This window comes from Lytechinus variegatus, chromosome 8 (assembly GCF_018143015.1).
Source record: "Lytechinus variegatus isolate NC3 chromosome 8, Lvar_3.0, whole genome shotgun sequence".
NCBI classification, from domain to species: domain Eukaryota; kingdom Metazoa; phylum Echinodermata; class Echinoidea; order Temnopleuroida; family Toxopneustidae; genus Lytechinus; species Lytechinus variegatus.
Window position 1 is genome coordinate 394689 of NC_054747.1, and position 119593 is coordinate 514281.

Here is a 119593-nt window from a genome sequence, read left to right on the forward strand (position 1 = left end):
CTGCATCACGCGGTTCAATATAGCAGCAGTGCTGACTTTGAATACTACTCTAACTCGCACAAGATGTTCAGTGATACATGGTTACTCTTATGTCCACTTTTTATGAACTAGACCAATAAACTTACAGAGATATGATGGTTATTCAACAAAAACCCCCAACATGGCCAAAGTTCATTGACCTTACATGACCTTTGACCTTGATCATGTGACCTGAAACTCGAACAGGATGTTCAGTGATATCTGATTACTCTTATGTACAAGTTTCATGAATCAGATCCATAAACTTTTAAAGTTATGATGGTAATTCAACAGATACACCCAATTCGGCCAAAGTTCATTGACCCTAAATGACCTGTGACCTTAATCATGAGACCTGAAACTTGCACAAAATGTTCAGTGATGCTTGATTACTATTATGTCCAAGTTTCATGAATCAGATCCATAAACTTTCAAAGTTATGATGGGAATTCAACAGATATCCCCAATTCGGCCAAAGTTCATTGACCCTAAATGACCTTTGACCTTGGTCATGTGACGTGAAACTCATGCAGAATGTTCAATGATACTTGATTTACCTCATGTCCAAGTTTCATGAACTAGGTTCATATATTTTCTAAGTTATGATGACATTTCAAAAACTTAACCTCAGGTTAAGATTTCGATGTTGAATCCTCCAACATGGTCTAAGTTCATTGACCCTAAATGACCTTTGACCTTAGTCATGTGACATGAAACTCTAATAGGATGTTCAGTAATACTTGATTAACCTTATGGCCAAGTTTTATTAACTAGGTCCATATACTTTCTAAGTTATGACATCATTTCAAAAACTTAACCTCAGGTTAAGATTTGATGTTGACGCCGCCGCCGCCGCCGTCGGAAAAGCGGCGCCTATAGTCTCACTTTGCTTCGCAGGTGAGACAAAAACTGATTTGAAATGACTGAAAGAGAGACAGGCAAAGAAAGAAGAGCCCCCTCCCACACCCGTACCAGAGTTACGGAGTTAGGCTGTCCCCTCGGTGGATTCAGGTCCATCAACATCTTGAGGTTTATCTTTCCAGGGGGCAAACGTGTGTGGGTGTGTGTGTGTGTGTGTTTGAGTTTTGTCAGACGTGTCTCAATCAGATATGATTATTTACGTCTGGGACCGACCTTTAACGTCACCATCCGAAAGACGTGACAAGGGCTCGAACCTCGAACCTCTGCATCAATTTGTAACTTCCCCACATAGCTTTGATTACAGGCGCACGCCACAACGCCCAGTCTTTAAATATGGTGTAGTCTTTGCTCTAGACCCATGCAGTTATTTCAAAATAGGAAATTATTAGAAACGATAAAAACAGACAAACAATATTAACAAAGACGCCACAATATCATTGATGTAGAATAACGTTTTTGTTGTTGTTATTTTGTGTTTTTAAGGCGCGTACCATTCAGATCTGAATATTTACACCTTTTATGAATTCAATTTTATTCATTTCACTTCCATCAAACAAAAACAAGTTGTATACCAACTTACGGTATGCCTTATCAAAGGGCTTTATAGTTTGAGAGATGCTGGTGTCTAAGTTTTTAGATTAATCTTTTGCTTAATTTGTATTTTAAGAGAACTGGATGTGGGGTAAAGACAACTCTCTAAACCCAAGCATTTTAACTGGGTTTAATTTTAAAGATTGGTCTTAGCTTTGATTTTTTCAGTATTTGTTTATCTTATAAATAGCTGGGTCTAGACGAAGGTCTAAGCATAATAATAGAGAGATTTCGATTGTCTGCGACTGCAACGTATTCCTAGTTCACCGGAAGTGGTGACACCGCTCGTTCAGTATCACGTTCGTACATTGATGAAAACAGTTTCGATTTAAGTCGACGTACCCGTACCACGCCACAGCATATACCAGCGTGATAGCGAGCGGGCCGTGAGCCGATGCTTGGCCGGAGAATCAGGCGTAGCATCACGCTACGAACCAGTGGGGCGACTGTGGGTGCAACATTTGCACTCTTGCGCAAAAAGCCGAAAAACACGGTTGTTTGGAAATAAAACATCAATTACCTTTCGGATATATGTAGTGTCTGAAAACAGGACACACTAAATGTAATAGAAAAGCTGGTAACAAGCAGTAATTTGCAGTTTACCAGCCCTGCTGAATCAACGAAACTCGAGTGTTGATGCGGCTTCATTCATTTTTGCCAAGCTGGGATGACGTCATCATGTACGAACTAGCGCTCGTTCGAGCACTATGACACCGAACGTCAAAACCCTCAAATACGAGTCACAGATTTGGTCAGTGGTCGAGAAGGCTCGTCACAGATTACTTCGCGCATGCGCAGTGCTCCCAAAATTCCTTAATCTCGTACGTCCACATGGCACGTCACAGAAAACGAAAGGTCTCAAATAATGTTATTCAACAGGAATAAGAATATGACAAAGTCTTATGTTTTTAAGATTGTTTGAATTAATTTGTAAATGACTGGGTCTGGAATAGAGACAACGCTCTAAACATGTGCTTTTGTACTTGGTCTTAATTTGGAGGATTGTTGGTTCTTAGATTCGTTGTTGGGGGTTGGGTTTTATTGTTTTTTATTCTTGAAATAATTGTGTCTGGAGGAAAGTCTACAATCGATCTCCATGTTATTCCACAGTAGTTAGATTATTGGGTATTTGTTTTAGACAATTTTATTTTTAAATAATAACCAAGTCTGGAAAATGGACGTTTTCTTTGCAAATGCATAACTACAATGTTTTGTAGGGGTCTTAGTATTATTATGCAAAAGAATCTGGGTGTGGGGTACAGACATATTTTTTACTGGGTATAAATTTTAAAAATTGGTTTTAGATTTGATTTTGTTTTTTAATTAATTTCTTAGATAACCTGGTCTGGAGGAAAGAGTACGTTTTACAACTCATGTTATTCCAAGAGAATATGATAGGGTCTTATGTAAGAAGATTTTTTTCCGTAATTTTTGTAATGATTAGGTCTGGAATAAAGACAACATTCTAAACCTCTTTTTAAGAACATGTTCTTAGGTTCAAGGATTGCTTGGTATTAGATTTGGAGTTATTTATATTTTTACTCTTAGCCTTATTTTGAAAAACAAATGACTGGGTCTGGCTGAAAGACTACGCTATATATCCATGTTATCCAGCATTAATAAGATTATGGGGTCTTTATACGGTTTTTATTGTTGTTGTATTGTTATTTACAATTTTTGAATAAAAAGGTTTGGAGAAAAGGCTAAGCTCGATTTTCCTTTTTTCCACTGGAATATCATTATGGTATCTTTAAATAGTTTGGACTTATATTATAATTTTTGAAATAACTGGATCTGGAAAAAAGACTTTGAACTTACATTATAATTTTTGAAACTACTGCGTCTGGAAAAAGACTGGACTTTTGTGCTATATGAAGGCATTACTATATAGGGTTTTAGTTTTTAGTTTTAAATAACCGGGTCTGGAGAAAAAACTATGCTTGATTCTCAATTTACTCATAGCGCGTATATTCACAATAGACCAATTTCACAACGTGAGAGGGCAGCAGACTGGTCGCCATGCTGCGGTGGGCGAATCAACTTTTATAGTACACAAGTCAATAGGGTATTTGGTACATTCGTTCCATTTTTTTTTTATTTTGGACCAATTGAGCAGATTTCTTGTAAGATTCACAATGAGCATTAATCGGAGAAGTTCAGGTCGCAGCTGTGCTGTGTTCAATTGCCACAACAATTGGAGAAAGCTTCAGGATTGGAAGCAAAGTGAATGTGAAATTCACTCGCCTTGGACTCATGAAGCCTGTTTGTGTGTGAAGCCGTACTCCCTGCATAGGTTTCCAGGCCGTGATGAACGAATGCGTCGCCAGTGGAGTAGGGGGGGGGGGGGGGGTAGGATGGCCCATAGGTAGATTTTCTTAGATGAAAAAAGCATTATGTTGTTGGATCTGGACCCCATTTCATAAAGAGCTGTTACAATAACTCTTGCTGGAATGACAACTTTCACCAAAAAAGCCATTCAAGGCCCTGTTTCATAAAGAGTTGCTATGATAGCAACTCCTGCTGGAATGGTAACTACCATGGCAAAAGTGAGAATTCTGCTTGGCTTCTGATTGGCTTTTATAATAAAAGTTGCCATTCCAGTAGGAGTTGCTATCATAACAACTTTTTATGAAACAGGGCCCTGGCCCTCTCTTCCCCTTCCTCCTTTCTCTCTGTTTTATTCTCTTGCCTTGCCCCCTCCTTTTGGATACTTAATAGGCCTGCATAAAATGTGGTGGTAGTGGATTTTTTTGTGGGGGGGGGAGCGAGGGGGATTTATTTGATCATGCTCAGATGGAAATATCAGTCCCTCTCTCTCTCTCCCTCTCTATCTCACACTATCCTCTCTCTCCCTCTCTCACACACTCTCTCGCTAGCCCCCCCCTCTCTCTCACTACCCCCCTTTCTCACTATTCCCCTCTCACTATCCCCCTCTCTCACACATACTCTTCCCCCCCCCTCTCATCCTCTCTCTCTCACTCTATGCCTCGTTCACTCTCCCGCTACTCTAACACAATTTACTAGCAACAAGAAGTGAGCTCCCTGATGAAAACCAACAGCGATTCTTGGTCATCATCAACTCACTTTTACTGACAAAACTAAGGGAAAAAGGTAGCCAAAGTGCAAAAATTCATCATACCTTCATCGGTCAGATATGGCCATTGTCTTACATCGTCTACCCAGGTGTCCATGCTTTATTTTATTGATTTATGATGAAGTTAATGACACAATATCAGAGCTTATCTGTAATCTTTCATTGAATTTGTACACAGAGCCAATCGCGGTCAGCGCACTTGCCCACCGCAGCAATGGCGTCGCCGATAGAGGGCCAAATACATAAACCGGCCGTGAAATTGGTCTATACGTTCAGTATAATTTAAAACAACAACAAAGACTTTGATTCCACCAGTTTTAATTAACTGGGTCTGGAGAGAAGACTAGGCTCGATTCTCATGTTTATTCCACCAGAACATCATTATCGTATCTTAGTTTGGACTTATATCATAATATTTGAAACAGTCGGGTCTGGAATAAAGACTTTGGACTTATATCATTATTTTTTAAACAACCAGGTCTGGAATAAAGACTTTGGATTTATATTATAATTTTTGAAACAACAGGGTCTGGAAAAAGACTTTGGATTTATATTATAATTTTTGAAACAACCGGGTCTGGTGAAAAGACTTTGGACTTATAATATCATTTTTGAAACAATCTGGTCTGGAATAAAGACTTTAGGCTCATATGATTATTTTTTAAACAACCGGGTCTGGAATAAAGACTTTGTACTTATATTATAATTTTTTAAACAACCGGGTCTGGAATAAAGACTTTGGACTTATATTAATATTTTTTAAACATCCGGGTCTGGAGAAAAGACTTTGGACTTATATTATCATTTTTGAAACAATCGGGTCTGGAATAAAGACTTTGGATTTATGTTATAATTTTTGAAACAACCGGGTCTGGAATAAAGACTTTAGGCTCATATGATTATTTTTTAAACAACCGGGTCTGGAAAAAGACTTTGGATTTATATTATAATTTTTTAAACAACCGGGTCTGGTGAAAAGACTTTGTACTTATATTATCATTTTTGAAACAATCGGGTCTGGAATAAAAACTTTAGGCTTATATGATTATATTTTAAACAACCAGGTCTGGAACAAAGACTTTGTACTTATATTATAATTTTTGAAACAACCGGGTCTGGAATAAAGACTTTGGGCTCATATTATTATTTTTGAAACGATCGGGTCTGGAATAAAGACTTTGGGCTCATATTATTATTTTTTAAACAACCGGGTCTGGAATAAAGACTTTGGATATATATTATAATTTTTGAAACAACAGGGTCTGGAAAAAAGACTTTGGACTTATATTATCATTTTTGAAACAATCGGGTCTGGAATAAAGACTTTGTACTTATATTATAATTTTTTAAACAACCGGGTCTGGAATAAAGACTTTGGACTTATATTAATATTTTTTAAACATCCGGGTCTGGAGAAAAGACTTTGGACTTATATTATCATTTTTGAAACAATCGGGTCTGGAATAAAGACTTTGGATTTATGTTATAATTTTTGAAACAACAGGGTCTGGAATAAAGACTTTAGGCTCATATGATTATTTTTTAAACAACCGGGTCTGGAAAAAGACTTTGGATTTATATTATAATTTTTTAAACAACCGGGTCTGGTGAAAAGACTTTGTACTTATATTATCATTTTTGAAACAATCGGGTCTGGAATAAAAACTTTAGGCTTATATGATTATATTTTAAACAACCGGGTCTGGAACAAAGACTTTGTACTTATATTATAATTTTTGAAACAACCGGGTCTGGAATAAAGACTTTGGGCTCATATTATTATTTTTGAAACGATCGGGTCTGGAATAAAGACTTTGGGCTCATATTATTATTTTTTTAAACAACCGGGTCTGGAATAAAGACTTTGGATTTATATTATAATTTTTGAAACAACAGGGTCTGGAAAAAAGACTTTGGACTTATATTATCATTTTTGAAACAATCGGGTCTGGAATAAAGACTTTGGATTTATGTTATAATTTTTGAAACAACAGAGTCTGGAATAAAGACTTTAGGCTCATATGATTATTTTTTAAACAACCGGGTCTGGAAAAAGACTTTGGATTTATATTATAATTTTTGAAACAACCGGGTCTGGTGAAAAGACTTTGTACTTATATTATCATTTTTGAAACAATCGGGTCTGGAATAAAGACTTTAGGCTCATATGATTATATTTTAAACAACCGGGTCTGGAATAAAGACTTTGGATTTATATTATAATTTTTGAAACAACCGGGTCTGGAGAAAAGACTTTGGACTTATATTATCATTTTTGAAACGATCGGGTCTGGAATAAAGACTTTGGGCTCATATTATTATTTTTTTAAACAACCGGGTCTGGAATAAAGACTTTGGATATATATTATAATTTTTGAAACAACAGGGTCTGGAAAAAGACTTTGGACTTATATTTTTATTTTTTAAACAACCGGGTCTGGAATAAAGACTTTGGATTTATATTATAATTTTTGAAACAACAGGGTCTGGAAAAAGACTTTGGATTTATATTATAATTTTTTAAACAACCGGGTCTGGAGAAAAGACTTTGGACTTATATTATCATTTTTTAAACAATCGGGTCTGGAATAAAGACTTTGGATTTATATTATAATTTTTGAAACAACCGGGTCTGGAATAAAGACTTTGGATTGATATTATAATTTGTTAATTAACCGGGTCAGGAAAAGAGACTTTGCACTTTTGTGCTATATGAAAGCATTACTATACGATTTTAGTTCAGAACGGATTTGCCAAAAATCCCTTCAAATTTATTACATTTGTGGGTAAAGTCATTATTACATTTGTGGGCGATCAAAAATTATTACATTTGTGGGTAAAGTGCATTATTACATTTGTGGGTGAAATTATTACATTTGTGGGTAAAGTGTTATTACATTTGTGGGCGTTATTACATTTGTGGGTAAAGTGTTATTACATTTGTGGGTAAAGTGTTATTACATTTGTGGGCGTTATTACATTTGTGGGCGTTATTACATTTGTGGGTGCAACACGGATTCCTTGACAGCCTGGAAGGTCTTGTATTCTACACCAGCACCAATATCATCAAAAATCGTAGCTGCATCGTCGGGCACAGTCATAATTCGAACCCATAGTACTAAGGTTGTACTGTGCATAGGCGGTGGAAGCGGGGGGACGGGGGGGGGGACGGTTCCCCCCCCCCCCTAAAATTGTTGTTGATGACCTTTTTTTTTTTTTGCTTGTCAATTTATTTTCCTACGTCCCCCTAAAATTTTGGGGTTGAGAACCTTTTTTTTTTGCTTGTCAATTTTTTTGTTGTTGTCCCCTCCTAAAATTTTTGGCTTCCGCCGCCAATGATACTGTGTACAACTGCTGGAATCCTGGGGTGGTATTCTGTAACTCTGTCATAACTTTTGTCATAAATTCTGTCATTTCTCTCCGAGATGTGACACCGTTATGATTGTCACAAATCGGTATTCTGAACATTGTCTTTTACCTGTCATATCTCTCAAAGTTCCCACCCATCTTTTCGGAAGCAAACCAATCAAAATCATCGTTAGTTCCCAGTTGGAGCCCTTCTAGCCAATAGGAAAGCCCCGTGGCAAGTAGGGTGTATCCCTAAAACAGTTGCTGGCATCGCGCAACTACTCGTATATTGATGCGGTTGATTACAAAGAGAGACAGGGAGCTGTGAAGAATTTTAGAGGAGAAGTATAAAAGTAAGGAAAACAGAGATAAAAAGGAGGAATAAATATGTAGGACCTAACTAATTGTAGCAGGAAAAAATAATTTTTAAAATTGTCATGGAAGATGAGTGAAACTAATACCACAATCTAATCTAAATAATATAATTGTTTGCTTGATATTCAGTCGGCAGGGTATCGGGATATCTGGTACTAAAAGATATGAAAAAAATTATGACTGCTACCCCCCTGTCATAACTTTTGTCATATCTTTTGCTTGTATAAAAGGATTACGCGCATTTAAAGCTGCGTATTTTTGCTGCGCGCTAAAGAGAAGAGACAAAATTTACGACAATTTTTGTGACAAAAGTTATGACATCCACCAGAATACCGATTTTGTGATATCTCTGAGATAAGATAAAATATGGAGAAAAGACAATGTTCAGAATACCGCCCCTGGAAGTTGCCTATCTTTGTGCTTGGAATAGAAAATGGGATGGTAAACGATGTAGTTTGAACAAAGTAGATCAACACCTTATTCATAACAATACAGCAAACAATCACCGTGTTCACTCAGCGACGTACCAGGATTTCAATCACCTGGACATTGAAGTAGTTCAAATATAATCCAATGAAATTAACACCAAATTGTCTATATGTATGAATATAAAACCATGTGCCATTTGGCTTTGGATAAAAATGTGTAATTGTAGAGAAATATCGGGTATTTCTTCCGAGCAATATCAATGCAATGTCCCACATATGCCTTTCTGTGTGAAAAGGTTATCAACAGAGTTATCGGGTTTTAACTTAGATTTCATCGATTCACAATAATAGGATCACATTAATGCACCAGATGTAGATTAATAATAATGTTGTGACCATTAAACTTTATTTGAAATACTTTGTCTTGAAACAATCGTTTCATGCAACTACACTCTAAAAACAAATCAGTCAAAAATGACTAGTTAATAGGATCAGCTGGGTGCAACTGTTATTCTAGTCATATTTGACTGTTTTGTAGTCATATTTTGCTAGAAAAGAGTTATTTCTGACTAGAATATATATCAGAAATGTAAATATCAGTGATTACCAGTTGCTCCCAGCTGACTTCTGGTCTAGTCAATTTGACTGATTTGTTTTAAGAGTGTACCATATTTTACAGTTAAGCAATTCCTATTTCCCGATATTTAGAAATAAAATTCTTCATATCAATAATATCTTGGTGTATAATATCGTACAATAAGATTAAATCAATTTATCACATGAATAATATATAATTTAAAGCATTGATAACAAGAGGGGGGGGGGGGGGGGTTAAGTAAAATAAGTTCGATTTTGTAGATGACATTGCATGCTTTCTAGTATGTCATGTCGATTTTTAGTAAGTCATAGATGCTGGTTCTAAAAATAGCCGTGACACACTGCTAACATTCCAAACCTTTATTGACAAGATTCGAGCATTTCCATTGGTTAGTATTCTGCCCGAATAACAAAGGCTTTTTCATAGCTGCGTGTATTTAAGGTGAAAGCATAATTATTACAAGATCATCTGCATTAACGGGATAAGATTCAACCACCACTTGTCGTGAATTTCTCTCATTTCTTGTTTTCTTTTAAGGGAGCAGTTTTTCAAGATTCAGGTGGGTACTTAAATTTAACAACAAGGATCTTAGGTAGAAATACATGGATATATACACTACGATAGAAAGTGTTTGAAATCATTTTGCAGGGCGAGGACAACCGCTGATACAAACGGAAATTGTTTTTGAGAAACTAGGTCTTTTCTATTGTATATACTTAATATATATATATATATATATATATATATATATATATATCTGTATATACAGTGCGTCCCAGAATAAACGAAACCGAGATTTAGCGATCATTTATCATAACTTAATCATAAATAGAATAGACAAATGACCTACCAATTTAAAGCTTAGAATCTCCTCTTTCATCTGATATTACTAAGGTTATTTCTTATTCACGCATGAGTGAGCAAAAACAATTTGAAGAAAGGATACCAAAAACTCATTTGGCGGGGGTTATCTGGGTTTCAAAAAGAAAACCCCATTTCTGAAAAGTTCAGTACCAAAATTACAAAAAATGGTCAAGAAATAAAAAAATTCTGTTCATTTGAAATAAGGCTTGTATTTCCATAATTTCATGAGATAAACGTGTTTTCACCGGTTTCCCACAGAAGCTTTGCATGGTGAACAAAAGATTTAATGCATGGCTGATCGTCAACAAAACAGAGTGTCGAGAGATTTTGAAAGCCATCCTGGAGAACCTCTTCATTTTATGAAATTATTGAAATTCAAGCCTTATTTCAAATGACCAGAACTTTGTTATTTCGTGACCATTTTCTGTAATTTAGATCGCCGGCACAGATAGGCACACCTGGGACAGTGTATTATTATTGCTGGAATATAGACCCGACGGAAGTGACCGAATCCACGCTTATTTTGCTTATTTTTCAGCAATTACACAATTTCTTCCAGAATCATTTGGCACATATTTTTTTATTCATACAAACAGACTCTTGGGTGGTCATTACATTAGATTCTGTAATACGATTGAGGGATAATGACGCCAGACGGACATGTCGCTTCTGGAGAACTGAGTATGCATGTATTTAGATATTAATGTTTATATACGAAGAGAAAAAGGGAGACATGTAAAAAAAAAGCATTTATTCATTTGATTTGACTCAGATACACATTTATGTGCGTGTGGGAGGTTGCTAAATTTATGTGACTTTGGTAATCTACTTTAATTAATTTTAGAGTTTAGTTGATCAACAGAGATGATTCTTTCGTGTCTTTTATTTTATTATCGCCGAAAGTGTAGCTCACCCATTTATTTGCCCCACTGTTTCGCTACTCCGTGTTCTTTTCAATGATAAACTGTTTATTCCAACAGAAATGTAACTCAGGGTCACCTCCCAACACGCTTTCTAAAGTGAGGAAATGAAAATATTGTTTGTCTGATATAGAAGAGTGCAAATATTCTATGAAAAGAACGTCAATTAACCCTTACTGATTTTTTTCTTGTAGTATTTCTACTTTGAACGTATCACCATATTGCTTTTGAAATGTACTTGCCCAACTGTATACATGCTTTGACGCGCTAATTTACCAAAAATTGCTTTCTATACATTTTTTAAAAATACAATTTATAACAAAGGCATCAAAGTTGTTGCATATCTCACTAAATATGTAACAACTATATAATGGAACTGCGAACTACCAGCACAGACGAACCTATCGTTTGATTACATTTATTGATATGCTTCTTTTTTCTCTCTTCCTTTTTTTTAGCCATGAAATATTTCATTGGACTATTCCTTCTTTCCTGCCTTTGTTTTGAAATAGGTAAGTTGCATCGCTTAATATTTGAACGGTTGAATATTAAAAAGGTTCTTCAATGAAATCCAATATCATTAAATGTTATAACAGCAAAAGATCATTGAACACAAAGTGTCTTGCTTGCTTCAAATTCTAACATCAAATTTAAATTAAACACACTCGTCTGGTGGAAGGTTAAACAAATGTCCTGCGAACGGTGTGGTTTTGCACACACACGCACCCCTACACACAAACTCACTTTTATACACACACACACACCCTCAGATGTAGTTTGAGAGAACGCGCGCGGCCAAGTACCACGTGACGTATACGGTACGTGCATAAACGATAGCAAGAACGCTATCTGCCGAAAGTAAAATTGGTACTGAATCCGCCGGAGTTGGAACACAGTATGCCAACGGATTGTGTGCCTAGTGCGGTATCTCCCAGGCACAGGATACGCCGATATACCAGCCTGCCTATTGTAACGTTTAAATTATTAGCGAGTTTTGTATCCTCTGAAGTTCATACGAGTGTTTTATAAGTTGCATTATTATGATTTTATAGTCAAATCATTTGGGCTATAAAAAATCATTAGTTACTTCATTATAATATAATAATAAATAGATTACATAAATTACTTCATAAAAACACTCTTTGGGCAAATCTTGTAAAACTGGATAATGTGAAAAAATGGATTAATAATTAATTCATGTGCTGCGTTCTATTCGAAAACCAAATTGCTAGATATCTATGATATACGTATCTATACTATTGGCCAACAGGACAGGGTGGTCACATCTGAGTGCATATGCGAGCAGCGAGCTAGTAATCGCAATGGATCATGAACAAGAAGAAAGACCCATATACCCGCCAATCATCAGGTCTAAAATTAGGCCAAAGCCGCTGTTCATGCTGGTTTGCAAATTTTCGGCGAAGACCTTGCTTGTACTTGTTATTTGCCTCTAAACATATAAGGTCACTTGACAATACATTATCCTGTTCGATACACATGATCTTGGATGACACATTCTGCATTGTAATCCATAAAAATAATAATGGGACGTATTTCATGCCAACATGGACGATGCACTTGACGGCAACCTAACATGAGCGTTGCTAGTTATGTTTGAAACACCTTAAAACCCTTTTACGATTGATCCCCGATCAGATTGTGGCAGCCTGCAATTTTACCCCCCCCCCGATTTCAAACGATGTCTTGCGAGCATTCGCATTCGTTTTATATACGTCGAACGCAAGGTTGTCGTGACTGGTCGCATCTGAACTTCGAACTGTTCCAAATCCAGACACGATAGAATGCGGACAATTCATTGGATTCGTTTAAATCCCGCACGAAAAGTGCACAATTTCCACTCCCTGGGGAGCATTCCTTGCATTAATCGCAGCCTGATTATGGCGCTGGCAAATTCAAACCTACAATGTCTTTGCACCATACCGGGTACCCATTTAGCACCCTGGTCGACAGTGGCAAAGTGTGGATTAACGCCTTGCCAAAGGACGCTTGGCCGCGGTGGGAATCGAACACACGAGCCTCTGTTTACAAGGCGAGAGTCAGAACCACTTCATCACGGCTCTTTCACGAATCATACTTTAAGTGTGTGTATATGTCAATCAAGTTTATTGTTATATATGCTTTTTAAATCCCCAATGACTTTTTGTTCTCTCTCTCTAAGGTCATGCCCTCAAATGCTACACGTGTGGCTCTTTCAAATACCAAACAGTCGATGCGGGTAATTGCGGGGATGCTCTCTCTGAAGTCGAATGTGAAGTCAATAAAACTAGGTGTGCAGAAGTAGAACTTGGAGGTAAATAAAAGAGATAGAATCCTGTGCATTGCAAAAAATCCGGTGTTGATTTAACACGAGCCAGTAATCTATATATGTCCACACCAGAGAAGTGTTTAAACAACACCAGTCTGGTTTTGGTCTAACACCAGATAGATATTTATACAACACCAATTGGTATTTAAAATAGCATCAGTTTGATTCCAAACTGGTATTGTTTCAATACTTCTCTGGCGTTGACATATATAGATTCAACACCGGAGTTTTTGCAGTGTAGGCCAACACGTTTAGTATCATTTGTATCGATTATTTGTCTACTCCTTTTTAAATAATTTATTGTCAATTGTTTTAGTACTGAAAATTATGTCAATTTATACAGTGCGCATCAAAAAGTTAACATTTTGAAAAAGCCCTGGGAATTAAAAAACATGTGGGAAATTTCGTCACACGTAATCTTAGGTTTGGGTCTCATCTATCCAATGAAAGTAAAAGTTTTGACAGAATGTTAGACTTGAGTGTCCACTGTCCATTTTTGTAAAGCTCGAAGAAATCTGTTTGCGCAGAAATGCTATTCACGCTGTGTCAAGGAGAAAGGGCGAATCAAATCTACCTTGCGAAACATTTCTCATACATTTCCCTTGCGCTTTTAGTAAATTGAAATAAAACAGATACATTCAAGCATTTTGTAACAATTTTGCCACCCAAATTGAAATTTCAACACTTAGTAAGTACAACCTTCACCCCTTTTGTGTCAGCTCGATCTGAGGAAATAACTAAATCTAAACAAGAGTTCACATCAGACATCTCCAGCATTTTCTCATTAAGTTTTTTTTTAATTATTTAAAGCGGATTTACATTTCATTTTTTATTTAATACTTGTTTCTCCACACCTTTTCCAAGCTTGACAATGATTAACAAAATGAAAATCAAGCCTAAGCCATTTCATTTAAATCACTGCTCGATGTAAAACAAATATCGTCACGATAGCCTTGATGTTTGGGGGAGTGGGGTGGGGCGCAATGCACTCTTCGAAGTGTTTTGGGCAAATAAACAAGTTAAAAATGTAAAATACATCTTTAAATCAATTTTACTAGCTAAATCCAACGTGTTCTTCATGATTACGATCTCCTTTTATTCGCATATACATTTCAAAGTTCTGCGCAAATCATTTTTCTCTAACTTCTCAAGAGTAAGTGGTGCTTACTCAAGCGGAAATATTTTTCGACAGTTATATCGTCAATTGCTTAAATGGATCTATACCAATGTTAAAATGTGGAAAGAAATCTTCAGGATATTACAAATGTATAATTTTACCGGATTTTCTCTAAGTCTAAACTTTTTTTTGATACGCACTGTATGAGGCAGTTACTATGTGCATATACTCAACCGTGCTTTGATACTTGGTATCATATTATTACCCCGGCTGTAGCTAAGCCGCCATATTAATCATGTTAATAGGCGCAAAAGCGTTCAAGGATTAAATCCTACCGGGTCCCCATTCATCTCACCTGGGTCGAGTGCAGCACAATGTAGATACATTTCTTGCCGAAGGAAACAACGCCATGGCTGGGACTCGAACCCATGACCCTCTGTTTCAAAGTCTGGAGACTTTGCCAAAGCATAATGATAAAATGAAAAAAACAATTTTTTTTATACCTGTATGTACATATTCAATACAGATAATGCCACAAGCACCAGTAATATGATATTTTGACCCCCCCCCCTCGTTAAGAAAGTATGAGTTTTTGTAGGGGATTTTTTTTCGGAGTATATGTATGCATCTGTCAATTTTTATTTGCATGTAGTATGCCACCCCATGAAAGGTTTGAATATAAAACATTTTCAGTCCATGCTTAGATTCGCATTAGCTGATTGGTGAGATACGTGTCTCTGCATGAATTCCTTAAAACATGAATTAACTTGTCCTTTTTTTTGGTCTGAATATCAATAATTTTCAGCTCGCGATTCGCGCTCGCATCATTTGGTTAGTGAAATACGTATTGTCTTAATAGATATCCACAAACAAGCCTTAGAATGCCCTATTCAGGTCTGAATGTGAACAAAAAAATCAGCGTGCGCTTTGCGCTCGTAATATTTGATTTGTGAGATACGTATCATGTTCATGATTACAATACTACAAAAAGTGCTCCATGTGTTTCTAAGATGTAATTAAAAAAATAAACAAATAAATAATAAGATAAAATCAGCATTTGCTTGGCGGTCGCATGAAATGGTCAAAGTGGGATATGACTCTTTATGATTTCCTGAAAAATAGTCTTTAAATGTCCCAGTTTGTGGTCAATGCATACACAAATTTCAGCTTGCGCTCAGCTCTTACATTATTTGTTTAGTCCATAAAATGCGTATAACGCCCTTTTTTAAAGGACAAGTCCACTGCAAAGAAAAACGTTGATACGAATAAAAAAAATCCAACAAACATAACACTGAAAATTTCATCAAAGTCGGATGTAAAAAAAGAAAGTTATGACATTTAAATTTTCGCTTAATTTCACAAAACAGTTGTTTGCTCATCCAATGAGGAGACTGATGACGTCATCCACTCACTTTTTCTTTTGTATTCAATTACATGAAATATGAAATATTCTAATTTTCTCCTCATTGCCAAGTAAAAAACGACTAATTCCTCACTGAACATGCGGAATATTGTATAATTCAAACAATAAAAACAAAAGAAATAGTAAGTGAGGGACATCATCAACTATGTCATTTGCATTTTCATTTTTTTATTTTACATCCAATTTTGATGAAATTTTCAGTGTTGTGCTAATATGATTTTCTATATTTATTCAAATCAACATTTTTCTGGGGTGGACTTGACCTTTAAAGTCTGAATTTAAAAAAATGTTTAGCTCGCGCTTCCCGCTTGCTTTATTTGATTAGTGAGATACATTATCATTTTGAAGGCACGGTCCTTAAAATGTATCTATACATGTATGAGGTCAATATAACAGGCTATTGAACCCACTGAAAGACCTTTTTTCTGGCTGGGGCCCCCAAGTGCGTGACCCACGATACGCCACTGCAATCACGGTCGAAAGCAAATAGTAAATAAGCATATACATCAAACACGTTCTTTTGGGGGATTTTGTATGTATAGATGTAAAATGAAATGTGAAGGCTGAGAGTAGATTCTCGATGTGTTAATCTTGTTTGTAGCATATCAATAGGCCTATATATAAACTTCTTTTCGATACCCATTTCCTACTCCCATTTAACTTTATAAATGCAGGGAATCTGGTAGGCAGTACGACTGAGAAATTTACGTTCTCTCTCCGCGGTTGCACGGAGGTTGAAGCTACGACCAGTGAGGCAGGATGTACCAGTGAGTCAGACAAGGCTAATGAAATAATTGCCGATGTTGGCTTTGTCGACGGGGGCTACGGCAATGCTCAATTTCAGTTGTTTAAGCAGTTAGCGGGGGACACGTACGCTGATGTGGATGCATGCACTTGTAGCGAAGATAACTGCAATAGCGCTGGTTTCATTCAGGCGAGTGTTGCCATAGTGTGTGCGTCTCTTGTGATGTCTACCCTTGTTGGGTTCTTGTAGAAAAAGAACGTTTCGGGTATTTTTATTACTATTACTATTTCATCAGTAACTCGCGTATTCTTTTCAAATAATCGAAATCAATAGAGTTAGAATTGTAAGTATAACCAGCATGTTGTGTCTCCGTTTTTTTTTTTTGGTTACATATTTTCCTTTCACTTTACGATGAACGAATAAATAAGAGTCAAATTTTGTATTATAAAATAAGGTTTATGATCATAATTATTGAAGAATCTTTACCTGTAGATTGGGAGAATATCATTAATTTGAAGAAAATCCATATTTTCTTTATAATATTGAAACGTGCGGAAGTGTGGCAGTTCTTTTTTTCTTCTGAAATCAATATTTATCACTTGAACGTCAATAACAATTATGTATTTAGAATAATCGTGAATATTAGTAACAGTGATACAATAAGATATCTGAATAGGCATATCAGTAGGACTAAGGTGAATATTAGTTATGTCAACTATTTTTTAGATAGTAATTTTGTATGCTTTATCGTATTCATGGTATTTGTGCTGAGTAATGTAGTTTGAACTACAGTTCGCATTGAACATATATAACCAAAGTAGCAACGTTGTTACGAAACAAAATAATTGTTGATTCCCAGATCAGAGACGATTTGGGGGGGGGGAGGGGTGTTGCACCCACAAATGTAATAACGCCCACAAATGTAATAACACTTTACCCACAAATGTAATAATTTTTGATCACCCACAAATGTAATAATGACTTTACCCACAAATGTAATAAATTTGAAGGGATTTTTGGCAAATCCGTACTAAACTAAAATCCTATAGTAATGCGTTCATAAAGCACAAAAGTGCAAAGTCTTTTTTTTTCAGACCGGGTTAATAAAACATCAAAGTACAAGTCCAAAGTCTTTCTTCCAGACCCGGTTGTTTCAAAAATTATAATATAAATCCAGGGTCTTTTTTCCAGACCCGGTTGTTTAAAAAAATATTTTCTTTAGAAATAAAAGACTTCTTGCTCAGAAATAACCTTGTTTACAACTTTATGATTATTTTAGGTTTATATTTGTAATAATTTGCACTGTTCGGGTATAGATAGTAGTTGCAATGTACATCGTTTTAGCTGAAAAAAACAAATTTTGTGATTTTAACTTTTTTGTTTATAATTAAGATTAGAATTAACAATTTGACAAGCTCCCTCCTAGACCGTGGAGCATACTTGGTTTTCATGCTCGATTATGAGCCAGGCGGTAAGAGATTACCGTACGAAATTCTATCCAATTTTCAGGGATGCCAGTTTTCAAACAAACGCCTGAATTCAGGCTCTGGCAATTTATTTTCAGGCCATAGTTTTAGCATCTGTGTGTTTAAAAAAGTATTATATTCTAGGTAATTTTCAGGCCCTCTGATTAATTCCAACTGGAATTCCTAAATTTTTATTGGAACCTGCTGCAGCATGATAAGCAAGATTTTTTTTAAAATCAAATTTATACATGATTAAAAATGGTTGCTGTCCAGCCTGTCATTATTCCGCTGTACGGTACTCAGCTATGAGAGTGCATGGTCGGAAATGCAGAAGTACGAAAGTGTTTGAAATAACTGATCCTTAAAGGGGAAACCAACCCAAATAAAAACTTGTTTTTATAAGAAAAATAAAAAAAAATCAGACAAGTTGATAGGTGAAAGTTTGAACACTATTGGACAAACAACAAGAAAGTTATGAATTTTTAAGAGTTTGAATATTGGTAATCACTATACTCATGGAGACTTCAAATTGGCCGCATATGGGATGTCATAGTGATGTAAAGCAAGGACTACTCTTCCACGTACTCCAATACATACTATGGCTGAAATGTCATTTTTCCCAAAAGTTTATTTCAAATTATATTTTTCTTTCATGGTGACATTAAACAATATACTACCTGGATTGAATTTAGATTACTGCCCAAGGGAAATGGGTACTTAGGAGAAAACCACAAATCCCTGATAATAAAGTACATGGCCTATGGGCAAGTTGTCCTTGCCCCTTGTCATAATTTACTTACCTAGTTGGCAATTTGAAATCTACATACTATTAGTGATCTCAAATTTAAAGCAGCTATAATTTTTTATTGCTTGCCCGATTTCTTTCAAAGACTCACCATTCTGTTCACTTTATTTTTCTCATTCCCAACACAAGATTTTATGGCCAAGGCTGGATTCCCCTTTAATATTGAAGGAGTGAAAATACCGAGATGAGTTTGAAAACTGAAAGTACCGAGATCGTTGAGATACCGAAATACTTGAATTATGGAGATACTGAATACTGGGCCCCATCTTACAAAGTGTTACGATTGATCAAATCAATATCAGCTGTATGGAAATCCATCCATACCATAATTTTTTCTCCAGGAAATTTGCATAATCGCCTTATTAAACAAAAATAATCACATTGAATCTTCAAGATTATGATGAAACTTTGAATATACATCACAGTTAAAAAATATATTTTGAACGAACATGCATGACAGATGTTGACACTGCTGGCCGTTCATACTTTTGATTGATTGGATCAATCGCAACACTTTGTAAAACGGGGCCCTGGAATGACTGAGATAATGGAGATACGGAATGACGGAGATGGTGAAATACATGAGATTCACAATATAGTGCGCTATGTATCGGTTGCAGCGAACATGTCTAATTTTTTAACATCGGGGTCGACATCATGCGCAGGCGCGGGCAGCGCGTAGTGCTAGTTTATTGTTGAATGTGATTGTAATCCTTAAAAAAGAAAACTATTTGGCAAATGTGGAAGAATGATTCACCTAGAACGTCTTAAGTTTCGCAAAGAAATAAACAGCTTTTTCCCACCTGGACTCTAATAAACACATATCTCCGTCGTATATATCTCAATGACCTAATTTTTCCGTACTAGAGTGAAAGTCGTGGACTAAGATCAGTGCTACGTACATCGATCAGAGATACGTAAATCGTCATCTCCGGGAGCATTTCAGCACTTATTATATACCTCTTTTTTAATAGTTAATTTTACTTGTCATTTATTTCAAATTGATTTCTTTGCCCATGTGTGAAGAGCTGTGATACATTATTTTAATGAGCGCTATATAAATACACATTCCTGACATTTCGTTGGAGAACGCGAACGCTTATTTACGACGTTACTCGATTTTGGAAGATACCCTTTGGGCCGGTCATCATGGTCGTAAAACTCTGTCCTGCAATGCAAATTGTGTGACATACGATTTTTTTTTGGTTTCGCATGTGCAACGGAAACATTCAATATGCGTTCCGTGTGCAAAATTTTGGTTGCTACTATGGTAACGGCGATATATCTGATGTAGGACAACTTTCCAAAGCCATATTTGGTTCATCCAAGAGCTCGAGAGGTCGCCCGGGGGGCCCACTTCCATTGATGAGTGGATACACGCGTAAAAGGGAACAGAGAGGGCAAATATGTTACGTATAGGCTTATGTAACTTTATAAGGGTGTCAAAACGATGTTTAAAATACTGAAAAAGATGGATATTTTTTAATACTTGCAGGATTTCACAAGCCAAATATTTATTAAGAGATGCATTTTTCATAATCTGGAAAAGACTTGCTTCCCTTGTTTAGGGTGTTTTTCGAAACCCCATTGTCGTGCCTGGTATCCACTCATCAATGAAAGTTTTCCCCCGGGAATATGAATCTATTTTGGGGGAAAGTAAAACATATAATAATAATGCTCATTACATTGTTTGCCAGAGGCATATCGTTTGCGTAGAGGGAGAGAACCAAAGGAAAAAAACAACCTCAAAATCGACTGAAAGTCAGACGAATTTGGCCTACTGCACTGCCTACTGTTGTGTACATACCAATGCATGCGAAATGTTTTCGGCTGGAGAGGTGATCTGGTCCATAGAATCAATTGCCAGTGATCCACCAATAATCCACATTGAACGCAATATCCATTCAATGGACTGTAATGATCTATATCTAAGCCTTCATTCAGTAAGTTTTTCCTCACTCACTATATGTACTCGACTTGTTTTAAAAACCACTTTCTTATTAATGTCATAATCTATTGCTTGGCCCTGCATTCCAAATATCTCCAGGCAGTTGTCTTAGAAGAGGCTAGCCGCCGACTCAGGGGGCATATGCGATGATGACCATCAGTCGTAATGTACATTCACATATGGTGCGGGTGTCAATTTTGCACACAAAAGCACATCTATAAAAGGCCTTTAACACAAAGCTTAGCAATGATTGTAGAGCACTTTTCTACACTTTGATTCCATTGACTATAATGTACAATCAATCGTATAACTCATGTGTGTGATTAATCGTTAACTTTTGTGTCAGTGGGCCCTAATGTTTCCATCTCTGAGGTTGGCGAGCAACATTTCCACATTAACGCATTGCAAAGTTTCGGTTTGTCAACTGCATCCGATTGATGGCGCTCCGTACTGTGAATCTACAAAAAAATCACACCGAATCGCTTGATTGCATAATAGTTTGAATTTATATATTTGTTTAAGTCACTGGATTGGTTGGAATGATATCGTAATAAATAAATATAAATACATGTTATCATCCCTGACTTCATCAGAATTTATTTCGTATTAAGGAACAGAATCAGAAATGAAATAAAAGTAATTGTTTTCGATTAGACACTTGCCTTAAACTTGTTAGGCAGATTTTTTAACGCTTTTTTTCGTTTACTTTGTCAAATTTATTTTGAATAGGTACACAAAATAAATAAAATAAGGAAGGGAATGCACATGAAAACTCGAAAGTGAGGGGTTGGTGGATTGGTAGAAAAATAGAAAAAACCAAATCTACTAAAGATATAAAGGAACACTGCGTCTTTTTACTAAAAGTCAATTAAAATCGTAACTTTTTTTCCTCAAATACTAACAAAACTTTCAGGTTAACTCCAGGATATTTGTATCGGACTTGTTTCTTTTTTATTAGACAAGTGCACACCTAGTTACCAATAACGCATATAGCATTTCCAATTTAGTCTAGGTGATGAGTTAAAAAAAAATGTTCAGAAAATGGTAAAAGCATAATTATTGGCACAGAGGTTTAGTAAGTTATTCTAAATACTTTTAGCAGGGGGTGCCAATGCAAATTTGCCAAATATAGCAACGGCTGGTAGGTAACGTATTTCCCTTAGTAACTGAGCTTTTTTGGGATTAAGTAACATTTTTATGAGCAATATGTCGCATGAATTTCAATGAATTTCAATTTCCACCGATTCTAAATATCTTCATTTTATTTTTATTTTCACCATTAGTGTTATGACCTGGATGGGGTTGGGAGGTTTTGGGAGGAAGACCTGGGGGTTATGGCTATTAAGTTAGCCTTCTCCATACCCAGGCAGCTTCTCCAACTCTCATCCAGGTCTTATTTTCTCTATCATGTACAAGTTTGATTGATCTTGTCTTTGATCTGTTTGTATTCTTTGTTTCTTGAATGCCAAATAAAATAATAATAATAATCTAAAGCATGTTCTTTTGTATCACAACGGTTTTAATCCATTTATTCATAGCAACGGCTGCCAAGGGACCGTTTTCCATAGCAACAAACTGTTTATCATTTTTCAGATGAATATGATCAATATGATTTACTCAGAATAACTCAGAAATTAAATGTGGCAAAAAGAATCATAATGTGATGAATTGTCCTTAGTTAGGCCTGATAAGCACCATAGCAACGGTTGCTAGGTAACATTTTTCCATGGTAACCCATTCTTTTAGGGTATTTTTTCCATGCTAATAATTTATATGAACCATATCTTTTCTATTAAAGCGTTAATACATTAATCGCAATAACCGAGTAACGATTATGCCAAGTATACACACCAATGCAAAATACCAGGTGATATAAGGAACATGTTTTCTGTAGCAACCAATGGTTAAATGTCTTATGGTAATATTATCTAAATAGGTACTAATAAATGCTTACAAATGTAAAATCTTGCACAAGTTGAACTACATTATGGCTCATATTTTCAAAGACGAGGTCTATGGGTTCCATACTATTGGTATTATGCTTGCTGCATGTATAAAAAAAACTCACCTTAACACCAATTTTTCTTCATTTGGTAACCATAATTATTATGGATTAACACAAACACATGTAAAAGATCGACCATCGATTTAAATTATTTGGTGTCTTTCATAGCAAAGGGTACATTGTTAATGTCTGTTATTACTATAATCTATTTGCATATTCATTATTGAATGATAACAGACCTCATATTTACTAATCTGATTGATTGACAATGGAGGTAGAATTGATAAAATTTTTATCATCGAGAATCAAAAGTCTAGAAAACGTTGACACTCTGGAAATGTGTAGATATGTATTTGCCCTATCAATCTCCTTCAAGACCCTGTATAACAAGACCTTCTAGACCCTGTATAAAAATGCACTTGGAACAAATACCACAAAACCAACATTTAACAAGAGAAGAACCGTTAGAAGGACATCAACAAGAGCTCACCTCCTCTGAGGTCATGGGTGCTTACAAGTTGAATATCTCTGATCTTGGAGAGATGAAAAAATGACCGCCAAGGATCGATTGAGTCAACTAAGTAAGAAATTATTTCAAACACTAAAATCGCGCCAGAAAGTAATTTTCAAATGAGTGCTTAGACACCACTTTATTTCTAGCTAACAGCAGTCGTTCTCTTGAAAACCAACACACTCTGCCTTGGTTAATCCCCTCCCTTTTGAAGCCTGCAGTGAAGATCCTATTAGCTTTCCATAACGTTTCTGGCCCTAATGCCATGTGCAGGAGTTAATGTTTACTTGTCAGTTCCGTATCCAGGTCTTTTGACTTGGATCAATCCTGCAGAGATCTATCATGACATGAAAGATCCTGCTAGAGTTGATTTTGACCGATCAGTTCTGGTTCTATGTGTTTTGACCTGGATCAATCCTTCAGCTGCAGGATTTATCATCACGTGAAAGATCTCTTAACTCTTTAGAGTTGATTTGGACCGACCATCAGTTCTGTTTCCAGGCTTTTTGGCCTGGATCCTGCTGCTCCGGGATCTACATGTATCATGACTTGACAACTCTCGCAGAAGTTGATTTTGACTAGTCAGTTCCGATTACAGGTGTTTTGACTGCGATCATGAAGCTTCATGGATCATTACTTGAAAGATCTTGCAGGATGTAGTATGTGCGCAGCTGACTTTGTCACATACCTATGTGATGCACTTCTGATATTTGGGGTCCATCGCAGAAAGAGTTGTGATCAAATGCAAGTCAAAAAAATCATGCGCAACTTGATTTTTAGCCAATGAAGCACCCGTGTTCGGGACTTACGTTTAAATGCAACTCTTTCTGCAACAGGCGCCAGGTTGGTTGGACGTGATCCATACACAAAACTCCTGCACAGAACAGTAGTATTCAGTTCTGATATGCTTTGCTGATTGCACTATCACCTTATAGAATGTCTTTATGAAGCGAAATGTCTGTCTTCACTCTGATTGATGAACGATACATTGTTGCACCGAAGATGTTGATGCCTTGACATCCAACCTGTATCCGGAACCTTTTCCTTACACCTGGAATATTTTTTTCTGGTAAGAACGTCGACCGAGAAAACGATGACACCTTCCTAAAGCTTGCCAACAAAGACTTCTCCATGAAACCATACTGAATACATGTCCCCTCATGGCCAGTTACCACTGAGCTCCAAACGATGCCAATATCACCATCAAGACTCTCAAAAAGAACATCGTGAAAAGGGAAGAAACAAAAGTAGGAGGACCAGTGGAACGTGCAAATTCCCAAACAAGAACCCCTGCCCGGTCATGGAAACTGACTGAATGCCAACTATACCTACAGCTCTGAAGTTGCAAGGCCAGACAAAACGACGGCCTACACATCGGGTTTACCACGCCCCCCCCCCCCCCTTCCTCCATCCTCTCCTCAAGATGATGTTTCAGGCAGACTGACTGAAATCAATCTGTATTAAGCGTCAGGAGAAGACGGACAGTCAATGTGTGAGTGTTACGATGATTCTAAAGACGAATTGTAATCATTATTACAATGATGATTCAAGATTCACTTATCAAAGGGCCCTTATAAAAATAATATTCAAATCACTGCCTCTTGTGAACAAGTTTTAAAAATTAAATTGAGATATCGAACATTCAATATAGTATTGCAATTATTGCCAGTGTCCATTTAAATCTCAAGTAGTTATGAAAAAGTGAGACAATAAATTAATTTTCGTGTTTATAAACGTGGCGCTATATGAAACTATACTTGGATTAAATATGCGTTATTCGTAACAAAATGAAGATTTCTTAAGACATTTTCAGATATGTTCTTACGGGCCTGCGGGGTATTGTTAAAAATCTTGTAGTGCCGTTAGTTTTGGTTCCAGCGCTGGTTAAAAAAATATAATTACTCTTTAATGGAGATATAATCTGATCCAAACCAAATTCATTCGCACTGGCGTAGGACCCCGCCCTAAAAAAATTAACATGATTCGGCCAGACATGAAGTATGGGACAAAATATCAAAGAAACTTTGCGCGACTGGAACGATTGAGCCAAAAAAGAAAGTTTTGAATACTATCCAGAAAATATAATATTTCCCTCTTTCCTTTCCTTCTCTTTCTTCTAGCTTCAATTTTTTTTCTTGAAACTTGTTTAGAGGCAAACGGACCCAAGCCTACCCCAATTTTTACAGCAATATTCATTACTGAACATAACATGTTAGTATTCGCAAATTATATTTACTCCTCCTCAAAGTCTGTTTTATGTTCCCCCCCCCCCCCATAGATATGATGATCTCCGCGACATATACAAGTTCCAAAAATTAATACTGTATGAAAGGCCCAGTGAAACGGCAAACATTTCGAAGTGAAATCTCTATTTCGTGATAATTTTCAAGCGAAGCTTACACTGCAAATTCTCACGATCAAGCTAAACCCTCAGATGAATAATACTATTTTCTGTATTCCCATTCGTTTGAAATTAATAAAGTAATGTCGCAAGTTTTTGTTGTATTATTTAATCTCATTTCAATGCGATTGAACATGTATTTTTATGCCAATTGACATTTAATCAATCTTAATGTATGCTATACACACCGATAATATCATTAATATAGTAGAGAAAATATAAAGTACAATTTATATATTGTACATGGAAATGCGTAAAAACCCAGAAAGCAGAAAGTAGCTTTTTTAATTTTTATTGATATCTTGCAAACTACCGAGGAGATATGTGCTCAAAAACATTATCATGGCATGATAAAGCCTATTTTTACAGGAGCCTGTTAAAAGTTACCACAACCCGTTTGGGACCTAAAATCTTTTTAAAGATATCGTTTTGGCATTAACGTTGGAGAAAATGCAACTGTTGCTGTATCGGAAACAGAGGAGGAAGCTTTCTGCCTCGATGGGGGCTCCAAAATGGTAGATTTTCCTACAAATAATCAAAATACCAAAGAAAAGGGTAGATAACTTTGGCATTTTAAACAAATTTGAAAAAGAAATGAGTTTGGGGGAAAAAAGGAATATGGTGGGGATTAGACCATATTTGAAGCAAACAAAAGGTGCTAATTCTGTTTCTGTTTCTGTTTGTGGTAACTCCCGTAGGAACTCGGCAGGACAGCATTTTGCTGGTAAACGCCAAGCTGGTATATAACCAGTTACCAATGAAACATTTTACGTCTAGGTTAATCAGTCATAGTGGCTCACGTTATAGACGACAGATATCACTCTCGGTCCTTTTTATCAAAGTGGAGACAATGGCAGAGTTGGGATTCGAACTCACAACCTTGCGATTATGAGTCCAATGCTCTAACCACTGGACCACACGACCCGTGATTCATGCATGCGGCGTTGTATCTCAAACCAGAGGCACTACAAGATTTGAATATTGCCAACATTCTCATTATGCTATGAATAACGCATATTTAGTCTCACGGTAGTTATATACAACGTATCATTTTTTTCATATCTACTTGAGATGGAAGTGGATATTGGCCATGAGTGTATTCCCTTTTTGCAGGTTTGATATCCAAATTTTACTATTAAATTTTACTGTAACCGTTCTAGCTGTCACCCAGCAACAATTTGATACACGAATGGCGTATGTATGGCATATACAAACGGAGATAGGGCAACAATTTCTTTTCAGTTCCTTGCTTTTTTACATCTCTCTTTAAATTCTACTGTGGAACAAATGAAGAGCTCACTTGCAAAAGGGGTTAGGTCAATTTTTCATCAAATTTAATTTTTATGTCTTGATGTATAGATTTTTAGTAGCTCTATAAGATGATAGCAACAAAAGTTGAAATTCCTATTAAAAAGTGAACTAAAATGGGAAAGAAATTATCTTTTTTTTCAAAAGGGGTTTAATAGGTCCACACAAATTTTTTTGGAAAAGAATATCTTAAAAATATGAAGACAGGTACATTTCTTTTAAAGCTAATTTTATGCTATCATAAAAAGTCAGTTTCGCATAAGACTCTTGCATTATGGGAGAATAAAAAATGATTTTCTTGGAGGGGACCTGACCCCTCTTGCAACTTAACTCTTCTGAAGAACTCATTTCTCAATATGGGTTGGGTCCATTTTACATAAATTTTATTGTTTTCTGTCTCTAAACCTCTAATTCTTTAGTCACTCTGATGATACCAAAGATCATTTGAAATTCAAATGAAAACGTGAATGAAAGTGGCAAAGAAAAAACACTTTTATAATAAAAAAAAAGTTGGATTTAATTCAGTTTACTTGCAAAATGTGTTAGGTCCAATAACGATATTTTTTTATTGAATGGAAAAAACATTGAAGACAGGGAGATTACTTTTATATACAATTTTATGTTCACATGAAGGGGTAATACATGGTGACAATTTATTTTTTCATAAGAACTTTGCATTAAGTGAGAATAAAAAGCATGGTTTTTCTCGGAATGGTCCAAAGTGGACCTAACCCTTTTTGCAACTAAACTCTTCAAATAGTGGTACCATAATTTGAGACTTACACCTACCTAGCAGTAATCTAGAGAATCTATAATATCCCATATGGTGTCAAACGTTTTATGTGGTTTGGGTTGTACGAACTCCTTAAAGGCTACATTTCGTAATTCCGAAGGTTCTTTATTCCAAAGGTTCATAATTCCAAACACGCAAATTGCCTATACCTCGATGTTCGTTAATCCAAAAACGTAAAAGGGTTCGTTAATCCGAAAATTTGTGGCTTTATTCCGAAGGTTTGATAATCCGAAAACGAAATAAGGTTCGATGTTCCGAAGGTTCGTTAATCCGAAAACGAAATAAGGTTCGTTGTTCCGAAGGTTCGCTAGTCCGAAAACGAAATAAGGTTAGTGAATCATTTAGTTTTTGGACTAACGAACCATCGGAATTACGAACCATCGGAATTACGAACCTCATCATTCTTTTTCGGATTAACGAACATTCGGAATTACGAACCTCACTTCGTTTTCGTACTAACGAACCTCCGGAATTACCAACCTTATTTCGTTTCCGGACTAACGAACCTTCAGAATTACGAACTTTCGGAAATACGAACCTTCGGAATAACAAAGCTTCGGAATTACGAATGTATGCGCTCCTTAAATTGGGCCCCTCTGAGATTTTCCTCCCGGACAATCAGACGCCGTATCCTTTCATGCGTCAATCATTATCGAATCATTGCTTTCAATATTAGTAGACATTTCAAACTCGCAAACATATTTTTCAGACGTGCTAAAGACGAAGTATACACAGGCCCGTGAAAATTCAACACTTCAACCATAGAAATGACGCTAAAAGTCTTTCAACGGATTCCTGTCTTTGTGTGTCTATGTTATCTTATTCAATTAAGTAAGTACTTGGGTCGGCATAGCATCAAGATATTTGGTTGTTATTATATTAATTCATGATAATTTACATTTAAAAAAGAGGGTTTTTTCCAGATATGATCTCAGTGCGAACATAAGCAGTTACCAGGTTGGAATTAAAGGCGGAAGGAAAATGCGTAATTTCCTGAAAAGTTGATATACGGCTACTTAGGTTATGATAACTGCCCAGTGGGAGACTCGAAAGTACATATTAATTATAACGATCATAATAATAACGTATTCATATAGAAAGTTTTTTATGAGATCAATATCAAAACGCTATACAATCCAGAAAATTTGAATTAACTATCAGAAGTACATGTAAATAATAAACTATATAACAATAAAAAATGTCAATGTCACTGTAAATAGAGCTAATTTAATATGCTTGTTCATGGGATAAGTTTTTGAATTTGATCTGTGATATTGCGAATAAAACGGAAGGAACCTGGAATACAGTTCCAAAGGCATTGGCAGGGTTTAAGACCTATCACCAACAAATATATAATATTTTCTTTTAAGTTAAGGCATTTCAATTCGCAGAACGAAGCAATCTAGTCGTATTCTATATGTATGGATTATTTCAGATGGATGTCTTCATACTGTTGAAAATATTTCTCTTGTTCATAATGTGCAGGCAGTGCTCAGATACTTATTCTAGACAATGAAAATATCCTGTTTGCCCCCATACCGCGGCCCGCCAAAGAGAACGGCTTATTCGATGCCGAATACACCCGCCTAAACATTGGACCAACTGGTGTCGGTGACTTTGTAACAAGTATAGACTATGATCCAATTGATCAAAAGGTCTACTATGTGGATCAGCGTCTGAAAGTCATCGCACGTATCAACGCTAATGGTAGCCTCCCTGTGGAACAGGTCGCAAAACTATCTGGTAAGAATATATATATATATATATATATATATATATATATATATATATATATATATTATATATATATATATATATATATATATATATATATATATATATATATATATATATATTATATATATATATATATATATATATATATATATATATGTATGTATATATGTATATATATATGTACATACATGTATCAAATACAGTGCGTATCAAAAAAAACGGGACAGTTTTGAAAAGTCTATTAAAAAATTGTTTCAAAATATTATATCTATATTTTGATGTTAATAGATGCTCTGAGATCTTATCTTTGAAATGCTATTTAAAAAAATAAATTTTGTTCATACTTGAGCGAACACGGGGCGTTTTTGTCGGGGGTTCAAAAAGAGGCTTGCGCCAAAATGGCAGAAATTAGAAATTTGACAATAAGGCTTTTGGCTAATCAGCACACTTTCTCTTAATCTTTTCATTGTATTTGCCATAATTTTCGAATCATGCTGTCAATTTTCATGACAATTTTATTTATTTACCTGAATTATTTTGTTTTTCATTTAAACTTCTTTTACCTTTGAATTTTCCTTCATACATGTAAGTAAGAAAATAAGACTTTTTGTCAACCCAAGTAGGAAGATTTGCATTATTTAATTGAAGAATTTGTAATTTTTCAAATCTTTCTATTATGTGAAACAAATCATGTTATGGTACCTATAAAAGACATGAATCCTATTTTCAATGGGTTATTGAATCCTTAACCAAGTTTAATTATGTGCTTGACAGGCCAAACAGAAAAGGACCCATGTCTTTTAATGGCAATCATTGCTCCTTCAAAATTGACTCAATAAACCATTATGGTTTATTGAGCAATGGTTTATTGAGTCAATTTTGAATGAGCAAGATATGGCAGATCGAGTAAAATGTATTAAAAATTGTGAAGCGAGAAAGCAAAAAAATTTCCACCTTTTCATTAAAATGTCTAATTTTGTGATTTTGACATAATATTCAGAAGCGATATCATATTTCACTTTCCATGTTTTCTGTTATTTTCTTTCCACCTTTTTTTTCTTGGTCATGATTTTTTTTTTTTTTTTTTTTTTGGGGGGGAAGGGAGCACCCTGAGCCCCAACCCATCAGTATGCCACTGTTCAAGTACCATAACATTTGTAGCACACAATGAAAGGATTTTAAAAAATAAAACGCTCTCTCATACTTGGGTTTAAAAAAATTGTTCTTGCCTAAAGAAGGAAAATTCAATGCTAAAACAGGATATTAAAAAAGGAACAACAACAGAAATATTTGAGCAAATTAGTAGATTTGGAAATGAATTTTGACCGCATAATACAAAAATTATGGCAAAGATAATGTAAAGATTAAGAGGAAGTCTGCTGATAGCAAGAAGTCCGATCATCATGTTTATCATTTGATGCCATTTTGGCGCAAGCCTCCTTTTTAACCCGACACAAAAACATTCCGTGTTCGCTCAAGCGTGAACGAAACTATTTTTTTTAATAACATTTGAAGGATAAGACCCCAGAGCATCTTTTGACACCAAAATATAGAGGTCATAATTTGAAACAAAAATTTTATAGACTTTTGAAATCTGTCCCGTTTTTTTTGATACGCACTGTATATATATATTTATATGTATATATACACAACAAAGAAAGTAAGTCCTCCCTTGAACAAACATCAATAATTTCCGAACCAATGCGAGTTTTAATATATTTTTACATGAGCGTGTAGGTAATTTTATAAGCTACCCTCTGAGTAAATGTTGTGGACGTATCTTACGTCATGCTTCAGTAAGCACCAAGAAACGGCGAAAATGTCACTTTTCAAAAGTCACAAGCAAAATATCATGACTTTGATTCCATTTTATTGGAACTAATTCCACATTCTCATCATGAAAAATAGTCAGAAGGCTTGTAAAAGGGACTTTCTAAAAGACGATACAATTGCTTTAGCTAAATTTCACGGTTGAATAAACTCAAGTCCAAATTTGCTATAATTGGATTTTTACACATTTCTATCAATAAAAAAGATCGAATATGATGACAATTATTTTTGGGAAGAGTATCTTCAACAATATTTATCGTTTCACGGTTCAAGGAACATTTATTGAAAACAAAAATATACGATTTTCAAATATCATAGGCAAGTACTCTGTCATTTTGGTAACTGAAACTGATCTTTTATCAATTTTTTTCGTTATGTTCATGAGCAATTAACATGCTTCAATGATTCAAAGGAGTTCACACTTGAATGAACATGTGGAATGTGATTAGCTCTTCTTTTCGTTATTGAAAAAAATTGCAATTTGTAACTATGGATATCTGTCACAAACCTTGCATGGTTCATTTGATTTGATTTTTATGAAAATCCCGATGTTTAATGCTTCAGTGAGCACACAATATGCGAAAATTATGCAAATGAGAAGAAAGTTCAACGCCTTGGCCCCACTCTGTACCGTATCGAATGGTTATTTGGGTGTGCGCGCCTTTTGGATAGTGTTACTCTGAAGCCATGTGCGAAGTTTCATGAAATAACTGTTGGCAAGAGTAACGAAAACCGTCCATGAAACAAACCCTCATTTCATATTTGTTAAAATTTTGACTTCCTCTCTCATAGACTTGTGTACATTATGGGTACATACGTTTAAGCATACGTAACCCCTTATTCAATATGGTGGAACTTTTTTCAAGGCTGTCTTTAGCAATGTCGTTTGGCAGTAATGTTTATCAACCTATGGGCAGAATTCTGTGCAAAAATGAAATCGATTTGTTTATTTATGGATGAGTGAGCACGCATCAAAGTGAGAAAATTGGTATTTTCAATGTCACAGACTCATTTTAAAGGGTAATAAGTTGAATGTTGGGGGAAAATTTGACTTTAATTGCTGTTGTTTTTATCATCCATAATTTCTATCACCATGCACTTTCCGAACTTTTAACATTTTCATGGTTGAGCGAGCACATTCGAAAACTTAGGAATGAATACTCTTTATACAGCATAAATGTATTCTTTTCCGAACAAAATCTCATGATCAGTTTAATTTATGGACAAATCAGGGGTGGATTCAGAATTCAAAAATGGGGAAGGGGCCTACAATCGGGGTAGCCACCATCATTTTCAAATTTTAATAAGACCTAACAAGTTGTAGAGGATACTACCAAAAACCCCTATGAAGAAATGTCACAATACAGGGGCCGCGGAACGGTTTTCAAAGTGTGGGGAGGGGCTGAGCCAAAAGTGGGGGGGGGGCTGACCATGCTAAAAATCACAATCGTATGGTCAATTTTACATTTTTGTACATGCTTTTGGAAAAAGTGGGGGCCCCCAACCCTGCTTCTGCGGCCCCTGCAATATTGTGCTCACTCAACCATGAACATATACGGTATAAATATTGTGTGTGGAGTGGCTAAATAATGGAAAGTAAAACAGCATTAACACCATAAAATTCACCTAAAAACAACTTTTGCCCAAATTTGTATTTGCACAATCTGGAAAACGACTCTTGTGACTTTCAAAAATGGTCATTTTTAATTCAATCTTTAATTATTTATGCATGACTCAACTGATCAATCTATTTTTTTCCACAGGAGTTGCTTAATGAGTGTAGAAAACTACCTACGAAATATCATATCTCAAAATAATTCCGTTCAAAGGTTATAGCAATTTGATTTAGGGGGACTTACTTTTTGTTGTGTATATATATATATATATATATATATATATATATATGTATATATATATATATATATATATATATTTGTATATGTATAAACATGTATATATCCAAATTAAACATTACGGATGTAAAATATCTTCTTTCTTTATATTTAGTAAATTTATCCAAATATATGCCTGTTATATGCCTGTTATATGGTTATAACATTTATGAAAAATTATGTTGAAGAAAGTCAATTTTTCATTGGAAATAATAATTTAAATTTTGTTCACGAAGCAAAAATACTAGGTATTCTTATACAATCTAATCTTAAGTGGGATAGCCAGGTATCAGATCTTATAAAAAGATGTAATAGAAAATTGTACATGCTTCGTTGCCTTAAAAAGTATAGACTCCCTTTGGATGACCTTATTTTAATATATAAAGGATACATTCGCCCAATTTTAGACTACGGAGTACCGGTTTACAATGGTAACCTATCTAAAAGCCATATACTTGCCTTGGAAAATATCCAGAAACGTGCTTGCAAGATAATGCTTGGATTCCAGTATGAAGACTATGCTAACGCATTGGAAACGTGCAATTTTTCTTCGTTAGAGGCAAGACGAAAACAGTTATGTTTTGACTTTGCCAGTTCTCTTGCCAAACATCCACAATTTACAAATAGTTTACCTCTTAGGCAGCAATGTAATTATTTTTTAAGATCACAATTGAAATATCAACAATATAAATGCAAAACTAAACGTTTCCAATGTAGTTCTCTTCCATACTTTGTTAATCTTTTAAATAACATGTAATCAATCCAATTTTGTTTTACTTTGTATTTTGACGATTCCACAGTTCAATTACATCGTTTGTTATCATGTTACCTTTTTACTATGTTAATATATTGAACGTTTTTATCGTTTATTTTTTATTTAAATCTCACTACAATTTTCTTACTGTATACCATCTGCGATAGGATATGGTGTGTATACATGTCAAGATGTGATGAACGTGATCTAATCTTTTCTCCTCTTTTCCTCCTTTCTGGTTTCTCCTCCTTTTTCTGTCTCCTCTCTTTTCCATTCTCTCCATTTATTCCCTTACACCTTCACAACTTCCATTTACATTTTCCTAGTTTCCTTCTTTCTTTTTGCTCACCTACCACTGCATTTTTCTTTTTTCTCCACTGACTTTTTTCTTCTCTAAGATCACATAGTATACATAATAGGTTCGTGTATCATTTTAAGAAAATATTACGATACTTTGTATGAGAACTTTATATGTAACTTGCATGTTTGTAAAATTGATCACAATTCGGCCTATGGCTGCGATGATCTTTTAATAAACCATTTTATCTATCTATCTATCTATCTATCAGCCATTATGTCTTTTACATCTTCAGATACCTGAAGAAGGCCGAACTAAATGACCGAAAGCTTGTAATAATAAAATTTGAAGAAATCCAGTCTACGTCTCTAGTTTCAATGCTTTTTGAGCGTCTTTGCCAACATATATAAATAAATAAATAAATAAATATATATATATATATATATATATATATATATATATATATATAGGCGTAAATAATTCAAGCATGAACGCTGGACGTAGCTTCAAAGTATTTATTTTTTGTGAGCTTTCGGCCGGTGGGTCCTTCATCGGGCCTTAATGCATTGAAACAAACAAAATAGAACAAAGCCATACAAATAAATCGTAATAACAACAAACTAGATAATGTGTAACAAAGGGTACAGAACAGAAGGAATACACTAAGATAAAAAATGAAAAAATAAACAATGAAAAAAAATAACAACAGAGGGGGTTGAGTACAGAACAGAAGGATTACAGTAAGATAACAAAAAGTAACAACAGAGGGGGTAATGGCTTAAACGAGATGGTGGAATAAAATAGAAACGATTGGGAAACTTAAGTGTGTGGAAAGACAAGGTATTTACCGACATTGATATTAACTTTGAATCCTGTTCATCTGGAGGAGTAGTAAGTCTTGTGTAGGTAATACTGTGTAAAAGGAGGACAGCATTACCTACACAACACTTACTACTCCTCCCAAAGTGGAAGTAACATTTTTTCATATATATATATATATGTATACATATATATATATATATATATATATATATATATATATGTATATATATATATATATATATATGTATATATATATATATATGTATATATATATATATATATATATGTGTGTGTGTGTGTGTGTGTGCGTGTGTGTGTGGGTGGGTGTGTGCGCGTGTGTGTGTGGTGTGTGCGTATACATAAATAAATATATATGTATGGTGTGAAAGAGATGGATGAGGAGAACAATGGTAGGCGTAGCTTAAATCAAGGTTCCTTAGAGCTATCTACAAATTGGTGATGCCGAAAAAATGTCTCTGCCGGGAATCAACCCGGGCCCCCAGCTTTGAGCGCCGGTGCCTTAACCACTAGACTACAGAGAAGGGTTAGTGGCTAGGTCGAGCACGATCCGATTGACTGACAGATTTTCGACACCATACCAATTATAATTTCCTTTGTCGGGTGAGGGTGGGTTTTGAACAATGACAAGCCGCCTTACCTCAGATGGATCAAAGCTAATGCTTTGATACAGTACACGTATGGGAGAGAGTATACAAATGTGCGAATGCATACATGTACTACAGCTTTGGCAACTCTATTATTTAAATAATGTGTGAAAGAAATGGATGAAGAGAACAATGGCAGGCGTTTAAATAAAAGAGTTGCCAAATCTGGAATACATGTATAACTTCACACACACACCACTACACCACGGCGCTTCCACATCATATGTGTATGTGTACATATTTATGTATATATATATATATATATATATATATGTATTTATGTATATATGTGCATGTATTTTGTATATGTATGTATATGTATTTGCATATATTGTATACGTAAGACGTCATTGTTACGTATTTTATCACATCAGTATTATATGTACATGTATATGTCCATCTGTTCCTCCCTCTGTACTCTGATTTTGTTTCCTTCATTTTTGTATAGAACCCATGAAGAAGGCCTAAGGCCGAAAGCTCGGGATTAAAATTTTGGTCTATCAGCAACGTCAAATCGTCTTGTATTTTTTTTCTCCTATAAGTATTTGGTACAAGACACAGTAGTCATGTTAAAGAGTGGATGCCTGTTTACATTTATATACATACATATATTTGATAATCTAGACGTATAACGTTTATTTATTATTCTAGACGTATTACAATTACCATAAAAGAGGATATCATTTGTGTCTAATCCTAGGGTACCTTAATACAATCCCGAGTATGCTGTTAACTCCTTTGACATGATTAAGGAGAAAAGACCCTTATCATCAAATAATTCTTCATTTCAAATATCAAAACCGTCAAGGACTGGGTGGATGGGCTATTTATTTCTCACACTGTGTCCATCGTATCATAACGGGATTGATAAATAATACGTTAATTCATTGAGCACATACAATCCTTCTATTTAGAGCGCATTCTATGGAATGTTAAGGAATGAAAGACGTCCTTCGATGCGGAGTAATCCTTTCTCTTTTAACCATTCATTAAACATGAAAAAAGGGGCTGCAATTCTTGAAATTGTTTGCGCAAAGAGGTATCAAAAAGGGGTTAAAAAGTGACATTTTTCAAATAAATAATAATCATCTTAAGCAGCCTGATTTGCAAACACACACACACATAAACATATAACTTAACAAAACCCTATGGACGAAAATTCGTTAATACAGCGCGTCCCCAAAAAATGTCCCTCTGATATGCGGCTTAATAACTCCAGAAATAAAAATTATTCTCAATGAAATGTATGGATATAGGAGGGCCATCTCATGTACTAACTTTTATAAAAATTTCATTGGTCTTGCTTCAGTGGTTTTGAATACACAGCCTATTATATAACAGTGGTGCTTTTCAACCCATTCCACGTTTATATGCATGCAACACTGCTTTGTGTTCTGCACTTTCTTGCATATCAACCCCCTTTGACCATTCTGACCAAGGAGATATCACCTCTATCTCCTTGTTCTGACCAAGGAATTCCCTGATCTGACCAGGGAAATCTCCATGATCTAACCAAGCTCATCAAATCGCAACCTTGAGAATGTTCAGAAGGGCAAAAACAGTATTGACAGTTTCATGTTTGATAAACGGGAGATGCACAATGAATGAGACAACGGGTAATGTCTGTTTCATGCATAATTCCAAAAATACTGCATTTTTGTATTCATTACTTTTTTAAATTAGCTACTGAGGTCAAGTTCAATAATTCAGAGTAACTTTTTAAAAGAAAAGAGTCAAAATTCTCTTTGGTATAGTTCCTTTTTGCAAAGGGTGATTAACTTGTTGATTCCCCCTTTTTCAGCTTATTTTACTCATCCATCATTCACATTTTCTTTCAAGTTGGTGCACTGATTCCCCTTATCAATCATCAAACAAACTTATTTTTTTATGTTTCTTGTCCTTCTGAGCATGCTCAAGTTTATGATTTAATGAGCCTAGATATGATTAGGGAATTATCCCTGCTCAAATCCTGGATGTAAGAATGGGGGTTAACATGCCATAGATAATGAAAAAATGCATCAATGCTGCAAACTTGGAATGAGCTAAAATGCACAACTGTTACGTATCAGAGTGTGTATTCAAAACCGCTGAAGCGCGACCAATGAAAATTTCATGAAATGAGCTTTCTACTCATGAACATTTATTTGAGAACCCTACCACATTTTAGAATTAATTCAGTCCTATGTCAGAGGGATATTTTTTGGGGGACGCGCTGTATATTATTTTCCACGGAGTTTTGATACTTTTCTTTGTTTTAACACACACACACCCACGCACACACACACACACACACACACACATATATATATATATATATATATATATATATATATATATATATATATATATATATATATATATATATATATATATATATATATATATATATATACATATATGTATATATATATATATATATATATACATATATATTGCTAAAAAAATCAAAACTCTCCTACACCCGACAGTGGAAATTTGATGTAATTGGTGGTGTATATCTCAGAGTACTGTTTCGGCTTCACCAGTTTTTCCAAAAAGGCAGACAGCTCAAAACCGTCAAGGACTGGGTGCATGTGCTCTTCATTTCTTCACATTGTGTCCGTCGTATCATAATGGGATTGATAATATCACGTTGATTCATTGAGCACATACAATCCTTCTATTTAGAGCGCATGCTTTGGAATGTTAAGGAATGAAAAAAGTCCTTCAATGCAGACTAATCCTTTCAATAAAAAGGGGCTATATTTCTAGAATTTGTTTACGCAAAAGTGTGTAAAATAGGAATTAAAAGGTGACATTTTTCACAAATAATAATCGTAAGTAGCGTGATTTGCAAACACATACATACACACACCCCTACACCCTCAACACATACACACACACACACACACACACATATATATATATATATATATATATATATATTTATACATATATATATATATATATATATATATGCATCTATATTTATCTAAATAATATATTGAAAACAATGTTCAAAATTCACCTACACCCGACAAAGGAAATTTAATTGGTTATGTCGAAAATCTGTTTATCTGACGGTAATTTTTCGGCATTACCAGTTTTTCCAAAGGGCTGATAGCTCTGGGAACATTGTTTTATTCTACGCCTCCCGTTATTCTGTTCAGTAGTTTCTTTCACAATGTATAAATTGTGTGACAGAAATGGATGAGGAGAACAAAGGTTGGCGTAGCTTCAATCAAGGTTCCCCAGAGCTATCTACCCTTTCATATATATATACAGTGCATCCCACAAAAAACGAAGCCGATATTTATCGATTTTCATTAATTCATCACAAATTCAATAGACAAATGACCTACCATTTTAAAGCTTAGAATCTCCTCTTTCATCTCAAATTACTTAAAGAGAAATTCCAGTAGTTGCAGTAAACACTGATTTCATGAGAAAGTCTGTAAAACCAGGCTTAATTGTCAGTATATCATCGAGGATCTAGATCTGGTACAGTTACACAAAGTGAACTTTGTGAAATCTTGAAATATACGCTGAAAAATGTTCGCACTGAAAATCACCAACACAGATAGGCACACGTGGGACAGTGTATTATTATTGCTGGAATAAAGACCCGACGGAAGTGACTGAATCCGCGCTTATTTTGCTTATTTCTCAGCAATTACACAATTTCTTCCAGAATCCTTTGGCACATATTTTTTATTCATACAAATAGACACTTGGGTGGTCATTCTATTAGATTCTGTAAAAAGTCATTTTGAGATCGTTACCAAAACTGGAATTTATCTTTAAATTGCTGAAATTTCTCATTCACGTATGCATGAGGAAAACCAATTTGAAAAGGGGATTCCACTAAGTCACTTGGCGGGCCGTATCTTGGTTAAAAGAAACAAATTTTTGAAAAGTTCAATATCTGCTCTTTGATTTGATACCTCAATTACAGCAAAATGGTCAAGAAGTAACAAAATTCTGATTATTTGAATTAAGGCTTGAATTTCAATAATTTCATAAAATTGAGAGGTTTTACAGGCTAGCATTCAAACTCACTCGACACTCCATTTTGTCAGCCATGCATTAAGTCTTTTGTTACCGTGCGATAGCGTCTGTGGAAAACCGATGAAAACACGTTTATTTAATGAAATTTTGGAAATGCAAGCATTGTTTCGAGGGATCATTACTTTTTAATTCTTGACCATTTTCTGTGATTAAGGTATCGAAGAAAAGAACAGATATTGAACTTTTTAGTCATGTGATTTTCTATTTGAAATTCAGATATCCCCGCCAAATGAGTTTTTGGCATCCTTTATTCGAATTGTTTTTGGTCACTCATGCGTGAATGAGGAATAATCTCACACTTAATACGCTACAAGAATCTGTTGGATAAACATGTTGAATGATCAAATCCAGCCGTTTTTATAAATGAAAGACTATAATGGTTATAAAGTTGTGCAATTTTAAAATACTGAAGTAAATGCTGGAGTATTCGTACATGTATTCGAAAATGTATTAATCATAGAAACGACACCAACAGCTGGGGATTTTATGATAATTTCTAAGCATAATGAGTCGATGTCATTAACATCCAGAGTTTATAACAACGAATTCCAATTTAAAGAACGCTGTTATTGACATGGCCAGCGTTTTAGACTTAATGAGATGTGTGCCATTTACAATGCAAGCAAATTGTCTTTTACATTGGGACTGTTCCATGATCATAATAGATTTCTCAATATCCTCTCACCAGGTGCAAACATGAAACTTAAAGGACAATTCACCCTAAAAGAATATTTGATTTGAGTAAGATGATACAAATTACACAAGCAAAACACTCACAAAATCATCAAAATCGGGTGTAAAATAAGAATGTTATGACATTCTTTTAAGTTTCGCTTACTTTCACAAAGTAGTTATCTTCACGTCCTGGTCTGGACGCAAAGAAGGGGACTAATAAAATCACACACTAATTTCTTTTATTATTTATTATTCTAAAAGTATGGGGTTTTTTATGCTCCCTCATTGTCTTGCGAGACACTGTTTAATTCCTCCCTGAACAAGTGAAATTACCAATGTTTATACACTTTATGGTTGAGTCAAATTCGTCATTATATTACTGACAAAAAAAATAACAAAATTGAACTATTGTCCGATTCAAACAATAAAGAGCAAAAGAAATAGTGAGTTCAGGGCATAATCTACTCTTTCATTTTGATTTCACTGAGTTGTTAATATAACAGTTATGTAAGCAAAACGGTAAAATATCATAAATTTCTTATTTTGCATTCGATTTTTGCTGATTTTTTCTTGCAGCATTCTTGTTGGATTTGTTATGGTGGCCTCGTTCTTTAAGTTTCCTGTTTGCGCCTGGTGAGAGAATATTGATATTAATCACGATCATGGAACAGTCCCAATGCAACAAGACAAATTTGCTTGCTTTGGGAATGGGAATTCGCTGTTATAAACTCTGGGCATGTATGACATCGGCCTATTATGTCCCGAAATTATCATAAGATCTCCAGCGGGTTTTTCGTTTCTATGATGATTCATTTCTGGAATTGGTAGTGCTTTGATACATTAGCAAATATTAACAGCATACAAATATCAAATCTGGGCCTGTCTAATGCCATAGGCCTAACTTATAACTGGTTAATGTCCAGCTTTGAGATGAAATTAATGTGATAGCCAAGGTTAGCCGCCCTATTCTTGCCTAGCATTTTGTGTCGTCACTATTGGCAATTTGATGAGTGTTTCAGAAATTGGTCTAAATATACAATGTAGATGTAAGCCTAGGCTAAGGCCTATGTGAGGGTACAGCAATTTGAGGGTGTTGATTCATTTCTGGCAACGTTCCGGGGGGTGGGGTCAGTCAAATGTATTGCTGTACACATGCGTGACGAAATTGTTTGCGAACACCCCCCCCCCTAAACGAGTTTCTTTTTCTCTGTGTGCAAAAGAACCCCCTAAAGACGTTTTATTTGCGGGCTTCATTTACACCTTACAAGTTGTCGCCAGAAAAATTTAGGAGATCTTCAACTTGAAGACTTCAGGGTCATTCTAAAAAAAATGTTACAATTAACAAAAAGTGTGTCTCGACTATCTTATGGCCGCTAGCTTCACAACCCTGAACATTTTATCCAAAAATATCATCAAGGAATCGACAATAAGAGACAAGCTCCACAGCGCATATGCGACCAGTGACTAGTAAAGCTCTGATTTTATTACAAAACCCTTTTATTTTTTGCTTTTGTTAGAATCGACACTGTCTCGGGTCAGTTTTAGATTTTACTATCATTCTCTTTTATAAGTAGTCTGTATTTCTTACCTACATTGATGTCTGGTGAGGGCAGCATGGTGTAAACGTCTGACATACTGCGCTTATCCTAGTATTTGATGATCACTTTGTGATTGATTTCACTTTTAACTTTGTCCCAAATTTATTTTAACCTCCGTAACGACTACTGCTACAAGTTTTTTCTCCCTTTCAAACTAAATTATATTATATTATAATGTGTCTGCAAGTAGAGTGATAATCAATAATTAATACTTGATAGGGAATTATCATATGTGTTTCCTGTATTACACGGAAATAAAGGACTATTCTTTAAAAAATGAAATGTATGACTAAACAGCTTTAACATCCGTAACGCACCTTAAAGAAATATGCACTTTAGCAGTTCTTTTAAGGATTCAGCATTATGTAGAAAAAGAGACACCTTCCATAATAATACAGTTTTCAAAGGTAGGGCTGCTGAATAAGGACCACGTTGGACCCTGAAGCATAAAGACATTAACTTCCGTAACGCATTAACTTCCGTAACATTTTTTTTCTTGAATAGGCTACAAATTTGTGCTATACTGAATCACTCCGGATCATACAGATATCAATCATATAAGGTACCCTCTACCTACTTACCCTTAAAAATGATAGGAATTCATCTTTGTCAAATTATTATTACACACCATATTTTCAATATCATTTTGAAAAGTGGGAAAATTGCCAGCGAAAACAATTTCCCGATAATTATATACGATATTTAATGCTTTTGGAATTTTAAACAATTCATACTACAAATTTTGAATATTGGCATCTTCTGTAGAACTTAAAATTTATAACTTCCTTTGCTATATAAAGTTCATTAACTTCCGTAACAATTACTGTTACGGAAGTTAATACACTTCGAGAACAATATCATATTTCACCACTTTTCTTTCCTTTTCTTCTTTTTTTCTTCTTGTTTTCTTGGTCTTTACATGTGTGGCTTTTATTACACTAGTGGGCGTCTGTACACCACTTTGGGTGTGTAAAAAAAGAGCAAACAATGCCTTGTTTGTATATTCATAGATTCATAAAAATTAATATCCAATACCATAGCAATCAAGACATTTTGGGTTTAAAATTAAATTTTAAAGAAATTCGACAACTTCTTATGAAATCTGGAAATGAAATCAACAGATCAAGTTAAATGTGTGGATCAGTGGAAATCATGCTTGCCTCCCCCCACCCCCTTAATCAGTTTTCCCATGCAGTGTTCGAAACAGTACTGACTGTCCTTATAAGCCAGGTGCTGCCCCCCCCCCTTCCCCACAGACTGGCCTCTTTGAAAAACGTTTCATTGACGATAATCTTGAACCTTCTCTCATGTTCAAGCAGAAATAAGCTTAAAATGGATAAAAACAGTGGTTTACACGTTTCCCGTGAAAATTGTTTATTTGCATATATCTCGTTGTCACGTTTGCAAATTTTGACAGATTTGCACATTTCCCGGTGTGGCGTTTGCACAAATCCCGGCGACATTTTGCACATAAAATATTTACCGTTGTTTGCACATAACACGGCTCCACACCCCTAAATAGGTTTTGTCTCTTTGCTAAGAATAACCGCTTTTCCGTTTCCCAGGCCCGTTTCCAGGGTCGTTGGTTTCAATTGGGAAGGATCCGAACACTTTTCAGAAATGAGGAAGAAAAATTCACGTAAAAAGCTTTTGGTAAGGCGTCCGCTAAACATGTTAGGCTAGTCTTAAAAAAAGTTTTGAAACATACCCTAAATACTTTTGACCCTGCAATAGACCAGTTCGTAGTTACTTCATGGGCAAATTTGGTCAAATGACCTTTCATTTCTTTCATCATGATAGGCAGATTTCAAAGTAAGATATTACGTGAGCTTGCCTTACATAGCAGGATGAAAAAACTGAATAGACCAGGTGACTAGAATAGCACACCAATGAACACTTAATGAAGGTATTTGTTGCATTCCTACTTTGAATGCATATCTTAGCATGTTGCACAATGTACTTGACAAACTGTGAATACCAGTCGTTCGTGGAAGCATTATTGTTTTTGTGGATGTAAATGAAAACGACAATTCAAAAGAATATATGAACAATCAAGACATCAAAGTTGGTGCTTATCTCATTAGATTTTAAAGCACCATGTCACTTTAGTACAAATAACCTTCTTCTGATCATGCGCAGAAAGGAATTACGAACTGGCTTATTGACCAGTGGCCAGTCTTTCAAAGCCACTCCTTTTTTAAATGTTTTTTTTATACCATTAACGAGTGCACAGGCGACCGCGTTCAAAAATGAAAAAAAAAACACCCCTTAAACGCTTTTTTAGGTCACGCACGTGTAAAACAATACATTTGACTGCCCCTTCCCCTCACGTGCATGCGTACTTCTATTCCGAAGACGCAAGTGATGAATACTCACATTGGGGTCCTGGGGGCGTTTCATGAAAGGACCCGTCGGAAGTCCCATTTTATCCGACAGTTACCATAGGAACAGTGCCTCTCAGCCAATCAAAATCATGGAAGATGTCAGATCTGACAACTTGTCGGATGAAAATATTGATGAAACTCTTTCCGGAACAGACTGTAATGGGAAGAAATAGTTTTGAGCCCAGCGAACGCAGTTTCTACATTACACAATATTTTGTAAGCCTATGTCAGACCCAAAAATGCTCAAAAATGTGATTCCGTGTAGAAAGTCAATACATTTTTTTTCAACCACAATTCATAAACAAATGTGTTATTATTGTTTTATTCTGATGCTTGAAATGGATTTATTTTATGATATGTATCAGCACAAAATGATTCCGACAAAGTTTTTCGACCCCCCCCCCCCCCCCGCTAAAGAAAAAAAATGTAAAAAGCGATTCATAAGAATTAAAAGAAAACAATAAAGTACATGGAAAATTATAGAGGTTGAGACATTTTTGGTAGATATTTACTAAAAATGTAAAAGTCAACAAACCTTATGGCGGATATTAGGGTAACCCTTAAAAATCACCTCTCCAGATTATCCGATCTAGATTTTTCGTGAAACGGACTGAACGACTTTTGAAATTTTCTTTGTAATTATGATTCCATGTATAGTTTTATTCAATAATTATTTCTAAAATGCGTTGTACTATTTGCTGTAAGTGTGCTAATAGGAATCAATCAATATACCTTTGCTCATGTGGAAATATATGTCATGTAGCATGCGCTTATTCAATACCCTGGATATGTCAGTTTTTGTTTAAGTTATGTAATTCCTTTCAACCATATAATTGATGACTTAGATTTTAAATTCGCTATTCATTCATTGTTTTCAATTAAATCACATTCCACTACATAATTCTGGTATATTCAGTAACAAGCATTTTCGTATCTTTTCCTCTAATGAAGTGATGACTTCTGGGCTAGACGATAATATTTCTGATTGTAACTATTATTTCAATGACACCTTTTATATCAAAATGAGTAACAGAACATCGGAACTTAAATTTTCATTGTTCCACTTGAATGCTCGAAGTCTTATTTCTAAGTTTTCTCATATAATCGATTATATACACACTCTCCACCATGATTTCACAATATATGCATTTACAGAAACCTGGTTTAAGGAAGACCCACATTCATTTTACAATATACCAAATTATAAACTTATTCATAAACATAGAAGTGATCGTTTAGGGGATGGTGTATGTATGTATATCAAGGACAATGTCACTTTCAAGCAGAGAACTGATTTAGACTTTTCTACCTCAACTATAAGACACTGTTTTTATTGAAATCATGAACGAAGGGAAGAATGTGATTGTTGGAACTGTACCAAAGCTCCCAATAGTAGTGGTGCTGAGTTTAATGACCTTTGTGAAGCATGTCTTGTTAAAATCAACAGAGAAAAGAAACAATCCCGACCTTTCGTTTGAGGACGCGCACGCTTATTTACGACGCTAGTTGATTTTGGAAGAGACTTTTGGGCCCGTCATGGTCGTAACACTCTATCCTGCAATGCAAACTGTGTGACATGAGATTTTTTTTTCGTTTCGCATCTGGAACGGAAACATTCAGTTTGCGTTTCGTGTGCAAAATTCTGGTTGCTACTATGGTAACAGCGATATATCCGATTTAGGACGACTTTCCAAATCCACTTTTGGTTCTTCCCTGCCGCGACCATACGTAAAAAATGAAAAAACTGGGTAAGTACGTTACGTATAGGCCTATGTAGCGTTATATGGGTGTCAAAAACGATGATTGAAATACTGAAAAATGGGATATATTTCCAATACTTGTAGGGTGTCACAACCCAAATACTTGTTAAGAGATGCATTTTCATAATCTGGAAAAGACTTACTTCCCTTGTTTAGGGTGCTTTTCGAAACCCCATGGTCGCGCCTGGTATCCACTCATCAACGGAAGTGTACCCCCGGGAAATCCCCCATTTCTGCGGAAAGAAAAAAAAACATACTGCCCATTACATTGTGTGCTAGAGGCATATCATTTGTGTAGAAGGAGTAAACAAAAGAAACCCGAGAGTTCAAAACGTATTGCATATGCTGTGTACATATAAACGCATGCGAAATGGTTCGGCTGGAGAGGTTGATCTGACCCATGAAATCAACTGCCAGTGATCCACCAATAATCCACATTAAATGCAATATCGATTCGATGGACTGTAATGATCTATATCTAAGTCTTCATTCAGTAAGTTTTTCCTCACTCAATATGTGCTCGATTTGTTTGAAAAACTACTTTCTTATCCATGTCATAATCTATTTTAGCTCCTGCATTTCGAATATCTCCAGCCATAAGTCGTAATATAAATGCATGTATGGTGCGGGTGTCGCGGGAAAGGATTTTGCACACGAAAAGCGGATCTGAAGGGCCTGTAACCCCCTGTAACACAAAGCTTAGCATTCATTGTAGAGCAGTTTTCTACGTTTGATTCTATTGACTATAATGTACAATCAATCTTAAAAATCAAGTGTATGATTAAGCGTTTACTTTTGTGTTAGGGGACCCTAATATAGACCAGTTCGTAGTTACTTTATGGGCAATTTTGGTCAAATGACCTTTCATTTCTTTCATCATGATAAGCAGATTTCAAAGCAAGATATTACGTAAAATTGCCGTACATAGCAGGATGAAGAAATTGAATAGACCAGGTGACTAGTATAGCACACCAATGAACACTTAATGAAGGTATTTGCTGCATTCCTACTTTGAATGCGTATCTTAACATGTTGCACAATGCACTTGACAAACTCTGAAATACCAGTCGTTCGTGGAAGCATTGTTGTTTTTTGTGGATGTAAATGAAAACGACAATTCAAAAAAATATATGAATAATCAAGACATCAAAGTTGGTGCTTATCTCATTAGATTTTAAAGCACCATGTCACTTTAGTACAAATGACCTTCTTCTGATCATGCGTAGAATCATTTGATCATGCGCAGAAAGGAACTACGAACTGGCTTTATTAGCGTCCGTGGGGATTGCTTCCTGAGTGAGATACACCCTGTCTTCATGCCTGGATGATTATCAGGTATTCCTTGCAGTGAATTGCGCTTTGTCTCGCACCAAGTAGGGCATGACTTCTAAATATCTCTTCTCAAATTCATCTGATTTTTTTATGAGTCTGCACTCGTGTGTGCTAAGTCATGCATCTTGATCCATTGACTGCAGCTATGCCTTACTTTAGAACAACCCAGACATTACATCACAGTAAAAGAAAATGCCTCCTGATTATCCAAGCATTAATACATACCGCATAAAAAACTGTATCAAACTATTCGGGGGGAGATGTTCAGACAATATATGATTAGTATGTGTTCAAGAAATAGCCAAAATAATATTTTTCACCTGTTCATAACTTTTTACCCCCACAATGAAAGTCACATTGTGACGTTTGAAAAAAAAAACGATGTCGAATGACTCAACTTGCCCCATATGTGGGGTAAGTTGAGCCACCTTCTGGGGTAATTTGAGCCAAAGAATTTATGTCCAAAATGTATGCAGGAAGAACCAACATGCCAATTTTCATTTAAATTCTTTTCACTTGCTAATTCTATATAAATACCAACATCCTCTACAAGTAAAATAACTTTAACGGCCATTGATATGCAGGCAGAAAGGAGCAAAGTACCACATGACAGCTTTTTTGTGCCTCAAAGTACCTCAGAAAGTGGAACAACTTACCCCATATATGGGGCAAGTTGAGTCATTTGAAATCGCCTTTTTCAGAGGTCACAATGACTTTCAGTGTGGGGGTAGAAAGTAATAAATAGGTGACAAATATTTCCCAAGAATCAAATTTATTGGCAAGCTACTTATTTCTGCAATATTATTATTCTCATCAATTCTAAGTTGTCAAATGCAAAAAGTGTTAAAACTTACCCCGCCGAGGGGTAAGACAGGGGGACCCCCTTTCTCCTAACCTGTTTTTGCTGTGTATAGAAACACTAGTTTGGGCAATAAGAAGAGACGCTCTAGTTAAAGGAATTCAGTTTGGATCTCATGAAATTAAGCAAATATTGTATGCCGATGATATCATTCTGTTTGTTACAAATAGCAATTCTGTTAAACGGCTTAAATATCTTTTGTACGAATTGGAAAAAGTGAGCGGTCTGAAGATAAACAAAGGGAAAACATTTTTTTTGGATGGATAAAGATGAAGACCGACCTCAAACTCTGCTATTTGGAAAGTCGGTTCAGCAAATTAAAATCTTTGGCGTTTATTTCTCTATAAATGTAATAATAAAAGAAGATCTAAACCTACTCGTTATTCGTTGAGGTGGAACGGATCACTTTTGAGTTTTTATGGTCAGGTAAACACTGTATAAAGATAAACATTATGTATCAGGATTACTCACACGGTGGGTTAAGAATGATAAATTTTAAGTTGTTCATAAAGGCCCAACGTCTAATGTGGCTGAAACGTCTATTAAGGCGGTTTTCCACTAGGGCGCGGACAAGACCACGAGAGGTTGCGGATGCAACTTTTGTCATTTCGGCATGCTGTCCGCAACCAAATTCTGTAAAAGATTATGCAAATAATCTTGTCCTATAGGACACGACTAGGACTGTCCGCGTATTGTCCTACGACATTCATGGGAAATTTGTCGGCGTTCGGCGCAGACAGCATGCAGATCGTATAAGGACAGAACCGGAGACATTTAGGACATGGTCACGAGTGGTAAATTCAATGACTAGGACAATCAGGATAATTTTCGGACAACTTGCGAATACTCCAAGAAAATTATCGTTCATATGTTTTTTTTATGAAATTAGGGGTGTTATTTGGGGTTTGGGTTCGTTTTTTTCATCAAGCCTTGATTTTGTTATTAAATCCGATACGGAGCAGGCGACAATAGAATAATTTGTAATGAAAGTACGCTATTTAAAAACATTTTTCGACTACAAAGACTATATATGATTTCCTTTTATTTCAAATCAAATTGCATACATTAGGTAGAAATCACAGGAGGACAGGAAGACGCGTCCCCTCACTCTTTGGAAAGGGGGGCATTTGATATCAAATGTATCTTGTATCATCCTGTTGCCCGATCTAGCGCACTGACCACAAATGGTTTTTGCTTCTTGTGTACTCGTTCCATACATATTAGCATTGGATCCACACATTCCTGAATAACCCCGCTTGCCTTCCTGTCCAGTCCGAACGTTCCTGAAACAGTCCGCTTGCCTTCTCATTCCTGTCCGCACGTTCCTGAAACTGTCCGCTTCCCTTCTTATTCCAATACGCACGTTCCTGAAACGTTCCGCATGGCTTCTTCTTTGCTACCTGAAGCTGACCTGATCGCGGATGGTTTCCTGACGACGCGAAAGGGTTTAGGAAGGGCGGGACATCATCAGGACAGCGTTAGGATAAGGTCCCGAAGGTGTCAGGAATTCAACATCCGCATCCAAATTTTGGTCGAGACCAAAATTTGGATGCGGACAAATTTTGATTTCCCGAACACCAGGAAGGGTTAAGGACAGCGTGAGGACACTCCCAGGAATGTCCGGACAGGTTGCGGAAGGGTCGTGGATTGCCATTATTACATTCCGCGCCTTGTCCTGACACTGTCCTGGCCCTTGTGGAAAAGGGGTATTACCTGACTTGGCTCCCCAAGTATATGGCCGGGGGGGGGGGGTTGCTGATCCGGTAGAGATTTATACATGTTCTTTGAGAACGGGTTTTGCCTTTTCGTTGGTACAGATCCAATGGCTTTTATCATTTGTAGCTTTTCCCTTTTGAGGTTTTCTGAGCGGTTACACTTCGTAATTCCGAAGGTTCGTAATTCCGAAACACGTAGATTGCCTATACTTCGATGTTTGTTGATCCGAATAGGTAAAAGAGTTCGTTAATTCGAACATTTGTGGCGTTATTCCGAAGGTTCGTTGTTCCAAAGGTTCGTTAATCCGAAAACAAAATAAAGTTTGTTGTTCGTAAGTTTCGTTAGTCCAAAAACGAAATAAGGTTGGTTAATCATTTATTTTTCGGACTAACGAACCTTCGGAGTTACGAACCTCATTTCTTTTTCGGACTAACGAACCTTCGGACTAACGAACCTTCGGAATATCCGAGCCTTCGGAATAACGAAGCTTCGGAATTACGAATGTATGCGTCCTGAGGTCATGAGACATCTTACTGGTCAGTAAGGGAAACTCCAGGTTTTCCGAGATCGTTTGAAAAGTCCCTTTTTCGAGATAGTTGCGTTCACCGAAGCGTGAATCACTGCTGAAAACCTTCACCCTGTGTAGTCTTTCTCTGCTGTTTTCAGACCCTTATGTATGTACGCGAAACACTCGGTAAGAGCGGTGAAAATGTGTACGCGTGTATACAACCGTGCATTGTTCGGGCAGTTGCTATCAGTAAAACATGTGCCTCTCTCTCCCCCTCTCTATTTCTCTCTCTCTCATGTATTGTCAAGCATTCAGTTTGATTTTTGCTCATCACTCAGCCTTAATCCGGACGTTAAATGTGCCGAAATTGGACCATATTTTTGGATCCACCGTCATGCAACAACATGTATATCCGTATTATCCAACTTTCATGTTAATTCCTGAGCATTCATCTTCAGCTTATGAGCTGCTGCACAATCCATGATCAATACATTATAATATTATTTCCACTAGTGCATGCATGCCGGCGGAAGTCATGGAAATTATTAAGTCGATGTGCGATTTCAAAACATGTCAAATACAGGTCTGTCCTGAAACAAACTTGACGAAGCCAAAGAATTGGTAAAAAGAATATTGTATTCACCTTCAAAACGTACATACTGCAAAGTATTTGGGCTAGCGGTCACCAAATCAAGTGCGATATGAAAGTCTGCCTGTCAGCTCGATCCATGTCCAAACTTCCCCCAAACGTCCAGCACAGATGAGAATACAAGCAATATCATGATGTCATGTCAAGATGATAATGACCATTCTCGAATTCGACATGATCCATGCTAGCATAGTGAACAGGACGGTGTGAGATCAATGGTTTATATTATGAACATTATGAAGATCAAGAACTGCATGTCCATTTTCCATTTAGCCCATGATAGCACTAACCGCCGGAGAGCTGGTTAGAGGTTATTACCATGGGAACGAATATATTTTCCAAGTCTTTCTTATCAGATATTACGTAATGCCGTACCCAAAATAACTTTCAGCATGATCATGGAAGGTCCATGTACATAGCTCTATGCACACTTTGTACACGCAGTACACACACACACCAAACGTTCGGCTATACAACATGCAGCGGAGTATCGCGGCACAAAGGCTGAACGAAGAGACTAACGTCCTCTTACGAGAACTTTTGCTTGCATTTTTCATCATAAATGTGTCTTCTTTCTTCAATAGCATCTAAGCACCGCGGTGGCGATTTTTTTTCGAAAATAGATGAGAAATTTTGTTTTCTTTAACATATTTGAAAATAAAAATTCGCCACCGTGGTGTTTTTTTATATGATTTTTTTAGTGAAGGTATGTCACAAACCCCATTTACTTTGTACAGGGAAGCTATTCGGTGAGATCCGAAGAGATTACGTCATGCGACCACAAATCCTGTTATTCGAGATTCTGTCGCTCTCGCAAAAGCAGGAGTTTCCTTGACTGTTGGTGGGTAAATCCTGCATATAACTGCAATTTGGCCTCAAAAGGAAGTGAAAATCAGAAGAGACTGAATATTTGTTGTTCCTGGTACGAGAGCGCCATCTGTTTCTCACAATGATCTTAAATATTGCCCTTTACTGAACTCCTTTTAATGAAATAAGTAAGTTGTATCTTGAAGCCGTTCAGTTCTTTTCTTTCTTTCTTTCTTTGGCATAGGTTACTATTTTATGTACTATTTTGAACACTTTTTGTCACAACCGTTTGGGATTTCCATTTGACAAACCGGTTACCCTTTTATTTTTTAATTCAACACATCTGTAGATAAATTCCAGTTCTAGTAACGATCTCAAAATGACTTTTTACAGAATCCAATATAATGACCACCCAATTGTATGTTTGTATGAATAAAAAAATCTGTGCTAAGGATTCTGGAAGAATTTGTGTAATTGCTGAGAAATGAGCAAAATAAGTGCGGATTCGGTTACTTCCGTCGGGTCTTTATTCCAGCAATAATAATACACTGTCCCACGTGTGCTTATTTGTGTTGGCGATCTTCAGTGTGATCGTATTTTAGCTTAGATTTTATGATTTCACAAAGTTCAGTTTATGTAACTGTACCAGATCTAGATCCACGATGATATATTCATACTTAACCTTAGTTTAACAGACTTTCTCACGAAATTAGTGTTTTACTGCAACTACTATCGTTTAGCTTTAACTAACACCACGGTCTAACTCTGTTCTAAATTTATGGGAAGTCAAAGGTGTCAAAATGTTTATCAAGCTGTATAATATAGGGTATTTATATTGCACACATATCCACCTTGTTAGGTGCTCAAGGCGCTCCCATATTACCCGGCTAAGCTAGGCGTTCGTAGCGCACACAGCTCTTTAAGGAATTACTTCCTAACGGTACCCATTAAGTTCACCTGGGTTGAGTGCAGCACACCGTGGATCAGTTTCTTGCTGAAGGAAATTACGCCATGGCTGGGATTCGAACCCACGACCCTCTGTTTCAAAGTCTGAAGACTATTCCACTGGGCCACAGCGCTCCACGTTTGTATGTTCTTTATATTTACTGTGCTCTCTCCCGATACTTCAGTGGTGAAGACAATCATGTATTTATACTTCCTAGATATTAATGAATGATTTGAAAGCCAGATAAGCTGAAATTTGACATCTCTATTGTTAGTGATATATGCAAGAATTTGTTTTCCATTCTTAACCACACACCTGATTTTAAGTTAAACTCTTTGTACCATAGGGGGAGACGGGGTAAGTTGTGACGCTTTTTGCATTTTGCATGTTAGAATTGATATGACTGATTATATTAAATAAGTACTTTGCCTTTCAATTTGATTCTTGGGAATTTTTTTTTCACCTATACATAACTTTCTACCCCCACACTGAAAGACATCGTGACCTTTGAAAAAACGATGTCAAATGGCTCAATTTGCCCGATCTGTGGGGTAAGTTATGCCACAAAAACTATGTACCAAATGTATGTGGGATGTCAGTTTTTTTATTTCAAGTCTTTTCACTTGCTAATTCTCTATAAATACTAATATCTTCTAAAAGTAAAAGAACTGTCATATGAACTTGCTCTTTTCTGCCTGCATATCAATGGCTTTTTCCATTTTTTATTTTTTATTATACATCACCATAAGAATTACCATGGCTTAACTTGCCCCATGTTGATTTGGCTTTAATTACCCCAGTCCGAACTTATTGCGATATTTTCACATCCTCACATTTCTTATGCATTCATTAGTAAAAAGACTATGACAAGAATGAGGATTCATACCTGGACTAACAATATTGTTCTTATTTCCATAATACATTTAAAGACGTGTGTGGATAAAACGCACTTATCTATTTCTGTTTCTGTTTGTGGTAACTCCCGTAGGAACTCGGTAGGACAGCATTTTTAGCTGGTAAACGCCAAGCTGGCATATAACCAATTACCTATGAAACGTTTTACGTCTATAATCAGTCATAGTGGCTGACGTTATAGACGACAGATATCACTCTAGGGCCTTTTTATCATAGTGGAGACAATGGCAGAGTTGGGATTCGAACTCACAACCTTGCGATTATGAGTCCAATGCTCTAACCACTGGACTACACGACCCATTTCATACCCTTTTTAACTCTTTTTGGCTGAAATTTGTATTTTCCCTCTAAAAAAGTACTTTTTGCTTCAAAGTTGAAAATAATGTGGTGGGGTTAAGGGTTATGCAATGGGTCATCAATACATGACACCACCACAATGTCTGACTCATTTATTATTACCCTGGGGATGGTGGCTGAACTTGCCTCTATGCTCAACTTACCCCGCTTTCCCCTATACATATTTCATCACGCACATGTAAAGTAGATGAATTGAATTGCACCGAATTAAGACCCCCAACATACCCGGTCGTAGAACAACTTGATACAAACAGCATGATACAATTTCTACAGCCCAAAAGTGCGGACTGTCAGAATGTCCCCGATATCATCTTATCATTTATTTCTTTGTCACGGCCTCTTTATTTTTTAGTTACACCATATTTCCTAACTGTTGATTCGTTGAGGAGGCGCCTCTACTACACAGTCTCTTCGGAAAACAAAATCTACTACAGAGAATTGAACAACATCTCAGTAGCTCAAATATTGCAGGGAGTTTACTTCCCATCAGATGCCACGGCAATAAGAATCGAAGTTGACGGTCCAGCCAGGTAAGGAGCATATCTATTTTGGGCTTGCAGCGATTTCTCACGTTATCACGTTTTGAGTACTTTCGCCAAAATATTCTCCCAATGTACATGTATGGTGTGTTGGGCTACAAAAATAACCCCAAACAATTTTATGAGGCCGCCATTAATTCAAGACTAACCGCTCACGATGGCAGTTTCCTGCGTTCATTTATTACATTATGTGTATATATATATATATATATATACATATATACAGTGTGAAGCTATACATGTACAAAAAAAATCTTTTTTAAAATGTAAGCATATATATATGTTTACATTTTATAAAAGATTTATTCATACTCACATCCTTATTTATTATGTAATATGACCACATTTTCTATATTGTGAATTATTTTGTATATTGTAATTGTAATATTTTTGTATTATGTTTTTGAACGCAGAAATAAATGCAAGAAAACAAACAAATGCTACATGCAAAAGAGATAAATGTAAATTGCAATGAAAAAAAGACAAACATCATCGCACTGTATGCAGCCGACCATGATAGATGGAAGTATTCTTGCCTAAATTATATGCTAACTGACCATTTCTGCCAAGAACACATAGATTTTCTCAACACTGTTTATTATGATTCATATTCATATTCAGGAATTATTTTGTATACAGCTTGTAAAAATGTTTAATTTCGCAGGTCATTTAAGTGACTCATATTGCTCGGCGGATCATTTTATATTAGGGCAAATATTTGTTATGGTATTACTTACATGTAAGCTCTATATGTGCTACAATTACATGTACATACTTTTCTTTAAATTCTATTTTACTCTAATATATTCAAAAAGGATAACAAGATCAGGACACGGTTTTTAATCTTGGTTCTGTATGAAAGGACATAAACCTTCCTTCATAAGACTAAATACAAACGTAAAGTGTAAATCAAAGCCCAATGTCATCTCAAATAATAAAGCATATTGCTAATTAAGCAAATTAAAACCATCAAATAATCATTATTATTATAAACTTCTCTTTAAGAATGTCGAATAATCCGTTCCTCTGATTGGTCAAAACTGAGGTCATGTAAACGACCATGCCTTCAAAACAACAAACTAAGGTGGTAACCAAGGGCAACGGGCATAGTTAACAAGGTTTCTGCCCGTTGCCCCCTGACACGCCCCTTAACGACTGGCACGGCAAAATTTGGCTGAGATCCCCATTTGATTGCATGCAAAATGTTTCTTTCTGAGGTCAGTGCAGATACCATAAATATCCGCGCGATTTGATCGAAACTGGTTTTAAACAATTCGCGCATTTACGCGCTTATTGCACAAGTGCGCGCAACGGATATTTCTTATCTATGGAACGATGCCGATCTTTGATTTTTGCTTGTTAATTCCTTTTAAAATATATGGCATTTATTGATAAGTAGACTAACTTATTAAGGACATAACGGATGTATCATTATCAAACATCAAGCTGTTCATGCTCGCAAAAGGTGAGTCGGGTGAAAAGATAAGACGGTCACTGCACTTTGACGTTAAACGCTAACGTTATATGACAAACGACAACGTTGTCGTGAGATCTAACATTAGCTCAGGAGTAAGTTAGATCTAACTACCTTAGGCCTCATGACAATGTTCCGGTTAATCTTAGATCTATCATCTAACGTTAGATCTAGACTCTAATGGAGATTTAAGACTTGACGTAATTTGGGGTAGCCTCGTTGATCTAGGCCTTGACCTAGGCCTAACTTAGACCTAGACTAGTGGCAGTACACAGTAGATCTAATTGGTATGGAATGCTTTGATATTCGACTTCGAGACCTAACGTCAGGGGCATGGCTAAGATTTACTAGCTAGGGCCTAACGTTAGCCTGGGCTTACTCTTAGGGCTTAGTTTTATTCTGACTTGTTTAAGATCTAGGTCTAGACTAGACCTAGATCTAAGTTTAATTCGGTTCATAAAATATATATGGACTGCTTTTATATTCGAGACACGGTTGTTTCTTATGGCTCGCGGGTACCGCATCGGCCAGACCATGCCCTCGGGCATAGTCGCGCTGCGTCCCCCTTGAGCCTCTAGAAACAACCATGCCTCTCAAAGCAGTCCATACTAAAATCGCTAAAAAGGAAGGTAAATGGAATTTTAACACGACAAAAATAAAGAAGAAAAAAATCAGCAAAATGTGCATATTAGCATAATTTGGAATTGCGTATAAAGCGTGGTTATGGTAAATATATTTTGTATGGGAAGGTAAGGATCAATCCTTGAAATATTTTCTAATTGTGATCTGAGTAGAAGCTGTTGACAGAATTATAGTGTTTGTGAGCTATTGGGAAGTTTGTTCCAGACATTTGCACAAGTATATTTGACGATTGCTTAAATCAAAACATCAAAAAATAAATACAACCCACACAGTCTACAATTATAAGAAGGTAGACTGGATAAGATTAGATTGAGCTTCGGTCCTTCTCTGAAAAATTCTTCATCAACAGTCCTGGCGCCAAGTCTGTCAATTTGAACTGGGAATCATTGAAATGTAAATTGACTTACCTAAAGGAGAAGAATATTCCTAGCAGGATGAGCAGTAGCAGTTTTAACCTGCCTTACATCGCTAGGGAAATTAAGAGCAAGGTCATACAGAAGCATATGATCGTGCTCTCAAAAGTCAATCTCAGGAAGATTGGGGCCTTTTCAGGAATCTGACATCTCAGGTCCAAAAGTCCCTTCGCTCCGCGAGATGGGTGTACCTTAATGACGTCATTGGTCCGAGTCCAAGAGAAAACCCCAAAAGACTTAGGCAAGACTCCACAGGTATTCAGCAACTTCTTTCTGAAGGATGTCTAAAGTCTTGCAGCCAAGAAAAGGCCGACGTCCTTGTCGTAAGTTTAAATCGGTTTTCACTACCTTACCGGATAATGTCCTCCTGCCTCCTTCTCGATACCCATCAATGGCAGCTATTTTGATCCATGTAAATGGTGTTGAGAAGCTTCTGAGGGGACTAGACGCATCCAAAGCCACTGGTCCGCATAACATCCCAGCCATCCTTTTGAAAGCTCCTGCAAATTCACCTTGAAAATATTCCTCACTCCTCAAAACGTGCGCCCCATTCTAATTCCTTCTTCGAGGCTCCAGAACCCTTTGAAGATTACAGCAAATGATGATGAAACCAACTAGTATCAGACCAACCGACTCATAGACAAACTTCTATTAGACCAAATGCAATTAGACCAAATGACAATAAAAAATAAGACCAAATGACAGTTAGAACAAGTGACGATTATCCAAGCAGGATATTAGACCAATTGGCTATTAGACCAAGTGGTCACTAGACCAATTGGCTATCAGAGCAAGTGGTCATTAGACCAAAATAGAATAGGACTAATTGGGTTTAGCCCGAATGTTGTTAACCCATCTGATGATTAGACCAAGTGATATTAGACCAACCGTCAGTAGACCGATGGATTTGTATCACATATAGGCTTTGGAGTGGTTCAGGAGCTACCTCTTGAATAGGAAGCAATATGTCTTTTTAAACGGTTGCAATTCTCAAATGAAAAAAAATAATAATAATTGTGGAGTTCCCCAGGGTAGTCTTTTAGGCCTGATTCTGTTTATAGTTTATATTAATGATTTTTGTTGATCATCAGATGTTCTTTCTTTCATTTGCTTTGCGGACGACTCTAACTTATTTTTTTCACATAAAGATCCTCTTCACCTTGCTAATATAATCAACTCTGAACTAGAAAATGTCACTGAATGGATAAGGGCATATAAATTGTCACTAAATCTTCAAAAATATATATATATATATGTTGCTTAGCAACTCTATAAATACACTGCCTGTTGATATTATTTGGGATGGAACTCCCTTCGAAAATGTATCCCATATTAAGTTCCTTGGGATAACAGTCGATAATAAGCTCTCATGGAAATTTCACATAGATAACATATGTAAAACTATTTCACGCAACATTGGTATAATTAACAAGCTTAAATTTTGTTTACCATTATCGTCCCTGCTTACATTATATTCATTCCTTATATTGCCTTATTTGAAATATGGAATTTTAGCATGGGTAATACACAACAAACACTCTTAGACAAAGTACTCCTATTACAAAAGAAGTCTCTTCGTATCATATGTCACACAGCATATTAGTCTCATACTGACCCATTGGTTTTTAACATAAAATGTTAAAAATCAAAGACTTATATTTGTTTAATCTCGGTCAGTTTATGTATAACTACAACAACAACAACAACAACCTCCCAAATGTACTTAATTCAATGTTTCCAAGAAATCAATCTGTTCACAACTATCCAACAAGGCGATTGGGTGATTTTCATTTACCACTTTTAAGAACTTTGAGGGGTCAGAACACATTTATATATGATGGACCGAAATTATGGAACTCACTTCATAATGATATAACAAATGCAAAATCTCTGAACTCTTTTAAGACTTAATTCAAATTATCTCTGTTAAAATATTATGATATACTCCCAAATTGAGTCTGATTCATTATCTCTGTCAAGTGATCATGATTACTATAAAGACTATAATTAAAACACAAAAATAAGTATTATCCTTTTTTATTGAAAAAAAAAATCTGACACAAGCCCTTCTCAAATGTGCTCATTATTGAACCTCATACATCATTGTGTCTATCCTCTCATCTATCTTCTCGTTCTCTCCTGTCCGCTTATCCGCCTTGCTACCGCTCATTTGTTTACGGCATCAATCACATTTTTTCGTGCATTATATTCTTTCCAGGTTATTTTATATATATTTTTTTTCCTTTTATACACATCATTCAATCCAGTTTGCTTGAGTCCACTATGGCATGTGTTCTATCTACGTTCAGCAGCACCCATCCATCTTCTCAGGGCATTCTCCCCTTTGTTCTTCTCTTTTTCGGGGGGGGGGGGAGGGGTTGGGGTGAGGAAGGGTGGATATACTTTAGGACGTGTTGTTTTGTCCTTTATCAAACTATATTTTTTGATAACTTCGTATTTATTTTTTGAATATTTCCCTCTTATTTATTGTTGTTTCTCATTTGATTATCTGTATTTATACTTTGTTATTTGTTGTGTTATCTATTTTCTGAGGGGCCCCACATTGTACAAGCATCGCTTTTTAGTGGGTCCCTCCATTTCCATCTTAATTTAATTTCTATTGAAAAATAGTATACATATTTAACACCTACATTGTGTTGCCCGAATTGTCTAAGTGTTCATTTCACGACATAATGTATTATTTTTTTTTTGCAACGGATACAAATATTTATGTTTATATGTGGTATATAATTTGTTTTTGTTTGATGGAAATGAAACAAATAAATTTGAATTTTAATAGATTTGCACTTATCTTTAGTAGGCTATACCAGCATTCTTGCCCAGTTTAACCAATTGGAAGGAGGCAGGCAAAGTTACATGTATGACTTTTGCAAATCACTTTCAATAACTTTCAAGAGCGCTTGGTTCTACTCACATTGAGTGTATGCAGTGTGTCAAGTTCCTTCGATCATGTAGGCCTATTTATACTCAATGACATACGAGAGAAAATGTGCACTTAAAGATAATTACCAGGGGCCCGTTGCAGAAAGAGTTGCGTTTGAACGCAAGCCAAAAAATCAATCGCAAGTCCCAAATTCGCGCAGTTGATTGGTTGAAAATCAAGTTGCGCGTGATTTTTAGAGTTGCGATTGATTGCAACTCTTTCTGCAATGGGTCCCTGTTGTGGTAACAATCTCCAAATGAGTTCGAACAGAATCCAATGAAATTTCCACCGAAGTGTTGGTACGTATTAATAAAAATTATATGCCAAGCAGCTTTAGAAGAGAAAATGCGTAATTTGTGAGAAATGAGCAAAATAAGCATGAATTTTCTTCAAAAAATGTCTGGTGCTTTTCGAAGTAATATTAATACACTGTCCCATGTATGCTTTTCTGTGTTTGTGATCCACAGAATTATCGATTTTGAGCTTAGATTTTATGATTTTACAAAGATAAGTGTATATTTATGTACCAGATCTAGATGTATGATTATATTTTGACAATTAACTTAAATTTTTAGACTTCCTCATGAAAGAATTGTTGCAACGTTAGTCCTGCTGCAACTGCTGTATTTTACCTTAAACTCTTTGCCTGCTCCCTCAGCAACACACGTACTGCCGGTGCTCTTAACCCTTAAAAGACAAGTCCACCCCAACTAAAACTTGATTTGAATAAAAAAAAGAAAAATTCAACAAACATTACACTGAAAATTTCATCAAAATCGGATGTAAAATAAAGTTATGGCATTTTAAAGTTTCGCTTCATTTAAGAAAACAGTTATATTCACACATCGGTCGGTATGCAAATGAGGGAACTGATGACATCACTCACTCACTATTTCTTTTGTATTTTATTATATGAAATATGAAATATTTTGATTTTCTCGTCATTGTCATGTGAATTGAAGATATATTCCTCCCTGAACACGTGTAATTCCATTATTTTAACATTATGTATTTCAGGCAAGGAAGTCCTAATCGTCTAATTCGTAAAAAAATGAAATATTGTATAATTCAAACAATAAAAAACAAAAGAAATAGTGAGTGAGTGACATCATCGACTCTCTCATTTGGATTTATCTGGCTCGTTGATATAACTATTTTGTTAAAAATAAGCGAAACTTTGAAATGTCATAACTTTCTTATTTTACATCCGATTTTTACGAAATTTTCAGCATTGTGCTCATCTAATTTTTCTCCATTGATTCAAATCAACATTTTTCTGAGGTGGACTAGACCTTTAAGTGCCAGCCACTAATCCCCTTTGCCAAGTTTATTTTGGGATGCTCAAGAGAGTGATTTCTAATATAATTGACCATATTCGAGACACTGTAACTTTTCAATCGTATGGGTAATGTTCAAGAGAGTGATTGTTTTTAATAATGGCCATATTTGAAACACTAATTTTTCATATCATAAGGCGCCATGCATGTAGCAATGAAATGGTGGTTTTATTGATTTTTTCTCCATTTTTTTTTGTTTTTGTTTATACCTAACCATAAATTTTTGATAGGAAAGAAAGTAATCTCCTCTAAACCCATGACTCTTTTACCAATCCCTTGGTTTTGTTCCATTGACCCCCCCCCCAAAAAAAATGAGAGGATTGTGTCCTGATTTAACCAACAAAGAAGTCTTGATTTCTAAATTTTTTTGCGTTATATATAGCACCTGATTATACTCTTGTATGTTCACAAATAGCTCTCGTTCTTTGTAACCACTGCATTACCTATTTACAATCCCTGTATTACAATAATCACATCTACGTACTACATGTCTTACTTGAAGGATTGTTTAGAAGGGTAAGAATTCGAAAATAGACCTGACTTGTAGAAAATTTGAAATATGAACACAATTCACCCCTATCTTATTTATGTAACCATGAAGCTTAAAATTACTTATTGTTTTCGTTTTCTTTGGCGTTTTTTTATAGGATTCGTTTCTAAATACATAAGTGTTTGATTCGTAGATAAACTACATTGTATGCGATTCATAGTTTCAGTCAGGCATGTAATACATAACCACCCCCCCCCCTCCCTTCGCCAAGCTTGCATGTATAACTCAATACTTGGTTATCATTTTTCTTTTCTCTCTCTTCCACTATGTCTCTCTCCATCATAGCCCGTCATCCGTCACATGCACTCTTTTGCTATATTTTTTTTAATCTAGTCTTATTGAAAATTTTCTGAATTTGAGTCAATCTAATTTAAAAATGTTTTTCCTATGTATAAAATCATTTTTTCTCTATGTTATGTATAACACTTTGAAGTTTAATAATAATAATAATATAGGGTATTTATATCGCGCAAATATCCACCTTGTCAGGTGCTCAAGGCGCCCCTATACTACCCGGCTAAGCTAGGCGTTCATGGCGCACACATTTTTTAAAGAAATACTTCCTACCGATACCCATTTACCTCACCTTGGTTGAATGCAGCACATTGCGGATCGGTTTCTTGTTGAAGGAAATTACGACCCTCTATTTCAAAGTTCGAAGACTAATCCACTGGGCCACAACGCTCCTCTACAACCACCCTGGTAACATGCTTACGTCTGTTTTTTTATTATTATTATTATTATTTGCATTAGTTAAATACGAATTTGCAAGTTATGGCATTAAAATGAATACGGTGAGTAACATGACACAGTAAGATTGCCATGAAATCACACAATTAAGAAAACGAAGACATAGCATCACGTTAGGTAGGTGAATTCTCTATAATTATTGCAATAAAGTCATATCATAACATACATGACATAATGCGTATTGTAATTTAAAACCCTGGCGCTGGAAATATTGTCACATGATTTGATTTTGATTTGATTTTATTGATTTCCGCTTCACAACATAAGAATGATGAATATAACATGACTAGGTCGAAAATACTGCAAATACTGCATGACCTAGTCATGTTATATTTATCATTCTTATGTTGTGAAACGGAAATCAATAAAATCAAAATCAAATCCTCATCTGTTAAGTTTAAGTATATAAGTACGCATATATTTCTCCAACTTACTTATAAACACTCACTCTGCATCTCTCTTTCATCTGTATCCTGAAATTTCCAATTCACTGGTTTACCTATGACTCCTTTCCACTGTCACTTTTATATGTATTTATATATATATATATGGCACAGCATACTCTAGCATGCAAGCCTAACTGCATGAAAATGTACTGTACATCTATTTGGATTTCAACTTATTTGAAAGAATTAAAAATGCAAGCAACAAGATTAGTAAATATTGCAATATTTAAATTAACAAATTGACCTGAGAATGCTGCATGTACCATAATGGAATAAAAGGGGAAAAGGATTGAAAGTGTTCTATGCAGTGAAATGATATGATAATAAGAAAATTAATATCATACTGCAATCAGAACCACCCTGGTAACATGCTGACGTGTCTTTTTATTATTATTGTTATCATTGGCATTTGTTAATATGAATTTGCAAGTTATGGCATTAAAATAAATACGGTGAGTAACATGACACATTAAGATTGCCATAAAATCACACGATTAAGAAAACAAAGACATAGCATCACGTTAGGTAGGTGAAATCTCTATAATTATTGCAATAAAGTCATATCATAACATACATGACATAATGCGTATTGTAATTTAAAACCCTGGCGCTGGAAATATTGTCACATGATTTGATTTTGATTTGATTTTATTGATTTCCGCTTCACAACATAAGAATGATGAATATAACATGACTAGGTCGAAGATACTGCAAATACTGCATGACCTAGTCATGTTATATTTATCATTCTTATGTTGTGAAACGGAAATCAATAAAATCAAAATCAAATCCTCATCTGTTAAGTTTAAGTATATAAGTACGCCAATATTTCTCCAACTTACTTATAAACACTCACTCTGCATCTCTCTTTCATCTGTATCCTGAAATTTCCAATTCACTGGTTTACCTATGACTCCTTTCCACTGTCACTTTTATATGTATTTATATATATATATATGGCACAGCATACTCTAGCATGCAAGCCTAACTGCATGAAAATGTACTGTACATCTATTTGGATTTCAACTTATTTGAAAGAATTAAAAATGCAAGCAACAAGATTAGTAAATATTGCAATATTTAAATTAACAAATTGACCTGAGAATGCTGCATGTACCATAATGGAATAAAAGGGGAAAAGGATTGAAAGTGTTCTATGCAGTGAAATGATATGATAATAAGAAAATTAATATCATACTGCAATCAGAACCACCCTGGTAACATGCTGACGTGTCTTTTTATTATTATTGTTATCATTGGCATTTGTTAATATGAATTTGCAAGTTATGGCATTAAAATAAATACGGTGAGTAACATGACACATTAAGATTGCCATAAAATCACACGATTAAGAAAACAAAGACATAGCATCACGTTAGGTAGGTGAAATTTCTATAATTATTGCAATAAAGTCATATCATAACATACATGACATAATGCATAAAAGATAATACCGAATTTTTATCAGGTCTTAGCTTTTCATATGGGACTTCATGTCAAAAACTTTTTAGCACTGTAAAATCTGGTAGAGGTATTTTTACTGTCAGAGTCGATTTCAGTTATGTCTTCAGTCTTGCGTAGTGCGCTTGCATATATGAATCAGTTGAGGGTCGGCCATGGCAGGTTATGATTTAATGCGGTCGTTGATAGAAATAAATTATTGGTGTTGATCTTGGTTCGAGGTGTGATGAGAAGATATTAAAGGGGTAGGATTTTGCCAACAAATTATTTGAAAACAAATTAGTCCCTTTTATAATAGCCAAAAATGTATTATTCGCCTTTTTCATAAATTTTACAACTTAAAAACTAGTCCAGGAAAATAGCCGACTTGGGGGATTTACCTCAAACAAATTGCAATAGATATTTTTTTCACTGCAATGCATTTCTTTGAAGTCCCCAAAATGACATACTAAGAATAAAAAAAATCCCAATGATGGAAAGACGTTTAATTTGCATAATTCCAAAATGGCCGCGTAATGCTCAGAATATTAGATTTTTTGTAAATATATTTTTGCATGAACATTTAATTGCCACAAAATTAGTGTCATACTGAATAGAAAATATTCTTACAATTTGTTACTACTTATAGGTGATATATAGGTCATTTGGCTGAAATTTTAAGTGGAAACTGCCTTTTTGGTCATTTTTCCCCAAAATTGAGAATTTAGGAAATACCGGACTTTACATAAATCTAAAAAAAAAAGCAATTACCTTTAAATCTTCCAAATAAGTTTATTGATATGCTATTACCATATGGATGAAATTTGTATTCGGTCTCATTCTTTTTATTAAATTTATGAGGTATCAAAGTGGATTAAGCTTAAATTAATCGGTAGGGTCGCGTGCGCGAGCGAAATCACTTTTTGATTTTTTGGGCGCTTTTTTTTCTTGGATTTCGAGGGAGGACGCGCCCTCCGTCTAAATTTCAGGTGAGAAGACAGCCCCCCCCCCATTGATGAGATATATGTATGTCTAATCTTCATGAATCCCTAAATCAATACTTGAGATGTCCCTTTTTGTAATAGTAATATCATAAATTTCAGTTCGAGCTTCGCACTCGAATAATTTCGTTGGTGAAATACATGTACATATGGTCTTAATTTATTCCTACAAACAAGTCTTAGAATGTCCCTCTTCAGGTCTGAATTTCCTAATTATTTGATAAGTGAGATGCGTGTGATAATCATGACAACGATGACTACAAAATTAATTTATGTTTTTAGATGTAGTTCTAACAAAATCAGCATGCGCTTGACACTCGTGTTGGATTACTATGTTGAGATACGTATACTCTTAGGATTCCTATAAAAAAGTAGTCCTTAAGATATCGATGAGGTTGGAGCAAAGAGAAGGTTTGACATAATAAAATGCCTCAATCAAATGTGTGTTGCTACCATCTATATATACTTTCCGACAGACATGCAAGTTTTCCTATCCAGACTATAACCTGGTGTAGCTGCCCTTTAGAATGAAGATGCAGCTTAAGCTTACCATGTTGCTGGATGAAACTGCACTTCTCTTCCCATAACTTGCACTTAGTCATATGACTTTCGTCTTTCAATCTGAGGGGCGAAGGTTCGATTCCCAGCTATGGAGTGTTTTCCTTCAGCAAGAAATTTACCAACACTGTGCTGCACTCAACCCATGTGAGGTAAATGGGTTCCCGGAAGGAAGAATTTTTTCACCACAGCCGGGGTAATAACAATATTGTTATTGTTATGCGCAGTTAAGTACATACTTATTGAGATTGCGCAATGCAAATATACAATTATCATTATTATAATTATTATTATCATTATCATCATTGTTAAAAATCATAGTCTTATCATTATTATTGTTATTATTATTATTATATTCATCAATAAAAATAATAATAATTATTATTATTATAGTGACTTTTTCAGAGGTTTGACAGAATAAAAAAAAATGTGTTTCCTAGATTGTAGGATTTCTCTCCAGTAGTTTGTCATCATGAAATAAATCGACGCTATATCTTCGCTTTGCTGAGAGCTCTTTGGTACACGCTACTGATCTGCAAGATGGGCAATACCTGACAGGACATAAAGCCTTTTCACATTTCTTGGGCCTTAGATAGTTTGTAATAGTCAAGCAAGTATTGTATAGAGGTTGGTCCAAGACAGGGCATGCATACTCTGTAGCAGAGTACTAGCTTCCAGGTGGAGTTTGTCAGTTCCGGAGAAGGTTGTTATGGATCCTCACTTCCCCCCTTCACTCCTAATATGACTGATCATGGATGACACCAGGATAAATTGCATGGTCGCAGTGCTAGAAGGGAATTCCAATCCTAGGTTGTTTTAAGTTTCCTCTAAGCATGAGGATTGAAACAAGCCAGCATTGGTCTCGTTTGGGTTTGAAGAATACTGGACTTAAAAGACAACACTAAATTAAAAGAATCAATTATTTTGAATTCCTCACCTGCTGGTCTTTATGTTGAGCACCATAAAGAGATATCTGTTTACTAGTAGAAATTTGATGAGTTGGTCAGATGAACGTCATCAATGTGTTGTACCTTAATATAAATAGACGAAAGCGTCAGGTGCAGCTGTTAATGAAACGAAATTGTCCACACCCATTAATAACTTACCTTATAAACTGCTCTCAATGAGTCTGTATATCATTTCCCAAGTTAAACAAACAGCCTGATTAAGCATGGGATGCTGTTCTAGATGTTTGGACCATCTTTTTTCAGGATGAGATGCTCAAGTAGCCTGTAGAAATATCATAGTAGGGGGGGGGGGGGGTTGCCTGTAGTTTTTAGGCACATTTGGATTTTGGCGAGAGTCAGAACCAGTACACCAAGACTCTTCTGAAATAAATCCACTGTCTGAAACTTGAATTTCCATCGATATTTTATCATTCGAAATAAAAGTTTGTCATATAGCACTCAAAAATTTCACTTGGCCCAATGATCGAAGACCCGGCAGCCGACGTGCAGCGCCACAATATTACTTTACCCGTTTGATCGTTGAATACCAAACGGGGAAGCAGTAACAAAGGCTTGGTTGGTGTTTCATAAAGCTGTTCGTAAGATGCGAATGACTTTAAGAACCACCGGCGATCCTTTCTTTTGATAAATGGTATATTCATTGGCGATGGTTACGCGCGTAATAAAGATTCACCCGCTTTTCTTAAAGTCGCTCTTAAATTACAAACAGCTTCATGAAACGGCCCCCTGGTAGCAACTCTATATAGCGTCTAAAGTTTAATATAGTCTCACTGGTAATTTGTTACGAGTCTTTGGTTACTCTATCAAGGTAAAGGAACATTAAGGGATAGTTCATTTATGACTTTTGTGAGTAGTAAATTGACAATTCAGCACTGAACTGGTTTATTGCGTTGTATTAACCGAACTTAGTTGGGTTTTCATAAAGGTGTTAGTAAGATGCGAATGACTCTAAGAACGACAGGCGATCCTTTCTTGTGATAAATGGTATATTCATTGACGATGGTTACGGGAGGCAAGACTGCGAAAGGCATTCCATTGTTGTCAAAAGAATCGCATGATTTTCCAATCGTATCTGATAATATTTCTTCATTCAAAATACTAGAGTCCGTGATGAGTGTGTTTACATCCTCCCGTTGGTGGGTATGCTGGTGTGGGCGCGTTTTGGATTTTCGTAAGAGTTATATTAAGTGGGCGAATGTATGCGGGTTAGGGTGTATGTGCAGGAAGAATCGCAATCCTCATTGCAATTAAACATTTAGTTTAAAGTAGAAATATATTGAAAATCGTAAAAATGGAGAATCATATATCAAATTAAAGGATAAAATAACGAGAACACGATGGTTGTCACATGGGCGGACTCCAAATAAAATTCAAGTAAAACTCAATATATACCAAATCACAATTTACAATTTATTTCAGTATACAAAACTCCAATATCAACATATCTCTCTTTGACGTTCAAAAGGGGAAATAAAACTAACACCTCCAAATGATAAAGTGTTCGGAAAAGTACTCTGATTCACAAGTTTACAATCAAAAATAAGCAAAGGATCCTGATTTGATCCAATCTATAACTTCCTAACTCTCGACCTGTTTCTTACTCCAGTATCCCTGAAAAGACCCTGTACTGATCTAATCAACAACTTACGTTTCAGTATATTACACTTTCACTTGTAACAATACCTTAAAAAAAATATCAATCGAACCTTTAACTTTGTTTCATTCTTTTCACAATCATAACTACCAAACATTCATAATTATGAAAGGATCCTGCATTAATCCACCTTCATATACAATTCTACTTTCACCATTTTGTATCTCTGACCTAATATATTTTTCTGATCACATTTTATCTTCTAACACCTGAAACTTGAGCTGTTCTCCAAACTCTAGCTCAAGACTATCATCCGACATATCTTACAAGGATCCAAATTCAAATCAATACTTCTATCAATCAACTGTTCAGTCATAATTAATGTCTGTATCTTCAATCTCAAATCTCCAATCGTTAGACTTTCTGATATTCAGAAATCGAGTTCACATTTAAAGAAAAGTCCTCCTGCTTTCTCTCTCACTGTTCTTTATAATAACTTATCTGTTGGCCGAAAACCTCCATCAAAGACGGCGCTTTATATTCTCAGCTTACTAATAATTCACCAGTCTCCTAAACGACCCGACCTTGGGAAATGTCCCGATCCTGGAAATTATCTGGTGTTGGAAAATATCCCGATCTTGGAACCATCTAAAATTAAAGACAAAACCAAGAATCTCTACGATATATCCTAACAAGTACATCGGAAGTTATTTTCATTTTTCATGTCATACTATAATTGATGAAAACTTGTTTGAAAATTCTATAACTCTGAGGTTCAAATCACATTCATAAATATTATTTTATAAAGTTTGAATTAACTGTCACATAAACTTGTAAAATAACATCCTTTTATGATACTGATATTCTTCCTCACAAGTGCATAACTATTTCATAAAGTTTATACAAATTTACATCAACAGTTCAAATCATCTCTGAAGTCTTTCAAGGTTTTTCTTTTTTGTTTAGTTTTTATTTTTATTTTGTAAAAGAATTAGAAGAAATCACAGATTAACTTACCGATGGCTTCTTCTATTCAGGCATAAAATAACAGCATATATTCTGCTAAATCTGACCTCATACAGGTATTTATAAGTTCCAGCCAATATCAAACAAGTAAGGCTGCTTTTCTGCTTAAAGTTGAAATTCAAAAAATTATCAAGATGGCAGATAAAATGGCGACTGCCCCAAAATTGCATAGGTGTGTGTTACACAAAGTCTCCAAGATGCAATGCCAGAAAACTAGTGGAAAGCTACTGGGGTCTCCTCCCAATTTTGCAATTTCCCCAAAAGTATTTTAAGCAGCTGTTTAAAAAGAAAGGCTCACTGAGCTCACTAAAAGGGACCTATACAAGTCTACCACCCTAGACACAACACACAATAGAAATGCAATTCAATTCTAGCAAAAGGAATCTCACACACACTTCTCTCATCTCCTACTCACTCTTGCATAAGATCTACTCCTTGTCTCTTAGCAACCTTGCTGTGGAGTGAAACTTAGATAAATAAGCAAGCTTTGCTGAGGAAAATAAATAAAATAAAATAAATGCATTTTTAATGTGACAATGGTGTACATCATTTATCATGGAGACCGATGATATTGATAGTTTAAAGTTCTCTCTCTGGATGCTTCAAACACGCAGAATTACGTCCGCGAATTTGGGGACTACTTGATGACGTCACTGTCTGTACGAGAGGCGTGATTGGCTCTCCCACGTGAACCTCCACTTGCATGCAAATCCTGTTGCGAGGGTACGTTTTCTTCACATTGTCACTGAATACTTCGAACTCGAAATGAAAGAAAGCCTAGAGTTTTATCTAGATTTGGATTTTCAAATTGATAATTTTGAAGATGATGATGAAGTGAACAAAAAAGTGACGTAGTTGGAGGTAATTTGGGGGAATTACGCCGATGATGATGAGTCGGACAATTCAACTTGCAACATAATCACATTCACATGCCGTTTCGCTACCAACTCATGCAGCTGCTACAAGTGCATGCTAGCTACATCGCGCGGGCCAAATTGAATTCATGAAAATGAATTACCACACTGTCCAAACAGAGTCTCTTACCTCTGTGACTATGAAGAAAGAAAATAATGATATAACTGTTCTTACAAACAAGTGAATATAATCCGAACCTGAAGGCAAATCAACTCAACGAATAGCAGCAGACGATATGAACCGACGATAAACTTCATGTGGCTGGGATAGATTGTCACTCGTTCTGTTAGATGTATTTTTTTCATCTCATTAATTTGACAAAATTACGAAACTCGGGGAATTATTGATCTATATAAAAATATAGTAACATCTCGTATTATTTGTTTAAATTACGATAAAACCTTTTTTGAAGGAAAACATTGAGGTAAATTAAAATTAGATGTAAAGATCAGCCCCAACAATTGCACCTCGTATATGTGATCTTAAACAAACAATTACAAACATGCCGTATTGCTTGCTCGCCTTGGCTGAGAGAGTAGATCTATGCACGTGTTGCACAGCTCTCAATCATCAAGGCGAGCAAGGAAGGAATACCAGTACATGTGTTTCAGATGGTTTGTTTGCAATGACATACAAGCATGGACGTATAGGTCCATGCATACAAGCTATGCATGTTGGGGATGATCTTTTACAACTAATTTTGATTTACCTCAACGTTTTCCTTGAAAAAAGGGTTTTATCGTAATTCAAAAAATAATATGAGATGTTGCTATATTTCTATATATAGATAAATAATTCCCCGAGTTTCGTAATGTTGGCAAATTAATGAGATAAAAATTACATCTATCAGAACGAGTGACAATCTATCCCAGCCACATAAAGTTTATAGTCCGCGCATATCGTCTGCTGCTATTCGTTGAGTTGATTGCCTTTAGGTTCGGATTATATTCACTTGTCTGTAGGTACAGTTATATCATTATTTTCCTTCTTTATAGTCACAGAGGTATGAGACTCTGGACAATTTGGTAATTCATTTTCATGAATTCAATTTGGCCCGCGCGGTGTAGCTAGCAGCTGCATGGTTTGGTAGCGAATCGGCATGTGATCGTGTTGCAAGTTGAATTGTCCGACCCATCATCATCGGCGTAATTCCCCCAATTTACCTCCAACTATGTCACTTGGTTGTTCACTTCATCATCATTCTCTTCATCTTCAAAATCATCAATTTGAAAATCCAAATCCAGATGAAATTCTGGGTTTTCTTTCATTTCGTGATCTTGCGATTGAGGAATGGTTAGATGTATTTAATGAGTCAAATTCAGATATTGCTTACACAAATTTTAACCAAAAATTGCAGAAATATTAAAATAAAAATTTTCCTCTATCACCTGTCAAAAAAGATAAGCAAAAAAGCCATGGATTACTAAAGCAATTCTACGATCCATACATACCCGAAATAAACTATACAAGACATTTTTAAAGAACCCTTCTATTCAAAACAAAAATAATTATAAAACTTATATAAATAGACTAACCAATATAATTCGGGCTTCTCGCAAATTGTTTTATTCCGAGAAACTTAACAAAGTTAAATCAAACATGAAAGCCACATGGGAGATCATCAATGATTTGATTGGCAAGAAACCCAAACTATTACCCAAAGACAATTTCACAGTTCATGCTGCTGCAATAAATTCAGTTGATGTACAATGTAGCTGATACCTTTAATTCCTTTTTTGTTAACATAGGACCCTCTTTGGCAAACAACCTTGCCAGACCAAACCGAAGTTTTGCAAAAATTTCCTCCCACACCCATCAATTCTTCCCTATTCTTTAACCCCACAAATGTTCAGGAAATATTTGAAATAACAAAAAATCTCAAATCCATCAAATCACAGGGATATGATAGAATTAGTACTTTCCTTCTTAAGCAGATCATACATTACATTGTCTCTCCATTGTGTCATATTTTTAAGCTGTCGATCAGCACCGATAAATGTCCAGATTCCCAAAAATTGCGAAGGTAAATCTTGTTAAAAAAAAGACAATCCACACGAAATAACAAATTATAGGCCAATTTCTATTCTCCCCAGCATATCCAAAATATTAGAGAAGATTATTTACAAAAGACTTTATAAGTTCCTAGATACTTTCGTTTTCTAAATTCAAATCAATATGGATTCAGGAAAGGGCATTCAACTGATCAGGCTTTAATACAAATATACGATAAAATTACAAATGCAATGACAAATAAAGAAGACATAATAGAAGTATTCATGGACCTAAGCAAAGCATTCGACACTCTTGACCACCAGATTTTACTTTAAAAAACTTGAAAATTATGGAATTCGGGGAATCACACTATCATGGTTGAGAGTTATTTGTTTGATAGAAAACAATATGTCACTCACAATAATATTTCTTCTAACTTTCAGTCAATAAAATGCGGAGTTCCACAAGGATCGATCCTTGGCCCCTTACTTTTCCTTATATATATTAATGATTTGACTACTGTAACGCCTTTATCAGTATTATCATTTGTATTTTTTGCCGATGACACAAACATTTTTTGTATAAACACTAGCTAAAAAACTTAGTAGATACATTTAATCGTGAATTACCTGAACTATCTTTGTGGTTTAAATGTAATAGGCTCTCACTTAATATAGACAAAACAAACTTTATGTATTTTAAGTATTCAAGTTCACATATTACTGAGTTTTCGTACGACATAAGCATAGATAATATTCCTCTCAAAAGATAAAAAGAAACAAAGTTTTAAGGTGTCGCAATAGATGAAAATTTAAATTTGAATGAACATATACGTTGTATAACTACTAACCTCTTCAGAAACGTAGGTGTACTTTACAAAATGAAAAACATAATTCCTCATACTACACTTGTTTTACTATACAATTCATTAATATTGCCGTATATATCGTACTGTAATATAGTTTGGGCAACGTGTGCAAAAACTAAAATTAATACAATATACTTCTTACAGAAAAAAGCAATTCGAATTTGTACTAATTCGCAATATTTATCACACACGAATTCATTCTTGCATGAACTAAAGACTCTATTTTTGACATAAATTCATTTCAAAGCTTACTGCTTATGTTCAAATACGTAAATAACATGCTTCCACCTTAATTTCACAATTTTTATACTATGAACACATCCATCCATTCATACCCTCCGCGGAACTCTTCTAATTTCCATTTAATCAACCCCAAATTGCTTATTGCGCAGAGATCCATAAGACACCATGGTCCTGATTTGTGGAACTCTCTACCAGAATATATAAAAAAGATCCACGTCTGATTTACTCATTCAAGGCAAACGTCAAATCTATGTTGATATCAGAATATTTAAAGTAAAATTTCTCTGTCGATGTGTCATCATTAAAGCATCATCACCATCATCATCCTCTCCATCGCCTTCATCTTCACCATGTCACCATCATCTTCATCCTTATCATCTCCATCTTCATTGCTCAAATTACATTACTGCTGTTTTTCATGAAATGTACTGTATATCGATTCTGCTGTATTAATGTATTATATTAATCAATGAGTTTTAACCTGGGGTTGTCATTTTTTAAGCAATCTGCTTATGATGACAATCCTTCTCCTGCAAATTGTAAATGTTAACTAATTTGGTACGAGATCAGTTTTGTTTCTAATGATAATTTTAGTACACTTAGTTATGATTCATGCCAAAAAAGTTCTCAATATTCTATGTTTGTTATGTTATGGAAAATGTATTATATACGAATGATGTGATTGCAGAAGTAAACAATCAAATCAAATCAAGTATTCAGTGACAATGTGGAGAAAACTTACCCTCGCAACAGGCTTTGCATGCAAGTCGAGCTTCACGTGGGAGAGCCAGTCACGCCTCTCGTACAGACAGTGACGTCATCAAATTCGAGTCAATTCAGACACCGATGCGAGGCATATTTCGGAGAAGCATTTTAGCGTTTTTAATCGGCGATTTTCACCTTATGTATTATTTTCATTATTTTTGAATGACCCACTGATAATCCCCACATCATTACCTTTCCATTGATATATAATGAGACCACATTCATAATCAATATACAGTGCGTATCAAAAAAAACGGGACAGTTTTGAAAAGTCTATAAAAAAATTGTTTCAGATTATTATATCTATGTTTTGATGTTAATAGATGCTATAAGATCTTATCTTGGAATGCCATTAACACAAAAAATGAATTTTGTTTATTCTTGAGCGAACACGGGACGTTTTTGTCGGGTGTTCAAAAAGAAGCTTGCGCCAAAGTGGCAGAAATGAGAAATTTGATGATTAGACTTTTGGCTAATCAGCAGACTTCCTCTTAATTTTTTTTTATTATCTTTGCCAAAATTATGCTGTAAAATTTCATTTACAAATTTATTTATTTACCTGAATTATATTGTATTTCATTTAAACTTCTTTTACCTTTGAATTTTCCTTCAGAAGTAAAAAAGAAGAGACTTTTTGTCAAGCCAAGTAAGAAGATTTGCATTATTAATTTGGGAGAATTTGTAATTATTCAAATCCTTTTATTATGTGAAACAGATTATGTTATGGTACCTTTAGTAATTACTATGTGAAACAAATTATGCTATGGTACCTATAAAAGACATGAGTCCTATTTTCAAGTGGTTATTGAATCCTTCACCAAGTTTAATTATGTGCTTGACAGGACAAACAGGAAAGGATTCATGTCTTTCAATGGCAATGGTATATTGAGTCAATTTTGAAGAAGCAAGGTATGGCAGATCGGGTAAAATGTATTAAAAAGTTGTGAAGCGAGCAAGCAAAAAATAAACTTTTTTATTAAAATATCAAATCTTGTGATTTTGACATAATATTCAGAAAATGATATCATATTTCACTTTCTATGTTTTCTGTTATTTTCCTTTCCACTTTTTTTCCTTGGTCATAATTGTTTATTTGGGGGGGGGCACCCCGAGCCCCCACCCTCAGTATGTCAATGTTCAAAGGCACCATATAACCTTTGAAACACACAATGAAAGGATTTAAAAAAAAAAACACGCTCTGCCATACTTTGGGTAAAAAAAAAGTGTTCTTGCCTGAAGAAGGAATTTTAAAAGCTAAAAGAGAACATATTAAAAAGGAACAACAGCAGAAATATTCAAGCAAATAAGTAGGTTTGGAAATGAATTTTGACCCCATAATTCGAAAATTATGGCAAAGATAGTGAAAAGGGTAAGATGAAGTCTGCTGATTAGCGAGAAGTCCGACCATCATTTTATGCCATTTTGGCGCAAGCTTCATTTTTTTTTACCCCGGACAAAAACATTCCGTGTTCGCTCAAGCATGAACGAAACAAAATTATTTTAATGGTACTTGAAGGATAAGACTCCAAAGCAAGTATTACACCAAAATATAGAGATCACAATTTGAAACAAAAATTTTAGAGACTTTTCAAATCCGTCCCGTTTTTTTATACGCACTGTATTTCTCCTTTAAATGCAATCGATTTGGTTTATAATATTTGGATTGGGTATGCATGTGCGTTCATGTATTATGTATTATTCCGCTTAACAGTACTAATCTGGTCTAGTTGAAGATTGAAACCTTTTTTCTTTCTTCTTTTTTTTCTCTTACGAAGCGCTCTTGTCTATTCAGCAATCGGGTACAATTTTCTAGTAGCATATCGGGCAGGTAGCCAGCCTCCGCAACGTAGAGGTTTGCTATCCGAGGGTACAAGTACGTTTACGGTCGAACAGTGCGTAACTAGTGACGGTAATCCCCCAGGTAAGACACTCTTCATTTCGTTATTTTTATTCACGATGGAAAACAAAATATAGTGACTGAAAATACCGTGACATTTGCAGAAAATATTGAACTTAGCATAACCGAGATTCGTTAAAAGACTGCCTTTAGCTTTGACAAAGAATTTATTGATAAGATTAAATATACTCTCAATCGGAATTTGCTACATGTATGTAGGATTCGAGAATTTGTTTCTTCAGCTTAATTATAAAACGGTTCAAACTGGTTGCGTTTACATTGCCACTGCTGAGTGAGTTCCAGTATTCAGGACCATAAAAAGTGATTGTTAATTGTACAAATAGAGTACCAGACGGTTCAATATAATGGTATGACCCGGAACAAATAGCAACAAATGATTTTCAGCGATTTCTTGTACTATTTGACCACAGGAATAACATAATAACAAATCTACAAAAATCCGGAAAAAAGGGAAAGTAGTTATTTTTATGATGGCGTCGAAGATAGCCGCCATTCACTGAAAATGAATACGACTGTCTCATTATCCACCCTTGAATCATATTTCGGCTCATGCTCCATGGTCTAGGGTAAACAAATTGTTGATACGGACTAGAGTGAAATGTAAGCCCTCCAGTGTGCCTGGAAAGTCCAAGCTGGCGCCAAAGACCGCTGATGAAGTCTGAAAAATCAACAATTCATCTAAGTGGCTTTAATTTGTTTTTTATTCAATGGTTTTTAAGAGTAAAGTAGTAAATTGGAACAAGTGACAAGGACAGTCAGTGATATGGTGTGTCCAAAAATCCAAGAGAGTTTCCAAAAGTGGAGATTAAAATGGTTCATTTCATATCCGACTGGGAAATAATTATTTGTTATCTAGACCATGTTTTCAATGTTCAAATTAGACAATGGAAATTTACAATAACAGTCAGTGGTCCAGTTTGTTCAAAAATCCAAGATGGCTTCCACAAATGGAGTCTAAAAGTGTTGTTGCTACTTTAAAAATGGGGGGGGAGGAAAATCGGTGATCTGTCATATGCAAAAATCCTCGATAGATTCGAAAACTTTATTCTGAAATGGCTCCCAATATATACTTTTAAACGGATATAGCTCACTTCATGTTTCCCTTGGAGATGAGATATTGGTGTCTAAACCATTGGTTTTAAGGATCAAATAACACATTAGACCAAGTTGATAGGACAGTCAGTGGCCTGGTACGACGAGAACTCCGAGATGTCAGTCCAAAATTGTTTGTAAAATTGCTGCTGATACTTCTAAGTGGTATAGCTCATATTACAGTGCGTCCCGGAAAAAAACAAAACCAAGATTAAGCGACGATTTATCATAACTTTATCACAAATACAACAGACAAATGACCTAACAATGTAAAGCTTCGAACCTCCTCTTTCATCTGGTATAATTTTGATTACTCCTCATTCACGCATGAGTGAGCAAAAACAATTTGAAGAAAGGATGCCAAAAACTCATTCAGCGGGGGGGGGGGGGGTATCTGAATTTCAAAAGAAAATCACATGAAAAAAGTTTAATATCTGCTCTTTCATTATTTTGATGCCTTAAACACAAGAAAACGGTCAAGAAGTAAAAAAAAAATTATGATTCCTCGACACAATGCTTCTATTTGTTTTATAATTTCATTAAATAAAAGTGTTTTCACCGTTTTCCCACAGAAGATATCGCATGGTTAACAAAAGACTTAATGGGTACCCGGTAGGATGCGAAAGATATTGTATGTTTGAATTTGCCAGCGCCGTAATGAGGCTGCGATGAATGCAATGAATGCTCCCCAGGGAGTGGAAACTGTTCCCTTTTCGTGCTTGATTAAAACGAATCCAATGAACGGGTAATAGTATGCTGTAACGCGCTTTGGGTCATTCTGGGAAAAGCGCTTTATAAAAATTGGCTATTATTGTTATTATAATTATTATCATTATTTTTATTATTATCATTATTATTATTATTATCAGTAATGCATGGCTGATCGTCAACAAAACGGAGTGTCGAGTGAGTTTGAACGCTAGCCTGTAAAACCACTTCATTTTATGAAATAATTCAAATTCAAGCTTTATTTCAAATAACCAGAACTTTCTTATTTCTTGACCATTCTCTGTAATTGCGATATCTAATTAAAGAGCAGTTATTGATTTTTTTTAAAAATGTGGTTTCCGTTTTGAAACCCAGATACAGCCCGCCAAATGACATTTTGGTATCCCCTCTTCAAATTGTTTTTGTTCACTCATGCGTGAATGAGAAATAATGTAAGTAATGTCATATGAAAACGGAAATTCTAAGCTTTACAAAGGTAGGTCGTTTGTCTATTATATTTGTGATTAAGTTATGATAAACCATCGATAAAATGTATGTTCCTTTTTTGTGGGACGCACTGTATATCCGCCTGTGAGGTATGATTTCGGTGTCTGAACTGTGGTTTCAAGGGTCAAATGATATATAAGGACAGGTTACAATGACAGTCCGTGGTCTAGTATGTCCAAAATTGTGTACTATAATTTCCACACTTAGTTTCCCAGCCTCACAGCATATTCATTGCTTAAAAATACATGGCTTGAAAGACCAAGAAAAATGTTTTTTTTTGACATTGGTATCTTTGTTTTTACGCAAAAGCAAGGATCCGAGAAAATATGGCAAAAGAGCTACATGCTTTTAATTTAGGTTTGAGTGACTTAAAATTTCCCTGTGCAAAAACGCCATAAGGAAAAAAGCGATACGTTTTGACTGTCTGCGATTTCAATGCGCGCGATCAGTTAGAAGGTCGTATCGCATTTTCATGACACACACAGAAGAATCATGTGCTGTATTGACCCTTCATCACCATTTCTGCTCGTTTTGCAGCTTTTCAATTTAGATCTCATCCAACACTTTTGAATCCTGCTCTTTTGCTGATGGCATGATCATAACAAGTATGGTATCATTTGAAAGAGAATTAAATAATCTTCTGAATGATATCAAATATGCATTGCGTATTTAAAGATTGGGAGTTGGGAGAAATTAATGGCCTAACTCACATTTCCAAACTTTGTTTGCTCGTTTTGCAGCTTTTCAATTCAGACCTCATCCAACACTTTTTAATCCTGCTCTTTTCCTAATGACATGATCTTCACATATTATGTTAAGCACTAAAAACATCCCTTAATCAGTCCTGCATGGGCATGATGGGTATTCAAATTCTTCCCAACACCCGTCTTTATTTCTTTTACTGAATCTTGCCTGGCGTTACATACTTTTTAGAATAATGTTTGTCAATGTGTTTTAATTGAATTTTAATAATGTGTAATTTTATATATTGAATGTGCAATATTCTCTCAACGGTTTTTCCATGAGGGCTCGCATGCCTCTGGGCAATAGTACTGAATTTTACTTTTGCGAGCCCTGGCCCATGGAAAAAACGTTTTCTTACTCTTTTCTTTTACCTTTCTACTTTATCTGTATTTAATTATTCAATTTCAAATGGTATTTATGTATTACATTGTCCAATTTTTGTATGTTTTAATGGCCAAATAAATAATAATAATAATAATAATGGTATCATTTTAAAGAAAATTGAATGATTTTTTAATTTTGTAAAATATGCATTGTGTAAAATTTTGAGTAGGGAGAAATCAACGACCAAACACAGATTTCAATTTTCCTTATGAAAGGGTTTATATATATACATACATATATACCTAATGCTTGGAAAAAAGGTCTGCTGTTCAGACCAGATACGCACTCACAATACATGTCGGGCCCTAGAAAAAGTGACGTTATTAATCATTCTTTGACAAGTTTTAAAGAGCCACTGTGCAGCGCCAGATCGACGAGGCTTTATCCCTTTAATTGTTGAACGCCAAACAGGAAAGCAACAACTCCCATCTTTAACGGGTTTTTTGTCTGGCGCGGCCGGGGTTTGACCCCCCCCCCCGACCCCCGGTTGTGAGACGAACGCTCTACCAACTGAGCCAACACACCGGTATCATGATTTGAAAACGGGATGTCTTATTTACAGGATCATGTATGTCATTAAACAGACAAAGCTAGCATCAGAAATGATAATCACATACATGTAGGCCCTAAGCAAATAATGTTTCATTAAAGTTATGAAAAAAAAATATTTCTTATATAATATGGTATATGTCATATAACATAATATAATATGCAGTAATGTTTTCTTCCTCCATATAACATAATATAATATGCAATAATGTTTTCTTCCTCCACTACGTTTCTCCTTCTCTCTCCCTCTATCTCATTTTCCTCCTGTTGGGAGGGGCAGCCGATTGGGGGCACTTGAAGACTTGGCCACGGCGTCTGGCCTGGAAAGGAGGGATTTTGGCGATATCAGTTGCTGATATAAAACTAAGAATAGGCTATATATGCAGCACCACCTTTTCAACTCAGTCCTTTTTTGTGTCTTTCTTCTTCTGTCTTACCAGCCCGTGTGTATTACATCACCGACGCAAAAGAATTGGGTTACGCGAATACATTCCAAATTTGGCATCGGAGCTTGAAAATATTTTCAGGCACAGATTTGGTTCAACCAACCATGGCTAAATATGGAAGTAAGCTCTATTTCATAGATCTGGTTAACAATACCACTAGACGGCTCTACGAATACGACACAAAGAACTCCTCTGTCGAGATATATGGTGCCATCAACATAACGCTAAATACCGGTGCCACTAACTTGATCACTCCAAGATTTATTCGCATTGTCAACGGTAAGTATTGGTTTTTTCTTGGGAAGTGCACGTAGCGGTGCAACTATCAACCGTCATATTTCTAATTGTCATCTTGACCATGGCAGGGGTCGAATGAGGTCAGTAAAGGTCAGTTTTTGAAAATGTTTGTTTAAAAAAAGTGATGCATCACTTTGCCTTGTTATAACGAACAAAAGGTGTACAGCAATAGTAGACCGCCCGTTAGAAAATAATATGGACGAAAAGGTCAAAAATCAATAAATTTTCATCAAATTGCAGCATAGAATATCCCAGTGGTGGAAAGACGTCTAATTAGCATAAATATGAATTGGCTGCCATCATGAAAATCGTACACAGCAGAAACTGTGGTGTTGACCAGTGTACATAGAGGACCACACAAGTTCCATTACACCGGTGTTAAATTGGTGGGGTTACTTTTACACATATAGGTGTTATTATAACACCTTTGGTTGTTACATTTACACTCTTTGGTGTTATGTTAAATCTCTAGGGTGTAATTTTAACACATCAGGATGTGGTCTTTTATTAACACCTATTGGTGTCAGTTTTAACACCACAGCCCTTATAAAAAAAATTGAATGGTATACCATTGACTACCATTTATCATACACCATTGATATACCATTGGAATACCATTCGCACAGCACCCACCATACACCAATGGTATACCATTCAAGCCTCAATGGTATACCATTCAAACTAATTTAAATAATTCGGACGTTACTATTACCATATTCATGAGCACCATTTACCATTCATATACCATTGATCAAACACCATTCACCATTGATCTACCATATGGCCACTATAGACAGGTTTACCATTGACCACCATTCACCATTCAGCCACCATTCACTGGCCTACCATTTACCATTCAGCCACCATTCACTGGGCACCATTGGCCTACCAATTACCTTACACCATTCGCCTACCATTCAACATACACCATTCGTGTACCATTAACCATATACCATTCGTGTACCATTCACCATCCACGTACCATTCATCGTATACCATTCGCGTACCATTCACCGTACACCATTCGCCGTACACCATTCGTGTACCATTCACCGCTCACCATACACCATTCAACTACCATTCGTCGTACACCATTCGCGTACCATTCGCCGTACACCATTCGTGTACCATTCACCGCTCACCATACACCATTCAACTACCATTCGTCGTACACCACACACCGTTCACCATTGATTGACCATTCACTTTACACCATTCTACCATACACCGTATACCATTGACCTACCATTTACAGTACACCATTGGCCTACCATACACCATTGAACTACTATTCACCGTACACCATAGGCCTACATACACCATTGGCTTACCATACACCGTACACCATTGACCTACCATTTACCATACAACACTGTCATACACACTATACTATTAGTCAACCATTCAAATAACACCATTGGTCATACACTATAGACCACAAGTGTAAATTCAATGGTAGACCAATGGTTTACACCGAATGGTAGACAGTAGAACAACGATGTGCAATGTATAGTAGGCCAATAAAGTACAGTGAATGGTAGACCAATGGTGAACAGCATATCTCTGGGGTTAATGGTAGGCTTAATAATGGAATAAGTATACACAAGAAAAAAAATGAAAACAGTTACTTATTTCAAGAACGTCAATAAAATGTTTTTACTATAAGAAGTTTAAGTACAGCATAAATGGCACAGAGTATTCACAAGTATAGACTTTATAATAAAGCACATAAGTTATTAATATATATGACTTAGCTACTCGTTGATATCTATACTCTGTCAATCTTGTTATCTAAAAATAAACATGCATCAAGACAGAGTTTGATTGAAAAACACAACAAATGAAGACTAACATTTCCAAGAATAAACCTGTTCTCTCATATTGCTTTTTACATGGATTGAGTACTTGGCAAAACCACTGTTCTGCATACAAACCTGATACTTGTAATACAATAAACTTGATGTTAAATCTGTTGTGTGTAATTGCTTTCAACGACATTAATAAATATTTTTTACTAATAAGTTCAAGTACAAAAGAGTATTGACAGGTATGGCATAAAAGCACCATATTATGAATACATGTGACTGTGCGACTCCACAAGAGATCAATGATTGCACTCCACATAAATATTATGTTAATCTTCCTGTAAACAAATTTACATGTAAGACAGAGTTTGGACAACAAACTAATGAACACCAAATTTCGAAGATTAAACTCAAAATGTGTGATAGCCTTCACATGGCCAAATGAATATAGGGTACCACACCTAGAAGAAATGAAATATCCCCAAAAGGGGGGAAAATAGTACCCCCAAATTGGTCTCTTTTCTTTTCACCTAAAAAGATATATCAATGGCATGTTTCTACATAGAATTGTTAAAAGGTATTACCCGCCTAAGTATCCAGAATCCCGGATAACTTTCCTGTAGAAACAGACGCGATGCGGTTTATTGATAAATTGCATCGCACAAAATACGGTTTCTCATAACCATCTCTCTGAGAGGTGGTTATTGCCATGTTAATCCGTTTAAATTTTCTGTAAAAACACGGGGCAAAATAGCATACGTGTCTGGCTTAAGTGCTTGAACCAAGAAGTGCGATCTCACAGTATACATATATTCTGGCCGGTTTTTATCTCGCCAGCTGATCGCGAAACATGTGTACCTGTTACAATGAGTGAGATCTACCATGAATTTTGAAAATTTTCCTAACGAGATGCAATTTTTGACATACCAAAATGCAATGTGAGGTTATAGGTTGAATTTTCCGATTTCCGCCGTATTTGCGACGCGAAATGCAAGTTAATCAGATTATTCAGTCTGTAGAAACAGGTTGGTTTAAGAACGATAAGGTTATTCGAGTCCGGAAAAGATAAACTGTTTTTAATGATTTACTGTAGAAACACGCCAAAAGTTTATCATAAATACAATAATGATACATTAAGAAATAAATAATATATCACACATAGAAACAAAAATATAATGAAAATAGGGAAAGAAAATTATTCAATTTGGAACACTAAAAAACAGAAGAAAAATAGAGACCTTTTTTGCAAAATATATAGAAAATAATATATAAAAGATACCCACTTATTTCTTTCTGTCTATTTTTGTTGTGTTAAATCAGATGAATAACTCAACTATGTGTGAGAAATAATATGATTATTGTCTTACACAGTAAATCAGTAGTCAATCGTAATTTTTTACAAGCGAGCTTGGACAAAATTTAAATTCATATAATACAAAAAATATATAAATTGTGATCTTGTATATTCATGAGGACTTGCAGAGAACAGTTTTACCAAAAAATAACAACTTTAATTCGTCAAAACTTTGTTAATCCTCAACAAATTTTGATGAAATTTTCAGTGTTTTTTGTTGTCTGATGTACACTTTGAATTATATCACATAGCTTTCAGTCTCGAGTACCTCTAGCCCTTCAATCAAATTGGTTGGACGACCGGTTACATTTTACATATAACATAGTTATAAGGAGAATGAAGGGGACCATAGAAAGAAAGCATGAGAAAAGGGGAGATTTTGGTAGGGAGAGAATGAATCAGAAAAGGATCATGCTGAAAATTTCATTAAAATCTGATAATAACAAAGTTATTGAATTTGAACAACATTTTGGTAAAAAATTAACCCAATGTACACATGATCGTCAGGAATATTTGTTAGGCTTATTCTATAAAATGAAATAATTATTTCATATTTTCATACATGTGTGTATGATATGTCCCAAGTATCATATCATTATTTCCAGCAATGCATATCTTCACATTAAAGGTCAAGTCCACCACAGAAAAGGTTGTTTTGAATCAAAAGAGAAAATCTGGCAAGCATCATGCAAAATATTTCATCTAAATCGGATGCAAAATAAGAAAGTTATGACATTTTGAAATTTTGCCTATTTTTCACAAAATAGTTATATACACAATTTACCCACATGCATATGAGAGAATCGATGATGTCCCTCACTTTTTGTTTTGGTTTTCATTGTTTGAATTGTACAATATTTCAATTTTTACAGATTTGACAATAAAAAAATCAAAATAAAACTTTATTTCATAGGACAATGAGGAGAAAATTATAATATTTCATATTTAAAAAACAAAGAAAAGTGAATGAGTGATGTCATCAGTTCCCTCATTTGCATACCGACCTGGATGTGCATGTAACTATTAAGTGAAATTGAGCGAAACTTTAAAATGTCATACCTTTCTTATTTTTCATCCGATTTTTATGTTTGATTTTTCTCTTTTTAATCAAATCAACTTTTTTGTTAGGGTGGACATGTCTTTGAAATAAATTTTCACTCCATTTTTTATAGTTCTCGGAGGACAAAATGTAAATTAGCGCGACTTCTTGTAATAAAATACAAGTGGGGATATGACATCAGCTGGTTAGTGGTTCTGACTCTCACCTTCCAAACAGAGGGTCGTGAATTTGAGTCCTAGCCATGGTGTGTTTTCCTTCAGCCCGAAATTCATCCACACTGTGCATCACTAGACCCAGATGAAGTGAATGGGTACCCGGCAGGATTAATTCCTTGAAGCTGTAATAAGAAATATTGGATGAAAACAATGCAAAGGACAGTATATTAGCTAAGGGTTCAAAATATGAATGCTTGTCGTGTGTGTAAGCTTTCTTTAGAAGTTCATATATTTTTTTATATATCGAGAAATTTGCAGTATACTCTACCATTCAATTGAATGATACCAATTAACAAATATCAACAAAACATTTGGTAAAATATGATAAATAAATTTATGTTTAACCATAGATGGGTAGACAATAACCTATCTAATGGGAGGTTGCCCCAATGATGAAAAATACCACAACAAATGAATACCTGGGGACAAAGTGTCCACCCTTCCCCCCTCAGCCAACATACTGATTTTTTTTCTGGGGGGGGGGTGTCAGAAAAGACGTGTGCTCCTCTAAATAGGGATGACATTTGTCCTTTCTCAGGATTCTTTACCATTCCTGACAAGGTTTTTTTTTCAGCTATGCCACTGCAGGAATACAATCTGTTTTATCTCATGAAGCTTTGCAATTTTTTTACTGAAGAAAATTCTTACACACCTACCTTTCATAAACTCCAATTGTTTCTTGTACACGGCACGTTTTCTGTGTTCAACACCCGTCGTGTCATTCCCAGATAAGGCTGGACCATCTACCTTATCATCCAGTGTATCCGTCGTCCAAACTTTGAAAATGAAATAAAATCAATTTGAGTGTTGTAAAATCTGCATGTATGTGCAGATACAAACAAAAATAGAATACTAATATAGTAATAGAAAAAGAATGATCTTAGAACTTTAATGTTAAAGATATTTTTCATGGATCTCTGATTACCAGCCCAGAATTCAGGATAAAAATAAGGAAATGTGATAGTATTCAGCGTAGTTCAGACAAGGCTGTATTATAACTGTGCATGCTTTATACTAGTAAAAGCTAGGTCATCTGAAATCAAATTTCTATAGCAGCAATTTTCAAGAGGGTAATCGATGACATAAATTCCATTTTTCTGGTATTGACAATCGCAGAAGCAGATCCAAGAGGGCACATTTGACCTGTGCCCCCACCTTGAGAGCAATAGTCGATGTGTTTGATAAAAATGTGGCTTTCTTACACAAGTGTTCCCCCCTTCGAAAGTTACAGCAAATATTTATATTAAAAATATTGTCTCATACAAGAGGATCTCTTTTTTGGTTTGCTTGTTATTTAAAGTTTCCTTGGGAAAATGTGCCCCACTACCCCCTTTGAGAAATCATGGATCTGTTCATGGACAATCATATGCCAGTGGATGAACTCCAGACGTTTTTAGGCAAGTTTTGATCAGTAAATAAATAAAAACAGATAAAATGTGATCACAGGACAAACTTAACTTTAAAAAAGGATAAAATTTACTTTAAAAATTGATATGCCTAGCCCCATGAAAGGATACCCTCCCGCACTAATGCAGTTTCACACCAGCCAACTCACAGTGAACAATTGTGTACAACGGATAGCGGAGCGTGAACGTAGTGGTCGTGTACATTTTTGCTTATTACATGACGTCATCCAGCCACTGCCGAGAACCAATTTATGAATGAAAATATAGTAAGCATGCGCAGTGCAAGCCTTTTGTTTCCCCACACAGAATTCCACCAAAACAAGTGTGCAATTCCCTATCACCTCGTACCAAAATCGACCTAGAATTTCAATTTTCCTATATTTTATATGAATTATGAAAGGTATTCTCGGAGGATCTATTTTCTCACCGATACCGCACAGGTAAGCGAATTTCGAATACTTCTTGCTTTTCCATCAAAATTTTACGAATTAGCGTCTATATGTCATCGTGTTCCTTGGAATTTGTAGAGTCTATCGCAACGTGCACAAAGTCAATTGGCTTCCAGGTTTCGGAGCGTCGCGTGAATATGCATGAAATTGCAGAGTTTCGATAATTTTCGATCGATACCGGAGCGATCCGATCACGAACCAAGACCATTTACCGCGTACACAACATGACCGGATATCGTTATCGCTATTTCCGCACGCAGTCCAAAGGAATTATTTTTGGGACCACGTGGTCGTGACGTGATCTGCGCGATTGACCAATCAGCGGTCTTCGAATCGCTGTGTGGAGACGATCTATCCGTTGTACACAGTCTATGGACAATTGTTTGCTGTGCATGCAACTTCGAGCAAAACTCCCCACCAGAATTGTCTACACACATTTTGAGATCAATACACAATATGCCCACCACTTTTCAAAATATTGCGAATCGCTTGGATTCGCCGTCATGTTGATATGGACCGAAGTTATGCGATCAAAAGATTCGCATGCGGCATGCTGGCAGTTTGTTCGCCACATGTTAGCATGATTTGGTTGCTAACTTCAGTCCATATATATATTAAGGCGAATCCCAGCGATCCGCAAAGTGATGTCTACGGATTAGATCAACGACGTCGAGATCGAGACTAAATACAGCCGTTCCCAATATTTTGAAAAGCGGTGGGTATATTAACATAGAAATGTGACTGAGAGACCTGTCATGACATTTGGGAACAAGTTTTGGTGATGAGGTATGCTGGTAATCGGCCGGTGCAAAACTGCATTAGCGCCAGTTTTCTCTGCATAATTATTGCAGCCTCTGTAGAAAAATTGAATAGGAATCGTTTGTCACTCCGTCCAGTCACAGTTCCACACACAAAGTGCACATTTTACCATTGAAATAGTATGTGCAATGAGTGGTGTGTACAGTGTAGCTAAGTTATAGACCTGCGTAGCCTTTATCATTTTTTAAACTTTAGGACCCATGTTTCACCTCCATTTTATCTCATTTCAATACCAACATCTATCAACAACAACAAATTATAGGCCTAATTTCAAAGCAATATTTGTCGGCAAGTTTTCAATTTCAGTGAATTAACGTCGCGTTGTGCAGTGTTTCACAATTAACGCTTTGACAGTCTTGACATCATGGACATTAGCATTAACAAATCATTCATTCATGAATTCAACGTATTCAGAGATGTTTTTGTAAAAAAATGACAATAAACATAAGGCAATACGAGCGAATTACTAATCTATTCAATGCTCGCCGAGCTAAACTCAGCCAACACAAAGCATAAGCACTCCCTATCGTCATAGCCACGTCCCGGCCAGTAGAGCAGCGGCCAGCGCCAACTGGGCAATGGCGGTGGCAGTGCAGTGGTCGTGGCAGTACACCGAGTCGACCGACATCTAACATTTTGAGACAATTTGAGAAATAAATCAAAGAAAATTGTTTTAGAACTTACTGTTTAGCCTTCTACAAACGACTTTGAAGTCGCTGTCCGAATCTGACCCGTGTTCCTTTAAGTTTAGTTTTTGATGAATTATCGACGGACTTATCAACAGCAAAACGGCGGTCCAGGTAGATGGAGTTTTCTTTTTCAAATCTTGCAATTGGCGGTTAGACGTGCGCGCGCGCGTGCGTGCGATAGAGCTAGCTACTATGGCTAGCTAGCAAGCGCAGCAGCCAAGCGGCCCTGCTTGCCAACGCATATGGGGGGGGGGGTGAATTAAAACCAAATCAGGGCCTTTCAGGGGTGTCTTCTTTTTCCTCTCGATTGGTTCTGGGTTGGAAACCATGATGGCGTGAGTGCCACTGTTTTTCTTGGATCTTGGAATCTATGAAAAAAGTTTTCGATCCCTTTTTTTCCTGTTCTCTTATTTTCTTTTTTATTTTCGTTGTCTTTTTTTCTTTTCTGTTAATCTTTCTTTTCTTCATTGCCTTTTTTCTTTTCTTGTTTTTTCCCCTTAATATATATTTTTTTACTCACTCCTCTTCCCTTTTAATTTGCTTTTGTAATGATTGAAATTGAGATTTCATTCAGTAGATTTCTTTTCTGTTACATTGTACTATATGGCGGCAGGGAATTTTGATAGGGGTGAGGGAGCAAGACCATGTGGATAAATCATTTCAATCAAGTAATGACCGGCCTATAGAATATCTCTCCTCTTTATAAACGCTGTCCACAAGTGGGAAAGAATAATTAGGGCCTAAAAAAATAGAATTAGAATTTTGAAAATATCATTTGTAAAAAAAAGAGAGAAATAATTCATGATTGGAAGCAGCTATAATAGCGTACAAATGGGTTCAGAGGGGGCTTTTGACGTTGCAGACAGACCAAATCAGGGTTTGCGGATGGGAATTTGATAGAGGTTGGGGGACCAAGACAACCAACAGTGAATTCATTTTGAGCAAAATATGGGGCATTGCAAGAAACTTGCAATCGAAGCAATCGAACGCAAATCAATTTCAGACTCCAAAATCATGAGAGTCATACTTTTCATTGCAAACTTGCAACTGATCCATAAAAAAATCCAAATTGTTATGTTCTAGATAAACTTAATGTTTATCATCACCTGTAAATTTGCATCTGATCGAATTTTGGGATTGATTGCAAATATCTTCTTGGAACAATATATAGTTCTTTTTATAAAAAGCGGCCATAAACAAGCAAAATGATTATAAAAATAGAATAAAACTTGTTAATTAAAAATCAAAACCCTTATCAAAAAAGATTTCATTGACCGATTGATTTTATTTTGCACCCATTGCATCAGATTTATTATTTAGAAGGTAATATGTACAATTGTAAAATATAAAAAAAATAAAAATATTGTATTATAACCACTGGATCAATAATATTTAAACACATATAGACCTTTTACTTAATAAGGAAAAGGACAATTTAAAAGAATGCAAGAGACCATGTTTACAATTATGAGCGATTACACTTGATTTGGGGAAGCTGCTCGCATAAAAGTCACAGCTCAAATATTTAATTAACTCTAAATACCTTTGAATCTTTGATATATTTTCTTTAAATCTTCGGAATTATGTTAATGGGTAATGCAATTGGGCATACCATTCACCATTAACACAAATAGCATTCATTAGGCAAACACCACTAAGCCACTATGGCTTTACAATTATCCAACATGATTATATATACCACTAGGCACATACTACTGAGACACCATTGATTACCACTGAGACACCATTGTATACCACTGAGACACCATTGGGTATATGGTATACCATGCAGTCATACCATTAGAGGCACATACTAGACACCATTTGACACCACTGAGACACCATTGGTATATGGTATACCATTCACCATACTAATCATACCATTATACATGTTATAGAGGCACATACTACTGAGACACCATTGAATACCACTGAGACATCATTGGGTATATGGTATACCATTCATCATACCAGTCATACTATTATAGAGACACATACTACTGAGACACCATTGAATACCACTGAGACACCATTGGTGTATGGTATACCATTCATGATACCAGTCATACCATTAGAGGCATATACTACTGAGACACAATTGAATACCACTGAGACACCATTGTATACCACTGAGACACCATTGGTGTATGGTATACCATTGATCATACCAATCATACCATTACAGGCACATACTACTGAGACACCATTGAATACCACTGAGACACCATTGGATGTATGGTATACTATTCATCATACCAATCATACCATTACAAGCACATACCACTGAGACACCATTGAATACCACTGAGACACCATTGGGTAAATGGTATACCATTCATCATACCAATCATATCATTAGTCACATACCGCTGAGACACCATTGGGTATATGGTATACCATTTACCATTAAATAAACTACCAATTACCATTAAGAACTTACCATTGAAACACCACTTAAATACCATTCGCGTACCATTTACCATTCAGATCACCATTCAACTACCATTCGGCACCATTCAAATACCATTGGCGATTTTTATAAGGGAGTTTATATGTTTTTAGAAGTAGTAAAATGATAGCTCTGACCAGAGCATTTTCAAAAATCGTGATTAAAGCATTGACCTTTTACTAGTGCTATATCTTACCATACACGTCACGTTGAAATTAGGATGTATCACATTTCACCTCTACTGACCTCTAGAAATCAATGAACTTGTAAGGTCAACGACTCCAAACAAATTGAAAAAAAGAAAGGAAAAAGAAGCAAAGAAAAAAGGAGAGAGAGAGGACGAGGGGAAAAGAAAGAGAAGACAAAAGAGAGAGGAGAAGGGCAAAAAAGATAGAAAAAGGGAGAGAAAGAGAAAGAAAGAGAAGGTAAAAAAGATGAAGAGATTGAAAGAAGAGAATAGGGAGAGGAACTACTGTATAAATATATATGTATATACACACACGGACACACACACACACACACATACATGTATACATACATACAAGTATGTGTGTGTGAGAAGCTCAGTTGCAAAATTTTTTGATCCATTTTTCATCAAATTTGATTTGCTTTGTCTCAATGTTTAGACTTTTAGTAGCTCTATAAGATAATACTAAAGAAATGTTGAATTTCCAATTAAAAAGTAAACAAATTGGCAGAGAAAATGCACTTCATTCCAAAAGGGGTTAGATATATTTGAGATTAGTTGCTAAAGAGTTTAGATCCACAAATACCCTCTTTTTCTTGGGAAAAAAAAATATAATGAAAAAAAATGAAGCCAGGTAGATTTTGTTTAATGCTCAATTTTATGTTTACTGACATGGGAGGGTATCGTAAAAATTAAATTGCTCATGAAATATTGCAAAATGGGAGAATGAAAAAGTGGTTTTCTCGATGTGCATCTCAACACTTTTGCAACCATTCTCATCTGAACAGCTCATTAGGCAAAAGGAATTGGATCAATTTTTCATATTTTTTCTCTCTCATAAAATATAGACTTTAAAAAAAATGGAATTAGCATTAATACATTATATTATAGACTTTTAAAAGAATTGAAATTAACATTAAAACATTATAGACTTTTTGAAAATTGAAATTAACATTAAAACATTATAGACTTTTAGAAAAATTTGAAATTAACATTAAGACATAAACATTGTACTTTTAACATTAACATTGTACTTTTAGAAAATTTGAAATTAACATTAAAATGTGAATAAAATGTGGCAATGAAAAATCAATCTTTTATTTAAAAGGGATTGGATTCGTCATATCAATTCCTTTCATAGGAAAAGCGCTCCTCACAATTTCAGTATATTCGGCACTTAATGATACGCGTACCGCCTTGACCGAACTGTGCGAAGTCTGCGTGGTCTGTGTGCAGAGATAGGCCGGGCCGTAAACACTACTTCTAGAGGGTGCATAAATTGCCCTAATTGGGTTTATTGTGACATAATAAAATTAATCATTAAAATTTGTTTATGATATTGACTGTGGTGCCACACAAGGATAACGGAGCAGCTTCTGTTTATGTTCAGACATATACATATATATATATATATATATATAAGAAATACTCCCGAGGTCAGGTTCAGTTGTCTTAGCGACACGTTGTTAACTACTGCGCGCATTGTGTGTACGTGATTATTGCATAAAGATGTATTCGGCGTATACACCGTTCATACGCTGGATGAGGTAATATAATACGTATGCACACATTATTCATCCCTGGATTTGGCTTCTAAAAATAAAACAAGCATGATTTAACATGAAAATTAACGGAGCTAAATATCAATTAATCAATATGAATTTTATATGTATGAAAAAGGTTGCATGTTACATATCCCTGTCTGGGAACGAGGATTGCCAAATCTAACGCAAAACGCGCTGCTGCCAAGTTGAACATCGTATACCAAAAACCAATGGAGCTCAGTGCGCCCGATTAATGGATATCAATTGTGCATGATAAGAACAAAAAAAGTTAATTGCATGGTAAAGTTTAACCTAACAGTGACGAAGGTCTTTTTCTGGTAACGGCATGATTTTAAATGGAAAAATGTTCTCTTCTTCTTATATCTAGGACGAGGATATGGCACCCCCTTTCAAATTTTAATAATACAGGAAAGAGTAAAGAGATGTCGAGAAAATTATAATATGCCATGCGCGCAGCTGCATAATCTACTAAAAGGAGCGAAAACGAATTGAGATGTTCAGTTGGCTTTCAATAGGGGTTGGATCCACAATGATAATTCTTTTTAAATACATGTACACCATACTTCAACGATCAAGAAACGTGTTCCTGTTATTTCCTGATATTACCATGGTTGTAAATGATTTGAGTGTAAAATACGCTGATAATTTCACCTTGTGTTACACCTGGCTTTCCATAGTTAACCCACATTTTTTTAAAGCCAGCTTGGATTATAAGCCCGAGTTTAGATTTTGGACCATTCATTCTAAGCCCTCATACTTTGTTTTACAGTTAATTATACAGAACCCGTTTCCATTGAGGGTTGTCCAATGAGCATCTCTGTACAAATCAACAGTAGTTCCATCAACTCCACACAACAGGTCTCCTGGACCGAGCCTACGTTGAATGCTTGGTCCAACTGTGCTACTCTGGAATTCCTCGGACCAGGAACGAATGGGGGCAATTTCAGCAAGGGGGTCTACAACATATCATACGAAGCCAGTGATTTGAATGGAAACACAGATACTTGTACCTTCATGGTAACAGTCGAGGAAATGCCTAACGGTTAGCATATCAATGTCTTATTCAAATTAGAAATGTTTTCAATTTGCTTTCTGCCACGTTCGGTTATGTATATTCAGTAAATCACTAGAATGGTACAAAGCTGGGCGCAACAGCTATGCCTACATTCTTAAAACAACTCAGTCAAATTAATCGGAACAGTAGTCGGCTGGGTGCAACTCATTGTATAGTCACATTTCTAACATATATTCTGGTCAGAAATAATTATGTTCCAATAAAATATAACTAGAAAATAGTCAGATATGACTAGAAATACTGTTGAAACCCAGCTGACCCTATTAACTTGTCATTTTGTTTTGTTTTAAGAGTGTAGTCTTATTAATGACTGTATTTCCCCCGTATATTTCTAGTGACAAATCAACCCAAGTTCACGCTTCAACAGAGGACTCATTATAGACTGTGGGATGGTCCATAAAAAAAAGCGTGTATACCGTGGAAACAGGTCACATTTCGCCTAAAAGTTTGGTTCAGAACAAAAAGCCGATGCATAATCGGCTTTTGGTTCATCTTCCACCGCGTTAAGCTCGCAGTGCAGAATCGGCTCGCGTCGCAAACACCTTGGGCCCGTTGCATAAAACTTTTTACCTGAGAAAACTCAGGTTGTTTTTACCGGAGTTTTTGCCCTGTGTTTAAAGGTAAATGCTAGTTTTGGTAACGATATCAAAATTAGTTTGTACAGAATCCAATGAAATGACCACCAAAGTGTCTATAAATAAAACGCATGTGCCAAAGGATTCTGGCAGAAATTGTGTAATTGCTGAAAAATCAGCAAATAAGCACAGAATTCGGGTAGGGCGTCGGGCCCGACGCTCTAAGCAATAATTATACATTGTCCCACGTGCGCTTATCTGTGTTGGGAATCTTCGGTGTGAACATTTTTCAGCGAAGATTTCAAGATTTCACAAAGTTCAGTTAATGTAACTGTACCAGATCTAGATCCTCGATGATATACTGACAATTAAGCCTTGTTATACAGACTTTCTCATGAAATCAGTGTTTACTGCAACTACTGGAATTTCTCTTTAAGTCAATGGTAGAAATCAGACTAATCTTAGTTTTCAGTTTTTACCAGAGTTTTCTCAGGTAAAAAGTTTTATGCAACAGGCCCCTGAAAAGATACGCGCACCAACAATATACTGTACGTCATAATAAAGACAACGCTGCATCCGTGCGATTTGAAGCAGAATCGGCTTTCTATTTACACGTAGTAGAAAAGCCGATTCTGCATCGGCTCGTGGTTCTGAACGTACTACTTTGGTGGTGCAAAATTGCCGATTCTGACCCGAGAGCTGATTCAAGATAATCGACTTTATTACTACATGCAAACAAAAAGCCGATTCTGCATCGGCAATAAGCGCGCATTTAATTTACTTTACCATTATGACCTACTTGAAAGCGGATGGATGCGTACATAATCATTGGAATCGTTGTTTTTAATATTACGGCCGAGATCAAGCGAAATTTGTATACGTGCCTAAACCATGGGTTGAATTGATAATTTTCAAAAACCCGCTTTTCGTGAATCGCACTAAGTTGAAATAAGCAGTACGAAAAACATATATAAATTCCGCCCTCCTGCTTATTTCAAGCATGGAATTCATCGAATTCAAAATTATTTAATGGAAAAGACGTGAAAAAAGAGCATTACGTGTTACCACTCATATTTTCCGGCTATCGTGCCAGTTATTCAGGAATCGCCTTACATTCGCATCATTTACCTGCAAATTGCGGTTCCGTGACATTTGCTACGATGGCAATTCCCTTAATTGATCCAGTATGAAGAAGCGAATTTCAAGCAAACCTGTAGTAGTAGTAGTAGTAGTAGTAGTAGCAGCAGCAGTAGTAGTAGAAGTAGTATTTAGTTCCGTAATAAAACGGATTGTCCGGGCTGAAAATATCTGTATCTTAATACATAGAGTAGAAATCACTGAAAATGCTGAAAATTTCATCAAAATCGGATAACAAATAATAAAATTTTTGAAGTTTAAAGTATACCAATATTTTGTGAAAACAGTGGTCATGGATATTCATTAGGTGGGTTGATGATGTCACATCTCCACTTTCCGTTTATTACATAAAATTATAATTTGTTCGTTATTTCATACATGTGTGAAAAATATGTCTCCCTTATTAAGAAATAAAGTGCAGCAATAAACATCTAATGCACTAAATCAGTTGTCAATCCAATTTTCTAGTTCTTGGAGGAAAACAATTTAAATAAACCTAATTTCATATAATAAAATACAAAAGAACAAGTGGAGATGTGACATCATTAGCCCACTTAATGAATTTTCATGACGACTATTTTCACAAAATATTGCTAAACTCTAAAATTCAATAACTATGTTATCCAATTTGATGAAATTTTTGGCAGTTTGCTCAGTGAATTCTACTCTATGCATTAAGATATAAATATTCAGCCATGAACATCCCTTTAAGAAGGACTTCTATCCCCCCCACAAAATGAATAAATAACATGAATCGGCGTTGATCACATTACATTATTGAGGCAAAACCATAGGAGGTATTTTGCTGAATTTGGAGAACTGCATTTAAGGAGATTTCAAGTCAGAGGTGCAGATTTGCATAGACATTCAACAACCATGACATACATGCAGAATAGGTATTGACTAAGTCATTGTGTGAACTTATTCATTTATTCTGTTGTATATGGTTTGCACTACAGAATTGAGATGCTTCATTTAGTATCATGATTATTAGATAGAACAAATACAGTCAGATAGCTGCCCTAAACATGTATCAATGTTGGGGTCCAAATTTTACTTGCCCACATTATTTTTTTTTTACCTTTTTGGGTAAGCAACTTAGCACTTTGATATTTTCACTTGCCTTGGTCAAGTGAGCATGTGCTAGAGTAAAGCCTAAGTGATCTCAAAGATTGCCCACCTAATGACTATTCATGACGACTGTTTTCACAAAATATTGCTAAACTTCAGTTCAATAACTTTGTTATTTGAATTCTACACTATGTATTAAGATATAGATATTTTCATCCAAGACCATCCCTTTGATACAGAAGTAAATACTATTACTACTACTACTCTATTTATTAAGCTATTAATACTTTCAACCCGGACCATCCCTTTAAAAGCAAACTTATATACAATAAAATACGGTGGATAGCCCACATTTAGCATTACACAGTCACGCTGGTCTTCGGTGGGGTCCAAAACATTTAACATTAACATATTAGTTACACGCAGTGGAGATGTGACATCATCAGCCCAAAATCAGATTAAAATAACAGATGAACATAAGATGAATGAAAAAAACGAGGAACGTAAATGATTAAAAATATAATATCACCAGTAAAAATATCAACAGTAAACTTGTCACTGTGTTCAGATTCACCTCATTGCTACCTCAATTGGCATTTATGTTTGAAAGTAGTATTCTCTTTTTTTTTAGACGAACCTACTACGGAAACTTCGCCAAGCAGTACTCCATCTGAACCTTCTGATGCTTCTACTACGGACGCTTCGCCCGGCAGTACTCCGTCTGCATCTTCTGGTGTTTTTAACCCAGATTCTTCAACCACCAGTCCACAATCTCGGTCTTCTGGAGGTGGGAATGCACCGTGTTCCAACGAGAACCCCCCTTCTGGAGGTGGCGTGAAAGCTTCGTGTACTTTCATTCACTGGATCTGTTCCATTGCTCTTCTCGTAACCTTCTTCAAATAGGCTTTACATTGGTCAATTTGTTTTGATTGGTCACTTTTATCGCGTACATTCGTAATTCCGAAGCTTAGTTATTCCGAAGGTTCGTATGTCCGAAGGTTCGTAATTCCGAAGGTTCGTTAGTCCGAAAACTAAATGATTAACGAACCTTATTTCGTTTTCGGATCAACGAACCTTCGGAAACATCGAACCTAATTTCGTTTTCGGTTTATCGAACCTTCGGAATAACGCCACAAATGTACGGATTAACGAACCCTTTTGCTTTTTCGGATTAACGAACATCGAGGTATAGACAATTTACGTGTTTCGGAATTACGAACCTTTGGAATTACGAAGCGTAACCACTCTTGGTATTTTTAAGATTCCAAGAGACACATTTGCATGATCGCGATGTCAGACTGTTTGATATACAGTAAAAAAAAAAATTAAACCCATACTAAAACTGTATGTCTACACAAGAAATTTCCTTTAAGAGATATGTTTTTAATTTTGATCTGACGAGAGTCAAGGATTGAGAGCTTTTCTTTTGGCAATTGAGACAGCAGGCTATTCCAGGGCCCGTATCCCCACCATCTATACGCGAGTAATAGTACCCTATTCTTTTTCATTTCCACCTTTCTCCCCCATGTCGTTTTATTCCGTGTGTCTACCCATCCTCTGGACATTTCTTCACTCTCTCTATTTCCGCTCCCGTTCTTTCCCGTTTATTTGACTTTAATGTTTCATTTTCTCCGTTCCCATGTTTTCCTTCGCTTTCTAAATGTTCGCGCATCCCCCCTTCCCTTGCCCCCCCCCCTCTGTCTCTCTTACTTCAGCATGTCCTGTCGCTTCTCTCCCTCTCTATCTTCCCCTCTATCCCCCTTCCCTTTCCCGTCTTTGCCCTTATACTGCTTATACTGCCCTTCTTTTCTGTTTATTTCCATCTCTCCTTTCTCCTCTGGGACTCTTCTTTGGACTCTGGTCCCGATTTTGAAGTAAAGTTTAACTTAGACCACGGTCTTACTCTGTTCCACAATTTTGGAGAGCCAAACGTTCATAGTTTGTGTTTATATTGTATATTTGTTATGTTTACTATTTCGTTTCCTTCTGTTTTCATAATGTAGAAAACTACTGAATTTATATATCATTCTTATACAATTATAAAAGAATTAAGTGTAAAATGAGTTGATAACGTAGATTCGTATATGTTGAGAGTTTATGCCCTAATTGGTTCTCCATAGTTAAACCATAACTTATAACCAGGGTCCTGAGTTCAAAATACGTCCCTATGTCTGCGGACTAGGCTGTCTGGACCGGGAACGTCCCAATTAAATAAGGTCAAAGTCCACCCCTACAAAAGGTTGATTTGAATAAAAAGATAAAAAATATACTAGTTTTGAGATTTTAGAGTTTCGCTTAAATATTCTATTTTCCTCCCCATTTACATGTAAAACAAGGTATCATTTCTCCCTGAACGTATGGAATTACCGTCGTTCAAAATTTTATAGTTTTGTCAAGTTTGTCCTCATTGTCAAATCTGTAAAAATAAAATATTGTATAATTCAAACAAACGAGAAACAGTAAGGGACATCATCGATTCTCTTATTGGCATGTGACTAAATTGTGCCTATGATGCAACTATTTTGTGAAAATTAAGTGAAACTTTAAATTTTCATAATTTTCGTATTTTGTATTCGATTCTGATGAAATGTTCAGCATTAAGCTTGTCCAAATTTTCTCTATTGGTTCAAATAAACATTACTTTAAGGTGGACCTGACCTTTGAAATGTAACAAATCGTCCTAACTAGGTTATTACAAAATGACCAAAATGCACCCCCACCTGCCCAACACAAAGGCACACTTTAACTCTCACACCCCCACGAACACCCTCTAACATCACCCGGAATTTCCTTACACGTAGTTCAATAGACATGGTAGCATAATTTTGAAGAGTTATCACAACTAAGTTTAAAAAAAATGCTACTTAATCTGACAGCATTACTCAACGTATAACCATCGTTGATAACGCATTTGTTCCAATTAAAGTAAACTCCTTTCCAAGACAATTGGGACCTTTCGCAATCATCACGGACGCTAGTATTAGGGTCCCCTAACACAAAAGTTAACGCTTAATCATACACTTGATTTTTAAGATTGATTGTGCATTACAGTCAATAGAATCAAACGTAGAAAACTGCTCTACGATCAATGTTAAGCTTTGTGTAACAGGGGGGTTACAGGCCCTACAAATCTGCTTTTCGTGTGCAAAATCCCTTTCTGCGACACCCGTACCGCATACATGCATGTATATTACGACTGATGGCTCGAGATATTCAAAATGCAGGACCTAAAATAGATTTATGACATGGAGAAGAAAGTGGTTTTTCAAACAAATCGAGAACATATTGAGTGATTAAAAACTTACTGAATGAAGGCTTAAATATAGATCATTACATTCCATCGAATCGATATTACATTTAATGTGGATTATTGGTGGATCACTGGCAATTGATTTCATGGATAAGATCAACCTCTCCAGCCGAACATTTCGCATGCGTTGATATGTACACATCATATGCGATACCTTTGAACTCGTTTCCTTTTGTTTCTTTTGTTTCTTTGTTTCTTTTGTTTACTCCTTATACACAAACGATATGCCTCTCGCACACGATGTGAGGGGCATTATGTTTTACATTCCCCAGAAATGGATTAGATTCAAATTCCGGGGGGACCACTTCCATTGATGAGTGGATACCAGGCACGACCATGGGGTTTCGAAAAGTACCCTAAACATGCTAAACAAGGGAAGCAATTCTTTTCCAGATTGCGAAAATGCATCTCTTAACAAGTATTTGGCTTGTGAAACCCTACAAGTATTGAATATATATCCCTTATTTCAGCATTTTAAACATCGTTTTGACACCCTTATAACGTTACATAGGCCTATATACGTAACGTACCTGCCCACTCTGTCCCCTTTTACGGGTGGTCGCTACTGGTATCCACTAATCAATGGAAGTGGGCCCCCGGGCGGCCTCTCGAGCTCTAGGAGGAGTCAAATGTGGCTTTGGAAAGTCGTCCTCAATCGGATAAATCGCTGTTACCATAGTAGCAACCAGAATTTTGCACACGAAACGCATATTGAATGTTTCCGTCGCAGATGCGAAACGAAAAAAAAATCTCATGTCACACAATTTGCATTGCAGGACTCAGTTTTACGACCATGCTGACGGGCCCAAAAAGTCCCTTCCAAAGTCAACGACCGTTTGTAAATAAGCGTCCGCGTCCTCAAACGAAAGGTCGGGATTATCTTATACAGGCCACCCATTAATCATTGTTCAATTTGTCAAATATTCATGGGGTTTTTTTTATTACAAATGATAAAATAAGGAGCTCGGTAGTCCAGTTCAGTTAATATAAAAATTGTTTACAATGGAGTCCTCCATCTTTAGAAACAGATTATAGAACATTAACATTGTGTTATTTACAATGAAAATAAGCAAAAAGTAGAAAAGACAAAAGGGTTTTCTTTATATCGTGCTTAATGTTTGGCCAATTGTTATCCTCGTAGAGTTAATGGAATTGGTAGAATGAACAGAAGGGGGGGGGGGTATTGAATATGAGCTTGATATATATTAAAAAGAAGGGTATTCTTTCGTTCAGGGAATGGAATGTCGAGGAGAGATGAAGTGCAAAGCGGATAAAATAATTAAAGGTGCGTTGAGTACCGATGATTTTGGGGCTTTTAATGAATTGTTTTCAATACTAATAAATAGTAGCGACATGTTATATTTTTTAACGGATGACCATTATAGGGTTAAAAGACTGTACACCCTGGTGCCTTTTAATCATTATATAATCTTGCATCTATTGTGTATTCTGGTAGATATGTATTATTTTGAAGAGTTTCTCCATGCAGTGCGACAATAATCAATTTATCGTCAAATTAAAGCGGTACATTAAGTTTCAAGAGTTCTTTTAAAGTAATAAGTGCTCTATCGTGTCTATGCGATGAATAAATCCAATATTATTGCACGTGAAAGCCTAATATCATTTGTATGTTTCATTATGATCAGACCACGTCAACTGTGAGTCAAGTATAATCCCAAGATATTGCAGTTTATCCATTGCAATTGATTATGCACTATATATGTATGAATATGTTATAATTATTATTGCTATTATTATTATTACTATTGTTATTATTACACTGCAAGTTATTACCATCAAATCTGATCGTGAATCGGTGATTGTTCGTGTACTGCTTTCTCAAGGATTTGTTAACATAGAGGGCATTATAAACATGTAAGTTGATGACACTGATCATAAAATAAACACTAACAACTTATGTACTATAGTCCTATCTAGGTAGGCCTTTGTTTTATTCGTGTTTCTTTTTCAGGTGATATAAGAGGACTAGTTCATTCAACTATTTTAAGAGAATGTAAGCCGATTATTTTATCAGCCTTTTAATCATGTCCCCATTCGTCTAAAAAATATTTCATTTCATTTCAAATAAACATTTATTTTCCTCCATTTTAAAAAAGATATCGTCATTTTTTGTTAACAAAATATCACATGAAATCAATTTCCATAAAGAATATAAATATATATAGCTTAAGTGTACAGAGGAAGGCGTAGGTCCCTAGAAGCACATGCTTGTGGCGGGATACGCATGTAGACATATAAATATATACAATACACAGAGTACAATACAAAGATAAGAAGAGAAGAGAAGAGAAGAAGGAAAGAAAAATAGAGAGGGAGACGTGAGCAGGAAGGCGGGCATGCGGGCAGGAGTTACCGAGTACCAAGCAAATAGAGCGTACAACAATGTATGATGGAGAGAGGGAGAGATAAAAAAAACAAAAATAATAATTATCATAATTATTAATTTATCGATAATACTTATCCTGGGAAAGACAACACAACTCCGGGAAAACTAAAATCAAAACACAAAAAAATAAATAAAACATACTGAATCCAAGGCAGTCGAAACGGGGATGCATTAACCCGTTTTTAATCCCAGAATGAAAACCTCTGCTTTATCTTATAAACAAATCACAAGAATATTTTATTTTCATTTTATTCATTTTTTCTTCTGCAGTCATGTTATTCGAAACAAAACAAACGTAAAAGATTTTTTTTAAGTACAGATTAAGCAAAATATTAATCTGAAAACTTAGACCCAAGCATCTTCCAACGTGTAAAATACTTTGATAGCGCAAACATAGTTTTACCAGAACAGTTTTTAAAATGACAAAACAGAATACCAAAACAAACATTTAAATTTAAAACCCTCTTCCAGCCTAAACTAAGATCCTGTAATAAATAATGCATTAAGAACATACAGGTACAATTTTATTCGATATTTACCATGGTAACAATGCTTCTTGGCCAATCAACATCAAGGAATATTGTCAGATCTAACAACATTTCGGAAAAAAATGTAAATGAAATGCTCCCCGGATCATCTTATTCATGTTGAACAGGCAGAATACAAGAATATGATTGAGTCTTTATTTTTTACGCATATTCTTGGAATTAGCTCCTGTTTGAATAGGAAATAAAAAAAGTCACCGTCCTTGGAAAAGATGAAAAAAAAACATTCTTGATATTTGCTCCGTTTGTTTATGATATATTCTGCTAGAAATAGTTATCTGTTGTTGTGCCCTATTTTCTTAAATAAATAAGCCATGTTTGAATTTGCAAAAATGGGCATTCGACTTAAGTATTATTCCCAAAGGAGCTAAATTCGTGAAAAAAATAAATAAAAAAGAAATCGAGCATGGTATTGTTATACGATACTGCAACAAATAACAATGAAAATTTGGTTTTGAATTTCATGTTTTTTTTTCATTACAGGAAATAGATCAATCACACACTAAACAAGACAAAATCACACATCTTACACGTCTTAAAGAGTTAGATGTGCAATCCAAAGCTATGATAGTCCTGTCTTAAATCTAGATAAAATCATTTTTGGGCTTGCCAAGATTTCTTGTTTTAAAGTTTACAATGCTGGCGATGATAAAATTGATGTTGGAACACTATAAATAATAAAATAAAAGTCACTGTAGTGAGTTAAAACGTACGTGAGACAAATTAGTGATGATAAGCATTACATTTCAGCAAATCATGGGTCGAAAAATGTTCATTAAAACAGGTTGATGATCTCGTTGAGAACTCCCAAAATAACTACGAACAATTCATTGATGGAGTGCAAATAATTCCATAGAAGATAGATGCTGTATTCCTGTCGAAATAAAATATGCTCTGACATACTATCTGGTATAAAACTCTGAAATCATATCTGACAAGACGATGTCGAAACTGCACTATTTGAGACCTTTCGTTTTCTGTGACGTGCCATGTGGACGTGCGAGATTAAGGAATTTTGGGAGCACTGCGCATGCGCGAAGTAATCTGTGACGAGCCTTCTCGTCCACTGACCAAATCTGTGACTCGTATTTGAGGGTTTTGACGTTCGGTGTCATAGTGCTCGAACGAGCGCTAGTTCGTACATGATGACGTCATCCCAGCTTGGCAAAAATGAATGAAGCCGCATCAACACTCGAGTTTCGTTGATTCAGCAGGGCTGGTAAACTGCAAATTACTGCTTGTTACCAGCTTTTCCATTACATTTAGTGTGTCCTGTTTTCAGACACTACATATATCCGATAGGTAATTGATGTTTTATTTCCAAACAACCGTGTTTTTCGGCTTTTTGCGCAAGAGTGCAAATGTTGCACCCACAGTCGCCCCACTGGTTCGTAGCGTGATGCTACGCCTGATTCTCCGGCCAAGCATCGGCCCACGGCCCGCTCGCTATCACGCTGGTATATGCTGTGGCGTGGTACGGGTACGTCGACTTAAATCGAAACTGTTTTCATCAATGTACGAACGTGATACTGAACGAGCGGTGTCACCACTTCCGGTGAACTAGGAATACGTTGCAGTCGCAGACAATCGAAATCTCTCTATTCTTGTAGCTTTTAGTATTGTCGTTAAAAAGAACATTTTGCCAATTTCTAGAGCAGTCTATTTTTAGAAGACTCTTGAACGACCTCAGTGAAATTAACAATGTTAACAACATAGCCAATCATATTGCCCTTTTCCGCTACCGCTACGAGGCCCTATTATGTAGCAGTCTCTAATATTTATCTTTGTACACATTAGAAATACAAAAAAATATTCTCAAAACTATAAGACCTTCTGGAATGCTGTTATTCTGCAATAAACTTCATGAGAGAGAGGAAAAAATAACTAAATGATAACAATAAAAATAAGCCCCGATTGAAGGAAATCGATTAAGCCCTATTAGTATAAAACTTTAGAGGGCGACAGATTAACCAGCAGCCTTGATTGTGTCAAGTCCTCAACTATTCATATCTGACCAGGCTTCATTACCCAACATGCAACATTTTAAGCAGTGCAGTCTTGCAATATAGACATGATAGAACCACTGTCATGATAACACACTAATGCACCTTTCTGTAAAATTTTTGTTTCAAATCATGATCTCTATATTTTGGTGTCAATAGGTGCTCTGAAATATTATCCTGAAAATGCCATTAAGATAATTCAGTTTTGTTCATGCTTTAGCGAAAACGGATTTTTTTTATTGGGTTTTAAAAGAAGACTTGCGCCAAAATGGCATAAATCAATCAATATGGTTGGACTTCTTGCAAATCAGCAGACTTCTTCTTAACCTTTTCATTATCTTTACCATAATTTTCAAATTATGCGGTCGAAATTCATTTGCAGATCTACCTATTTGCTTGAATTGTTCTGTTGTTCCTTTTTTGATATTTTCTCTTTTGGCTTTTAATATTCCTTCTTTAGGCAAGATCTTTTTTTTTTACTTCCAACCGCAATGATTATGTTACTAAGACGCAATGAAGGATGTTTTCCTTTCAAATAAATTTTAGTCTCTCTATCACATTGTAGGGTATAGTAATAATAATCTGCATTTATACAGTGCGTATCAAAAAACGGGACCGATTTGAAAAGGCTATAAAATTTGTGTTTCAAATCATGATCTCTATATTTTGGTGTCAAAAAATGTTCTGTTGTTTTTTTTTTTATTATTTTCTCTTTTAGTATTTAATATTCCTTCTTTAGGCAAGAACAATTCTTTTTAAACCGAAGTATGGGAGAGCGTGTTTTTTTTTTCTTCAAATCTTTGATTGTGTCATTTGAAGGTAATATTTCCCTTGAACAATGCACTGTTAGAAAATTTATCCTTAAAATAAAAAGAAGTTCCTGCAGCAGAGTCTCGAGAACACCTGTAATCTTAACAGATTGCGTAATCTTACAGGAAATTGGTATTTGGTGTATGGCATCTTACAAATTTCCTTGAATAAAACAGTCTTTTCACCTTTTTAAACAGACCTGTTCTGTTAAATTGCCGGAAAAAATCATGTTTTATGAATTTACAGAATGATTCTGTAATTGCTTTCTGCAAAATCTTCTTTTATTTCTCTGTAAAATCACGGGTTTTTTAACAGTGTGGCATACTGATCGGTGGGGACTTTGGGTGCTCCCCCCCAAAAAAAATATATATATATAATAATGATGATAATAAATAAAGTCATGACCAAGAAAAAAGTGGAAATTAAAATAACAGATAACACAAACAGTTAAATATGATATCAATTTCTGAATATTTTGTCAAAATCACTCAATTTTATATTTTAATAAAAAAGAGGAAATTTTTGCTTGATGGCTTCATAACTTTTTAACACATTTTACCCGATCTGCCATATCTTGCTTCTACAAAATTAACTCAATACATCATTGCCGTTGAAAGACATGAATCCTTTCCTGATTGTCCTGTCAAGCACATAAACTTGGTGAAAAATTTAATAACCCCTTGATAATAGGATTTATGTCTCTGATTTGTTTCACATAATAACAGGAATTGATTAATTACAAATTGTCCCAATTAATAATGCAAATCTACTTACTTGGGTTGACAAAACGTCTTCTTTCATTATTTAAGAAGGAAAATTGAGAGGTAAAAGAAGTTTAAACGAACAACAAAATAATTCAGGTAAATGAATAAATTTGTACACGAAATTTGACAGCATTTTTTGAAAATTATGGCAAAGACAATAAAAAAGACTAAAAGGAAGTCTGCTGATTAAACGAAAGTCTAATCAAAGTTCTAATTTCTGCCATTTTGGCGCAAGCCTCTCTTTGAACCCCTGACAATAACGACCCATGTTCGCTAAAACATGAACAAAATATATGTTTCTTAAAAAAGCATTTCAAAGCAAACACCTCAGATCATCTATTAACATCAAAATATAGATATAATAATTTGGATTAGATTTTCAAAACTGTCCCGGTTTTTTTTTTATACGCACTGTATAGCGCTTAATACGTCGGAGTAAAGGCCCGGTCACATATAGCCCGACGCACGACCCGCGCATTGAAAATTGGAAAATAGGGCCAGTGCGTTGTTGTGCGCTCAACTCCTGTCTGAATTTGTGAAAGTCTAGCGAACTTGCATCGAATACATAACATATTGCTAACGCGCTGCGCGTATACTGGACGCATTTTGACCGTACACAGAGCGCATATACAAAACCTCCTAACGAATGCATCACGTATTGCGAGCGTGTTGAACGAATGGCTAGCGCTGGGCTAGCGCATGCACTGCGCGTTCAACGCGCAGCCCGCGACCGAAAACTTCCAGTCACGTGACTGTGGCTGCAAAACTAAAAAGAACCTCAAGTCAGATGGCATCTTCGACCTCGGGCCAGATGACACCCAGGGATATGAATACTCCTACTATGTCTGGTGCCGGTGAGAATCAGTCTTGATCAAGATTGGGAAGGACGCTATGGAATGATGCACAAGGACAGTTTTGCTTTTTAATGCATATTTCATTGTTAATGTTTAATTGAAATAATACGCTTTGTGTTTGCCCATTTCTCACGTGGACAGTGCAGATTGAAAACAAGTGGTAATAAAAATCTTGGTAAATGATTTTTATCAACCTCTCATTTCAACTGTTAAACAATGTGCTTTGTATTCGATTTTAATATTCCAAAAATGTCAAAAGAGAAAGCGTTAGTTATTAAACATAATAAAATGTTTATTACACCTTCGATTTTGTCATTCTCATTACAACACGCTTTGTTTAATGTGCAGTAGATTATGGAAAATATCCTCCTTGAACAAGTCCCTCAGTTCAAGTTTCAGTGCTTGTACCTCTTTTTTTTCTTTTAGTTTTTCTTTGTTTATATTGTTTGAACTATTGATTTGCTATTACCTGAATATTAATAATGAAAACTAATGTAAGGGGACTTGCCAAGTAAATGATATAAAAAATTGAATGCAAAAGATTAAGACAAAGATTTTAATGTTATAGAAATGCTAAAAAAGAAAACACTTATAATGATTTTAGTTTATTCAATTTCGGTTTTGTACCCCCCTTCCTTCCCCTCAATAAAAAAATGATGGGGGTATTAACTTTTGCAAGGCCTTTAATAAAAACAATTAGTGCATTGAATAAATACAGCACAGTCCTGTTTCTTGTCAAACTTAGGTTTATTAAACTTACTCTTCTGCAGCATGCAAATTGGATTTACACAATATAAAAGTCGACATAATAATCAATGAAATGGAAATATAAAAACGCGAATACATTCAGTTCTTGAAATAGACAAAATATAATTACATATTTAAAGAGAGGACATGAATAATGAGAAAAAGATAAAGAATAGGAATTGAAAGGGATATCAGGAAAATGGGAGCAGAAGTACATTAGAACACATTTGGTAAAAAAGACTGACGTGATATCCAGTAAAAAAAAAAAAAATACGAAAAACCCTATAAACAACTGTATACATTAATTTTGTAGAAAAAATACTAAGTTATTAAGAAAATATATCTTGTTACGTACACTACCAAAGAAAAATAGTTTGAAAATATTTATATCTAAAGCAAATTCAATTTATCAGGCAGGGCCGGAAAACACAAGTTATTTTTTGAAAAAAAAGTTGCCGGCATATCTGAATATTATCACTGTACATAATATTTTTAATACTTTACAAAGAAGAGAGGGGAATACGAAAAAAGCTAATAGACACATGTAGGAGAAAAGGGTGTGTGGATTTAATAATAAAATAATAATAAATAATAACGTTTTATTTACCCAGGGTAGCCACTTCAGTTAGGAAACTGCTCTACCAGCGGGCCCTGCATAACATAAGATGTTATTATTTCCCTTCTCCAATCATGCCAATCTAAATGCTGAGCGCCTAGCAAGAAGGCAGAAGGTCCCATTTTTATAAGTCTTTGGTATGACTCGGCCGAGGATCGAACCCACGACCTCCCGTTCATGAGGCGGACGCTCTACCGCTGAGCCACCATGCCCGGATTTGTCTTCAAATGTTACATTTGTTTCCTTTCTCCTTCTGGAGACTTGTAGTTGGTGAATAGTCAGTGCCATTAGGTTATGCTGATGTTGAAGAACTGCAATTTTATATTTCATTTGAGTGTCAGGATCATCCATCTTCCGAGGTGATTCTTTCGAGGGCTGGAGGAGAAGTGATGAGGAGTTGGTGCCGGATCCACTTAAATGCCCTATGACTATACACGCTAGGCACACGCCGGGTATAGGTTATGAACACGCAAGATACACGTTAGAGACACGTTCAGCACTCGTTCAGCATTCGTTCAGCTCGTTCATATTCGTTGTGTGTTCGTTGGAAAGCACGTTATGTGTGCGCCAGTCGTTCGTTCGAAATCAGCCGCCGAATACTCAACGTAGGCTTAGCGTACGTCTAGCGTTGGTCTAGCGCGCTTTGCGAATGTTTAGCGAGTTCATGGCGTATAGAGTCATGCGTCGAGCTCTGCGCATATTTTTGAGCATGCTCAAAAAATCACGACGCACAAGCGAAGAGCGTCGAATATATAACGTTGGTAAAACGCGCTCGTCGAACGCTTAACGAACAATAGCGCAGATCTAGCGAGTAACAACGCATTGACCAAAACAGCAAAAATTCAACACGTGGGCCATGCGCCCCTCGTGCGTCGCCTATATGTGACCGGGCCTTAAGCGCTTAACAGATATATTATTACCCCCGATCATCGGATCATTCCAACAAGAGCTCCAAGACTCAATTGCTAGGCATACAACATAGGCTTTCGCATCCTACCGGGTACCCACTTAACGCCTTGGTGGGGAATGGCAAATTGTGAATTGACGCCTTGCCAAAGGGCGCTAGGCCATGGTGGGATTCGAACACACGACCCTCTGATTACAAGGCGAGAGTCAGAACCGCAACGCCGCTGCGCTTCCACATGGAACGGCGGCCTGTCATTGGAGTAACACTTTTTTTACTTGATTCTTATGAAAACCCCGATGAGCAGACAATATAAACATAATGAAAAAAAACATGCAAATAAGAAGAAAGATCACTTACATCGGCATGATTCTGTGCAGTATCGAATGATTACGTTTTAGTGTGTGCCATTTGGATAATTTCACTGTGAAGCCATGAGCGAAGTTTCTTTTCATATATTGTCTTCAGTATCATATTTTCTTTTAATTTCATATTGTATTATAATAAATAGACTATGTCATCCCAGCTCCCGAAAAAAACACAACATATGTTGGCCATCATGAACAATTACAAAAAGAGGAATTCATGCATTTTATCTTACGTAACATATTAGGTAGCTGCTCGTATGTGACGTCACAAATTGAATGCTAGTATTCAAATTCTGATAACCATTATAAATATTTTACAGATTTTTCCCATAATTTTAACCATGTTTTGTACCATTTTTAAGGTATTCATACAACAGAATTTTCTTCAGGGCGATCTCCCTTTAAAAGATGTTTGTATACGCTTGCATAAACACTTTCTTGACACGCTAGTCAAGCACAAAGAAATGCATACTTTTGGCGAAAAAGTAGATCAAGCAAACAAGTTGATAAAGTATTGTCTTCTTTAAGTTTGAAGTGATTTGTAGTCGAAATATTTTGAAGCATGTCAAGAAAATGTCAGGTAATAGGACCACTGGGCTATTAAATTTCAGCATGTGTTATTACGCCATCGAACTGTGCAGAGGGATGATCTGTTCCAATTAAAGGGGCTGGTACGACGCCTATCTTCAAGATCGATGACAATACTAATCTGTCAAACTATGCAGTGCGTCTTAAAAAAACTGATACACTTTTGAAAATTATCTGTCGAATAATAGGTATATCACTTTTGGGAGGAGAGCTCATACGTACAGAGAGCCAATAGAGTCAGCTTTTAAATGACACCAAATAATTGAAAAACTATTCATGCTTGAGCGAGCGCTTCCCACTGAAATACCTATGATGAAAACAGGACTGATCAGGGATTTGCCTTTCAGCTTCTTTACGAGGCAAATCCTTGAGGCAAATCCTTTAGTACTTGCGAAGCTGAGGGTGTTTGAAAATTTAATGAACAGTTCTGATCACTCTTGGTTTGAGCAAATGTCATTTATTATCAAATTAAAATCTAGTGCATGGTTAAATATGAATTATGTTGATAGCATAAAGGGTCATTAGAACACGTAGCCCCCTTCCACCTCTTTCCTGCTTTTTTCCCTCCTAAGAGACTAATTCTGGTCTGGGCAGAAATATTAGCTTTCCAGTTTTTGAGGGAGAGGTTTTGTTTTTTTTTTGCAAATCTAGTTATCCATCCAAACAAGCCTGATGAGCTTTCATTTTGTCCACCACTATTCCAAAATGTATTTGTAAATTGCTTTGTACATATTTTAATTTTGTGGAAATAAATGAAATGAAATGGAAAAAAAACAGTGTTATGATAAATTGAACTGAAATGTAATGAATGAGAATAAGAGGCACCAATATCTTAGTGTAGCGTTTCAACTTTGTTTAGGATCCAATCAGTGAGCTCATGGGAGTCAGCCAGTTATAATTCATGATGGTATCCTTTGCACAAGGGGTGGGGGGCAAGATAAGATAAAATTACTTTGTTTCTCCCTCTTGTTCTTTCGTCAGTCGTGTACCCCCTCCCCCCCAAAAAAAAAAAAATAAATAAAAAGTAAAAAACTCTTCATGGCTTTGTTTCCATTCCCGTCTAGTATTCAATACTTAACTGCTAAGTGACCAATGATGGATGCGTCATTCGCTTTTTTTAATGATTACTGAGAAATCTACTGATTTATTGACATAGCTGAACGTCTGATTGATCATATCGGTTGATATGTTGATTGACTTATGAATATTATTATTGGTTACAGGTTACATTTATTTCATGTATTTCAAATATTCGAATGAGGGGTAGCCCAATCAGCAACAAGGACGTTCTTGTTTATTTATTAATTTATTTATTTATGTAAAATATTTAAAAGAAGGGTAGCCCAATCAGCAACAAGTTGGTTTCTGTTGACGCCCTTCGTAACAAACACAAATATAGTGACATATTCAAATATAAACAAAGAATGGAGCATAAATACAAATATTAAATATGAAATGATAAAATCGTCATAATTAACTATGAAAAATAACAATACAAATGAAACATGATGCTGTGCAAATGTTACCTATTAAAAAGAAAACAAATATTGCTTTTGTGCATGAAAAGAGATAAGATGTATACAAAATGACAGGGAAAGAGTATAATAAACCCCCAATTAGATATCAAATGCCCCCCCCCCCCATTTAGCCATTTCCCGTGTAAATTGTTTATTGCCTTTTATGAATTGGAGGCGTGCGGGTAATTCATTCCGATGCACGGTGCCTTTGACAAAAAAAAGATTTCTGGTAGAAGGTTGTACGAGCATATTGTATCCTGATTATCATCTTGTTTGTGCTCCTTGTGCCTTGTTCATGTTGTTGTTCGAGAGGATACACCGTCTCTATGGGGGGCAGCTTCGTGTAAACATTTATTAGCAATAAAGCAAGATGCCCTAAAATACATTGGGTGTTATTGGCCAGGATAATTCCTTAAAAATGTTCAGATGAGTATCTCCTAGTATTTGCTTCACAATTATTATACTCTCAACATGTATTTAAAGTCGAGATTGCTATTGATTTATATAGTATCTCCTAAACATTTACTTTCACTTTAATACACAACCGGTGTGTTGGCTCAGTTGGTAGAGCGTCCGTCTCACAACCGGGAGGTCGGGGGTTCAAACCCCGGCCGCGTCAGACCAAAAGACGTTAAAAGTTGGGAGTTGCTGCTACCCTGTTTGGCGTTCAACGATTTAAGGGATAGAGCCTCGTCGATCTGGCGCTGCACAGCGGCTGCCGGGCCCACGATCAATTGGGCAAAGCAAATTTTCGGAGTATTCCGTTTCATGTCTATTTTAGAACAATAAATTATGGATTTATCATTCCAATTGACATAAAATTGCTGTCTTGTGATCTTAACTTTTCTTTTGATCCTATATGTAATAGCATATTTAATCTTGTCACTAATAGAAATCAACTTGTTTTTCTTGAGCCAAGAGTCCAATTCCCTAAAAGAATAGGTTAGAGTCTAGACATTTTCCAAGCATCAGGGTAAGCTGAAGACTTAAATGACAAATTCAATATGCATACTAAGCTTCCAATTACACGAGGAGTATCGCAAACACAATTCAGTTGCTTTTTTGCAACTTTAAGATTTTGTCTCTTTGATAACGAAATCTACAGAAAATAACTTAAAAGGACTATAAACCAGAAGAAGTGGAAAGACGAGAAGTAAGCAGGCTTGAATGGAAGGCTTGAGCAGGCGAGAAAAGGCTGGCTTGAGTCGACGACCAGAGTAGTAGCAGGAGCAGGAGAGTAGACTTGACGTTTCGGGCTGGTCGAATGACCGTCTTCATGGGAGATGCTAGTTGTTCTGTGTGGCGGTACCGCCACGCAACTTTCTCGCCTCTCCATTTCCTCTTCGATTCTGTCCACTTCTCTTGCCTCAGTCTCCCCAGTACGAAGCCTGCCAGGTGACATGAAGGAGAAATATAAAATCTTCGTACATTATTTCGTTCCCTCGAAATACTATTTCGTGGCCACGCAATATTATTTCGTTTCCATGATATAGTTCGTGAGAACGAAATAGTATTTCGATGGAACGAAATAATATTGCGTGGCCTGATATTGCGTGGCCACAATAAAGTATTTCGAGGGAACGAAATAATGTACGGGAATTTTTTCTCCGTCATGTCACCTGGCGGGCTCCGTACCCTGGCCGGGACTACAACACATGGGGTAAGCCTACCGTAAACCGCTTCCGCGATAATGTTTTTTTTTAGTTATGTTGTATTATAACACTGTTCCTTCTTTCGTACATATTATAATTGTACTTGCTCATAATATATGATTATAACTCTTTTTAATTCAGATTCCGTCATAATATTACTTAATATAACCTATACAACAGTGCCAAACTCTTTGTAACTCTTGTGCACTTTTTCAGAAAACTATAAACACGATAAAACCTAAACTGTGAATTCAGTTCACAAATGGCAGTTCAACGTTTATCGACATAAAATGATTATTGAATAATGTACATATTGATTTTTTAGAAATAAATCACAATGCAAATTGTAAATTGAAGTCAATAACGTGGGCATTATTAAAAAACTTTATAATCGAAGTGGTGAACTGCATAGGGCAATCTTGTAGGTAAAGGGTTTATTTTGTTGAAGGTCGCCGTACCAGACCAGTCAACCCAAAACCAACTCGCCATAAATAACTTTTGAGATTTATATTGTGCTTGGAAAAAGCACGCTATGCTTAAACATGATATATGATAACTTGTGAACAGGCAAACTTACAATAACACATGACATAAGAGCACAAAATGTGGAATTCAGGGAGAGCTTCAAAGAGAACAGGGTTAATAGGTGTGTTGTTCGCTCAAGCATGAGATGTGCACACGTCATATTCGTGTATTTTAAAGATCAAGTCCACCTCAGAAAAATGTTGATTCCAATCAATGGGGAAAAATCAGACAAGCACAATGCTGAAAATATCATAAAAATTTGATGTAAAATAAGAAAGTTGTGACCTTTCAAAGTTTCGCTTATCTTTAACAAAATAGTTATATGAACGAGCCAGTTACATCCAAATGAGAGAGTCAATGATGTCACTCACTATTTCTTTTGTTTGTTATTGTTTTAATTATACAATATTTCAATTTTTACGAATTTGATGATTAGTACCTCCTTGCCTTTAAAATGCCATAACTTTCTTATTTTACATCCGATTTTGATGAAATTTTCAGTGTTATGCTTGTTGAATTTTTCTCTTTTTATTCAAGTCAAGGTTTTGTGGGGGTGGACTTGTCCTTTAATGAACTTTAAAGCTTCTAATCTCGGCACTGTCAAGAATTCTTTCAGATAACACAGTCTTTTCTAATTTTCACTTTGCAAATGACATGTTTAGCTATTTGCATGGAACGTTCCTAGGCGATTTATTGTTAATTTTCGGGTTTTCGGGTGTCTGATAATATGTAACCATAAAATTCGCATTTTAACACACACCAATAATAGCTTTTTGCAACGGAAACTAAACATGGAGCTTTGGATCTGTTGTTGTTTGTGATGTCATTTGTAATATTTGTAATATACTGCGCCAAATTGACTAAACAAAAACAAATTTCAAGAAACAGCTCATCGTTTAGTATTGGTTACTAGTGAGGTCTTCCCTACGTTCTTTTCTCTTGCATTATTACATAAAATCATAATTATTTTGTATTTTCATAGACGTTTATGCACGATACGTCTCCCTTCTGACACAATGAAATGCCACTACAATTGACATATCATACATTAACTCAGTTCTCAACCATTTTTTAAAATTCTTTGTTGAAAAAAATTGCATATATTAAATTTCATTTGAAAAAATACAAATAAATAGGCGGGAATATGACCTCACGTCAACGGTTTCACTTATATACATAGCTGAAAAAATGTCATAACCAGTGTGTTGGCTCAGTTGGTAGAGCGTCCGTCTTACGACCGGGAAGATGGGGGTTCAAACCCTCGCCGCGTCAGACCAAAAGACGTTAAAAGATGGGAGTTGCTGCTACGCTGTTTGGCGTTCAACAATTCAAGGGATAAAGTCTCGTGGATCTGGTGCTGCACAGCGGCTGCCGGGCCCATGATCAATTGGGCAAAACAAATTTTTGGAGTATTTCATTTCTGGTGTCTATTTGGAAGAATGAAATATGGATTTTACGATTTTTAAAGATAACTTTGTATCTTCTTGTCTGATTTTGATGAAATAAATATAGGTAAATGGACAATCCTTGCTTCTTTTACACTTACTGTCAAAATCTTTTGGTTTATACGATATGCATAAGATCGAAAGATACGAGTGGAAAATGATGTAATTAATTTCTGATCATTTTATTGAACAATTTCACACAATATAATTTGACTTTTTAAAATATACCTCTACATACATGTCCGCATATTCTGCAAAATACACCATGTGTTAAATAACAACGACGTTCAAAAGTTCGTTTAGTCTATACACCGGGCATAAAAACAGGTGACGAATGAAATTAACCTTAGAATGGAAACGATTGTTATTTTCATTCAAGGTTTTAATTTCCTTCTTATAGAGGTGCTGTGGCTCAGTGGATAAGTCTCCGGACTATGAACCACAAGGTCCGGGGTTCAAATCCCATCACAGCAGTAGCGTCCTTTGGCAAGGCGTTTTTCTACATTTGCCACTCTCGACCCAGGTGTAGTAAATGGGTACCCGGACGGTAGGAAGGAATTCCTTGAATGCTTGATGCGCCCGATCAGGGTAGCCGTGCTAAAGCCGGGGAAATAGTATGCAGCGCTTAGAAACATGTGTATTAAGCGTTATATAAAAAATTGCATATTATTATTATTATTATTATAGTCCATCACAATCATGGCAATAGCGTCGTTGACTTGTAGAAGTGTGTCCAGGGGCCCGTAACACAAAAGTTAGCAATGAACTTCGAACATGTGTATTACACTTGATTGCATTGACTACAATTTATAATCAATCGTGAAATTCTACCTTACAATTATGCGCCAACCCTTGTGTTACGGGACCCAGAATTAAAAATTGTGATTTTAAAGAAAGAAAACGTTTTCCAAAAGGATGGTAAGAAATTTGTCATCGCCTGACACCTATGACGCTTCAAATGTCAACGCTTTGCATCATTGTCGCTGTCGCATCGTTGGTGATTGGACAATGTTGGACAGTTAATTCCATTCCCTCCAAATATCAAAATTACAGGACATGAATAAGCTTTTTAAAAATGTAACTTTGTATTAAAGGACAAGTCCACCCCAAGAAAAACTTGATTTGAATAAAAAGAGAAAAATTCAACAAGCATAATACCGAAAATTTCATCAAAATGGGATGTAAAATAAGAAAGTTATGACATTTTAAAGTTTCGCTTCATTTCACAAAACAGTTATATGCACATCTCGGTCGGTATGCAAATGAGGGAACTGATGACATCACTCACTCACTATTTCTTTTGTATTTTATTATATGAAATATGAAATATTTTTATTTGCTCGTCATTGTCATGTGAAATGAAGTTTCATTCCTCCATGAACACGTGGAATTCCATTATTTTAACATTTTGTGCTTCAAGCAAGGAGGTCCTAATTATCAAATTCTTAAAAATTGAAATATTGTATAATTCAAACAATAAAACACTAAGAAATAGTGAGTGAGTTACATCATCGACTCTCTCATTTAGATGTAACTGGCTCGTTCATATAACTATTTGTTAAAAATAAGCGAAACTTTGAAATGTCATAATTTTCTTATTTTATATCCGATTTTGATGAAATTTTCAGCATTGTGCTTGTCTGATTTTTCTCTATTGATTCAAATCAGGGTGACCAGATTTCACAAAGTGAAATACGGGACAATCGAAAAAGCATGCTGTACGAGAGGATCGACCGATCCAGGTCTTAATAAAAAAAGATCAACAAAGAATGCTACACATAGTAATAGACTCGTAAGAAAATATAAAGAATAAGAAGGGAGAACGAACGAAAGAATAAAGGAAAGAAAGAAAAAAGGAAAGAAAGCAGATGAATTGAGAAAAAAGAAAGTAAAAATGAATAGGAAAATGAAGGAAAAAATAAAAGAAAGTTAGAATAAAAGAAAGATGAAAGAAAGAATAAAAAGGGAGAAAAATGTTTCCGTCATTCTTTGAAATGAATAAAAAAGAAAGGAAGGGGAAATGAAGAAATGTGTAAAAAAAATTAAGGGGATAAAGGAATAAAGAAAGTAAGAAAAGGGAGGAAGAAAAAAGAATGAAAGAAAGAAAAAAGGGAGGAAGGAAAGAAGGAAGGAAAAGAAATAAAGAATAAGGGAAAGGGGGAAAAGGACAAAATAAAGAATGAAAGAAAGGATAAAAGAGGAGGAAAGAATGAAGGGAGGAGAAAATGAAGAAAATGATAATAATGTAAGGAGAGAAAGAACGAAAAGATAAAGGAGAGGAAGAGACAAGGAAGCAAAGAAAAGTTCAAGGAGAGAAAGAATGAAGGAAATAAAAATATTAAGAGAAGGAAAGTAAGAGAAAGAAGGAAAATGAACAGAGTGAGAGAATGGAAAGAAAGACAAGAAATAGAGATAGATGGAACAAAAAAGGGCAAGCAAGAAGGATAGAAGGATGAAGCCAAAGAAGGATACAGAAAAAATGAAAGAATTAAAGAAAGAGGAAAAAATTAAACTTCAAGCAAAAACAAATCATCCAGCAAATATCTTAATGACACTTGGTGTTTTCTTTTAATACTTTTTAAATTTTTAAAAGAAACAACTTGTTTGAGAAATGAATAAAATTTCAAAGTGACACGTTTTCAAACTTAAAAATTCAAAGCAATAATTATGCACTGTTCCACGTGCGCTTATCTGTGTTGGGGATCTTCGGTGTGAACAATTTTCAGCGTAGATTTCAAGATTTCACTAAATTTAGTTAATGTAACTATACCAGATCTAGATCCTCGATGATATGCTTACAATTAAGCCTTGTTTTACAGACTTTCTCATGTCAAAATCAATGTTTACTGGAAATTATCTTTAAATACATAAATTCACAAATTCTTCAAAGAATTGCAGACCATATTCTTATGCAGAGAGTAACACAATTTGATAAGATCACTTACTACATCCATATTCCAAGCAACAAACTATTTTTCAATATTCAGTAAACAAATAATAAACATATGAAGAGATT

At 35.6% G+C, this 119593-nt stretch overlaps 2 protein-coding genes across 2 annotated transcripts; both read left to right on the forward strand.

Moving 5' to 3' along the window:
- The first annotated feature begins 9797 nt into the window (after positions 1-9797).
- On the forward strand, positions 9798-17666 carry LOC121420733. Its single transcript, XM_041615381.1, has 4 exons — positions 9798-9932; positions 11616-11669; positions 13337-13468; positions 16698-17666. Exons 2-4 carry the CDS (start codon positions 11618-11620, stop codon positions 17015-17017), a joined length of 504 nt encoding a protein of 167 aa, XP_041471315.1. The 5' UTR covers positions 9798-9932; positions 11616-11617; the 3' UTR covers positions 17018-17666.
- An 11013-nt stretch (positions 17667-28679) lies between these two features.
- LOC121420560 lies at positions 28680-98498 on the forward strand. Its single transcript, XM_041615223.1, has 7 exons — positions 28680-28836; positions 29491-29748; positions 54909-55086; positions 76797-76942; positions 81364-81648; positions 94434-94706; positions 98154-98498. Exons 1-7 carry the CDS (start codon positions 28773-28775, stop codon positions 98423-98425), a joined length of 1476 nt encoding a protein of 491 aa, XP_041471157.1. The 5' UTR covers positions 28680-28772; the 3' UTR covers positions 98426-98498.
- The last annotated feature ends 21095 nt before the right edge of the window (positions 98499-119593 follow it).

What these genes read in the sequence shown, in the direction of transcription:
- LOC121420733 (XM_041615381.1), top strand. Translation starts at nt 11,618, where the DNA reads ATGAAATATTTCATTGGACTATTCCTTCTTTCCTGCCTTTGTTTTGAA. An exon ending in CTGCCTTTGTTTTGAAATAG is followed by an intron (nt 11,670 to 13,336) that starts GTAAGTTGCATC and finishes TCTCTCTCTAAG; the next exon opens with GTCATGCCCTCAAATGCTAC. An exon ending in TGCAGAAGTAGAACTTGGAG is followed by an intron (nt 13,469 to 16,697) that starts GTAAATAAAAGA and finishes TTATAAATGCAG; the next exon opens with GGAATCTGGTAGGCAGTACG.
- LOC121420560 (XM_041615223.1), top strand. Translation starts at nt 28,773, where the DNA reads ATGACGCTAAAAGTCTTTCAACGGATTCCTGTCTTTGTGTGTCTATGT. An exon ending in ACAGGTCGCAAAACTATCTG is followed by an intron (nt 29,749 to 54,908) that starts GTAAGAATATAT and finishes TTTATTTTTTAG; the next exon opens with TTACACCATATTTCCTAACT. An exon ending in GAAGTTGACGGTCCAGCCAG is followed by an intron (nt 55,087 to 76,796) that starts GTAAGGAGCATA and finishes TCTCTTACGAAG; the next exon opens with CGCTCTTGTCTATTCAGCAA.